Genomic DNA, 144179 nt, shown 5'->3' on the forward strand with positions numbered 1-144179 from the left:
AGATTATGAAATCTGGCAAATAGATGTAAAGACCGTTTTTCTAAATGGAGATTTAGAAGAGGAGGTGTATATGATGCAACCTAAAGGTTTTATATCTACAGATGAGTCTAAGGTGTGCAAGCTTCAAAAATTCATTTATGGATTAAAGCAAGCTTCACGGAGTTGAAACATACGATTTGAAAAGATGATCAAATCGTATGGCTTCATTAAGAATGAAGAGGAACCTTGCATTTATAAATGGGCAAATGGTTCAGTTATTATATTTCTTGTTATGTATGTGGATGACATTCCTGCATTACAAGGAATAAAGGTTTGGCTATCATCTCAATTGATGCAAGAGCACCACCCTCATTCTAATGGCGTGGGACATTGGGTGAGGGGTGAAGAGAATTTGAATCCAAGAACAGTTGAGTCCAAGCTGAAATTAGATTGAGTCCCTGCAATAAGTGATTTGATTCACAATGGGTTAGCCTCTTCAGTGTCAATTAGATTGAGTCCAAGGCGTGAATGGGTCCATGGCTAATTAGAAGTGGTCACATGTCAAAATAAAGAGAAGTTCAACCATGAAGACCTCTCACATGTGGAAGAAATTTAGAGTTTAGATCTAGTTGAAATCCGTGACAGATTGAACACCATATGGTATTTTGAATATTTCGGGAGCTACAGAAGGTTGATTAAGTTGATTCAAATTTTGTTGGAAAGTACACATCCGTATCTTTCCAATGACTATAAGAACATGAAATTTGGATATCAGATGACATTTGAGAAGTCTCCCGAACTTCATGCTGATGTTGGTACCCGAGAAAGAGTTCCACCTAGATAAATATTCATGGCATGCGGCTGAATTCCTTTTGATGGGTTTCAATCCACACGCCATAGATATGGATCTTAGGTGTCTAGGCTTAGGTGTCAAGGCCTTTGATTGGTCAATTAGAAAATTTAAATTTTGAATTGAGTCCACATGTAATTAGGAGTCCAATTTAAAATTCTGTGTAGTCCTTATCCTTATCCTTTGCCAACATTTCCTTCTATATAAAGGAGGGTATGATGAATGAAGTTAGTTTTTTTTGGATCTCGAAATTATGATTTGTTTGCGTGAAGAGAGGCTACTCCTCTTGCTGGTGCGATGCCAAAGGGGCTGAGGGAAGGTGGGACGCCTTCCCTTCACGCCATTTGAAATTGGGTTGGTTTTGGATGAGATTTCCCTAACTAACTCAACCTTATCCTTATCCATTCTCTTTCTCCTCACGCCTCCACCCTTTGTGTGCGCCATCCTTGCTTGCCACCTCATCCACCAGCAATTTCCTCACGCCCATTACCCTCTCACGTCCTCCCCTTGGGTCCAAGGCAATTCAAAGTCTAATTAAACCCATTTCAGCCTACATGCAAATGAACCAACCAATTTCAGCTGCCCACTAAACTTGGTGCCTTATTTTGGTCCATTGGCTGACCCTCCTTGAACCAAATCTCGCCATCCAGCAACCCATCTTCTTCCTCCTTCCTTCCACCACAAAGAACCCTAGCCTCCATTGCCATTGCTTAGAGGAAAAAAAAAATTCAGCCATGATCAAAGAAGAAAAATTCTGCAGCCCACCCCAATTGCGTCAATTAGTATCAGAGTGAATCCTTGTCGCCATGAGTAGCAGAAGTGGTCGCCCCTACAACAATGAACGACAACGTGCTGAGATGATAGCCGAGCTCATCCGGCAAGTGGCGGTTGTTGCCCAAGGTGACAAGCCAAGAGAGGGGGGGGGTGAATTGGTTTCTCTTGAATTATTTTTTTTACTATCTTTCTTTAGTCAATTGATGAGTGAGTGAAATTAGAACAATGCACAATACAAACACACAAGAAGTATAGTGGTTCGGTGCTCTCCTAAGCACCTACGTTCACTCCCCAAGCGACCCCTTGAAAATTCACTATAATCCGTCGGATTACAGTTGGATTGTTTTTCGGGCTCACAATCCAAAAACCTTTACACTTTGGTTTTCCGGGATCACCAATAACCTATGTTGGTTTTACGGGCTCACCAACGAACCTTCACAATTGGTTTTATGGGTTCACCAATAAACCTACACCGTTGGTTTTACGGGCTCACCAACTAACCTTTACAAGGTGATTAAAAAGAAAGAAGAAGAATGTTGAAACTCCTAGATGAGCAAATATAACAATTATAAGCTACAAAGAAGAGTTTAGAGAATAGTTATCGCTTGATAAGACTTCTCTCTTTTTTGTCAAGAATGCTTCACTCTTCAAGGATGGATGGAGCTCTTAATATCTCTTGGAATCTGCTCAACCACTTCCTTTTGACTCTTGAATGAAGCACTTGGATGAAGAAGATTAGGGCACTTGTAAATATTTGTTTTACCCCCAAAATATTTGTTTTACCCCCAAAATGAACCTGATGCAAGAAGTCTCTTGCTGCAAACTTTGGTGGTGATCTGACAGAAAAACGTAAATAAACGGGTATGAGCTACACAGCTCCGTAACTAATCATGCATAATCTTACCAGATCAAACATAATGCTAAACATGTTTATGTAGGGTTTGAGAAGCTAACATGTACATCAAATACAATTTTTTATAGATACAATATATTCAAATTGAGCTGTAAATCAATGCATGTACAATCATGCAATTTCATAAATATAATTACATATCATAAAAATTGTGTCATTATTCTATGATTTGAAATCCATACTCTCAGATAGTAGTGTAGCTATGGCCGCTCTTAACTCCTACGGCAAGGATCAGTATGCCTAGTTATTGTTATCCACTGGTGGGGGCCTATGTTGCTTAGTTATTCTTACCCACTGGCGGAGGCCCATGCATAGCATCTGAGAGTTCATAAATCATAACTTTCATAAATCATACCTTATAAGTCATTTGAAAACTGATTAACGGCACCTTAAATCATTAATTTCATGATCATGCTACAAATATCTTTTAATGCATTTATAACACCATATTTCATGGAATGCATAATATAACTGAACCATGCTATCTTTGGTAAATCATGCACGCTTACTAGCATATGCTTGATCCTATAATTGAAAGTATATAAAAACAAAGTATTTTCATGATTTATAAAAAAATAAGATTAGTGCAAGATTACTTACTTTTTTTTTTCACAAATCATATACACAATTCAAATTGCATGAATAATACTTGTTGTGATACATGATCTACAATAAGATTAAGACAAGATACTTACCTTTCCAATTGGCTTAAAGCTTTCTCCTTTCCTTTGTTAATCAGTTCTTTGATTACCTAATCATGTGAAAGAGAACATTTATTCAGTAAGTATACTTATCTATTTATTTTGCAGGCCCTTAGCCTAATTTCATGTAATTTGAGTCTCAAGGCTTCCGATCTCAATTTTAGGCTAGTTCTACCTCAATTTAACCCACCGTTGGACTACTTGAGCTTGGATTAAAATCAAGTCAAGCCCACATAGACCAATTTGGTCTTTAATTACAGAATTGGGCCTAGTTCAGGATTAGATCTAGTCCTTTCTGGGTCAAATTGGTCTTCTAATTGGGTCATTGGGCTCAATCCAACCCATCGTTGGACTACTTGAGCTTGGATTAAAATCAAGTCAAGCCCACATAGACCAATTTGGTCTTTAATTACAGAATTGGGCCTAGTTCAGGATTAGATCTAGTCCTTTCTGGGTCAAATTGGTCTTCTAATTGGGTCATTGGGCTCAATCCAAAATCTAATTGGGCCTAAGGGTCAATTTAAATTATTTGGGCTTGAATCAGGGACGACCCATGGCTAATTTGGTCTTTAAGCAATTGATTTGGGCTTGGATTAGGGTAGGCCCGAGCCTACTGAATCCAATTTAATCCACCATTTTAAATACTTTGGGCTCGGCCCAAGGCCAGCCTAAGCCCAATCATTGCACAGTCCAATTTAATTGGCTTCAGATCCAATTAAACTTGGACTCAACCCAATTTAAACTTTGTTTGGCTCAATTAATTTAAATTCCAATCTGATTGAACCTAGTTGGATTTAGATCAGACCCAACCCGAGCTAACCTAAATCCATTTTAATTTTTTTAAATCGAATTGGATTGATTTGGGTTCGGACTCAACCTGTTAATCCAAACCAAACCCGTTAACCCATTCTTCTTTATTCTCTCCCCTTTTTTTTCTTTTCTTCTTTCTTTTTTTTCTTTTCTTCCCTGTTTCTTCTCGAACCTTCATTTCCCTCTCTTCTCTTTCTTCTCTTCTCCCTTCTCCACCCTTTCTTCTCTTCTCCTGATCCCTCTTTTCTTTCCCCCTTTCTTCTCCCGCGAAGGGAGAAAGGTGATCTCTGGAGGGGCCGAGCCATGACCGGCGGCACCTGCGGTTGAGCCCATGGCGTCCCCGGTCGAGCCCACGGTTGGAGCTGACGGCTCCCTCGTTCCCATTGTGGTGGGGGAAAGAAACCCACCACCGTGGCCATGGATGCGGCCGAACCTGCCGCGACCAAGGAAGGTGGCGGCCAAGCTCACCGTGCCCGAGGGAGGGGAGGAAGGGCCTCTGGCCATCGACGGCTGCGACCATGACTGCAGCCAAGCTCACCGCACCGGATCCACGGCCGAAAACACTGGTAGGCTCTCCTCTCTTCCTCCTCCTTTTCTTTCTTTCCTTTTCTTTTCGTTTCCCTTCTTCTCTTCACTGAGGAACTCTACCCCACTGAAGAGATGGAAGGGGACGGGACTCCGGCTCGACTGCGTCCCCCGGCTGAGAGCCAGCAGCAGCTGCGGCCGAGAGCCGTGGAGTCTCCCACTTTCTTTTTTTTAATTTCAAAAACTAGAAAGAAGAACAACCGGGGAAAAATAATATGATCAAGGCTTACCGTGCTCCGAGAAGTGGCTGTGGCATCCCTTGCTCCGGCTTCTCCAGTTCAAGGACTCCTTGAGGAAGGCGAAGGAGAACAGTAAGGGCTAGAAATAGAATCCTTGATCGGTGGTCACAGCTTTAGCGGCAAGCGGCCGGGCACCGTCTTTCCTTCCGCTCGGCAGCTGGATCACCGTTTTCCCTCCCAAGCTGGAGGTGGCGGCACCACATCCACGGTCGGGCAGCTGTCGTCCCGTCTACCTGGCAGCTGGATCGCCCACCTCCTTCTCCGAAGCAGGAGATGGTGGCCGTACAGCTAGGCTACCGACATGGGTGGGAAGGCCCATCTGGCAGCTCAGGCCCAATTATCACGGATAGTCCATGCGAAGCTCTAGGAAGATCTCCCTCTGCGGGAGTGCTAGCTCGCGCAGAGGTACTGCAATGGCTGATCTTTTTTCCTTCAAAGCACTCAACCTTTGATTTTTTTTTAAAGGGACGAAAGATGGAGATGAAGGAGAGGAAGGAGAAGAGGGGAGGCGGCTAGTTTCAGAATTTTTTAGAACCTCTAGGTCTCTCAAAAAATTCTAACACCCAAACCCGAGGCGTGGGGGTCTTTTTATAGCCAAAAGACCCCCATGCCTCACACCTCATTTAGTCAACGAATTTTGGCTGATAAAAATTCCAAAAATTTGTGAAATACGGAAGCTAAGAGGAGATGATTATCCCTCTTTTTGGTGTGCTTTGAATCCCTAAAAATTAGGAGTTCATGCATCCCAACTTCAGCCGCACACCACCTTCTCTTTTTGCACCATACATCCCTACAAATTAGGGATTTCATTCTAATCTCTTTAGGAAGACTTGAGGCGCCATATTTCTTCAAAAAATAGCCCCACGCCTCCTCTTTCCTCATGCCAAAAGTTGGCCAAAAATAAAGAGGAGAGGTGCCACTAATTTTAGGGATAAGGATGAGGTGTCTTTCTTCTCCAAGAAAGAAAGCTAGGAATCTAAAATTTAGGCTTATCAAATAAGGACTTTTAATAGGCTCGGATCAAATTCGATTAACTGGATCGAGCTTAATCAACTCGGGTCGAATCCAATCCAATTAGGTCAAACCCTGATGTAGCCCAAATTGAATCTTATTCAATTTGGCTCAACCTAAGCCCAATCATTCAATCAAATTGAGTTCGTTAGCAATCTAATTGCTAATTAATCCTTCAATAATTCAATAATTATTTTACTACAACTTTTGCTTAGAATAATTTATCTAACAAATTGATCGATATACCCCTGGACGATTCTTAATCGTCGATCAGCCATTTGATCAACCTAAAAACTTCTATGCATGTGACCCCATAGGTCTGAACCTAGGCCAGTAGCACAAGAACGACTTACTGTACTAATCAAAATAACCATCTAGCAATGGTACCCGATGTCCGGATAGGCCGAATAATTGCAAAGCAATATTCTGGAACCCTTCGACTATGGTTAGCATATAATTAATCCCTATGACTCCAAATGCCTAGGATGACTTCAGAGTTTTGTCAACTCTTTAATCAGTGCATCCAAAATATGTTTCAACTTTACAAATTCTGTGACTCCTCACAAAGATTACCCTGGCTAAGATTTTGCTAAATTGAATACAAGGGCATTATCTCTCGTCACCAGGAGGGATCAATTCCATCTTGACTGCACCCAGTAGCCTTACATCACTAAATTAAAAATTCAGATAGTCTGATACCAAAGTATAGTGAGTTGCTTGTAAGTCACCGTGGTGATCTCAGGTCTGAGGGATACTTATACCTATATCCACTCGGAACATCTCTTAATAACAGAGCATTCCGAAACTGGTCACGTTCAGTGAAATGTACTCCTATACATCATCTATGTGACATATCAGTATCTCTACACTCCTTGGTTAAGACGACAACCAACGTATATGACACACAACGACTTATTCTTGATAATGCTATTGTCCTAGTGATAGCATATCGTTTGGTCGCGAACTAGTTTAAGGACTCATAGTTAAATCCTCTGTTGCCCAAGGAGACAACCCAAGAGGGAGGGTGAATTGAGTTTTAATTAAATATTAATCAATTAAAAATATAATGAGTAATTAGCTAAATCTATTGCAAGCAAATTAGTTAGTTTACTGATGCAGTGAGTGAAGAGAGAGAAAGAGACAACAACCAATACAAATACAGAAAAGTTTATAGTGGTTCAAAACCAACTCTTGCTCCTACGTCCACTCCCCAAGCCGCACTTGGAAGTTCACTATAATCCCTAGGATTACAGCTGGTTGTTTTACAAGCTCACAACCCAACTTGTTGTTTTCACAAGATTACAACGAACTCGGTCGGTTTTCACAGGCTCACTGACTAGAACCACCCGATTGTTTTTTCGAGTTCACAATCAAACCCAGTTGGTTTTCCCCGGTTCACCAACCACAACCTTACACCGTTAGTTTTATCTTTGGCTCACCAACAAACCTTACAACTCTTGATTCAATTCCCTGATTGAATCAAGTAAGAAAAACAAAGTTTGGGAATTCACAAGGAAAGCTTCTAAAAAACAGATGTGAGAACAATATAAGCAAAGTAAAGTTAGAAACCCTCAAACAGATTTTAGATGGAGAAGAAGGGGCTTCTCGATTTCTGAGTCTCCTCTTGAAAGCATTGAAGGTTGGAGGACAGTAGTAGAGCCTTGAATGCGAAGGAAGCACTTCTCGGATTGAGTTGAATGCACATCTTCCTTCTTTTGCTTGTATTTACTCTTAAGAAGCTCTTGGTAGTTGAAATGCTTTAATGCTCAGATAGAATAGCTCTCTTGTTGTCTACTACTGTTCACTCTGGCTATTTAAGTGGTTCCACTCGAAAACTAGCCGTTAGAGAGTGATTTGGAGCCGTTCTATCCCATCTGCACATCCTGACAATGTATCCGTTGGGATCGAAGTCGACTCGTGCGATCAGGAGTCGACTCGACTGTTGCTGGAGTCGACTCACGCTTTACTGGAGATGACTCGCCCATTGTTCAAGATTTGAATTAAAGTGCTTGTCCCATCCTGGAGTCGACTGGACCAAACCTCAAGTCGACTCGCCAACATCTGAAGATGACTCGGGCACTTAGGGGTCGGCTCGTTCTCAGGATTCCAGAAACCCATCTTTCTGTTTTTCTTCCTCGAGTCGACTCGGATTTTCTTGGAGTCGACTCGGCTGTCTTGAGAGGCGACTCGAGATCTTTGGGAGATGACTCGTTCTCAGAGTCCGAAAAATCAATTCTCTATCTATTGAACTGATCTGCCTCGGAGTCGACTCGCGCTTTGTTGGAGTCGACTCGGTTGACTTGGGAGTCAACTCTGGAACTCTTGGAGTCGACTCGTTCACAGAATTTCCGAGATTGGTTCTCTGCCTTTCAGACTGCTTTCCTCTTGGAGTCGACTCGGACATAACTAGGAGTCGACTCGCCAAACGTCGGAGTCGACTCGTAACCTTCTGGAGTCGACTCGATAACAGGATCTAAAATCCATTATTCTGTCTTTCTGTCTGTTACCCTTTGGAGTCAACTCGGAACCGTCGGGAGTCGACTCGGCAAGCATCGGAGTCGACTCGAAACCTTTTGGAGTCGACTCACTGACAGGGTCTGAAACTCTTCTTTCTATCTTTCTGTCTGTTCTCAGTCGGAGTCGACTCGTGGAGTACCGAGTCGACTCGAGCTTGTGCCAGAACCTTTAAACTACTCGGAGTCGACTCGTAATTTTCCGGAATCAACTCGGAATGCAGACTTTGGTTCAAATTGAGTCCAATCCTTATCCAAATTACTTTGAACCAGAGCTTGAGGCACTTAACTAGAAATTCACACATATTTGCCTGAAACACTAGATTGAATTCATTAGTACAACATAAAATATACTCAAATGCTTTGAGCTCATCAAAATCAAATAGGGGTTTACTCAATCACTCCACAATCTCCCCCTTTTTGATGATGACAAAACATTGAGTATTTATAAAGTGAATTGCTCAATCAAGAAGTGAATTGTAGTAAAGTTTCGAAATGAATTCAAATGTCTAGTCATTTAGTATATCCAAAATTGAAAGGTATGAGTCAGTATACTTTGAAATTAAAGCTCCTCCTTTCATTTGGAATTGTATAAGCCTTCAAAAACATACATTCAATTGTTTGGCTTATATTCTTTTAATTAATTTGCTTTCTTAGAATTTCAAATTCTCCCCCTCAATATTTGCATTCTATTTTGTTTGAACTTTGTTCTATTTTTTTAAAAAAAAAAATTTAATTAGAGAAGGGAAAATCTGACAATTTGTTCTTTAATATGATTTAACTAATCTCCGAATATCCCTTGAATAGATTCTGGAGATTACTCCTTGAGGAGCCCCAATAGAGGAATAATGAACCTCGAGGTATCGAATCCACTAAGAACAAATTACATTTGGTTTACTTGCAATTATATCTCATTTTCTCCACTAAGAACCTCGAGTTTTCTTTTTGCTTAAAAATGTTCTTGTTTAGATTCCTTTACTTGCAAATATCTTATTTTTCTTCCCCTTTTTGTCATCATAGCAAAAAGCATATAACACAGAAAGACATAACAAGGCACAATACTCAAGTTTTTTTGTGAAAATAACTTAAATTCATTGTATGAATTACAAAATTTGAGTACATTGTTTGAAAGTCCAAATGGACTTTACATGAAAATAAAACAAAAGTACAACTAGGACGTCTAGAAGAAGAAGATGAAGTTCCTATACTTCGCCGCTGAGCCTGCAAAACTAGACTCATTCCTTCAGAGACATTTTCTAGTTGTGTAATAATCTCTGAAGTCGTTCTAGCTTGTGTTTGGGTCAATTGGGTTACATTCTCATTGATTGCATCCAGCTTGTCTATCACTACATTTGCAAGCCTTTCTACTCCAGAATTTAGCCTTAGCAGCTCAGATCTAACAGCATCTTGCATTTGCTTCATGTCTTCCTTAATAGCTGTGAGGCTCAAGTACTGACCCTGTACTAGACTCCTCAAGCTGGATAGCTCCTCCTTAACTTCAGCTACCATCATAGATACTGCTACTATGGAGGGGGTGAGGTCAATAGAGGGTGCACTGGTGGTACCTCTGAGTTCCCTCACTATGTCATCCCTCAACTCTCGGAGCTGCTCAGGACTAATCCTGATCTCTAGTGGTTGCTGAGGTGGTGGCACTATGGAAGGTCCAGCAGAGGTTGAGGGCTCGACAGTGAATGAGGGACCAACTGTGGATGGGAAGGTGGAAGGATCTATGGAGTGGTCCTGATCATGGTCAGAGGTAGGTGAGTGATGAGTAGTGGGCTCAAATGGTATGGATGTGGATGATTTCCTAACCCAAGTACCCTCCACATTGTGGAAACCCATTCGGTGGAGAGTCCCCTCACCCATATGGTCTGTGTATCTGAGTGAGCGAGAGGGTTCCCCCTCAGGGATAGGAACTTCTAACTCCCTAAAGATTAGTGTAAAAAATATGCCGTAAGAGAGACTCAATCTAGGTTTGTCTAGAGGTTCACAAATGTAGCTGTAAATGAGTTTTGGGAAGTTGAGGAAAATGTCATGTAGGATATAGAACATTAAGGCTAGGTCTTTTTTTAGAAATGAAGTCAAACCTACCGGTCTTGGGAAAGAGAGTCCTACAAATGATACTCAGGAGGAGTCGTATTTCAGCTGAAAGCTGATTTGCAAACACCTCCTCTATGGGAGATTGAGGTGGTCTCCCTAGGATAGCCGTAAGGGCCTCAGTCCTATCAGTGGGATGAGTGGGAGCAATCCCCTCTCGCGAGAGATGGAGGACTCGAGCAATGAGATCCTCCGAAATAGAAACAGAGACATTTGCTACAGTTCCTTGAATACCACCGCCACCCCGTGTGACGGTCCTATAGGATTCTCTAACTAACCCTGGGTATGTAGGGAGGTCAAGGGAACAAAAATGATCTAAGCCTTGGGCCCTAAGGTGATGCCCTAGTGTGAACCCTTCCCAAGAGAGGAAGTCAAAGTTAACCTTCCTTCCGGTGGAGACAACCCTCCCGACACACGGACGCGAGGGAATCGACCTAGGCGGAGAAGGAACTGAAGGTGGTGGCCTCACGGGTTCGTTCCGCGCCTTCGACCGTCTCTCGGCGCCGCTCGCTGTGAGAGGTCTCTTTCGGCTAGGGACGACAGCTTTCCTAGGCATTTTTGACCTAACAAGAATGGAAATACGAGAAAAAGGGAGGAAACAATGGAGAAAGGATGAAGAAAGAGGTCAGAGACGAGGTAGGAGACGACTCTAGGGTTTTTGGAACAGTGGCGGCCGAAAAAGAAAGTTTGGAAAAATCATTTCGATTAGGGTTAAAAGATGGATTTCCGACCTAGAGTCGACTCGAGTAAAGTGCGAGTCGACTCGACCTCGAGTCGACTCCTGAATATGCGCGAGTCGACTCGCCCCCGAGTCGACTCTTAAATTCATTCGAGTCGACTCGAACTCTGGCACATACTCAAAATCTCAGTTAATTTTGTGCCAAAAGAGAGAGATATGGAAATCTTTAGAACTTAAGGAATAATTTGATGATCACAGACATGAAATCCTATATCCAACATAAGCTAATCATCAAAATCAATGAATTATAGAAGAGTATCACAGGAATGGATCAATCACTCCTAACCCTCTTCTAAGAATACAAAATCGATCTTCACTCAAGGGTTTTGTGAAGATATCAGCAATTTGATCATCAGTACAAACAAATTCAAACATCACATCACCATTTAACACATGATCTCTTATGAAGTGATGTCTTATCTAAATATGTTTAGTTCTTGAGTGCTGAATTGAATTTTTAGTTAGATTTATGGCACTTGTATTATCATAATTTATGAAAATCTTATCTGGTTTAATGCCATAATCTTCAAGTTGTTGCTTGATCCATAAAATTTGAGCACAACAACTCCCAGCAGCAACATATTCGGCTTCCGCCGTAGATAGTGCAACCGAGTTTTGTTTCTTGCTAAACCATGAAATTAAGTTCTTTCCTAAAAATTGACATGACCCGCTGGTGCTTTTTCTATCAAGTTTACAACCAGCGAAGTCGGAATCAGTGTACCCTATTAAGTTTATGTTTGATTCTTTAGAGTAACATAAACCTATGTCTTTTGTTCCTATTAGATATTTAAAAATTTTCTTAACTGCAATTAGGTGTGATTCCTTAGAATTAGATTGATACCTAGCACACATGCATACACTAAACATGATATCAGGTCTACTTGCTGTAAGATATAATAATTATCCGATCATATCTCTATACAGCTTTTGATCTACTGACTTACCTGATTTATCTTTGTCTAGTTTGCATGATGAGCTCATGGGAGTGCCAATTGACTTGTTTCCATCTATATCAAATTTCTTTAGCATTTCCTTGATGTACTTAGCTTGATTGATGAAAATTTCTTCCTTAGATTGTTTGATTTAAAGTCCAAGGAAGTAGTTCAATTCTTCCATCATGCTCATCTCAAATTCACTCTGCATTAATTCAGCAAATTCTTTGCAAAGACGATTGTTAGTAGCACCAAAAATAATATCATCTAAATAAATCTGCACTACTAACATATCTTTGTTTTTCTTTTTCAAAAATAAGGTTGTGTCTACATTCCCTCTAAAAAATTCATAATCTAATAGAAATTTGCTAAGTCTTTCATACCATGCTCTAGGAGCTTGTTTTAGACCATAAAGTATTTTATTTAATTTATAAACATGGTTGGGGTATTGATGATTTTCAAAATCAGGATGTTGTTCTACATAAACCTTCTCATTAATATACCCATTCAAGAAAGCACTTTTTTGTTGGGAACCCGCCCATGCCGCAGAAAATTCAAAAAAATTCAGATGCAGCAGAAGAGGCATGTGCGGGATCAACCGTTCATCGCATGAACGTTGTTTAAAAACCGTTCGTAGATAGATAAGGATTAAAAACTTTTAAATAACATTAGAAGATCAGATCTTCACCTTTGTGCGGGTAGATGATCACCGCAAACTGATGATCGTGGTTTAGGATGAAGGTTCGCTTGAAGCCGTTCAAGTGCCCGGCCTCTATGGGTATCCACACGAAGCAGAAAACCAATCCAAGCTTTCTATCTCCCCGGGGTGCTAGCTCCCTTGTAAAGATAACTTTGATGGCTGATATCCTCCCTTTCAATCAATCCTTGATTGTGCTTGGGAGGAGGAAGAAGAAGGATGAAGAGAAGAAGAGGAACGAAGCCCTGCAGCCTTCTTTTTCTTCCTTGCGTTGGAACCAAACGGTGGTGGAAGAAGGAGGCCACCAAGATCCTTTTCTTCCCTTTGTTGTTGGTGGCTGAAAAGAGAGGAGAGGAGGGTGGCCACGTGATGGAGAGGAGGAGGGCTTCACTTATCATTAGGGCACCTCCTTTCAAAGCCTTATAAAGGCATCTAGGGCTCCTATTTGGTTTAGTCCAAATCATGAATCAATTGGGTTCAATCTATACTAGTCCTAATCCAATTAGAACTTGAATGAACCATGACTCAATTGAAATCTTCAATCCTAATCCAATTAGGAGTCATGTTGATTCATTAGATTAATAATAATTAGGACTTAAGAAATCCTAATCCAATTAGGACTTGTTTAATTCTAGTCCTAATCCAATTAGGACTCTAATTTGAATTCGAAGTCCTAATCTAATTAGGACTCTAGGAATCCTACTCCAAGTAGGAATCCAAATTTAATTCAAAACTCCTAATCTAATTAGGATTGTAGGAATCCTACTCCAAGTAGGAATCCCAGTCCTACTCTAAATAGGATCCCAGTCCAAGTAGGAATTCCAGTCCAAGTAGGAATCTCAGTCCAAGTAGGATTTCTAGTCCTAATCCAATTAGGACTCTAGGAATCCTACTCCAAGTAGGACTCTTGTTTTAAGTCCAATTAATTAATTCTCTTTGTTCCTTCTTCAGCTTATTATCAATCAAATTGATTATTTGTGATTTCTAATCACGATTCAACCATCGGATCGGTCAATGCCTCTAGTGTGTGTGACCCCATAGGTTCTACTCTGACTGGTAGTGAGATATATTGTGATCTCTATCACAATATCATTGAAAACTCCTTTCAATAGGTCGGAACGATTCCAACTCTACTCATTAGGGCTTATCGATCATCGAGATAATCCCTATGAGTCCCACCATCCACCAATGACACCTAACAGCATGTAGTGGCTACCCAGCAGAATAGAATGATGAACCTCTAGGTGCAGTTATCATGTGATACAGTCCTTCTATCGTGGATCCCTACAGGATGGAGGTCATGGATAACTCGTCAAACCCCTTCGTCTGTCATATGTCAAGATTTATTTGACTCGAGTTCGATAGTGGAAAACTCTTTCTCCACTTTATATTACTGCCCTGGCCAAGGTCTTAGAACTCAGTCTAACAAATCACATAGGATCACTCCTCTTCTATCAAGGTCGATAGATTCTATGTAAGTGCATACCCTACTCCTACAGTGAACTTACTGCAGCCAATCTACACTACAAGGACCCATATGACTAGAGACCATGTATACGTGTAGTCAAACTACAATAACCTCACTGTGAGTAGCCGAAGCACCGCAGGTCAAAGGACCAGTCATACTACTGCAACATCAAGCAAGTCACTGACGAGTGGATAGACGTCCAAGTAACTTCTTGTCTTGGTCACGCTCAGTACCCTTGTTCTCTAACAAGCACCTGCACTATTACTTCAGTGTCCCTACACTGTGGACTCAAGTCTCGTCCATCTAGAAGGAAAGTGATCTGTGCACTGATCGGATCGATCACCGTCCTCGTGATGATCCATTGATCAGGAGCATTTAGAAATTAATCACCAATGATACATGGCTCAAATTCTCAACTCTTGAGAATATGCATCATCATCTTATTAATTTCTTGGACGATTCATAGACACATAATTAATATGAATGAAAAGATGCCTTTTATTTATTCAATAATAAATAGTCAAGTACAAAATTATGTCCCTAGAATTAACAATGTGTCAGCCAGATTGGCTTCTAGGGCATACATCTAACACTTTTTACATCCATTTGAAATAATTTGAAATCTTTAAAATATGCAAATGCTAGTAACAATCTAATTGCCTCAAGTCTAGCCACAGGAGCAAAGGTCTCATCAAAATCTATACCTTCTTGATTATAGCCCTTTGCTACTAGTCTAGCCTTGTTCCTAATCACAACTCTATTTTTATCAAGTTTATTTTTGTACACCCATTTAGTTCCAATTTTTGAATATTTAGAGGGTCTTTCAACTAAGTTCCAAACTTTGGTTCTTGTAAATTGGTTAAGTTCCTCTTGCATAGCATTTATCGAATTTACATCATTTTTAGCTTCTTCAATGTTTTTAAGTTCTAAATGTGAAACAAATGCAAGATGATTATTTAAGTTTCTAAGAGAGGTTCTAGTCCTAACAGGTTGAGATGGATCATCTAAGATTAACTCTTCAGGATGACCGTGAGCATACCTCCAAGCCTTTGTAAGCCCATGTTCAGCAATTACCTCTTGGCTTGTTGAAATCTCTTCAATTTGCTTCGGTTCATCCTCTTGTAAGGTCATGTCATCCAACTTTTCTTCAAGTATCCCTGCATCATCATCAAAAGCTACTCTCTTGCTAGAGGATGCGTCATTAAACTCATCAAAAACAACATGAATAGAATCTTCAATAACAAGGGTTCTTTTGTTGAAGACTCTATATGCCTTACTTGATATAGAATATCCCAAAAAGATACCTTCATCAGATTTGGAATCAAATTTACCTAAGTTATCTTTGCCATTATTATGAATGAAACACCTACAACCAAAAACATGAAAGTAGTTTACTTTGGGTTTTCTATTTATCCAAAGTTCGTAAGGTGTTTTCTTTATAATTGGTCTCAATAGAACTCTACTTAGAATAAAACATGATGTGTTAATAGCTTCACCCCAAAAATATTTTGGGAGATCACTTTCCCACAACATGGTCCTAGCCATTTTTTCTAGGGTTCTATTCTTTCTTTCCACAACTCCATTTTGTTGTGGAGTCCTAGGTGCAGAAAAATTATGAGTTGTTCCCTTTTTACTACAAAATTTTTCAAATAGATGATTTTCAAATTTCATTCTATGATCACTCCTAATAGCTATAACTGAAGTATTTTTTGCGTTTGTTACTTTCTTATGAAATTTCTTAAATATTGAAAATGCTTCATCTTTATGAGCTAAAAATATGACCCATGTGTATCTAAAAAAATCATCTACTATGACAAGACCATACTTGTTTCCACCAAGGCTTGTGGTTCTAGTTGGTCCGAAAAGGTCCATGTGAAGTAGCTCAAGAGGTTTAGTAGTAGAGACACAATTTATGGACTTAAAAGAGTTTCTAGATTGTTTGCCAAATTGACATGCTTTACAAATTTTATTTTTCTCAAATTTCAGCTTTGGCAAACCAATCACAGAATCTCTTTTAATTAATTTAGATAATGCGTCCATGCTTGCGTGACCTAATTTATGATGCCATAACCAACTTGCCTCACTGAGCTTAGTATCATTAGCTACTAAGCAGTGGCTATTTTTAACAAGATCCTCAAGATCTACTACATAAACATTGCCACGTCTTAGTCCTTTGAACACTAAGCTATTGTCAATTGAATTGATTATGATGCACATAGATGGCCTAAACAAAACATCAAAACCTTTATCGCATAATTGACTAACGCTAAGTAAATTATGCTTGAGACCATCTACAAACCGAACAATATCAATAAAGGTTGAAGGTGTGATTTGTATTTTACCGATATCCATGATGTGATTTTGGTTATTGTCTCCAAAAGTCACCGCACCTCCTTTCTTAGACTCTAGGATGAAGAATTGCTCCTTATCACCCGTCATGTGTCTTGAGCAGCCACTATCCAAGTACCAACAGTGTTTATTGAGCTTGGCTGCAAGACACTCCTACACAAAGAAATCATACAATCTTAGGTACCCAAGTTTTCTTGGGTCCTTCAAGGTTAGTTATGTTGGTTCTTTTTGGAACCCAAATCTTTTTAATCTTTATTTTAGCTTCTGTTTTTCTATGGTTACATATATTAACTTTATGTCCTACTCTACCACAACAAAAATAGGTTACATTTTTAGTTTTACTTTCACCGGCTTTTACGAAGAAGTTTTTAAGAAATTTTTGCTTGTTCTTGGGCTTATACCCTAACCCTGCTCTATTAAACACAGCTCTTCGACTATTAAGGATCATATCAAATTTTTCAGAGCTATAGGTAAATTTCTCAACAATAGGTTTATATTTTTCAAGTTCTTTGGTTAATTTCAAGTTTTCTTCACTCAACGATTTAACATTAGTAATTGAATTATCTTTTAAAGTATGATTACTATTTTTAAGTTCGAACATTTCTTTAGTTAGACTTTCTTTATCTTTAATTAAGGCATCAGTTTTTTGAGTTAGCAATTGGTTGCTTGTTTTAAGTTCTAAATATTCTTTGACAATACAGTCCTTTTTCTTAATCAATTTATCATTTTTATGAATGTAGGACTGATTGGCTAGCTTCATTTCTTTGTTTTTAAGACATCATACAACTCTTCAAAGGTAAAATCTAAATGTGTTTCAGATACTGCCTCATTTTTGTTTGCCATAAAGCAGAAATTGATCTTTTTCTCTTGTTCCTCTTCCGATGATGATGATGACTTATCGGAGTCAGTCTAGGTGGAGACAAGAGCTTTCTTCTTCTTGTATTTGTTGCACTTCTTCAGCAAGGGACAGTCGGCTCTGAAATGTTTCAACTTCTTGCATTCATAGCATCTGATTCCCTCACTTTTCCTTTCATTACCTTTATCCTTGTTGAAGAAACTCGAAGGAACTCTCCTCTTATGGAAGAACTTCTTCCGATTGATGAATCTTCTGAATTTTCGCACAAGAAGAGCCTCTTCGTCATCTTCCTCATTGTCTTCTTCTTCACTGCTGCTACTGCAAGAAAAATCCTTATTAGAAGAAGTAGACTAGAGGGCAATTACCTTTTTCTTATGGGAGGATTCTTCTTCGCTGTGTTGTTTCAGTGTGAGCTCATGCGTCATTAGAGATCCAAGAAGCTCCTCGAGTGGCAGCTTGTTCAAGTCTTTTGCTTCTTGGATTGCCGTGACCTTGGCTTCCCATGACCTTGGTAAAGAGCAAAGAATTTTTCTGACAAGATCACTGTTAGTATAACTTTTGCCAAGGCTTTTTAAGCCATTGATAATATCAGTAAATCTTGTGAACATGCAAGAAATGGTTTCATTAGACTCCATTTTAAATAGTTCATATTTGTGAACTAGCATGTTAATTTTAGATTCTTTGACTTGATTTGTGCCCTCGTGGGTCACTTCAAGTCTATCCCAGTCACAATAAAGAACATTCATTGCTTTGGCATTTAGTTGTGCCTTCCTTCTATCATTATCATCCCAATCTTTTTCAAGCTTGGGTATAGCAATGTTATCAACATAGATAGAAGGAATATGTGGTCCATTAATTATGATGCTCCAAACATCATAATCTTGGGCTTGGATAAATATCCTCATTCTAGCCTTTCAATAGGTATAGTTAGCTCCATTGAACAATAGAGGCCTATTGGTGGATTGCCCCTCACAAGGAAAAGATCTAAAAGAGGTTGTCATCTTAATCTTTTACTCTTTTTTAGGATTGGAACACCAATCGATATAAGAGCACCTGCTCTGATACCACTTGTTGCCCAAGGAGACAACCCAAGAGGGAGAGTGAATTGGGTTTTAATTAAATTGACCAATTAAAAATATAATGAGTAATTAACTAAATCTATTGCAAGCAAATTAGTTAGTTTACTAGATGCAGTGAGTGAAGAGAGAGAAAGAGACAACAACCAATACAAACACAGAAAAGTTTATAGTAGTTCGGAGCCAACTCTTGCTTCTACGTCCACTCTCCAAGTCGCACTTGGGAGTACACTATAATTCCTAGGATTACAGCCGGTTGTTTTACAAGCTCACAACCCAACTTGTTGTTTTCACGAGATTACAACGAACTCGGTCGGTTTTCACAGGCTCACCGACTAGAACCACCCGATTGTTTTTCCGGGTTCACAATCAAACTCAGTTGGTTTTTTCCGGTTCACCAACCACAACCTTACACCGTTGGTTTTATCTTTGGCTCACCAACAAACCTTACAACCCTTGATTCAATCTCTAGAAAAATAAAGTTTGGGAATTCACAAAGAAATCTTCTAAAAAGCAAATGTGAGAACAATATAAGCAAAGTAAAATTAGAAGCCCTCAAACAAATTTTAGATGGGGAAGTAGGGACTTCTCGATTTCTGAGTCTCCTCTTGAAAGTACTGAAGGTTGAAGGACAGTAGTAGAGCCTTGAATGCGAAGGAAACACTTCTCGGATTGAGTTGAATGCACCTCTTCCTTCTTTTGCTTGTATTTACTCTTAAGAAGCTCTTGGTAGTTGAAATGCTTTAATACTCAGATAGAATAGCTCTCTTGTTGTCTACTACTGTTCACTCTGGCTATTTAAGTGGTTTCACTCGAAAACTAGCCGTTAGAGAGTGATATGGAGCCATTCTGTCCCGTCTGCACATCCTGACAATGTATCCGTTGGGATCGGAGTCGACTCGTGCGATCTGGAGTCGACTCGACTGTTGCTGGAGTCGACTCATTCTTTACTGGAGACGACTCGCCCATTGTTCAAGATTTGAATTAAAGTGCTTGTCCCATCCTGCAGTCGACTCGGACCAAACCTCGAGTCGACTTGCCAACATCTGGAGATGACTCGGGCACTTAGGGGTCGGCTTGTTCTCAGGGTTCCAGAAATCCATCTTTCTGTTTTTCTTCCTCGAGTCGACTCGGGTTTTCTTGGAGTCGACTCGGCTGTCTTGAGAGGCGACTCGAGATCTTCGGGAGACGACTCGTTCTCAGAGTCCGAAAAACCGATTCTCTATCTATTGAACTGATCTGCCTCGGAGTCGACTCGCGCTTTGTTAGAGTCGACTCGGCTGACTTGGGAGTCGACTCGGCTGACTTGGGAGTCGACTCGGCTGACTCTTGGAGTCAACTCGTTCACAGGGTTTCCGAGATTGGTTCTCTGCCTTTCAAACTGCTTTTCTCTGGGAGTCGACTCGGACATAATTAGGAGTCGACTCGCCAAACGTCGGAGTCGACTCGTGACCTTCTGGAGTCGACTCGGTAATAGGGTCTAAAATCCATCGTTCTGTCTTTCTGTCTTTCTGTCTGTTACCATTTGGAGTTGACTCGGAACCGTCGGGAGTCGACTCGGCAAGCATCGGAGTCGACTCGAAATCTTTTAGAGTCGACTCGCTGACAGTGTCTGAAACTCTTCTTTCTGTCTTTCTGTCTTTTCTCAGTCGGAGTCGACTCGTAGAGTACCGGAGTCGACTCGAGCTTGTGCCAGAACCTTTAAACCACTCGAAGTCGACTCATAATTTTTCAGAGTCGACTCGGAATGCAGACTTTGGTTTAAATTGAGTCCAATACTTATCCAAATTACTTTGAACCAGAGCTTGAGGCACTTAACTAGAAATTCACACATATTTGCCTGAAACACTAGATTGAATTCATTAGTACAATATAAAATATACTCAATAGGTTGACGATTGTCTTTCAGGACACAATTTACAACACTAAAGCCTAAGCCATCCCCTCAAGGAGATAACTTCCACACTAGATAATTTTGTCCTCATGAGAAAACTAAGTCCACGTCAAACATAATTTCCTCCACATCAGATCATCTCTAGTGAGCCATGATTGAAATTAGGTGGATGTTGGGCCTATTTGAGCGATGTGCAAAATGAAAGGCCGATATTGCAGTAATTCGAAATGTAGGCGGTATTTGCAATTCTATACAAAATGCAAAAGGATATTTTCTTTTAGCCTCCAAAAAAATCCCTTGATCCCCTCACCCTCACTCTCACCTCCGAGATTCTTTCAATAGACAGATCTCATAGAAGAAACTATCTCCTCCACACACCTCTGTGCAATCAAAGGCATATTTGCTCCTAATCCACTCCTTGTTAAGAAACATGGCTCGAGCCCTACCTCCTTCTTGATCAAGCTGCTAAAGGGAATATAGCGTGTGGCATAATGGGTAGTTGTCGCCCTCAGCATATCTCCCCAAGTTTACTTCCTCATTAGTGCCAACACCTATTTGTGATTATATATTAATCTTGCAATGGCTTGGCATATCTCCACTATCTATTTCACTCTTTGAAGCTTGCCAATACCCTCAAAGATCAGAAAATGCAGTAAGCAATAATGCCAGGATGTGGCTAAAGTAGAATCACTTTCCAGTAGCCCTCCATAAATCCATCTTATCCTCCTTTAACATGCTATAAATTCTCTATTGATATATGTGTCGCTACTCGGGAAGGCATGTGGACTCAGATCTAATGTAGTTGCCCCTGATCTTGACACATCCCTGCTCTTTCTTCCCTTGCCTACCATTGAAGGCCCAGAATTTGGATGTTATTTAGCTGACACATGGAACTCCAACTAATTGGATTCTCCTCAAACCCTAACTTGGCATAGCAGACCCTAAACTGTAACCCTCTTCATACTGTAATGGTCCAAATGGAGCTTTGTGTCTTGCGACCTTATCCATCCCTCACTGCTCCTCCCTACTAGCCCGGACGGCAGCTTGAATTTGGGCTTTCTTCATGTTAGCTGGGTCAGACAACTCATCAAATGCTAGATCCTTTAAGTGATAGGATGGTGGCCTTGTTAACCACATATCCAACTCGACCTATTTTTGTAGAGATCTCATCTTCCCTTCCATGAAGTCTTGAACCTATCTGAAAAGTTGATAGACCTCTTTGGGACATTTCTTCTAGACCATAACATCAAAATACCTACTAACTTGGTGTTGGTGACCCACCCCTTCCAAATAAAGAAACACTATTTGCACCTCCAATACCACCAATGATGATGGCCACTTACTACCTTACCATGTTGTAACCCAATATTCTGTGGCTTACCTTTCCTGCTTTATGGCTATTGCTAACTAATTAATCTTAAAATTTTTAAAACCACTTATCATTAACCCCAAAAAATAGTTGCATTAATTATCATTATGCACTTATAAAATATCCATGATTTTCATGTATTAATTCTAATTTTTAATTTAAAATTACTTAAAATAGAAAATTTTAAAAATTAAAAGTGCTAGTTATCTCAAAAATTACTTTTAAACTATACTTGCATATTCTAAATTTACATAAATTTTCATTTATTAATATTCTTATATTTTTTTATTCACATAAATATGTATAAATTGCTTAACTATTGAGACACTCCAAAAAAATCTATCTGAAGTACCTTTACATGCTATAGAATTTTTATTAAAAATAATACCTAATATAAAAAAATCTAAAATATTAAATTCTAGTTTCAATTAACGTAGCCTCTAATAAGAGGTACTATATACATTTTCAGGCCATATTAAATGCTAACAACTTAACTAATTTGAGAATTACTTTAACTTTTATTCGAGAAGCAATTAAGGAGCTAAAAAATAATCAAATTGTTGTCAAAATAGGATTGCAAATAGCATGTTACTAATTTTTGAAATCTAACATCTTTTTTATTTTCTTTTTAATTTTTATCAAAAAATATATTAATATAAAAAATGGAATCAAAAAATTAAACAAGTTATGACATTGTTTTGATTTAAAATCTATGATATATCATGAAAACAGGCCAAATGCAAAATTTGAACAATTTTTTTTCATATTTTCTCGATTTCTAACTATTAGGATGTAATAGAAAAAATCTAGCTATTTTCTCAAACCGGTATAAAGCCCTTATAGGACCGAACTGTTCAAAATCTAGCAGTTTCAAAATTGTATATCCTAGTAAATATCATTCCAGTCCAAAGATCAAGACCACAAACTATCACAGTTCATGATTAGCACGATACAGTACCGGCCAAATCAAACTGTTCTATGCGAAACCTAAAAACAAGCATGTGAAAGGCAACAAAGAAAAACAAGCAACTATACAACAACCAACAGTCGTAATATTAATCTTTGTTAGTATTCCTTAAATTATTTATCAACGAATCAAAGATGTAAAGTACTTATTTTGACCTTGATTTTGCTTTTTTTTTCCTCAAAAAACCAAAAAACAAAATTAAAAAGTAATGATTTTATTTGCTTTCGAAAAAAATGAAGATTCAAATAAGAAAAAAGCATAAGGTTCCACAAATGCTACCTTCAACATAAAATCTCCATCCCCAGGTAATATTCCTCTAATGTGTAGAGAAACCGAAACAGAGACAACAATGATGCAAAACATGCCCTCAGCTGTTCTATATTGTCTCAGTTCCTCTAAATCATTGTGTTGAAAAAAAAAATTCAACTAATCCTTGAAGAATTTCAAGAATGTTATTCCTATGGCCCTTATTTGGTCTGGTCAGTGATGGACGAAGCTGTGTCAGGCACATGCCCTCACAGTTACTGACGTGGCTAACAGGATAAATAACTTCCGAACACATAGTTATCAGGATCTGTTGTCTGTCAGGTGACAACTTCGATGTTCCGCAGACAGACATCTGAACCTTCAAAACCATTAAATCAATCTACAAGTCAGTAATTTTTCACCTACACTGCATGATAAATGTCCTTAAAAAATCCAAAAAATGATGGATGATTGCAGTCCCCCAAACTCCAAGAAACTCCAGAGAAAAAAAATTAGAAATGATGCTTCTCTGGAACATACGTTATTATTTACATCAATCAGAGAGGAAACAGTGTCGTCTATGACTTGAGGACCGCTCCTTCTGTTATCTTCCAGCTAGACTTGGAACAGGCCATCTCATACCTGGTGGTGTAGGTAGTGCTGTAGGAATCATTGTTCTCTGGGTGAGCATTGTCCGTCAGTTGGGCTGCTTCCTGAATTGTTGCCTCCACTGTAGCTCGACGGCCATCCAAAGAACAATCACACTATCAATAGTCACACCTAATAGGGTGTACCGCCATAACCAACCATGTTGCACAATCTCTGTAGCTCGATCAGTCCATATCTTTAGCATTCGGCCATCCAGAACCTGTCAATGTCCCAAGGATGTGTATTATGATTAAACTTTGCAAGAAATAACTGTGTGAATCAGAAGGAAAAATACCACAGCCCCATTAACATAAGCTGATTTTTCTATGCCGTTACTCATCAAAAGAAACCCTTACATCTACCGTCTGACATGATGCATAGTTACGCGGTCAAGGAAACCAGGTTGATCAGGCATACAGGCACAAAATACATGCTCGCATAGGCATGCACATTCACATGTATTCGGAATTTGTTCTTCATGCATGTGAGCAATTGGATAGTCACAAAATATTTCACATGAGCATGACTTGCAGAAACAGAATGCAAGGCAACATGGAACTAAACCCAGGAGTAACAAGCTTACTGCACTTACGTGTACAGACAACAAGAAATTTTACTGCTGTCGTTGATTTTGTTTCTGATCTCAAGAATCTCATTTTGAGCATGAGATAACAATCTATTTGATGTTTGACTCCCACTGGTGCAACACAAGTTCTTATCAATTTTAATTCAGCCAATGCCCATTCAAGTGAGACTATTTACCAGTCATCAGATAAAGCAAGATACCAACCTGCATTCAAACTGGCATCAGCCATTCTAATGATATAACTGATTTTTATTTGGCTACAAAGTTTGAAGACCACCTATCTTTAGTAATTTTCTGGTTATTTAAGTAATGACAACTGTTATTAGTCAATCTTCGAAAGAAAATTGGATAATAAAAGCAAAATAACAGCATTACCTGGCAAAATCATTGTTCACCAATTAAAATTAGTATTTCTGTATATGTATTAAGTCGATTAAGATATAAAACTAATATAGCATTTTTTTCATGTTGAGATATTAAGTCAAAAGCAGATTGGTATGATATCCATGAGATCAATCAGATCCATGAAATAGTGGGCAGTCATTACATGCTCACACATGCCCTCCAAGAAGGGAACTGATTTGCACACTGATTAGCTGGGTTTGCATGCACTTGTGCTCAACCAATATCTAAACATTTCACTGGTTTTGATTTCCCATGGAGTTTCAGCAGTTCACATAGGCTGATGAGTTGGCTCAATTTTCATAAGATGAATGAAACTGCCTATGGGCATTCTATGATAATATTACAAAAAACACGGCAACAATTAGAAGTTATAGTGATGGCCATATACAAAATGCTGTTGCACTATTAGCTGTCACACAAAGAGGTGCCGGACCATAATAATGACCGTCATAATGTTACGATAGTGGTTATTTAAACCATAGGTTCAAGTCCAAAACCAAAACCAGAAAACCTTATTCTAACAAGTTGAAGTTAGTCTTGTGAATCCTTCTTCCATTCATTAATGGGTATATTTGAACGATTCAAATCCGATGAGAGTGCCCCGGTTTCCCTGTGAAAGGAGATGCATCCCAACCCATCCCTTCCTGGCAGCTATCCTAGTCGGATGTCTCGGTGCTTCCTTGGGATGCCCTTCTTTATATTTTCTAATTTTTTAATTTATCTTAGTCATTTTATTATTTTATTTATTTTTAAATGTATTTGGAGTTCAAATATTAATGTATTTATGGTAAATTGACTCTATTTAGGATCAAAAGCCATGTAATAATCTTTATCTAGTTTCTTTGTATTTATTTTCTCAAAAATTTCAAAAATAATCTTCAACAAACCTTATTAACAACTTTAGCTATTAAGGTACATGCTAAAACTAGAATGGTGTCTATATCATGGCTAGCCTTCATTATTGAAAAGATGTCAAAAATGAAAATATAATTAACTGAATAAAGCCTAATAAACTATATTTCAATGTTACATAAAATAAATTCATGAGTTTAACTTACATGTTTCAAACTCACTGCTAATCTAACATGGAATGTCTATGGCACTCATATGGAACTGCTTCATGTTCATAAATAGGTCATTGAAAACAATGCCAGTTGAGCCCATTCTTGCTACTCATACACATCTCATATTGTCCGAGATGACCCTTTTGATAATACTTCAGCAAAAACCGGTCATCCCAGCTTAGAGTAATAAGAGGTGGCACCATACAGTGACTCTAGAGCTTATCCGTGTAAAGGTGGGTCCTATATAGAAGTATACCCTTAAAGATATGTAAGAAAGGAATGACCATAACAAGCATTCTGACTATTTGATGCATCAACAGATCCTGCTTCTGGTTGATGATGATGACTTGACTTGCTTGACTCCAAACCTACCATCCGATCTTCCTGATCCATCTACACCATAAACTCCGGGTGTTCTCGATGTCGGTGTATTCCTCAGTTATCCTCAACTTCTTAAAATGATCCAGAATATCCATGGATAGTGTACCGCATCATGCAACAATTTTGGCCCACCTCCTATATGCCAGCCACTCGTTACCCTCACATCTAGTCTGGGCCTAGTTCCACAGTCTTGGTCCTGTGTGGCATGAGTGAACTCTGTCACGCCAATGAATGGACTGATCCTTTGTCCCTCATCACAAACTCCACTTTGACCGCCATGATCACCAAATCCATCATCATTCAAGCTATCATTATCATCATTGTTGGTATCCAAGATCTAGGCAAACCAGGACTTGATGGCTCAGTCATCTCACTACTATTGTCCTTGACTGGCACTTTGTCAACTGGCCTGATTAGATCAACTGATACCTTCCCCTTCCACTTGGACTTCTTGCAAATTTGCTCAATCCCACCTCTCTGACTCCCTCTCGAGGCCCACCCAGCCTCCATCTATTGAATTGCCCTAACTCCCCTGCTAATATCAACACCTTACTTGTACTTGGAGGATAGCATGTTATGCCTTGAACCAAACATCCTGTGAACAAATTGATTCTTAGAATCCTTAGACTTCCTACTGCTTGACCCATCATGCTCATCAGTCCCCTACGTCCCTCACTGAATAGGAGATAAGTGAGAGGCTGCCCATATTAGGCTCTTTCCTCTCACTCACATATTTAGCCATAGTCTCACATTATAGTGGACAAAAACTAGATCCCGCAGTCTCTATAAGGTTAGGCGATTTTGCCGTTTCACAAGGATTAAGGCAAATGTGCTCCAGTTACACTTGCATCTGCTTGACAAGATGATCTCTAAAGGAATCTGAATGGCAGTCTTTTCCAGATTTGGTTCATGCCTCACTGGACCCACCATTCCCCAGCAATCAAATAATACACAGCTATATGACACAAATATTGGAAAAGGGAAACACTATATTTGTGCATCATTGAGGACAGATAAGACACTCAAATGGAGAGGTATTGCAATTGGCTTGTAACCCTCATTTATCCTTCATTGAATAATTTGTGGATGGTATTTACAATTTATTAATACTGTCCTAATATTTCTTATGTAGTCTGCTCCTAAATCTTTTGTAACAGTATAACCATAAGATAAGGAGCTTGAGATTGATATGAGAAATGCGGTGTATAGCTAGAAGATGGCAAAAACTTGGTTGCAAATGCTATAAGCGAGGCAATAAAGAGTAGACGACTATGACTAATGGTGTACTTGCGCATTGTTATTAGCTTATTGAAATTAGACGACTGCTAATGGGAAGTCTATGTTGACCGGGCAGGAGAGTTTTTTGAGAGAGAGAGGGAAACTTTGGAGACCCAAGGAGCATAGAAATCAATATCTAAAATGTCACCAGGCATGATTAGCAAAAAATTTGTTTCTACTTTATTATCTACGTTCAGCTAAGGACTTGAGTGCTTATATAGTGGTCTTATATGATTGAAACGGAGTGGCAAGTCCAATGAGGCACATGTACACCAACTTGAGAAAGATTGTTTATTTGGGGTCCTCTCACAAACAATCTCATCAAGTGGATGCATGGACAACCGGAATACATTTATCCTAGTCCATATAGAAAGACAATTACCTACCTTAAGGAGATTGCAAGATCTAGTTTTTGTCCACTAAAGTATGAGGCTAAGGCTCAAGTTTGTGAATGAGGGAAAAGATCCTAAGCAAGATAACCTATTCAACGAGGATTCTATCCACGAAAAGGATAACCATGTGCCATGCTACGTTGCAGATCAAGAAGCACGGGACCTACCAATGCTGGACAAGCCAAGAGATCCTACCTGACCATCTAAAACAATAGCATGAGAATCAAGGGTGCAAGATCGGGACTGATGGGTAAGCCTTTCACTTATCTCCTATTTAGAGTAGGGCACAAAGGATTAGAGGGAAAATGGATCTCGTAGCAGGTGGACTGGGGATTCTGATTAACAATTTGATCATAGGATGTTTAGTTCAGGGCATGCAAGCCTCCAAGGCTAAATAGGGCACTGAGGCTAGCAAAGGAGGTATGCCAAGTCAATAGGTCAAGGAAGTCAAAGCTGGGATTCGAGTAGAGCAGCAAGAAATCCAAGTTGAAGGGTAAAGTGCTAGTTGATCCAATGGGATCGACAATGAGAACCCAAGCCATTAGAATCCCTTTGCTTAGATCAACTTGTGATGCCAGCAAATGATGATGATGATAGGTTGAGGTCTTGATGAATTTGGTGATCATTGTGGTCAGGTGGAGTTAGCCATGAAGCACAAGCTTTCTGAAAGATGTAAGGATATCAGGTCTTTCCTTACTACTTCATCCCATGAGATTTTCTACCTTTACCCTCTTATAATATACCAAATCATTGGTTTGTACTAGTGCATCCCTCAGCCTATATATCCAAACCATCTAAAATTGTCCTTCTCTCAATATGTTCACAATTGGTGCTACCTTTGCCTTTTACGAATGACATCAGTTCTTATTCTATCTTTTATTGTATTACCATATATCTATCTTAACATTCTCATTTCGGTCACATACATCTTATACACATTTTCTAAATTTTCCAACATAATGCACGATAAAAGCATTACCTGTCATAAGTTGTCCTAAAAAAATTTTCCTTCAATTTAAACGAGTATCTTATGATCACATAATACCCCAATTGTACTTCTCCACTTTATTTAACTAGTTTCAATTTTATGGATAACATTCTCTTCAAATTGATTGTATGATATTTTTCTGTCACAGCCTAAATCTCGCTCAATCCCCTCTTCCAAAGTTTTATAGTATAGCTCATGAGTTTTAATACTATGATAGTTAGAACAAATTTTGCCATATTACCTTTATTCTGATAAATTGGCATTATAGTACTCTTCCTCCATTTATCAGACATCATCATATTTTTTAAAAATCTTACTAAACAAATTATTCAATCAAAGTTACTCCCACATCACATAAACACTTCCAAATAAGGGATTTCATCAAGTCCAACTATTTTTCCTATTTTCATGTTTTTTTAGTCTTCTTTACCTCATACTCTAATTGATGCAGCGAAAAAAGGAAGAAAGAGCAATTAGATCAATGAGGTTATGCTTCGAAGATCAATACATAAATAGAAAAAACTCGATTTAGGAATCCTTCACTTGGTGAAAAAAATTCTCTTGAAAAGAATTTTATTAATATCTTAAAGACTGCCCCTTACAATGAATTATATGCATAATTATAGGACATGATGCCCTCATCCTAATTGGGGCATTAAACCTGATACAGAATGATACTCGAAATAGAACTAGACAACTAGAAAATATACTAGAATTATTCTATTTGTGATACTCGAAATAGAATTCGACAACTAGAAAATATACTAGAATTCTTCTACTACAAATATGAAAACCTGGCTAAAATTTGATAATGTTTCTAATGAAAAATTTATAAAAATAATCTACCAAAAACTTCTAAATCTTATTCATTCACATGCTCGCTAATAGGATGGAAATAAATCAAATATTTGCTTACTGCAGCCTTCGCTCGTGAATTCACTGGCTAATCTGATGCTTGGCACGATCTAGTTGGTTATAGTACCTATTGGTTGCACCCTATGCTGCATTATGCTCCCCAGGTTGGAGAAAATTCACCCTCGAATTCAATTCTTCATTAGATGTATCACCACGATATAGCATGAGATGCCTAACATTGCAGATATCATGGGTGTAAATATAACTCGGGTAGCTTCAGGCGGTAGGCATTTATCACTGATCTTCTCTATAATCTCACAAGGTCCAACCTTACCAAGAGCGAGTTTTCCCTATTCTCCAGATGGTGGGTGGTCCCTAGTAATGATAGCTCATACATAGTCACCATCCTCGAATATCACTATGTGTTTACGCTCATCCACATGCTACGTCTATTTGATTCTTCAAACTTCCCATGCATCTAAGCATGTATATCGTGAAGCTTTTGCACCATATCTTCACCTTGCAAGCTAGCTTGACCAGGTTATGTGATTGGTGCCAAGTCCAAAGCACATATTGGGTTCCAACCATACACAATCGAAAAAGAACTGAAACTTATTGATCTATGATGGATCTATTCAATGCAAACTCTGCTTGGGCAAGCATCTGATCCCACTATCTCGGATTCTTACCAACCAAAGTTCGCAGTATGTTTCCCTAAGTGTTCCTACCTCAGTGTGCCCATAAGTCTATGGGTGGTAAGCATTGCTAAATGAAAGTCATTCCAAGCAGGGTCGGCGAATAGTCCAAACCAGATTGTTCCCGATCATACCAAGTCGTCCTAGCAGCGGTCCCGAAACGGGTCTGGCAACGAAAACGAAACCGTTGTCGGAGGGGGAGAAGGAGAAGAAAAGAGAGGAAAAGAGAGAGCGAGCGGGGGAGGGAGAGAGAGGGAGAGGGAGGCCGGCAAAGGGTCGTCGGAGGCCACAGTCGTTCCCCGGTTTCATTTGAATCAGGGTCCGGCCGCTAAAAAATTTTGCATTTTAAGTGAACCTTGCCCGGGCGCCAGCCTCCCTTTCTCCGCTTTTCTCTCTCTTTTTTCCTATCTCCCATTCGCCCTCTCCCGCCGCCTCCTCTACTGTGTCGATACAGGCCCGGCACGGCACGATATGGGCCCGTACCGACCAGTACCGTCGGACAACCGAGCCAGTGCCTAGTATCGGCACAGCAGACTGTGGTTCCCAAGTCTTTGCCATATGCTCCTCCAAAAATGTGACACAAACTTTGGGTCCCCATTTGAGATGATCGATATCGGAACTCCCTAGAGCCCTACCACCTCTTGAAAAAATAGTCCTGCAATGAAAGATGCATCCATTATCTTCCTATATGCAATGAAATGAGCCATCTTGGAAAAAGATCTACCAGCACAAAGACTGAGTCAAAGCGATGCTGAGTCCTTAGGAGCCCCAAGATGAAGTTCATACTGATGTGAGTCCATGGTGCATCTAACACTGGCAATGGTATGTATGTTGCATCCGTTGCTATCCCTTTAGACACTTGGCACAAATGGCATCATTCAACATATCTCTCTACATCCCTCCTTAGCTTGGGACAATAATATTGCATGGATACAAGTTGATATATCTTGTTTCAACAAAAGTGGCCCTCTCCATGCAACTCTTGTAGGATTTTATGTCTTAGCAATCCGGAATACATAGGCGAGTCCCTTTAAACAAGAAGCCATCACGCGATTGAGCTAGCACCTTTTTAAGAATACTACCAAAGTATGGATCGGTAGCCACATATCTTTGAAAATATCAAACCTATTATAGTAGCATGCAGGGTCGGTGGAACCATCCCGAACCGAGCGGTTCCAACCATTCCAAGCTGTCCCAGCAGCTCACCAAGACGGTTTCGGTAACAAATGAAAACCATTGCTGAAGGCGGAGAAGGAGAAGAAAAAAGAGGAAAAGAGAGTGAGCAGGAGAGGAAGGAGAGGGAGGCCGGCGAAGGAATCTTGATGGAGTGGCGGCCACATTTTCTCGACCCCATGTGCTGCACATTGTATCGACCTCATGTTGATGGACATTGCGAAGATCCGTAAGGTGCAGCATACGGTGAAGACAGTCCAAAGCATCACCAGGTATATTTACAACCATACTTGGGATCTTTTACTAATGAGGAGGTTTGCAGGAAAGAGATTTTAAGACTAGGAGTCACATGCTTTGCTACCAATTACGTTGCACTTGATAGTCTTTTTGAAAATAAAGTAACTCTACGTCAGATGTTTATCAGTCCCAAGTGGCAGAAAAGTAGATATGCCCGGCATAGCACTGAAGGAAGCAGGATCGAAGACTTGGTGGCGAGGCATTTGGCAACGGGCCACTATTATATAACGTGCTTCGGATCATAGATAGCGAGAGGTACCCCGAGATGGGCTTCCTATATCACATAATGGAGAGGGCAAAGACTCAGATCAATGAGGCAGATCCAACCCATGCCCAGAAGTACATCAACATCATTAAGCGGCGGTGGGACTACCAAATGGGTAAAGACTTACATCTAGCAGATAAGCAAGAACATTAAAAATTAGACCGCTCCTATACTTATATAATTTTACTAAGACGATCTCTTAAGTTACCTCCGGTTCTAGTACAATGTAACTAGAATTGGTATGAATGATGAACTTTTGACAACTCTGCATAATGTCATTTACAAGATGGAGTCTGATTCAGAAGTCACGGCCCTATGTCTAAAAGAGGTAACTTAACTTAAGTGGCATATGTAAATTAACCGGTGTCTTCTATTATTAACATAGTACAACACGAATTTTTCCATATATCAAATTATTTAGAGAGGGTAGCAACAACTTAGGACAGCGGACGACTGTCGTGAGTAAGACAACTATGAATCCAAGTATGCCACCCATCAGGAGGACATTCACCTAGCATTAGATGGTTACTAATATGGTACTATCTTATATCTATTTTAAATCAATATTTTTACAATTGAATGGTAGATTTATTTTAGATTGTCCGCAAAAAATCTTAAGCAGCAGCTAACCGAATCCTCTTCCAGACGGTCTCCTCGAGTAGCTGTGAGCGCAACCGGTCTTCCAGTACAATCTAAGGTTGAGGTTAGAGTGCATTCAGAAGGAACTGGAGCTTAAGTATGCAGATCCAATCCATAAATCTTTCGTTGATGATGACGATAATCCTATGATCAGATGGTTTGTGGATTAGCAGGAGCAAGAACTTGACGAGCCAGGATCGCCTTCACGACCGGCCAACTTCGTAGCCAACGAGGCTAGAGTCTGAGGATGATAGTGTTATTTTGATGATTAACACAACCATTGAGGAAATATCTAATTAAATACTACAAGTTAACATGATACATCATTACTGAGTTCGACACTCTCGATACATTAGAAGAATGAGATCAAGATGTTTTTCAATGATTAATAATTAGATAAAATTTGTGATAGAAAAGGAATAGTGAATTCTAAATTCTAATTCAGCAAAGTTTCAAGTGAAACGTACTCTTAAGGGCAAAATAGTAATTTTTATTGTTAAGAGTATGTAACACTACCATGGCATACATTCAAAATTGCTTGAAGTATATTTCATTGATTGTATGGATGAGTCTAACCTTAAGATGCAGCAAAGTGTGCAATGAGTCGACCCCAACAAAGGTAAAGTCGACCCTGGCACATCATGAAACCATCAGGCACACCTCTGCGAAAATGGCACAGATGAACAGTAGTGGAGTCGACCCTAAGTATGCTTGAGTCGACCCCAGCTTCAAGCCTCAAGAAAACAAGTCTCTGAAATTTACTGAGGGCCGACCCCAGATGGAGCCGACCCCAGGAATGCTTGAGTCGACCCCAACTGAACATAAGTCGACCCCAAGGCTATGTCGTTCAAAACTGTCTCTGAAATCCCTGAGAGGGTCGACCCCAATTGAACTTGAGTCGACCCCAAAAAGAGTTGAGTCGACCCCAGTGAAAAACAGCTGAAATACAAGGTTCTGTGATCCCTGAGAGGGTCGACCCCACTGTAGCAGGAGTCGACCCCAGTGAAAGTTGGGTCGACCCCACTGGAAGTTGAGTCGACCCCAAGTCTGATGAACAGTGGTTTGAGTCGACCCCAGAAAAGTTTGGATCGACCCCAGCACGGGCAGAAGCATAACGGCTAGTTATGTAGAAGTACTTTTTGACCTCCCAACGGCTAGTAACGGATAGTTTTTCAAATCTAACCAATAGGGAGTAACCTAACATGTGGAAAAGTATTTATAATGACACTATTCATCAGAGCAAATCATCCTTTTGCAAAATATCAAAACTTACCCAAGAAAGACAAAAGCCCTAATTTTCTTCATCGAGGTGATTCATTCAAGAGTCAAAAAGAAGTGGTTGAGCAGATCAAAAAGAGGCATTAAGAGCTCCACCAACCCTTGAAGAGTGAAGCATTCCTTGACAAAGAAGAGAAGAACCATATCAAAGCGATAACTATATTCTAACTCTTTTTTGTAGCTTACATTTGTTATATCTGCTCATCTAGAAGTTTCAACCTTCTTTTTCTTCTTAAAATCTTGTAAGGTTTGTTGGTGAGCCCGTAAAACCAACGGTGAAAGTTTGTTAGTAAGCCCGCAAAAACCAATATAGGTTTTTGGTGATCCCGAAAAACCAAGTGTAAAGGTTTTTGGATTGTGAACCCGAAAAACAATCCAACTGTAATCCGCGAGATTATAGTAAATTCCCAAGGGATCGCTTGGGGAGTAGACGTAGGTGCATAGGAGAGCACCGAACCACTATACTTCTTGTTGTTTGTATTGTGTATTGTTCTAAATCACTTACTCATCAATTAACATAATTAAGGGATCGAAAATTAACAAAAACCAATTCACCCCCCTATTGGCTTGTCACCTTGGGCAACAAGTGGTATCAGAGCAAGGTGCTCTCATAGTATTTGTTGATATTACGATCAAGAATCAAAAATCATGACAACCCAAGTAGGATGTTCTATTAGCGAGGGACAATCCACAAATAGACCACCCTTGTTTAATGATACTAATTATACTTATTGAAAAGCTAGGATGAGGATATTCATTCAAGCACTAGACTATGACATGTGGAACATCGTAACTAGGGGGCCACACACACCCACAGTTAGTATAGAGGGCACAATCATTTCTGAGCCTGAAATGGATTGGAATGAGAGTGATAGAAGACTTGCACAATTAAATGCTAAAGCAATTAATGTACTTTACTGCTCACTAGATATAAGTGAATTTAATAGAATATTCACATGCCGCTCCGTTAAAGAAATTTGGGATAAACTAGAAGTCACACATGAAGAAACTAATCAAGTCAAAGAGTCAAAAATAAATATATTAGTACATAAGTATGAATTGTTTAAAATGAAATCCACTGAGTCCATAACTGAAATGTTCACTCGATTCACTGAAATCATAAATGGACTAAAGAGTTTGAGAAAGTCTTATGCTAACTCTGAACTTGTGCGAAAAATTCCCAGGTCTCTACCAAGAGTTTGGAAGGCCAAAGTAACTGCAATACAAGAAGCAAAGGATCTCAATACACTGCAATTGGAAGAACTTCTAGGATCACTCATGACCTATGAGCTGACTATGAAACAAAACTCAGAAGAGGAGGTTAAGAAAAGGAAGACCATTGCCTTGAAATCCACAGCTCCAAAGCAGGAAACTGCATCAGAGGAGTCCGATGATGAGGAGGAATATGATGAAGAAGGAATGGCAATGCTTGCAAGAAAATTCAGAAAATTCATGAAAGGTAAAAAGAAATTCCATAAAAGAAAACCTTTCGTAAGAGGTAGCTCAAGCCCGAAAAAGGGAAAAGAAAAAGAAAAGAAAAAAGAAGTGCCAATATGCTATGAGTGTAACAAGCCCGGGTACTTCAAGATAGATTGCCCGAAATTGAAATAGATAGCAAGAAAACTTAAAAAGAGGAACCTCATGGCTGAATGGAGTGAAAGCGAAGAGTCAAGTTCGGAAGAGGAAGATCAACAAGAGACGGCTCAAATCTGCTACATGGCCAATAACGATGAGGTAAATTCTGAACTTGAATGTGATTTTTCGATAGAAGAGTTACATGATACATTTTTAGAAATGATGAAAGAACACAAGAAACTAATTCATAAAAATAAAGTTCTAAAAGATGAAAATCAATCTCTTATCAAAGATAAGCTGAAACTATCTAATAACTATGAAACATTAAGTAGGAGGTTCACAAATGAAACCAAGAATCTAATTGCTGAAAATATCAAGCTAAAAGAAGATGCAGAAAAATACAAATCCTTAGTGGACAAATTTACACTTAGTTCAACTAAATTAAATATGATTCTTGATAGTCAAAAAGCTGTATATGATAAGGCTGGTTTGGGATATAAAACAAATAGGAAGCAAAAATACCTAAAGAACATATTTGTGAAAGCCAAAACTGAAAATATAACTTGTCATTGCTGCAATAAAGTAGAACACAAAGCATATGAATGCAATCTTAGAAAGGCTAGCTATAACAAATTGAGTGATAAAAGTAAGCTAAAGTCCAAAAAAATTTGGGTTCCAAAAAGAACATCAAGTACTAACCTTAAAGGACCCAACATGGTTTGGGTACCTAAAGCACATTCTTGACTTTGATTGCAGGAGTGTCTTACAGCTAATAAGAGGGATAAACGATGGTATCTAGATAGCGGCTGTTCAAGACACATGACAGGTGACATAGAACAATGTCACTTTGGAATCTAAGGAGAGTGGGGTGGTAACCTATAGAGACAATGGAAAAGGACTTATCATTGGAAAGGGTAAAATCTATATTACTCCATCCACATTTATAGAAAATGTTTTATTAGTTGATGGTCTGAAACATAACTTGCTTAGCATAAGTCAATTTTATGATAAAGGTCTTAAAGTCACATTTGAAGCTTCAATATGCATAATTACAAATCTAAAAAGATAATAGCATTGTACTTATGGAACATAGGCATGGAAATATTTATATGGTAGATCTTCATAATTTAGGCAAGAAAAATGGATTATGCTTAATTACTAATGAAGAAAGAAAAAGTGAAACAAGTTGGCTTTGGCACCGTAGACTAGGACATGCTAGTATGGACTTAATATCAAAATTAGTCAAGAAGGATCTAATAAAAGATGTGCCGAAATTAATTTTTGAAAAAGACAATCTGTGGACCATGCTCATTGGAAAAGCAAACAAAATCATCTTTCAAATCAAAGAATATAGTATCAACCACTAGGCCCTTTGAACTCATACACATGGATCTATTTGGGCCTACTAGAACTGCAAGTCTACGAGGAAAAAAGTATAGACTAGTCATAGTAGATGATTTCTCAAGATACACATTGATTTCATTTCTTGCACATAAGAGTGAAGCATTTTCAGCATTCTTGAAATATTATAAAAATATCATAACTGAAAAGAAACTCACCTTAATTGCAATTCGAAGTGATCATGGAAATGAATTTGAAAATCAACACTTTGAAGAATTTTGTAATGAAAATGGTATCTCCCATCAATTTTCAGCACTTAGAATGCCTCAACAAAATGGAGTTGTTGAAAGAAAAAATAGGACCTGGCAGAGATGGCACGCACGATGTTGTGTGAGTCAAATCTTCCAAAGTACTTTTGGGCTGAAGCTGTAAGTACTGCTTGCCATATTTTAAATCATGTTTTAATAAGACCTATAACCAAGAAAACTCCTTATGAACTTTGGAAGAATAGGAAGCCAACTGCTAAATATCTTAGAGTATTTGAATGTCGATGTTTCATTTTAAACAATGGCAAGGAGGATCTAAGTAAATTTGATGCCAAGTCAGATGAAGGTATCTTTTTAGGATACTCTACATCTAGCAGGGCATACAGAGTATTCAACAAAAGAATATTCGTAGTTGAAGAGTCAATTCATATCATTTTTGATGAGTCTGATAGCGAGTCTCCTAGGAGAGAAAATACTTCTGATGATGATGCAGGAATTTTTGAGTTCGAAAAATTGAATCTCAATGACGTACCAAATCAAGATAAAGAAGATGATCATGTACCATCACACTCTCAAGACCTGCAAAAGGGATGGAGGTACGCACATGGGCATCCTAAAGACTTAATCATTGGTGATCCATCTCAAGGGGTAAGAACTCGATCTTCTCTTAGAAATATAAATGACTATCTTGCTTTTGTTTCACAAATAGAACCTAAGAATTATGAAGAAACTGAAAAAGACGTAAATTGGATAAATGCTATGCAAGAAGAATTAAATCAATTCAAAAGAAGCAATGTATGGACATTAACTGAGAGACCAAAGCATAATTCTGTAATTGGAACAAAATGGATCTTTAGAAATAAATTAGATGAAAATGGGGTAGTTATAAAAAATAAAGCTAGACTTGTAGCTAAGGGATACAATCAAGAAGAAGGAATAGATTTTGAAAAAACATTTGCTCCCGTAGCCAGATTAGAAGCTATTAGATTACTTCTAGCTTTTGCATGCTTCATGGATTTCAAATTGTATCAAATGGATGTAAAAAGTGCCTTCTTAAATGGTTATATAGAGGAATAAGTATATGTAGAGCCATCGCCGGATTTTGAGAATCATGAATTGCCAAATCATATGTTTAGATTACATAAGGCATTATATAGATTGAAACAAGCACATAGGTCTTGGTATGATCAATTAAGCAAATTTCTGCTAAATAATGATTTCAGTAGAGGAAATGTAGATAAAACACTTTCTCAAAAGAAAAGACAAAAATTTGCTAGTAGTACAAATATATGTAGATGACATAATCTTTGGTGCCACTAATGATAATCTTTGCAAAGAGTTTGCTAAATTAATGCAAGGAGAATTCGAGATGAGTATTGTTGCTGGAAATTGGACCCGGAGGCGACCGCTAGGCCAGGAAGGGGGAGCTCCGGTGAGAATCGGCGGCGGTCCGTCGACGCGTGGCGTCCTCCGGAAGACCTACAAGAAGCCGGTGGCCGGAATTTCCGGCGCCGGCCCTCCGATGCTTAAGTCAGAGGGGGCAAGTGTGAGAATGAAGACAATAGTAGAGAGTCTGGGTTTTTTTGCTTCCCCCCTAAAATGGAGAGTCCCCTTTTTATAGAGGGAGCTGGGTTAACTGTGATGTGACGGGGCAAACGGCCTGTCGTACAATCTGGTATGGAGTGAAAATTAATGCCCGATCGTGAGTCAACGCTGTTACTGTTGGAGATTAGGTCGAAGCTCTCGAGTCATCGTTGAATCATGCTATCATCAGTTGTCAAGTAGGTTTGCCGTAAGAGGCTCAATGTCCGTAGACGACAGAAGCCATACGCTTTAATTGTTGAGTGAACCGGAGATCATCATGAACCATGCCCATTTAATGGTTGAGTGTGCTGGAGGCCTGCAGAGGCCATGCGCAATAATAGTTTGACGACAGTGGCAGGATACAGTGAGGTTGCGTATCTGGAGTCAGACTTCCTTAAGGAGTTAGGCCGGGGTCGAATATTTGGACAAGGCATTTCGGAATTCGGCACCTGGTCGGGTGCCGAGCCGAGCCAGTTGCCAAGCTGGGCGCATTCTAGTCCGAGCGTCATCAGGTCGGACGCTTCTGGTCGGCGCTCTCCGGTCGGCGCTCTCCGGTCGGGCGCTTCCTGGTCGGCGCTTCTTGGTCGGCGTTTTCTGGTCGGGAGCTTTCTGGTCGGCGCCTTTCGCTCCAGGATGCCTTATGTTTTTCCCCCAATACTACCCCCCGACTTCCGAGTTCGAGCCGATCACAAGCTCGAGCGCGGGAAGTAGTTTTAATTGGGTTAATGCGGGTTAGGAAAATTTTGAATTATCGCGCGCTTCAAGACGCTTCTAATGGGCGGCGTCTCCTCTTTCCCGAAACATTTCATCATTAGGGTACCTTTTCGTTTTTCGAAGCGTCCTCGCGTCGTGGGCTCATGATGGGGCCACACGATCCGACGAGGCGCTTCTGTGTTCGAAGCTCAATCACTACTCACAGTCTGTGAGCAGGAAATGAGGAATTTGGAGCAGAAGGCCGAGCAACAGGGAGCAGGCCCGAAACGCTGTCGAACTGTTTCATGAATCGGAAGAGTTCCGCGACCTGCTCGAGGAGGAGGGGGTGAACGGGCTCACCCAAGGCTTCAATGAATTCCGCGATCAGCTACGGCGGTTCCTCCCCGACTTCAACCTCGACCTGCTTCAACCGGGAGCGCGGGGGTCGAGTTCGAGGCAAGTACTCCGGCGGTCAACGAGGCCACCGAGGAGACTGGGTCCGCTGCCGAGGAGGGTTCAGCGGGAGCGCCCGAGGCTGCTCCTAAGGCCGCCGAAGACGGCCATGCCGAGGCTTTGGCCGCGGAGGAACCAGCTGCCCCCGAAGCCGCCGAAGACGATAGGGCCGAGCCATAGGACTCGGTCATTTTTTGTATCTTTTTATCATTTGTGTAAAGGATGGCCTTCACGTTATTATACGGCCAAGCCTCGATTTTGTACTTGGCCCTCGGTCTTTTCTTTTAAATGAGTATACTTTTCTATGATTGATCCAAGTTTTGTTCCTTAATAAATGTAAATTTCTTCGATCGAATTCACTTTATAGACGGGCTCTGCAGCCTCGACTGCATCCGTTGCGTGGTTAGACTTAGGTTTAGGCTCGGCATATTTGCCAAGTCTTTGAGCTCGGGTCCTAAGTTCCCGCTGCTCGGACCTTCGACCAGCGATATTGCGATGTCCAGGTCCAAAAGATATACCCGGGCTCATCAAGCCTTCTCGAGCCCTGGACCAAAGGTCACTAGCCTGACTCAAGTTTTATTCGTACTCCGCGAGCTCGGACCTCTAGTGGCCAAGGCGGATTGTAGGACTTCTCCGACTTAAACGGGTCCGATAAGGGTCCCAAGCTCGGGATAGGGTTTCGCCGAGCTGCCGGTATAAACCGAGCTAAGGTTCGGCGTCGAGCAGTGCATGCGGGGCAGGTGAGGCCAGGCGACAATCGGCCCGGCTGAACGCCCTGGCGCTAGTCGGGGCTTTATTTAAGCACTTAATAGGTGCAGGAACGAATGAAATAATGTAACCTTTGATTAAAATGTACCTTTTGTAGTGTCAAAGTCGAGCGTCCCGTGCCGAGGTTGGCAGTTTTGCTCGGCTAATTTTTGAGGGCGCTCTTCTGCTCGGGGTCCGCTCCCTGGGGACGCCGGCGCATTAGGAGGAATAACCCATTGATTTGTGGGCGTCGCTTTATCATCCGCGGACCTTTCGGGAGCACCGTTGTCGATCACGAACGTTTCGGGGGGCCGCGAAGGTACTACCCCGTCATCCCGAGGTCGAGGGAGCCGCGAAGGTACTACCCCGTCATCCCGAGGTCGAGGGAGCTGGGCTCGCACTGTCGACACTCGGGGCATCCCGACCTTAGTCGAGGAGGCGCTACGGGGAGCGCGAAAGTACTACCCCATTGTTGGTGCTGAGCGCCACGGAGGGCCGCGAAGGTACTACCCCGTCTTTCCGAAGTGTCGAGGGGTCTGGGCACGCACTGTCGACACTCGGGGCATCCCGACCTTGGTCGAGGAGGCGCTACGGGGGGCCGCGAAGGTACTACCCCGTTGTTGGTGCTGAGCGCCACGGAGGACCGCGAAGGTACTACCCCGTCTTCCCGAAGTGTCGAGGGGTCTGGGCATGCACTGTCGACACTCGGGGCATCCCGACCTTGGTCGAGGAGGCGCTACGGGGGGCCGCGAAGGTACTACCCCGTTGTTGGTGCTGAGCGCCACGGAGGGCCGCGAAGGTACTATCCCGTCTTTCCGAAGTGTCGAGGGGTCTGGGCATGCACTGTCGACACTCGGGGCATCCCGACCTTGGTCGAGGAGGCGCTACGGGGGGCCGCGAAGGTACTACCCCGTTGTTGGTGCTGAGCGCCACGGAGGGCCGCGAAGGTACTATCCCGTCTTTCCGAAGTGTCGAGGGGTCTGGGCATGCACTGTCGACACTCGGGGCATCCCGACCTTGGTCGAGGAGGCGCTACGGGGGGCCGCGAAGGTACTACCCCGTTGTTGGTGCTGAGCGCCACAGAGGACCGCGAAGGTACTACCCCGTCTTTCCAAAGTGTCGAGGGGTCTGGGCACGCACTGTCGATACTCGGGGCATCCCAACCTTAGTCGAGGAATCGTACGCGAGATCGAGGGGTCTGGGCACGCTCTATCGACCTGCGACGCTTCCCAAGGTCGAGGGGTCTGGGGACGCACTGTCGACCTCGAGGCATCCCGGCCTTAGCCGAGGTATTTGAGGGAGATCGAGACCGAGCTCGACATAATGCACTCCAAACTTCTGGCCAAGGCGCCCGGTGTTAATGTCCGCGCGAGGTCGTATGCACGAGCCGGGCCAGGTCGTCTAAGAATCATGAAATATGTAGTCATTAGGAGGAACACTGGTTAAATGATTGCAGAAATTATGGAGAAGGCGAGATTTATGTTCCGATCAGAGGACCCCTCGGGGTCCTACTGGTAGTACACCCGGAGATTTTCAGAGCTCCAGCTTCGTGGAATGGGGGTCCCCTCAAGAGACTCCAATCTGTATGCCCCGGGCCGCTGGACGCGCGCGATCCGGTAGGGTCCTTCCCAGTTCGGAGCCAACTTTCCTTGCTCGGTTGGCCGAGAAGCTTCGGCCCTTCTGAGGACGAGATCCCCCGTTTTGAAAGATTTAACTTTGACCCTGGCATTGTAGTATTATGCCGTCTTTTGTTGGTATCTCGCCATGCGGACTCGGGCAGCTTCCCTTGTCTCCTCGATTAGGTCCAGGTTGTTTCTGAGCTGCGAAGAGCTGGAGCCGGCGTCATAATGCTCGACCCTCGGAAAAGGGAGTCTGATCTCCAACGGGATGACGGCTTCTGTTCCATATGTCAAATTGAAGGGAGTCTCGCCGGTGAGTATACGGAACGTGGTCTGATAAGCCCACAGGACGTTGTATAGATCCTCGACCCACTGTCCCTTGGACTGGTCGAGCCTGGCTTTAAGCCCCTGCAAAATAGTTCGATTCATTACCTCGGTTTCTCCATTTGTCTGAGGATGCGCGACCGAGGTGAAGCGGTGGTCGATGCCAAGCTCGGAGCAGAACTCCCTGAATCGAACGTTGTCGAACTGGCGGCCGTTATCTAATATGAGGATGCGGGGGAGTCCGAATCTGCAAATTATTGACTTCCAGACGAAATCCCGCATCTTTTGCTCGGTGATCCGGGCGACCGGCTCGGCTTCCACCCACTTAGTGAAATAATCAATGGAGATGACCAGAAACTTTCTTTGCCCGGTTGCCAGGGGGAATGGCCCCAAGATAGTGTTGGGGATCTCGGACGTGGCGAGGACCGAAGTCGGGGCAGTCCCCGCAGCCGAGGCGGACTCTTCGGGCGAGGCGGGTTCTTTGCTCGGCACGGAGACAGGCTTCTGGGGCGGCCGCGCTCCTCGCGACGCCTCTTTTGCTTCTTGGAGGCCTGCTCGGCCCCACCCCGTCTAGAAGCAACAGCTTCTTCAGCCTTCGCGTATTTCCGCGCCCGGACTAGCATCTCGGTGAAGTCGGCTGGAAAACTCTTCTCGATGGAGAAGAGAAACCTATAAGACCGGGCTCCAGTCTTGAGTGCCGACATGGCTATTGACTGGTCAAGCTCACGGACCTCCCAAGTTGCGGCAATGAAACGGTCCAAGTATTCCCCCAGCGACTCTCCCTCCCTTTGCTTTATATCGAGGAGGGAGTCCGAAGTCCGCCGCTGGGGTCGGCTGGCAGCAAAGTTAGTAGCGAACTGCCTGCCGAGCTGCTCAAAAGAGGAGACTGTGCTGGGTTTCAGCCCGGTGAACCAAAGCCGAGCTGCTCCTCGAAGCGTTGCTGGGAAGGCCTTGCAGAGCATGGCCTCCGAGGATCCTTGGAGTGCCATCAAGGCCCGGTAACTTTCCAGATGGTCGAGGGGGTCGGTCTTGCCATTGTAGGGCTCCACCTGTGGCATCTTGAACCTCAGCGGGACCGGCTCCTCCTCGATCTGGTAAGAGAAAGGGGACTTCGTGGTAAACTCGTAGTCGCCCTCACATCTCCCCCTCTTGCCATTGAGCGCTTCAATCTGGCGCTCCAGCTTCTCGACTTTTTTGTCGAGTTCATCATTCCGAGGGATCGCCACAATGGTCTGTCCGGGTGCGGGTTGTCCTGGGACTGATTCGACCTCTGACGGTTGTGGCCAGTCGCCTGGACCCCTCGCTAGGGGCTCCCTCCAGGAGAATGGTCGGGCGGAACCCTGGCAGCGGCACCGCTCCTCACCGTTGGCCCTTGAAGAGGCGTGGAGATCGCGGCCTTGGGGGGCCGGTCCACTTGGAGGGGGCACCGGTTGGACCGGGGCCTGAGGAAACGGTGCTGCTGGGACGCCCTCAGGTTGCAGGTTTTGGACAGCGGTGGCCAAAGCCTGTACCTGTTGCACTAGGGCATCAAACTGCTCCGGCCGAACTTGCAGAGTCGAATCGGCCGGAGGTGGCGAGTTTTGGACAGAATGTCCAGGACTAGTTGGAGGACGTCGGGAGACATTAGAAGCTCCCTTGCTTCTCAGCTTCATGGCCGCGACTCGGACCCTTCCTCTAGCACCAACTATTGCTAGAAATTGGACCCGAAGGCGACCGCTGGGCCAGGAAGGGGGAGCTCCGGTAAGAATCGGCGGTGATCGGCGGCGGTCCGTCGACGCGTGGCGTCCTCCGGAAGACCTGCAAGAAGCCGGTGGCCGGGATTTCCGGCGCCGGCCCTCCGATGCTTAAGTCAGAGGGGGCAAGTGTGAGAATAGAGACAATAGTAGAAAGTCGGTTTTTTTACTTCCCCCCTAAAATGGAGGAGTCCCCTTTTTATAGAGGGAGCTGGGTTACCTGTGATGCAACGGGGCAAACGGCCTGTCGTACAATCTGGTATGGAGTGGAAATTAATGCCCGATCGTGTGAGTCAACGTTGTTACTGTTGGAGATTAGGTCGAAGCTCTCGAGTCATCGTTGAATCATGCTATCATCAGTTGTCAAGTAGGTTTGCCGTAAGAGGCTCAATGTCCGTAGACGACAGAAGCCATACGCTTTAATTGTTGAGTGAACCGGAGATCATCATGAACCATGCCCATTTAATGGTTGAGTGTGCTGGAGGCCTGCAGAGGCCATGCGCAATAATAGTTTGACGACAGTGGCAGGATACGGTGAGGTTGCGTATCTGGAGTCAGACTTCCTTAAGGAGTTAGGCCAGGGTCGAATATTTGGACAAGGCATTTCAGAATTCGGCACCTGGGCGGGTGCCGAGCCAAGCCAGTTGCCAAGCTGGGCGCATTCTAGTCCGAGCGTCATCAGGTCGGACGCTTCTGGTCGGCGCTCTCCGGTCGGGCGCTTCCTGATCGGCGCTTCCTGGTCGGCGCTTCCTGGTCGGGAGCTTCCTGGTCGGCGCCTTTCGCTCCAGGATGCCTTATGTTTTTCCCTTAACAAGTATGATGGGAGAACTAAATTTTTTTTCTTGGATTACAAATCAAGCAAACTAAGAAAGGCATCTTTATTCATCAAACTAAGTACACAAAAAAAATACTAAAGAAGTTTGGGAATGAAAATCACAAGGGGATAGGCACTCCTATGAACCCCACTAGTAAACTAGACAAAGATGAAAAAGAAAGTATAGAAATGAAGCTCTATAGAGAATTAATTGGATCTTTACTTTACTTAACTGCCAGTAGGCCAGACATAGTATTTAGTATAGGAATATGTGCTAGATACCAATCAAATCCTACGGAATCACATCTAAGTGCTGTCAAAAGAATCCTTAGATATTTGAGAGGAACCACAAACATAGGATTATGGTACTCTAGAGACTCCTGTACTGATTTGCTTGCATATTCTGATGCTGATTTTGCTGGATGCAAATTAGATAGGAAAAGCACCAGTGAAACATGTCAATTCTTAGAAAATAACCTAGTATCATGGTTTAGCAAAAAGCAGAATTCAGTAGCATTATCAACGGCTAAGGTAGAGTATATAGCTGCCGGGAGTTACTGTGCTCAAGTACTATGGCTCAAGCAACAACTAGAGGATTATGGAATTAAATTAGACAACATTCCTACAAAGTGTGATAACACTAGTGCCATTAACCTTACCAAAAATCCGGTTCAGCACTCTAAAGCCAAGCACATTGAAATAAGATATTATTTCATTAGAGATCATGTGCAAAATGGAAACATATGTATTGAGCATGTATGTACTGAGAAACAATTAGCTGACATATTCACAAAATCTTTAAGTGAAGATAGATTTTGCATGCTTAGGAGGGAATTAGGCATATGATTTCTTTGATTGAGAGGAAATGGAAGGAATAAGTTGCCTCATGATACTCCTCTCTTATTTTGAAAATCCCATGAAACATGAGTAAAATTATTCATCTCTAGATTTCTTACTCACATATAAATGTCCCACAAAGATTTGGTAAGGATCAGAAGAAAGAATTAAAAAAAAAAAAATTGGGCTGAACTGGGGCCGACCCGAGCCAAAATGGGGTCGACCCCACGTTGAGTCGACCCTAGTAGAAGCTGGGGTCGACCCAACGACGGGACCCACTTTTAAAAGGGGGACCCGTGAGCTATTCTAGGGCACTGTTTCATCTTGTCCTCTTCCTAAAACCCTATTTTTCACTCTCCAATCTCTTCCAATCATCTCCAAACAGTAGAAGATTGCTTCCCCAAGCCGTTGGATCAAGACCTAAGGAAGCATTTGGTGAAAATGGGACCCAAGCAAGCCGTTGCTAAGAGATCCGGGAGAGTTTCACGGCCTACCCTCGTAGATAGACATGCTAGAGATTCTTCTACAGTGCCCCCACAAGGTGAGACACGTGTAGAGCCTCCTCCTCCTCCCTCCCCTTCAGTTCAACTTGCAAAATATGCGGGAAGACCGATTACCATGGGGAGAAGGATCCACTCCGAATTTTTGGATCAAGAAGGATTCCGTTTGGGGGATTGGATGCGAAGGCAAGGATGGGAGTATCTTTGCTCCCTAGATTTGGTGACCTATCCGGGCTTGGTTCGTGAGTTCTACGCCTTCCTAAAAGTTGGACCAGGAGGGCTTGTGTCTGAAGTCCGAGAAGTAAGGGTTAGGGTCTCGGAAGAAAGTTTGAGTGAGTTGCTTCATCTCCCCTGCGAAGGTGCAACCCCAGAAAGACCGGAAAGCAAGTTAAGAGCTCTACAGTTGATCTTTGAGAGAGATGATTTTGATTACTCCGAAACTGTGATAGCTAGCTCTCTATCAGCTGAGATGAGGTTGTTGCACAACTTCATAGGTCGAATTTTGTTTCCGAAGAGAGAGATTTGATCACATATCTGAGCGAGATTTGGTCATTATGGAGCACGTTATTCAGGGCATTCTCCTGAACCTCCCAGCTATGATGATCAGGCAAATGAGAGAGACAATATGCAAATCGAGAGTTTCTCTGCCTTATGGTATGATACTCATCCTGGTCTTCCGACAGCATGACATATCTATGGAGGGAGAGATCTCCAGGCATCTATTATTCACTGACAATTACACTGCATGGTCCCTAGTTCACATGGGTTATGAAAAGGTGAACGGGCAATGGGTGCGTGCAGGAGCAGGGATACATGCACAGAAGGGTGATGCACCAGAGGTTGGAGACCCCATCCCTGAGGCTAAGGTACCTGTGGATCATCCTATGGCACCTTCAGAGGCTAGCCCGTCGTCATCCATACCCACGGGGTGCACAGAGAAGTTTTGGAGTAGGATGACTGAGCTTGTGTCAGCTCAGGTGAAGACTCTCTCTGACGGATTGACGAGCAGGATGGACATTATGACTACTGAGATTAGAGACCTCGGAGAGCAGATGGGAGCGCTACAGAGAGAGAGGCTCATGGTCCATCTGTGCCCCGAGCAGCTGAGTCGGAGGTTTCGGCACATATCCACGCCAGACTCAGTCCCATCAGGCTCGACCTCCCCTTGCCACTTATACTAGGAGGATGAGGACTAGATCACAGCCCTTAGATACCCCCTAGGCTGATGTTAGCATTATGATTAGTGCCTAGAATTTATCTAGCTCTCATATGTATTTTGCCTTGTTGATGTACTTTGCACTTTGATTGAAGAACATTGTATTTTCGGCATTAATGTACTACAATGTTCCATTTTGATCAATGAAACTTGAATGTTTATTATTTACTGCCTCTACTTATCTATTGCCATACACTTGTTTGATGATAACAAAAAGGGGGAGAAGTAAGGAAAGAAAGAAGTTGCAATAAGTTGACAAATAAGGTTGAAAATTATAGTAGGAGATAATATTCACTTAAGGGGGAGCAATATGTAACAATGAAAATTTTAAAGTCTAAATTTTTAATCAAAATTTCAGAATTTGGCACATACCTCTCATGCTTCGATACATAACCTGAAACTCTTGCTTTATCTCAAATTTTTGAAGTTTCATCCTTAACCAAATATAAAAGAAAGGGGGAGAAAATCAAAAGTTCAAATTGGCAATATTTGGATGAAAAAGGGAGAGACTTCACTTTCAAATTTGAAAAGCTGAAATTCAACAACTTAAGCTCTTCTAAAACAAATTTTCTAATTTTAAGATAAGTATCAATCTGCTCATACTCAATATTTTGTAATCATCAAAAAGAGGAAAATTGAGGATGATAGTGTTATTTTGATGATTAACACAACCATTGAGGAAATATCTAATTAAATACTACAAGTTAACATGATACATCATTACTGAGTTCGACACTCCCGATACATTAGAAGAATGAGATCAAGATGTCTTTCAATGATTAATAATGAGATAAAATTTGTGATAGAAAAGAAATAGTGAACTCTAAATTCTAATTCAGCAAAGTTTCAAGTGAAACATACTCTTAAGGGCAAAATAGTAATTTTTATTATTAAAAGTATGTAGCACTACCATGGCATACATTCAAAATTGTTTGAAGTATATTTCATTGATTGTATGGATGAGTCTAACCTTAAGATGCAGCAAAGTGTGGAATGAGTCGACCCCAACAAAGGTGGAGTCGACCCTGGCACATCATGAAACTATCAGGCATACCTCTGCGAAAATAGCACAGATGAACAGCAGTGGAGTCGACCCCAAGTATGCTTGAGTCGACCCCAGCTTCAAGCCTCAAGAAAACAAATCTCTGAAATTTACTGAGGGCCAACCCCAACTTTCCTTAAGCCGACCCCAGATGAAGCCGACCCTAGGAATGCTTGAGTCGACCCCAATGGAGTCGACGACCCCAACTGAACATGAGTCGACCCCAAGGCTATGTCGTTCAAAACTGTCTCTAGAATCCTTGAGAGGGTCAACCCCACTGTAGCTTGAGTCGACCCCACTGTAGCTTGAGTCGACCCCAAAAAGAGTTGAGTCGACCCCAGTGAAAAACAGCTGAAATACAAGGTTCTGTGATCCCTGAGAGGGTCGACCCCACTATAGCAGGAGTCGACACCTATGAAAGTTGGGTCGACCCCACTAGAAGTTGAGTCGATCCCAAGTCTGATGAACAGTGGTTTGAGTCGACCCCAGGAAAGTTTGGATCGACCCCAGCACGGGCAGGAATATAACGGCTAGTTCTGCAGAAGTACTTTTTGACCTCCTAAGGGATAGTTTTTCAAATCTAACCAATAGGGAGTAACCTAACATGTGGGAAAGTATTTATAATGACACTATTCATCAGAGCAAATCATCCTTTTGCAAAATATCAAAGCTTACCCAAGAAAGACAAAAGCCCTACTTTTCTTCATCGAGGTGATTCATTCAAGAGTCAAAAGGAAGCGGTTGAGCAGATCAAAAAGAGGCATTAAGAGCTCCACCAACCCTTGAAGAGTGAAGCATTCCTTGACAAAGAAGAGAAGAACCATATCAAAGCGATAACTATATTCTAACTCTTCTTTGTAGCTTACATTTGTTATATCTGCTCATCTAGGAGTTTCAACCTTCTTCTTCTTAAAATCTTGTAAGGTTTGTTGGTGAGCCCGTAAAACCAACGGTGAAGGTTTGTTGGTGAGCCCGCAAAAACCAACATAGGTTTTTGGTGATCCCGAAAAACCAAGTGTAAAGATTTTTGGATTGTGAGCCCGCAAAACAATCCAACTGTAATCCGCGAGATTATAGTGAATTCCCAAGAGGTCGCTTGGAAAGTGGACGTAGGTGCATAGGAGAGTACCGAACCACTATACTTCTTGTTGTTTGTATTGTGTATTGTTCTAAATCACTTACTCATCAATTAACATAATTAAGGAATCGAAAATTAACAAAAACCAATTCACCCCCCCTCTTGGCTTGTCACCTTGGGCAACAGAGTCGATGCAGGGCAATAGGGTGAGCACAATATTTCACGCATTCCTACAGCTAATCAGCCACAGTTGCAGAGAAGCTAGACACCACATGACTCCTTGTACGAAACCTCCTCTCAAAGACATGATCGAGAGATGTTCGGATAAAGCCACTACGCTATCTGGTTGACTCGGTCAGGAAGGTGATAGCCAGACAGAGAGGGGCATGAAGGATAAGAAGGCAACTGCCCAGCAGACCATTAAAGAAAAATAAAAGGCACCTGCAGCCCCAATGGAGTGTCGAGTCTTGGAGCAGCAGCGATGACGATTCTGGTGGTTATGGATCTGCTGGCACTGGAGGAAGTGGAGTCCCAGTTTGTGAGATAGCCGAAGGATGGTTTTCGATACACCAAAGTCTCAGTTTACGCATGTTACACATGATAAAGACCACGGTGCACGATCCGGTAGAGCCTGCAATGATACGATTACATATAGGAGATGGGCTCCTCGAGGTCGTTCAAAAGGACACAATGCAGCTATAGATGACCTCGCACGTGTAGTATTTATAAATGTATCAAGTTCAGAATCATATATTGGATCCTATTATCCGCAGCCACAGACAACCTATAATCCATACGGATATGAATATGGATATGGTGTGTCTGAGGCATCTTCCAGTGGCTACTATCCTACGCAACCCAAAGCATCTCACGAGTCAAATTTTGCTGCTGACATATTCGGATGAGCCCCTCCACAGTCGTATTATCAATCAGAGAACACCTCTCAAAGTCAGAGCTTCAGCGAAAAATTTAAGAGTGCTCATAACCTGGTGCACGTTCTTTATGGAATAAACATACAAGACTACAACGCCACTTGAATAGAGAGTGGGTTGATGTGCCTTCTAATTATGCCGATGATCTGGACATCTACGAGAGGCATCGCCACTCGATCCAATTTTAGATATCATTATGTATGTTTGTTGGACTTCAAAAGTATGTAATTGATTGTATCTTGATTTAAAAATATTTTATGTTGTTTATTTTATTATTTGTAATATTTTCAAGCAATAAGATGCATTATCTAGCAAAAAGATGCACCCAATACCGGTTCGGCAATTCTTGCGGAGAACATTAAAAAAATATCAAAAAAACATAAAAAAATCAAATTAAACTTAAATTCATAGAAAAAAATCAAAAAGAGAGAACTCCCATAAATGGAAGTTATTTAGGGCCAACCGGTTCGGTTCGGTTACCGTACCGAGCACCGATCGGTACGGCACTGGTACTGGTACGGTGATCCTTGACTATATATGAGTATATCATCAAAATAAACTGCACACCTTCCAATGTATGATTTTAGTTTTTGGTTCATAACTCTTGTGGTTCAAATTTGGCTCGAGGGTGACCATGCCGGAGGAGTCGGAGGAGCTACCAGTCGAGACGGAGAAAGAACGCCACCTTCCGTGCACCGGCGTACCTGCACAAAGCCTCACTGATGATTCCGGTGAGGGCCCTCCGATGCTTAAGTTAGCATGGAGTTTTTATTGGCCAAAAAGTCCTCAGGCATTACCTGATGGGACTATTTATAATCCCCGCAGAGGTGCTCAGATGGCGGAGATATGGCTCGTCCTCATTGTGGAAGATGGCGCTGGCCAGGTGGCGCACGGCCACGGCTTGCTTGAGACACATGGTTTGAGCTGTCCCTGCACGCAGTATGGCACTGGCGCGTGCCATAGAGCATGGCCCTTATCAGCAAGCATGGCTGGGGCAGCAAGGTGTAGTCCTTTGTTGAAGATGACGCTGGCCAGGTGGCGCACGGCCACAGCTTGCTTGAGGCACACGGTTTGAGCTGTCCCTGCGCGCAGTATGGCGCTAGCGCGTGCCGTAGAGCATGGCCCTTATCAGCAGGCATGGCTGGGGCAGCAAGGTGTAGTCCTTTGTTGACTTGTTTTGGCGTGGCTATCAAGCGAAACATGGTGCGGTGAGGTTGCCGCAGGACATGGCCGCAGCGCGTACTGGGCGAGATTAGCTCGGCCTTTGGCGGGAATCAAGGTCATCTCGGCCTTTGCCGGGGATCGAGGTCATCTCGGCGTTCGACAAGGGCCGAGGTCAGCCTTGCCCGCTTGGCAGGGCGCTGAGGTCGGGCCGACATAGGGGCCATGACAAATATTCGGTGAGGTCGGCTTGAGCACGGACAAACCGACCCAACAGACCTCGGCGGATAAGTGCCTCGATCTCATCACAAAGCTAGTAGCAATCCGTATCATGGCCGTGATCTTTGTGGAAGCGGCAGTATTTGCCTGAGCACTCCTGCGACTCTGACGGTCACATCCTCGGTGGTGGTCGGAGGTAAGCCTGACCCTCAATCTTCACGAGGATCTTAGCTCAGATGGAGGTGAGGGAAGCGTATTTCCCGAACTTCTGGAGGAAAGACTTCGGGCGAGCCGGACTCTTGGGCCGAGGAAGATTTCTCTCAAGCCGGGGGATCTACTCCTTGGTCGGTCGTACTCCCTTTCGTCGGCCATCGTGCGCCGCGTGGCAGGGGAGTGACATCGCAGGCACCGTCTTGAAGACTCGCACCCGCGAGGAGGGAGTGCAGGCCGGGCTACTGCCTGCTGGAGGCCTTGAACGGCCGCAGTAAGTATTTGGACTTGCTAAACGAGCATATTAAGCTGCTCTAGCTGGACCTGAGAAGTTTGAAGCGAGTTGCCGAAAGTTGGTACCCAGCACCTCGATGTATTTGAAGCTCCATGACTCAGCCTCATGATCACGACTCAGGGGCCCTTTCCTTAGCACCATATGTTGTGGTTTAAATTTGGCCCGAGGGTGACCACGTCGGAGGAGTCGGAGGAGCTACCGGTAGAGACGGAGAAAGAACGCCACCTTCTGTGTGCCGATGTACCTGCACAAAGCCTCACCAGTGATTTCGGTGAGGATCTTTCGATGTTTAAGTTAGCGTGGAGTTTTTGTTGGCCAAAAGGTCCTCAGGCATTACCTGATAGAGCTATTTATAGTCTCCGTAGAGGTGCCCAAGTGGCAGAAGTATGGCCCGTCCTCATCGTGGGAGGAGATGGCGCTGGCCAGATAGCGCGCGGCCACAACTTGCTTGAGACACGGTTTGGGCTATCCCTGCGCACGGTATGGCGCCAACGCGTGCCGAAGAGTATGGCCCTTGTCAACAAGCATGGCTAGGGCAGCAAGGCGTAGTCTTTTGTTGATGTGTCTTGACGTGGCCATCAAGCGAAGCATGGTGCGGTGAGGTTGCTGCAGGGCATGGCCGCGCATACTGGGCAGATCGAGGTCAGCTCGGCCTTCGACGGGGGCCAAGGTCAGCCTTGCCCGCTTGTCAGGGCACTGAGGTCGGGCCGACATGAGGCCACGACAAATATTCGGTGAGGTCGGCTTGGCGGGTTCTACTAACTTTGAGGTCTACTCAGCAGGGCGCCCCGAGCTCGGGCCGGGGTGCATCGTCGCATAGGGCACCCCGAGCTCGGGCCGGGGTGCGTCGTCGCATATCCCTGCAGTCAAGGGAGCTCTTCGGCTTGCGGTCGACACAGCAGAGCGCCCCGAGCTCGAGCCCGGAACGTCGTTATGAGCACTAGAAGAGGTTGCAGCAGGTCATAGCAACGGAGAGATTCGGACGAGGTCGGCCGAACCTTTAGCGAAATCCGAGATCGGACTGGCTCTTAGCGAGACCGAGGTCCCGCCTGGTCGGCGCCGAGGTCTGCTTGGCTGGAATGGGGTGGTCCCCTGTCCTGAGCAGGACGATCCATTCTGCCCCTATCAACACTCATGAATGTATTAGGTGCATTTGATAGTCCAAATAGCATCACCAACTATTTATATAAACATCTTAGCTCCAGCCAGCTGGCCTAACATAACATCTAACCTCAGAATTGGAAAATACTTCATCATTATTTTGTTTAAGGCTCTACTATTCACAAACATATGCCAAGTTCCATCCTTAAAAGTTAGAAAGGTTGGAACTGCATAAGGACTCATGCTCTCCGGAATCTATCCTAGAAGCTTATAAACTTTCCTGGACAACTCTGCATGCTATGTAGGGCTCATCCGATAGTGGGCTCGATTTGAAAGACTCGCTTCAGGAATCAAGTCAATGTTGTGCCATATATCTCAAAGTGGGGATAATCTGAATAGTAGCTCCTCAGAAAACTCCTGAATAATAGGTTGAGCCATATTTCGAACGCCTCTATTTTTCATAGCTTCCTTTCCCAACAAAACCACGGTCATGCCAAACTCTAAAGCAGCCACAATAAATTATGCTTGAGAAAGAAAGCTGCCACTCTCTCTGGGTTGTGGCTTATATATCGCTTCCTTCGATGGTACGAACACAATTTTGGTCCCATTCATGATAAATGAGTAAGTGTTCTTCCTTCCGCCATGCAATACACTTCTCATACTACCAATAATGCCCAAATAGAAGATGATGGACATCCATTGCCACAACATCACACCAAGCTCAATCTTTATACTTGTGACTAATAGAAAATGATACTAAACACCTCTTCGACACTAGAATCTCACTATCTTTCTTTCACCAAGCTAGCTTACATGGATGGAGATGCTTTTCTGTGTTCATCTGCAACTTGGTAACAGCCTCTTCTGACACCATATTATTACAGCTACCACTATCAATAACCATCTTGCATACATTTCCCCCAATTGTGAAGATGGTGTGAAAAATATTATTATGCAACCAATCGTCTCATGACTCATCCCATGGTATAAGATAAATCTGTCGTACGACCATAGATTCCTCGACATCTCCATGTACAATCTCCTCTAGTTCATCCTCATAGTCATCAAAAATAGGCAACGCTTTGTGACTTATAGGTTCCACTTCCTCATCTTTAGCAATCAATACTTGCTTCTCCTGTCACCGCTTTGGCTTCTTGCAATTTGTAGCACATTGGAAGCATCATGTCCAACTTTGGGCATTTTAAGTTGGCTGAAAAATTCGATTTTGAGTTGTATTTGATGCTATGGTACCCTTAAGAATAGTACAATTACCTCCTATAAAACTCAACCAGTTGCTTTAGCACCCTACAGCAACGATAGTTGCGAATTTCTTTGCAACTTCTTTTATATCACGAGAACACATTGATGCGCCTCTGATACTGACCAACAATCCAACAATAACAATTCATCCTGAATACATTGGCTTAAAACCCCAACATATCTCGAAATCAATTGTTCTTGGGATTCAGCTAAATCATTTCAAGTGACTAATTTATAGAATTTTCAGAATAATTATCAACTGAATCGCTTCCTTACCTTAGATTTTATAATCTTTGATATAGAGTACGTACATAATTATAAGGAGCTCCCCATGCATCTTCTTTTTCATCTTTTCCCAATCAATGATTTTTGGCTTGCCACTATGCTCCCGCATGATTTTCAATTGGCACAACATACAACCACCTTACCTCGCCATCTTATTGCCCTCGGCAGCGCTTTCTTGTCATCTGGAACCTCCTTGAACTTAAGAATCTCCTCAACCGTATAGAACCAATCCAAAAACTCCTCCGCAGGGCAGGTTGATTTTGAGGCTCTACTCCCATCACCTTGGATCCCTACCAAAGGTTGGCCTTCATTTTGATGCCTTTGATGTGATCTCATGGAAAGAGTAGAGAATGTTCTCATCCTCCTCAACGTCTTCCACTCGTGAGGGGGGTTTGATTGTGTGAAATTGTTGAGTAAGGGCTTCGATTTGGCATCGGATCTCCACTACATCCAACACCAATTTGCTTCCTTGTGCTCCTCTCGCCATGGCCGTATGCACCATTAGCTTCTTTGGAGCCATCTGAATTAGATCAAAAACTCAGACTTTGATACAAAGTAGAGAAAGAAAAAAGGGTTGATTTGATCAACAAGGTTATGTTTTGAAATCAACACACAAATAGAAGAAAATTGGCATAAAAAATCTCACTTGGTGAAAGAAATTTTCCTAAAAAGAATTTTATTAATATCTTAAAGGCTACCCCTTGAATTGTATTATGAGCATATTTGGTGCGGACACCAGTGCCAGGTCAGCCGGTCGCCACAGGATCCAGCCAGCTCAGCGGGTTCCAGCCGATTCAGCCAGCCTGATTTTATTTTAGATTGATTTATTTTATGTTGATTGGGTTTATTTGCATATTGTCATTTGGGTTTATTTGCATATTGTCATTTTAGGAGCTTTTTGGAATTATTTTATTTGTAGGGGTTATTTGTTATTTTGTGACCCTATATATATGGGTCCATCCTGATGTTTAGGGTTTAATGAATTAATGAATGAAAAATTGGTCTTCTTCTTCCTCCTCCTCTTTTCCTCTTTCCCTTCTTCTTCCCCTCTTCCTCTCCTCTTTCTCTCTGTATTTCAATCCGTACTTCCGTCCTGCATCAGCTTTGGTATCAGAGCCTCGGCTTTGCCCCTGTTGCCAAAGCCCCGATCCAGTTTATTGGAGCAACAAAACATCTTGACCTGTCAGACTTCCTGCCATCCGATAAAGGGTTCCGATCCTTTCTTCTTTCGAAGCAGAACTCCCGCACCCTGCTTCCGTGTGTGCGAGTCCTCCCTCTCGAGTCTCACCAGAGGAGAAAGAAAAAAAAAAAGGAAATCCTTTCTTCCCTCTCTCGGTTCTCGCACAAGAAACAGGGGCAAACCCCTTCGCCAGGTCTACCCACCCGTCGTCACATCCGCGCCTACCGCCGCCACCAGTCCCCGCCACCATCGGACGTCCTCGCCCTCGCCGCCGCCACCGCCCAGTGAGGGCCCGAGCCCGCCGTCGGAGGAGCCATATCCCCACGGAAACGTCGCTGCCCGGGTTCCCGTGCCTGTCGACACCACCAGTGGCTACTGTTTTCAGCCGCCCTTCATCTGCCGCCGCAACTCCTTCCCTGCAGTCGTTGCCGCGAAGTCCGGCCGCCGCCACAGGGCAAGTAAACCGCCCCTCAACTCAAGGCGGAACCCAAACCCAGTAGGGTTGAAAAAAAAAAAAAAAAAAGCATCGGGCGTGAAACGGGTTAGCAGAGCGAGTTGTGCCCGTTAACCCGAACACTACCGGATCTCTGTTATTAAAAAAAAAAAAGAAAAAAAAAGAAAAAAAAAAGAGAGCAAAAAAAAAAAAAAAAAAACTATTCACCTTTCTTCCCCGAGAACTCCACCGCAGCGCCGCCTCCCCGCCGACGAACACCGCCGCCGAGCATCCCACCCGAGCTCCTCCGCCCGTGCCGCTCCGCCTTCGCCGCCTCCGCCCGTGCCGCTCCGCCTTCACCGCCTCCGCCCGTGCCGCCTCCTACCGCCGCCGAGATCCGCCATCGCCTGAGCCCCATCTTCTCCCTCCCCACCGAGCCGCGCCGCCTTGCCGTCGCCGTCCCCGCCGCTCCCGCAACCGCTCGATTGCCACCACCGCTGCCTCCTTCCCCTCCTTGCTTCACCGCTGCCCCCTCTGATCGCACGCCGCAAAACCACCGCCTCCACCACCACTTCACCGCCTTCCCTCCCCCACTCACCCCACTCCCTCCCTCTTTTATTTCATCATGGGATGTTGAAACCCTCTTCACCACCACCTCAGGCTCATTTCGCCCCCCCCTCCTCTTCCTTCACGAGCCGATTCCACGCACCCTACCACCCTCCTTCCTCATCGGGCCCAAACCACCCGCACACCCCTCTCAAAGCCCACCCTCACTCCGGCCCGCCCTCCCTGCTTTCTCTGCTGCGGGCCCCTAACCCGCAGGCCTTTTGGGCCCAATTTCAACAGGCCCTTTCTTGCGCAAGCCCACCAACCAGAATTGATCAGGCCCATAAGTTGCAGAGATCAGACCCACCGAGTTGCTGTGCTCAGACCCGATTTGCGCTATTTGCATCTGATCGTCGCCCCAACCCAGGTCAGGTTTCTTCCTTACAGCAAATTTTATTTGTTTGTCTAAATTTAGAATTAATTAACTCTTATGTGCTCTATTGATATTGCTTCCTAAAATTCAACACATCCACTCCAAACAACCCCAAAACCCTAGTAGTGGCCTGTCTTTGTTATTAATTGTAGGGCTACCTAATCTTTGGAAGTTCTTTGAGGCTCTGTGCAATCCTGCAACACACTGAAAACTAGTACTATTTGACTGCAACTACTTATCTGAATTTGTTACGTAATTCAAAGCCAATTTCAATTGCTTGAGTTAGCTTCGGATTATATTGAGTATCTACTTTGCAATTTTGAATTCATTTCATGCATTAGGTCTACTTAGGAACATTTATAGTTGGTCGGATCATACATTTTGACATTCATTTTATGCATCTACGTAGTGGTCGTGACGCATCTCATCCTGAGTCCCAATTAGGCATGGATTCCAAAATCGAAGCCCTATTAAAAGCTATCCAAGACACTAATGCTCAAGTCCAAAACACTAATGCCCAAGTCCAAAAAACTAATGCTCAAGTCCAAAATACCAATGCCCAAGTCCAAGCAAACAACTTTGATAATAGGCATGTTCCAGGTCACCATTATGCCTACCCTCGCCCTAGAGGACCAGGTCCCTTTCCTAATATGAATAGAGGTTACCGACATAACGTAGAACCCAGAGCTCTTCGTGACCCTGATGAAGACGTAATGAGAGGCATTAGGGTGGAAGCCCCCACTTTTGACGGTCGTCTTGACCCGAAAGTCTTCTCCGATTGGTTACACGAAATGGACCACTTCTTTGAGTGGTACAATCTGTCTGAGAACAAAAAAGTTCGATTCGCTAGAATGAAACTCCTTGGTCGAGCTAAGCTGTTTTGGCAAAACACTGAACAACTATTAGCTAGGAGACATCAACATGAAATAACTGATTGGGTAGAGATGAAAGAGAGACTTAAAGAAAAATACCTGCCCCTTAACTACCAAGACGATCTCCTAAACCGATGGAACACTAAGTCCACATTTGTAAGGCGCCCTGACACACGGAGCACTCCCACCGGCCTTAATTCCTTAGGGTCCAAACCTTCTGTAGGGTCCACTACTCATAGGCCCCCTCCTATTGCCCATGTCACAGGCCGAGACACTAATGGCAAGGGAATGCTTGGTGAGCCTCCCAAACCACATTCCAAAATTCGGTGTTACAAATGCCAAGGTTTTGGTCACGTTACCTCCCAATGTGCGAACAAATTTTTCGTTATTGCTCAGCAAGAGCAGGGAGGTGACATAGATGACTTAGAGGAGCAAATCTATGAACCAAACCTCGATGACATTCAGGACATTGAGGAAGAGTGTGATGACAAACCTGAAACCCTAGGATGCACCCACACTCCACCTAGCTCGCTTGCACAGTCAGATAACGAGTCTGACCAGTCTACCATGAGTGTAGTTGGATATGCCCTCGCACAACCCATCGAAATTGATATTAGAATTTCTGAGCCTGCATATGCATTTACACAACACATTCATAAGTTGTATCAGGAAATCCATAAGGGCATTCATGCATGTACTGCTCAGTATAAGATGCAAGCTGATTTCCGTGCTAAAGAATTTCAAACTTGGGGTTACGTAATGATCCATCTTAAGGAATTGCAGTCTCTTAGTATTGGACCATTCAGGGTGTTGCACAAGGATGGCACTGACGCCTATGCCATTGACTTTCCATTTGATTTCGGTCATAGCCTTACTATTAATATTAAAGATTTGGTTGCAATCCCTGATGACTCTTTTGCTGCACACTCTCCTGCGCCTGATGTTTATCCTATTATTGATTCCATGCCATCTTCGTTTCCTTTTACCCCCCATCGAGCACAAAAAGAGTATATTGATTCTATTTTAGCCGAGCAAATAGTTTTTACCAGTGATGGAGGCATCCAACATTTTCTGGTTCGTTGGCGAGGACGACCAAGGTCCGGCTACACTTGGATCCAGCGCGAGGAGATACCGCCGATTGACCCGGACTTGTTGGAGTACTACCGGGGCTTTACCGAGCCACTTTCGTCGAGGTCGACTTCTTTCCACCCGAGGAGAGTTGGTGCGGACACCAGTGCCAGGTCAGCCGGTCGCCACAAGATCCAGCCAGCTCAGCGGGTTCTAGCCGATTCAGCCAGCCTGATTTTATTTTAGATTGATTTATTTTATGTTGATTGGGTTTATTTGCATATTGTCATTTGGGTTTATTTGCATATTGTCATTTTAGGAGCTTTTTGGAATTATTTTATTTGTAGGGGTTATTTGTTATTTTGTGACCCTATATATATGGGTCCATCCTGATGTTTAGGGTTTAATGAACTAATGAATGAAAAATTGGTCTTCTTCTTCCTCCTCTTTTCCTCTTTCCCTTCTTCTTCCCCTCTTCCTCTCCTCTTTCTCTCTGTATTTCAATCTGTACTTCCGTCCTGCATCAATATTTATAGGATATGATACCCTAACCCTCATTCGGATGTTAAACCCGATACAGAATCATACTCGAAATAGAAAACGATAATAAGAAAACATACTAGAATTATTCTATTGCATATTGAAATCTCACTGAAATTTGATATTATCCCTAATGAAAAATTTATAAAAAAATTTGCCAAAAACTTCTGAATCCTATTCAATCGCACGCTCGCTCACTGGATGGAAATAAATCAAATATTTGCCTACTGCAGTCTTCACCATGAATCCACTAGCTCCTCTGATGCTTAGCATAGTCTCGTTGGTCATAGTACCCGTCGACTACATCATGCATTGCATCACTAATTCTACTATACATTTAATATTTTTATCCTCAATGAAACTAGTAAGGCATCCTAAGTCGTTTACATAACTTTCACTGAATAGCTTCTGGAAACAACTTTTTCATTTTCCTTTGATCTCGTCTTCCTTAAGTAAAATATTTTGATTTTCATCTTTGATGTATTAAACCTAAGTCTCTAGTTTTACTCTCTTAGTCTTGCAATCTTATAGATATTTTTCTCGCCACCATTAGTTTCTAACTTATGATAGTACATTCTGAATCTAGCTTCTTGTACTACCTTCTTAACTCCCTTCTTAGACATCTTATAGCTCTCATACGCTTCTCTATTCCTATAATTAGGTAGTCAAGTGCTACTGGATTTTTCTATACCACTACCAAGTTTGCATGCTAGATAGCCATTTTTACGTGGATTCTTCTGATATCTCTGTGCCACTTTTTTAATATTGTTAACTATCTCGTCCCATATTAATATTGTTAACTATCTCGTCCCATATGATATTGATTTCCCCATCTAGATCTTATTTTCTTCTTCAAATATTCTATATCTTTAAAAGTCATTTGTTTCTCTCCTCGCAAGTTCCACAACCTAGTCCTCGAGTTCTTATTCTCTTAGTCCTATTCCATTTCCTAATACACACATCCAAATCTATCAATCTATGATGGTTATTAAATCTCACTCGGTATAAACTTACAATCTTTAGATAAAACTTGATCAGACTTGTTAATGTCTTTCTCGTGAGAAAGAAATCTATTTGACTAGTATTTTACTTACTTTTAAAAGTTATCAAGTGAGAATCCTTCTTTTTAAAGCAAATGTTAGCTAATAATAGGTTATATGCCATCATGAACTCCAAAATGACATCTCCTTCCTCATTTCTATCTCCGAAACCATGGCCCCCATGCACCTTTCAAAATCTATATTATATTTTCCCACATGATCATTCAAATCTCCTTTGATAAATATTTCTTCCCTATAAGCAATCCCTTGAATTGATCCATCCAAATCCTCCCAAAAGTGTTGCTTTGTAGCATCATCCGATCCTACTTGAGGAGCACAAGCACTACTGATATTAATGGACTCGTCCCTAACACTAATTTTATCACTATTCTATCTCCTACTCTCTTAATATCTATAACCTCATCTTTTAAACTCTTATCTAGAATAGTCCTACTCCATTTATATTTCTATCTTGCCTGGTATACTAAAGTTTATAACCTATTTTACCAACTTCCTTAACTTCTCTTCCATACTCTTAGTCTCATGCATGCAAGCTATGTTAACTCTCCTCTAGACATTGTTCCATCAATTTTCTTATCAAGAACCCTATATTCCATATTATTAAATGTATCGTATTTTCATAGACCAACTTTTTTACCTACACCTGCCCATTAAAAAGTGCGAACCAAAGCCCATATCAGCCAATTTAGCCTTGTACCGGACAGGTACCACCCCTGACCGGTTCAGTACAGGCTTAAAAAATGGTTCCGGCCCCTTCGAGGCTGGAACCGAGCAGTTCCACCTTCGTACCGGTGCGAACAGGGCTGGTACCGGGCTCATCTTCTTCCTCTTCGGTGGAGGGGAGGCGGAGGTGGCACAGTGACCGCAACGGCACGAGGGCCCTAAGCCCTCCTCCCTTTGGGACGGCGCTCGCACGGTCATCCCTTGCCGGCGATGAGGGAGAGGGGGTAGCTTCGAGAATGGTGAGGAGCAGCCTGTCGTTGGGGCTCCCGACGACGGCGCCTCCTTTGGCAACTGGGGAGGTGGCCCCACAGAAGAAGGCCCCGAACGGAGTGGACAGTTCGAAGGGATGAGCTGGGGTAGGGGAGGCGGTGATGTGGAAGGGCAAGGGAAGATGATGCGGTTCCACGCGGTCGCGTGCGGTTCCCAGCGCTAGGAACCGCCCCCGCACGGGGCAGCGAGCGCGAGCAGTGAACCACGCCAGCAGTCGGTTCCTCGCGCAAAAAATCGCGCCCAACTCACTCCTGCGCACGATTCCCCGCGCAGGGAACCATGCGCGCGGGCGCGGTTCCCCGAGGCAACCCGCGTGGGCCATTTAATGCCATAGAGATGTCATTTAACGCAGATGCGTGCGCACACGTACGCGCATTGTTTTCTTTGTCCGCTTCCGAACTTCGCTGCTCCGTTAGCCCAAAATGGTACCGATTCGGTTCGGTACCGTAACGGTACCGGTGCCCACCGGTACATCGGTACGATTGGTACGGCGGACCTTACTGAGAACCCTTGCCTACTTCTCCCCACATCTAAGGATCGATATGGTGAGTCGCTTCTGAGAAACACCCTAGTCAACTCTTGCACACTTTTCATTACACCCAGGGTCCAATATAGTGTGTCAGCTTCTTTTATATAGATTCATGTCCATACGATGTGACTATAGTTTTATGTTAGCCATTAACCCACCCCAACCCTCGTACAAAACAAAAGGGGAGTTTCTTAAAAAATAATATTACTGAGAATATTTTATTTTGTATTCCCATGTTCCTTCTTAACATGGACTCTCTACAAGCCTATCCTTCTATTCCTTTACAACTGGTGGAACCTATAGAACCAGCATCTCATAACCTATCACGCTCCTTCCTGACCAGTTATCAAGCACTCTACCATGCTCAAGTAGTAACAACAAGAATAGTTTAGGCTAGAATCTATCCTTTGCCTGAGAAATAGAAGGAAAAAAAACAGAATATTACATCGACTAATCTTAAGAGCATTTGATAAATCATCTGATGTGATAGTTATCATTTACTCAAAAAAGTAAAATACAAATACTATGCATGTGCTTATCAAGCTTTAAATGGGCATGGTACTAAATAATAAGAAAAATAACATTATTTACTCGTGTTAGGTTCAGGAATATAAATTTGTGAATAATTACTTTTTGTAGTTATAAAATATATTATTTTGAACTGCTATAGAGATTTGATCTGTTTTCTAATTTATTATGTTAATTAGCATCCGTTGATATAAATAATAGCCCATGGTATTTCATGCTGAAATAATGTTCATAGGTGCTCAAAACACTATGCACTATTCAAATGCTATGAGATGTTGTTTCCTCATGTTGATCTCAGTCAAGTTGCTTGGTGCAATGGTAAAGACCTGGGTTAACATGTGAAATGGCACGTGTTGGAGTTATGCCCAGCCACTTTGTAAAGAAAAAGTAAAACAAAGCTTAGGCCTATCCCCAGTTCACCCCACTCAGGACCCTGGATTATCAGGGACATAACTGGGTAATGACCTTTTTAATCTCGGTCACATATACATATATATATATATATATATATATATATATATATATATATATATATATATATATATTATATGTGTGTGTACATATACATATGTACACATACATGCATTATATGCATACATACATATACATAGATTCGTACGTATATATGTATGTGTATATCTACGCACATGCATACTAGTATAAATATGTATATATTTGTGTCTATACTACACATCGAACATTAAATTCTTGATAAAGGATTTAAATTAAAGTCCATAGAACTGATTTTGATCTATGCCTCAAAAAATTAGTAGAAACCAAAAATTATATGTTCCGAAGATTTCTAACCCTATGAACCAAGTAAGTCAAGTAATGAAGAGTATTAATTGAGTTAGCATGCTAAAATACATAGTAGGCCACAAATTGAAAATCCACTAGATTAATGGACATTTTAAACCAGGGGTAGATTTGAATTTAATGGGTTTTGATGATCGGACCATAGCAAAACAAAGTATTAACTATGAAATCTGTCCATATGTGCACCCAATTGATACGCAGGTTAAAGGAGTACTGAAACATGTCTTTCGGTGTGTAGGCATTTTTTATGGTGTAGTTCATGCTCAATTGTTTGAATCTTCTGTTTGATGGTCACTCATTGGTTTTCAATGAAAGTTAGCTCTAAGTATCTTCCCTTCACCCAAGGGTTACACTCTTTAACAACCTGAGTATTTTCAAAGTCCCTTTCCACAACACAAATCTTTCTCTCTTATGTTCTTAAGTTGCAAAACTCAAAACCTGCAAACGAAGCTCCTTTCTTGTTCCACATGTTCATACCATCCTAATCAGAGATTGTGTTATCCTAGAACAGTGCAATTTTCGTCCATACTTTTCTGTCCTAATATCACTACCATATATCTATCTCAACCTTTTATTTATACCATGTCTATCCATATACATGGACCCACTTCACTACCCAATGTGCTGATCCATATGGCATTTGGCAATTAGACAACTAAATTAACAACTGAACAATCACCATTAACTCTCTAGTTCATCCACTCCAATTTCACCTTAACATTTATATGGAGGTCCATATTTCCATTATGCTACTTAACACATCCAAAGTAATGAAATGCGATTATAATAAGTTGTATCTTGGCCATCAATTCTAACTAAGACCCGTTTAAATTTGTCTTCCAACAAGAGTTGCAATTCTACATAATTCAGCTAAAATTGTACATCGTTGTCGAAAGCTTTTCTCCATTCTAATCAGCATTTAATTATATTCTTGTCTCATCAATTAACATTACACAATACAAATTCCTGAATTTTGTGTTGCATTCATGTCCAAAAAAGTGTCAGCAGGAGAGGTAAATACTAAACACCAATCCATGATACAAACCTCAGAAAAACATGGCCTCACTTTTCTAGCCACATCTACTTAAAGAACTCATTGTTACTGATGCAGGACAACTGTAGGAGGGAGAGGGAAGGGAAAAGAAGAGGAGGGGGAAGAAGAAGAGGAAGGGGAAGAAGAAGACAAGGAGGCTAACTTTCATTCATCATTCATCCAGCCCTAAACATTAGAGTGGACCCATATATATAGGGTCACAAAATAATAAATAGGCCCCTGCAAAAACAACAATCCGAAAAGACCCTAAAATGACAATATGCAAATAAACCCAATCAACATACCATAAACCCAACTAAAAATAAATAAATCCAAAATAAAATCAAACTGGCCTGGACTCTGTGGCGACCATAGACTCGATGATGGCTAATCTGGCACTGGTGTCCGCACCAACTCTCCCCGGGTGGGAAGAAGTCGACCTCGACGAAAGCGGCTCGGTGAAGCTCCGGTAGAACTCCAACAAGTCTGGATCAATCAGTGGTAGCTCCTCGCGCATGATCCAAGTCGAATCGGACTTCGGTCATCCGCGCCAACGATCCAAGAAGCGCTGAATGCTCCTATCACCGAAAAAAATAGTCTGCTCGTCTAATATGGCATCAATGAGTTCTTTTTATGTTGGTGGAAGAGGCAAAGGAAGTGGGGATGGTATAGAACCAAGAATAGGTGAATCACCGAGCGCAAGAGATGGCTCAGCGAAAGGGTCATCAAGGATGGATGGACCCTTGAAAGTAACCAGATCTTCAATATTAATAGTAGAGCTGATACCAAAATCAGATGAAAGAATAATAACATAGGCAATCGTGCCAATCCAATGCAATACCCGAAAGGGTCCAGCACTACGAGCCTGCGGAAACCACTCAAGCTGAATACTCACCATAACATAATCTCCAGGTTGGAATATCTTATTCCACTTATGAAAATCAGCTTGTAGTTTATATTGAGCATTATGCACATGAATACGCTTACCAGTGTCTTGATGCAACTGATGCATGTGTTGTGCAAATGCAAGTGCAGACTCTGAAATGTGAATGTGCGGTGACATGGGTAGAAGATCGACAGGCTTTCTAGCTTTATAACCATATACTACCTCAAAGGGACTCATGCCTATAGACCTGTTGACTGAATTATGGGGATAAACTTTTTGGACAAATAGGGTGGGCATTAAAGATTTGTGGAACACTTCCCGCTCAAATTCAACAGGACGCAGGATGTGAGACCCCAGTCCTTGGATACTTCGCTTCTCTTGTTCTTGTCAGGTGGCTTAGGCGGTAAAGGATTGAGCTTAATCTTCGTACCCTCGAACACGAAAGAACAAAAATTGGACCGACCAAAAATAGTGACATTAAGGTCGAACAACCACGGTCTCCCCAATACTAGGTGACCCACATCCATCGGAATCACGTCACACCAGATATTATCTTTATAAGAAAAAATTTGAATTGGTACGAGACACTGCTCTTTGATATGGATAGAAGACGTGTCAACCCAGGAGACCTTGTAAGGTTGGATCGAGGGACTGGAGTCAAACCTAAACGAAAAATAATGTTTGAAGATATTGCATTAATAACTCCCGCTATCAATGATAACCTTACAGTCCTTATCTCTGCACTTGATATAAGTATGGAAGATCGAAGTTCGCCTCCAATCATCATGTTCTGTAGGTTGGGCGAGAGCACATCTTTCTATATTCATAGCGGACTGATCGGATGCAGTCACAACTGGTGAAGGCGTGGTGCGGATGTCATCTAAATTTGGCTCATAGATTTATTCTTCCAATTCGCCGGTATTACCCTCTTGTTCTTGTGCCTCAATGACAAGAGATGTAGTCGCACATTGTGAGGCAACATGTCCAAAACCCTGGCACTTAAAACATTGAATTCTAGAACTAGACTTGGGTGCTTCACCAAGAATGCCCTTGCCCTTAGTGTCCCGACTAAGGGTAGGGGTGGTAGAAACTGGTCTAGAAGGCATGGATCCAAGCGAAGGTCGGATCCGGAAAGGAGAGCACTGGCAGATGGCCCTTGAGGGTCAAAACAACGAGCAAATGTAGACCTGGTTACCTGCTCATAATTCTAGACAAATGTGTAGGCCTGATCGAGGGTGGATACTTCTCGAAGGATGAGTTCCTTCCTAAGCTCATCATTAAGACCTCGTCTAAACCGACTCAGGACCATTCGTTCGTTTTCTTCCACATTACATCGCATCATAAATTCATCAAACTGGACGATGTAATCTGTAGCAGACCGATTATCTTGTCGCAAATTATTCCATCGGTCGAGGAGGTCATCCTAGTAGCTCAAGGGTAGGTATTTTTCCTTAAGTTTCTCTTTCATCTCTACCCAATCAGTAATTGCATATTGATGTCTCCTAGTTAGTAGATGTTCGGTGCTTTGCCAAAAAAGTTTAGCTCGACCGATGAGCTTCATTCTGGCGAACCGAACTTTTCTCTCTTCAGATAAATTGTACCACTCAAAGAAGTGGTCCATTTCATGTAACCAATCTGAGAAGACTTTCGGGTCTAGACGACCGTCAAAAGTGGGGGCTTCAACCCTAATGCCTCTCATTACATCTTCATTAGGGTCACGAGGTTCTCTAGGCTCTACGTTATGTCGGTAACCTCTATCAATATTAGGGAAGGGACCAGGTCCTCTAGGACGAAGGTAGGCATGATGGTGATCTGGAATAGACCTATTATCAAAATTGCCCGGCCGAACAGAGCCTTGTTGTTCTAGGATTTGTTCTAGGGTGTCGTCCCTTTCAAGACCCGGTAAATGGGAGGCACTAGCTTTCTTGGATTTAATAACCCTCTGAAGTAAAGCCTCAATTGAATCAAGTCGGGCATTAACCTGGGTGGACATTGTGGTTAGGTCATGAATTTGGGCATTGTTGGCTTGGACTTGAGCATTAGTGTTTTGGACTTGAGCATTAGTGTCTTGGATAGCTTTTAATAGAGCTTCGATTTTGGAATCCATGTCTAATTGGGACTCAGAATGAGATGCGACACGACCACTACGTAGATGCATAAAATGAATAAAGATATGTATGATCCTACCAACTATAGAGGTTCCTAAGTAGACCTGATGCATGAGAGTAATTTGAAATTGCAAAGTCTATGCTCAATATAAACTAAAACTACTCCCTAGCAAATAATTATTTCAAAGTGAAAATTAAGATGAGACGCAGGCCAACAAATAGCTGCAATCAAGTAGTACTAAGTTCTCGTGTTTTGCAAGGTGTCATGGAGCCACGTAGGTCTCCCAACAAAGGTTTAGCTCTACAATTAATAATAAAGAGAGCTACTATTAGGGTTTATGTGTGTTTTGTGGGATGTGTGAAGCGTGCGTTTTAGAATTTCCGGGGTAAACCACCAAGCACAAAAAGTAACTATTAAATGCCAAATTTAAATAAGCAAACTAAATTTTCGGGGAAGGACAAACCTGGCCCGATAGAGGGCGACGAACAAAGTGCAGCAAACAGCTCGTCAACTGGCACGAAGTACAGGAAGGGGAGGGAGCTGCGTAGGCCTGCTGAGCCGTCGCCTAAAGGAAGAAGGAAGAGGCAGGCTGCAGTGGAGTTGCAGGCCTGTTGGCTTAGGCCCGTGAAGAAGAAGTCAAGGCAGGCTGAAGTGGCAGTGCAGGCCGTTAGTCTTGGCCCGTGAAAACGAAATCGGGGTGGCAGTGGGCCTGATTGAGGAGTCAGGCCTGTGAGAAAGAAAGAGGGAGGGAAGGGCGCCCGGAGGTGGGGTTTCGGTGTGATCGGAGGAGATGACGGATGGGAGGGGGGAATGCGGCGCTGGGGAATGTAGAAGCGGCGACAGAGGTGGCGGATGGGCGGGGTGCGGCGAAGATTTGGGGTAATGGTGCCACGGGCCGGTGCGGAGGGGCGGTGGGCTCGTGGAGGGAGAAGGTGGAGCGGCGAGCTTCGGCGGCGTGGAACGGCGGAGCTTTGCGGTGGAAAAAACTCGGACCGGCGGTTGCGAGGGCGGCAAGACGAAGGCGGCGCTGCGGTGGAGCGGCGACGGCGGTCGCAGCAAGGACGGGCGGCGCTAGGGACGGCCGCGGTGGAAAAAAAAGTAAGCAGCGGAAGGGAAGGAGAATGGTGGAGCTCGGCGGCAAGGCAGCGAGGCGGGCGGCGACGGCGGACGAAGGCAGTGGCGAGGGTGCTCACGGTGAGGAAGATGAACAGGTACCTGTTTTTTTTTCTTTTTTTTTCTTTTTTTTCCTTTTTTTCCTTTTTTTTCTTTTTCTTTTTCCTTTTCTTTTCTTTTTTTTGGCCTTTTTTGGCACGCACTTGTGGTCACGTGCGCGCTTGCACGTGTGACTCACGTGCAAATGAGCACACGCAGTTCACGTGCGGCTCCTCTCTTTTTTTTCGTGAAGCGGAGCCGGGTTACCGGGTTTTGGATCTTACCCATTAATGCAGTCCGTCTTCAACCTCCGACGGGTTCGTTGGGATACGCCGGATTTTGCGGCTTCGGCTGCGGGGAAGGGCGCGGCGGACTCGGGTGGGGAACGGCGCTCCGGGGCGGAGGGCGGCGGTCACGGCTGCGGGTCCGTGTCCTGCGGCAGTGGATGGAGGCTGGTCAGACCTAGGACTCAGGGGCGGCGGCTTCCATGGAGATGCGGCGGTCTGCGGTGGCGAACTGGCGGTGCTGCGAGGTGGGGGAGGCAGCGGCGACAACTGATGGCGGCGGTAGGCTCAGGTGCGACGACGGGCGGGGAGGGTCCGGCGTAGGGGTTGTTCCCCTTTTGTTCTTTTGTGTGGGAGCCGAGAAAGAAGAAAGGGGCGACAGAAGGGTGTTTTTCTTTCTTTTTCTTTTTTTTTAATTTTTGCACTGCTTTTCCTTGATGCTTCTTGATCCATCGGACGGCTACGAGATGGATTTCTGGAAGAAGGAACTCACGGCCAGCATGGCACGGGAGAGAGAGGTTTCTTTCCCGGGAAGAGAGTTGTTCAGGACTAGGCTTTGGCAACAGAGGCAAAGTCGGGCTGCTCTGATACCAAAGCTGATGCAGGACAACTGCAGGAGGGAGAGGGAAGAGAAAAGAAGAGGGGGAAGAAGAAGAGGAGGGGGAAGCAGAAGACAAGGAGGCTAACTTTCATTCATCATTCATCCAACCCTAAACATTAGGGTGGACCCATATATATAGGGTCACAAAATAATAAATAGGCCCCTGCAAAGAAAACAATCCAAAAAAATCCTAAAATGACAATATGCAAATAAACCCAATCAACATAACATAAACCCAACTAAAGTAAATAAATCCAAAATAAAATCAAACTGGCCGAACTGGCTGGACTCTGTGGCGACCGTAGACTCGATGATGGCTAATTTGGCACTGGTGTCCGCACCAGTTACAAATCAAACAGAATCAATCTCAATACATTAACAAAACACCTGTTTAAATTTTTCAAGTTAAAAACGTGAGAAATTGGCTAGAAGGCTGCAGGTTTGGGAAAATTTCATTTATTCTGGAAAAACTAAATAAGTGAAAAGTTCATCATATTACTTGTCAGTTCCAAAAACACAATCAATGATAGCAGTAATAAAAGTTCGAGCACCTCACCTCTGGCAGTTTCGTGAGACAATGATCTTGTCCCAAAGCTTGGGATTTCACATTTTGCCACTTGCGAACTAGAGTTTCTGCAAGCCTCGAGTCCATCTTAGGTGCTTGCTCTCCCCAGTTCTCAACCGTAGGGACATCTGAACCTAGAAAATTAAAAATAAGAAGGCCCTGCCTAAGAAAATTTGAAGAAATAATGTGAAAAATATAAAAGAATGCTATGAAGAAGCATAGGTACTTCTAATTCACCAAAAATACTACTTCAAGTACGAACCATGGTTTTAAAATCCTATCCTAAGTGCGAATATCGAAATAACATCTAAAGTCCTTTAATAATTCAATAAACAAGAAGAAAAGGACAAACTAAAATAAGTAAATAGAGTGCTTTTGCATCATCTTATGGTTCCTTGCTCTCACTAGCAAAATGTCCTTTTCATTTGACTATTTTTATCCTTCAAAGATTGGATGCTCAAAACCAGGTCACAGAGGAACTTAATTTCATGCACAATACTTTAGATGGTTACAAAAATAACAAAATATTCTCCTTCAAAATAAGGATAAGAAACCTTTTTTGAACCTTTCAGCTAACCGCAGCTTTCTTTGAATTTCTTAACAATTAGGAGAAACAGCATTAGTGAAAAAAAAAAAGAAATGCTAAATAAAAGGGAGTAGCAGGTGCATACAAGGTTAGATCTATAATGTGCCTCATGATAAAACAAAGTTATGGATAGACTGACCTAACTACCAGGGAAATATTATTTGGTGCATGTAGACAATGTTGTTTTGCCTTGTGAATGCAGTTCAGACACACTTTCACTTTAAGATCAGAAACTAGAAGCCAACAATTTTCCTTTACTTTCAGCTTTATAGTTGCAAAGTAAAAGTGTTGGAGTCTTACAGATTACCTAAATTGACAACATTAGCAGCCATTGCTGAACCTGTCTCTTTCTTAGTAACAGGCAACACATTTTTTCCAGGTAAATACTTGAGCCCTGCTAGAGTTATTAGTCCAACCACAACGCCAGCACACACAACCTTGACACTAGCATTTCTTATATCATACATTAAATCTTGCTCATCTAACCCCTCAGAATTAAGATTTCCAGAAGCCTCAGCCTCAAAACCTGAATTAACTTGATCAACTTTTACCACAGACTCCTTAGTTTGTATCTCAGTAATAGAATCATGTGAATCATTGACCTCCTCTTTGCTCGATCTTTCTACTTTGTTGACCAGTGGAAACACTTTCTGCAATGCCTGAAGTGCGCTTGACTTAACGTTACCAAGTGCAGCTGTAGCCTCAGCCCCAATTTTTGCTATGGCAGCTGCTGCAGCTAAAGGTGAACTGCCACCACCTTCAATCCTTTCCAGATATCTAAGGACTGTGGGGTCATCGTAGTAATCTCCAAGCTTGAAGTGTATATCTTGAGTATCTCTAAATCTGGGAAAGACCACTTCCATTAGCCAAGCCTCTAACAGTTTGCAAAGCCCGGGAAGAAGATCATTATCCTTGTCAATGTTAGAATTATCCACAATGAATTCTACAATTGTTGGATTTCTGAATGGCGAGGTCTCGCTATCCATGCCTAACCATGTGCGGCATGCATCAAGATCTCCCAAAAGCAGTGAACAAAGCCCTCTGTCAAGTGCAAAGTCTATCTCATGGTCAGCCTTTGTAGCGTACTCAGATATAGAACCTAATAGAGCAGCCTTTGTCTGCTGAAGTTGTAGAAAAAGATCGTCTGCTTTCTTGATAAGGTGAGGTTCCTTGCCCACAAAGGCCTGGGCAACCAAAGCAAGTGCCACACCATAGACTTCGAAGCTCTCTGGCAGTATATTACTTGGAGTTGCATAAAATAATTCTACCTTTACATCATAGAAACAAAAGACCAGGAAACCTCATAAAGAGGTACTCATATGACGTCAATAACAATAGAAATATAGACTTTTACAAGAACTGTCACACATACCTGCTCGGCTGCAGTCATGCGTAGAAATGATTCATTCATGAAGTCTTCACGAGTAAATCCTCCCCCAATCACAGCAGCACCTCCCCTACCAACAGTCCATAATATGTTGCGCACACCATGAAGACCTTCCTCCCGTTTTATTTGGTGCTTGTCATCAAGGGGCAATGCCAGAAGCTCCAGAACACAACGAGGGGTAATTTCTTCCAATGTTTCATCAATCTGTGCCTGCAGGTCTGATGCAAGGTTGCTTGCTCCTTCCTCCTGTTTTACATGAGATTCTCATTCAGTTATTTCATATCAGGAAGCATAATGCTAGACTTAAAATATGTATAAACTTGATTTCTTTCTCTCTCTCACTCTCTCTCTCTTGGGGCATTATGTGTTTGCAGCATTTAAACTATTTTGCTTTTTCTTTTTCTTAGTTTTCCCCTTTCCATTGCGAAGAAAGAAATAGATGAAAGATGCAAGATTACCTATTTCCTCATGTGTTAAAGTGGAATGCTTTAATAATGTATAACAGCTTTTGCTCCTTATTCAAATGAACATGATGCATTTAATATTCAAATAAATAGAGAAGCAAGAGAAAAAAATATATATTACGATAGAAACAAGTATGTTCCAATAAATGAGATTCAAATTTTTGTATCAGTACCTTTATGTGTTTTGCCTTGTCACATAATTTGCAATCAATGACTTTGCAGATTATATTCTCTTGGTAAGTTAGTTGTGTAAATCCACATCCTGATTTTCATTCATGCCATTAAAAGAAGAGACAACCAGACTTCCAGTTCCTCCAAAGAATGAATATAAAAAGCAACTTTAATGAAGGAAGAAGAGGGATGTGTTTCAGCACTGCAGTGAAGTCCTCAGTTGAAAACTGTCAGGAGACCAACGACAATGCAGTGGCATTTGGAAGCTTCATTTGCAACACTACGGAAACCATGTAAGGGAAGCACTTGTTCTTTAAATTAGGCAGGGTTGCAGGGTGATTCCCTAAAGAACCAATCTGTAACATCTTAAAGACCACATATTTCTCAACATTTGAACTCCTGAGGGTCCTATTTATACTAGTGAACTAACACAATATGCATTGCGTTCTGAAAAACATTCTGGATTTAACTTTTATAATGATAACAGATAGAGAAACTACAGTAATGTTTGTGTTCAAACAATCACCGATGAGGAGCACGATATGTCGAGAGCTCATGAAAAAGATGCAAATTTTCTTTACCTGCAGAAGCTTCAAGGCCCTCTCGAGGACCTCGCAACACCCGATGAAATCCGGCGGTCTCAGAGCCATGGCGTCCCTAGAGAGGTCTACATACGCCAGCGCCATGGCCAGCACCACGTCCTGCTTGAAAGACTTGGACAGCCGCTCGAGCAGAAGGCTTGTACCCACTCGAAGGACAACCTCCGTCTCCCCGGCCTCCTGCAGCACGCACAGCGCGCCAGGGACCTTGTCCCAGGGGACGTGGGTGGTGAGCGTGGAGTCAGGATCGTCGGCAAGGCCAAGGTTGTAGTCGCCACGGGAGGTGGTGTTGGAGAGGGTGTCGCAGGCAGCCTGGAGGATCTGGCGACGGGCGATGCGGGCCTCCGTGCTGAAGCCATACTGGGGGGGCTTGGAAACCCTAGCCTCGAACGCTCGCCGGATGCCGTCGCCGAGGAAGTGGGTCTCGGCCCCGAGCACCTGAAACAACCCACAGAATAATGGATTAGAATCAGGGGTTGGATTGATGTGGCGAGGGGTTGGATTGACGTGGCGAGAGCGAGAAGGAAGTTTGAGACCTTATAGAAGTCGAGGGGGAGGGGGACGGTGCGGTCGGCGGCGGCGGGGGGAAGAAGGGAGAGGACGGCGGGGTTGGGAGAGGAGGGTCGCGAGGGCTCCGTGGCGGTGGGGAGGAAGTGGAAGTCGCCGAGGAGGCGGTCAGCCCATTTGCTGGCGCGGCACGCGGCGGTGTTAGCGGGCTTCTTGTTGGGTTCGGGGAGAGGCAAGAAAGGCTTGGACAGTCTCTGCGAGGCGGAGGAGAAGGAGGAGGAGGAGGAGTGAGGGGGTTTGGAGAAGAATGGGGGTGGGCAACAGAGGCAGGAGAAGCCGACGTAGTTGAGGGTGAGGGCGTCCATTGGGAAGAGGAGGAGGAGGATGAGGGTGGTCAGAGTTCAGGAGCCTCGGATGCCCAGCGGCGTTGCAGACTGCTCGGATCCCTACTTCGATTATCTCAGCTCTCCAAGCATAAAATTTGCGTACCCAAACCAAGCCCTGGGAGATTTTTTGGAGGGCCAAAAACGCCATAAAACATAGGGTTTGCTTCCACTAAAACCAAACCTAGTTGCACCAGGATGGGATCAAATCTGCAACCAAAAAAAATGATCAACAGATCGATTTGAAACTTTTTAGTTCTTAACTCAGAAAGAGTTTCAAAAAAAAAATTAAAAAAAAATAAAAAAATAAGAGCATAATTTTTTTTATATATGGGGGAACCCATCATATAGTATCTACAGAGAAAAAAATGACGATCAACGCATTTAAGACCGTAAGATTCGCAGCTAAGCACTTTCCTTATTTGCTGATTGGGATTGTTACAATATTTCTTAAGGTCTTAAATTGATTTCCCAAAGATTTGACCGATCATTGATTCTGCATGACACATCATCGTTTGTGTTGCTGGAAATTGGATCCGAGGGTGACCGCGGACCGAGGAGGAGGAGCTCCGGCTGGTGGTGCGGCGGTGGACGACTGTCTCCGACAGACCTGCAAAAAGCCTGTGGCCGGGGGTTCCAGCGTAGGCCCTCCGATGCTTAAGTCAGAGGAGAATTTTTTATGAAGAGAAATATAATGGAAAGAGTTTAGCCGAAGGAGAGGAAGGAAAAGTCCCCTCGCCTAGAGCTTCCCTCCCTTTTTATAGGAGGGGATGTAGCAGTTACCTGTGATCGAGCGTGATTGTGCGAATCAATGAATTACCGTAAATGGCCCGAGATTTCGGGCTAGCTAGTGGTCCGTTGAGATCACATGCATTCAAATGTTGACAGTCGTTGAGGCGAATGTTGTCCAATTCTTATTTACCTAAAAATACGCTAAATAGATCGTTATTAAAACCGACAAACAAAGTTTAATTTAATTATACTCTTACCTTTTCTACTCGAAGAATAGTGGTCGTAAGAGGTCAATCCACAAGAAGGCGGTTGGAGTTGCATAAAAATTAAAACGTTCACTCAAATTAAAAATTGATTTTTGAATAACAAAAGAAAAACATTACGTCGGGGATGTTGAATGATTCTCTAGTCTACCAGAGAATGTTTTCTATTTGAAAATAAACAAAGGAAAGAAAGAAAACTTTCCAATTAAAACCTGATGCAGAGTAGGGGTCGATTTCTAAAGATAGAATATAAATTAAAATCGTCAATCGAACAGCAAAGATTAATTCCAGGGTTATCTTAAAACTAAGAATTCTAGAATGCATACAATAAATTAAATTAAAACTTAGACATGGATTGCATAAAAGAAAAATTAATAGATTGTATAAAAAGTAGAAATTAAACTGAACCTAGAACATGGATTGCATGAAAGAAAATTGATTGATTTCATAAAAAGAAATGATTACAAAAAGTAAAAAAATGAAGATGAAGCCTAATGCTTCTTTCTTCTGCAAATAAAAATAAGAAAATTGCATTTTCTCTCCCTTTCTCTCCCACGGTGGAACTTCAACATAAAATACTATTTTTTTTCTTTCTTCTTTCCAAGAACAGAGCATCCCCTGTTCTTGGTTCTTTTTATTTTGAACCAGCCGAGAACTCCCCACCTCCCCTGTTCTTTGGCCCCAACCGAGCTCCACCCTCTCCCCCCTCTTGAACCAGCCGACCACCTCCCCTTTTGCCGATGACTCCCTCTCCTTTTATAGATCAACCCTTGGAAGGAGGGGGAGGATTCGTGCGTGCTTGGATGCTTGATCAAGGCAGGGGCGGACTCGGAGGCTCGACTGCAGCGTGATCCGTGGAGCTCGGACGCGGAGGAGGCTGGATCGTCCGGTGACTGCGAGGAAGAATCGCTGGATCAAGGGCTCCTTGTAGCTGCTGGGATCACGCACGGAAGAGGTAACGAACGCGATGCAGGCGGAAGAAGAGGTGGAGGAGTTTCGGAATGGCTGGATGAAGGAGAATAATTCGGATTGGATCTAGGAACGGGATGCTTCACGGCTGGCCGCGGGATCACTGGGAGGAGCCGGGAGCATGAAGAGGGCAGACGCGATCAACGGGGCTTCACGAGCGGCTGGGTCGCGGATGGAATCCGGAAGGATGGGCACGATGCTTGAATCACGCTTGCAGTCGGACGGGCGTGAGATCCTTTCTTCTTTCCTGTTTCCGCACGAGATGAAGCTGGAGATCTTTGAAATGGGCGGCCGGACGCGATGCTTGGATCACGCTTGAGGGGCGCTGATTCGGGAAGGGGGCTGATTACGAACGCGGTGGAGGCTGGGATAACGGGAGATTGCATGCGCCGGTGATGCTGAAATGGAGGAGGAAATGCTGCTGTGAACGCATTGGGAGGCTTGAAATCGGGCGTGGAAGGCTTTGGACGCTGATATCATAGGAAGGATTTGGCTACGGCTGGAACGCGGGATGAGCTCCATCACGTGAAGATGCTGGCTTGACTTGAGCTCAGACATGTGTTTGCTCGAAACGGCCAGAAGGAACGGAGACGAGCTGGACATGGGGACTGCATGGCTTCGGTTGGGACCTTCATTGCGTGAAGGTTGGAATGGGCTGATACGTTGAGGCATGGCATGCTGGGATGAGCCGAGCTCAAGCCCAATGTTATTGGGTCTCTTGGATTACTTACACTCAAACACAAATACAACGTTAATTAGTTAATTTTATCATTAATGATTAGCTATAACACTAATTAAGATGAAATGATAATTGCACTTTTGTGCTCTCATCACACCTCCCAACTAGCTTATTGTTAGTCTCTAGCAATTTAGTGCGAAAATGATAAAATGAGGGCACAAAAGATGTAGTCTAACCTATAACTTTTTATTGAAGCTAAGTACATAAAACTAAGATATGTACCCACTTTCGTAGAGTATCACGATTGCACTTAGCACGTGCAACAAGCCATTAAACCCCTAGGTTACCATAGTGGATGAGTGTTGTCTCATGAGGGTTTGCAGTGAAGTTACCCACAAACTTCATCAGTCAGGAATTTTCAATTTTTAACTCGAAATTTGAACAAGTATTACTGTATAAAACTAGAGTTGCAAGGACAATAGAGACTTGTTGCTATCATATTTAAGCAGACTCTAACTCAAGTTTCATTACATCCCATCTATCTGCTAACAAGTTAAGAGTGTAGTGAGGTGCAAGATAGTATCATATAAATGAGTGGCTTTCACTTACTTTCAACATGATCACTCCAATTTTCAACTTTTTAAAGTTAACTGGTAATGAACACCCTAGATTTATTTATTTATTTATTTATTTATTTATTTATTTATTTTTATTTTTTTAATCAGATTGAATGCTAAGAAGAATGATTTGTGCAATATCTAGCCTTATTAAGCTTTCTAGCTAACCCATGTAGCGAGTGTTAGGCCGATGACTTCCGATCCAGATGGCTCAGGGCACTAGGTGTAAAGACACCCTAACAGGCTTAATAACTCAAGTCAACTAGACTCCAAGGCCAAATTAGTCACTCAGAGTTTAATCTCAGCCATCCTCCCTTTTTACGCGAACACTCGCTGCTTGCTAAGCAAGAGGCCTGGTTACTCAGTGAGAAGACTTAAAATAAACTCATAATTTTATTTTATTTTATCTTTCTTCTTTTTTTTTCTTTTTTTTTTGGTGTTCATTACACACATAACTTTAAATTATCCAGAAGATTAGAAGTATTCACATTAGTTGCAAGTTTACATACCCCACTATTCATGTACTTACGTGTAAGTGCTAAACATCTTCTATCATGTTAGCAGGAGACAGGTGAAACAAAAACTCAAGCTAGAACCGCTATTATATTCCTTAACTCAAAGCTATTGTCAAAGCAATTTCTAGTTTGTATAGCCAAAAAGATTAGAATTTGAGTTAAAAATTTGAAATCCCACTTTTTTTTCTTTTTTCTTTTTTTTTTGGCATAAAAATCAAAAATATTCTCACCCCCATACCTAAATTCAGCATTGTCCTCAATGTTGAGAAAATTAAAACAGTAATAGGGCAGAGGAGACATTACCTGATTTTAGATATGGCTGAATAACTTGAAGATTGGGGAAAATACCCCCAAACCTGCGTGTTAGTAACTTATTAATAATAATTTTAATCTTTACATGTTGGATTGCCTCCCAAGAGCGCTAAGTTTTATATCTTCAGCCAGACAATTTTAATTCATTCATGATAGATAGGGTCGGTCAGAAGTGTCTCCTCAACTTCTGGACTCAGATACTCAAGGTATGGTTTTAAACGATGTCCATTGATTTGAAAAGACCTACCATCCTTGGTATTGCATATTACTACTGCATCATGCGGATGCACTTTCTCTACCGTGTATGGGCCAGTCCAGCAAGATTTAAGTTTTTCAGGGAATAGATATAATCGAGAATCATATAGAAGGACTTTTTGTCCTTGGTGAAATTCCTTACGATTGATCATTTTATCATGCATAATCTTCATGCGATCTTTGTACTTCTTGGCACACTCGTAAGCATCGTTTCTAATTTCTTCAAGCTCATCGAGTTGAAACTTCCTATGTTCTCCCGCTTTGTCAAGATCAAAATTTAAATTTTTAATCGTCCAATAGGCCTTGTGCTCTAACTCGACAGGTAAATGGCAGGCCTTGCCATAGACAGTTCTATATGGAGACATTCCAATTGGTGTTTTGTAAGCCATCCGATATGCCCATAGTGCATCTGTTAGCTTAAGAGACCAATCGTTCCGAGATGTATTAATAGTTTTTTCAAGGATGGTCTTGATTTTTTGATTGGAAATTTCAACTTGTCCACTTGTTTGTGGATGATATAGTGTACTGACCTTGTGATTAATGTTGTACTTTCTCATAAGGGCTTTAAAAATTTTATTACAAAAATGTTTTTCCCCATCACTAATGATAGCACGAGGGGTGCCAAAACGAGCAAAGATATATTCTTTAAGGAACTTGATCACCACTTTGTGATCATTGGTCTTACACGCGATAGCCTCAATCTATTTTGATACATAGTCAACTGCCACAAGAATGTACTGATGCCCAAACGACATAGGAAAAGGATCCATAAAATCAATACCCCAAACATCGAAGATTTGTATAATTAAGATAGGATTCAGGGGCATCTCATTCTTTCTCGAAAGTTTTTCTTATTGTTCACATCGATCACAAAATTTACAATAGTCATGCGCATCTTGAAAAAATGTGGACCAATAAAATCAGCACTGCAAAACTTTTGCAGCAGTTTTCTTCCCACTAAAATGACCACCACAAGCATAGTCATAACAAAAGAAAAGGACATTCCTTTGATCGTGTTCAGGGATGCATCGTCTGATGATTTGATCAGGACAGTATTTGAACAAGCATAGTTCATCCCAAAAATACCATTTTACACGAGCTAGGAAGCGGAATTTCTCTTGCTTGGTCCATGAACTGGGCATTCGTTCAGTAACTAGATAGTTGACTACATCAGCATACCATGAAACATTGGTATGGGAAATCATCATTAATTGTTCATCAAGGAAGGTCTCGGACACAGGCATGGATTCTTTAGATGATTCAACAATTAATCTGGACAAGTGGTCAGCTACAACATTTTCAGATCCCTTTTTATCTCGTATTTCAAGATCAAATTTCTGGAGCAATAGGATCCAACGAATGAGTTTTGCCTTGGCATCCTTCTTTGTGAGAAGGTACTTAAGGGTGGCATGATCAGAGTAAATAAGGACCTTGGATCCTATTAGATAGGGACGAAATTTGTCAAGAGCAAAGACAACAGCCAACAACTCTTTTTTAGTGGTAGAATAGTTGAGTTGGGCGTCATTCAGAGTTCTGCTCGCATAATGAATCACATGGGGAAGCTTCCCCACTCGCTGACCTAGGACGGCACCTGTTGCATAATCAGATGCATCACACATGATTTCAAATGGCAGATTCCAATCAGGGGACCTTATAATGGGTGCTGAGGTTAGTTCAGACTTCAGTCTTTCGAAAGCAGTTATAAAAATTGGCAAAAAATTAAAAATAGCATCTTTCGCCAATAGATCGCATAAGGGTTTCGACAATTTACTGAAATTCTTGATAAAGTGGCGGTAAAAATCCGTATGCCCTAAAAAGGATCTGACTTCTCTAACAGTTTTGGAAGGTGGTAACTTAGCAATTAATTCTACTTTGGCTTTATCCACCTCAATTTTTCTTTGTGACACAATATGTCCCAATACAATACCTGATTGAACCATAAAATGACATTTTTTCCAGTTGAGAACTAAATTTTTCTCTTTACATCGTTCTACAACAAGGGTTAAGTGATGCAGACATTCATTAAAATTAGATCCGAATACAGAAAAGTCATCCATAAAAACTTCTAAAAATTTCTCCACCATGTCGGAGAAAATGCTCATCATACACCGTTGGAATGTAGCCGGTGCATTGCATAACCCAAAAGGCATGCGACGATAAGCAAAAGTGCCATAAGGATAGGAGAATGTGGTTTTCTCTGGATCCTCACGTGCAATTGGAACTTGGTTATATCCAGAATAACCATCAAGGAAACATTAATGAGAGTGGCCAGCTGGACGTTCTAACATTTGGTCAATGAAGGGTAGTGGGAAGTGGTATTTCCTAGTCATGGCGTTCAGCTTTCTGTAGTCGATGCATACTCGCCATCCAATTTGGATTCGAGTTGGGACTAACTCATTGTGGTCATTCTTAATTACAGTGATTCCAGATTTCTTTGGTACGACTTGAACTGGGCTCACCCATTGGCTATCAGAAATAGGATATATAATCCCTACATCTAAGAGTTTAATGATTTCAGCTCGAACCACATCCTTCATAACTGGGTTAAGTCGCCTTTGTGGTTCTCTAGAGATTTTTGCATCCTCTTCTAGATGAATTTTATGTTTGACCACAGAAGGGCTAATCCCCTTGATATCAGCTATAGACCAGCCGATCGCTTCTTGATTTTTCTGAAGGATATTTAACAACTTTTCTTCCTGTTCTTTAGTTAAATTTGATGCAATAATAACAGGTAAGGTGTTATTGTCCCCGAGAAATGCATATTTTAAGTTTTCAGGCAGATCTTTAAGTTCAAGCTGGGGAGGTTTGACACTTGAAGGTACTAGCTGGGATTCAGGTATAGGTAATGATTCAAATTTAGTAGCCCATCTGCTAGTATCCATTACAGGAATGGAATCTAACAATGCATTAAGCTCCTGATTCGACTCTCCTTTCTCACAATCTTGACTAAATTGGGCCAAACATCTTTCTAGTGGATCAGAATAACTTGATTCCTTGAAGGACTTGCTGATTATGTTTTCAATCATGTGAATTTCTTCTAAATCATCCATCTCAGATGGTTGATTACTACTGTGAAAGACATTGAGTTGGACTGTCAAGTTTTCAAATGCTAAGGTCATTATCCCATTTCGGCAACTGATCACAGCATTTGAAGTGGCCAAAAATGGCCTGCCAAGGATTACCGGGATGTGACTACCTGAATTTTTCACTGGTTCAGTTTCGAGGACTACAAAATCCACAGGGTAGTAAAACTCATTCACCTTTACAATTACATCCTCAATAATTCCCTTAGGATACTTCATAGTCCTATCTGCTAATGACAAAGTAATGTTTGTGGGCCTTAATTCCCCCAAACCTAGTTCGGTGTAGACAGAATAGGGTAACAGGTTTACACTTGCTCCTAAGTCTAATAGAGCTCTTTAGTAGATCGTTTCTCCTATTTTTATTTCAATGGTAGGGCAACCAGGATCTTTGTATTTTGGGGCAATCTGTTGTTGAATGAGAGATGAAGCTTGTGCAGCCATAACAGCTTGCCTAGGAATGCTGGTTTTTCTTTTGACCGTGGTGAGGTCTTTCAAGAATTTTGTATAGGTGAAAATTTATCGTATGGCATCGAGGAAAGGTATATTTATTTGAACATTTTTAAAGACTTCCATTATTGCATCAAAGTTAGATTGTTTCTTATAGTCCTGAAGTCTACTGGGAAAGGGAACCTTAGGTTTGTATGTTTCTATGGGTTCTTCCTTTTTTTCTGGTTTGTTCTGTTCTTGACCTCTCTTTTGAATAGGGTTCTTATTGAGTTTATATTTATTTTCTTTTACGTGTTCAGAAAGTTGGACTTTATTGTCCACTTGCTTTCCAGACCTTAAAGTGGTAATTGCTTGGACTTCATGGGTCGGATTTTCATTAGAATCGATTTGATACTGACCTCTCTGACCTTGTTGTCTACTAGGGTTAGGCACTGGTTGACTAGGTAGTTCACCTTTCTTCCTATCTCCTAGAGAGTTTGCTATTTGGCTCAGACTAACTTCAAGTTTTGCAATTGTTTGCGCATTGAATTGGTTATCTGGGTTTGGGTCATGTTGGTTTGTTGTTGCTGTTGGATAAAATCTTGTTGTTGTTTCATCATATTAGCCATCATGGTTTCTAAAGGTGAAGATTGTTGTGGGATAGGGGTATTGTAAGGAGGTACAGATGGAACCAAAGGTTGGTTCATTTGTGATGGACCTATCTTGGAGAAGTTCCTCTGAAAACCTGGGGGACCACCTTGATGCTGAATAGGTTCATTTTGCTTGTATGAGAAATTTGGATGGAACCTATTATCAGGGTGGTAGACTAGGCTGAATGAATTGGGAGTGGGCTTTTTGAAGGCACTATATGAATTTAGAGCATTTGCTTGCTCGGCCTTTTGGTGGGCAGATTAGGGCAGCACTCCACTAGATATTCCAGACTGTTACACAAGACACATAAACTATGTGACTCGTGATCCACTTTCATGATGGGATTTAACTCTTTATATGAACTCGAGCTAGTGGAAACAGTGAAAGCATCAAACTTTTTACTTAAGTTGTTCATTCTAGTCACCAGATTGGACATGACATTTTTGAGATCTGGGTCTGCTTTCATTTCATAATTACCTGGTTTTTTAGATCCGAATTCGTCTCTATTTACTTCCTCACCATAGCTACTCCAATTTTGGGCGTTCTCGGCTAAGTCAATAAGAAATTCATAGGCTTGATCCGGGGTTTGGTTCATGAACCTACCCTTGTGCATGGACTCGATCATGTTTCTATGTGCCGGAAGTAGTCCTTTATAAAAGAAGTGGACCAGATCAGCCTTATCAAGCCCATGGTGTGGGCATTTGACCAATAAGTCAAAGTTCATATGGAGTTTTTTTTATAATTGGACGAATTAAAACTCGGTTTAAAATATGGTAAGCAGTATTTGTGGCTTTAGCCCAAAAGTACTTTGGAAGATTTGACTCACATAACATAGTGCGAGCCATTTCTACCAAAGTCCTTTTTTTTTCTTTCAACAATCCCATTTTGTTGAGGCGTTCTAGGAGCTGAGAATTGATAAGAAATACCATTATCATTACAGAATTTTTCAAAGTGTTGGTTTTCAAATTTGATTCCATGATCACTACGAATTTAAACTAAAGTAAGATTTTTCTCAGTTATAACATTCTTGTAATATTTCAAAAAGGCTGAAAATGCTTAATTTGTATGTGCAAGAAATGAAACCCATGTATATCTGGAGGAGTCATCCATAATTACTAAACCATACTTTTTTCATCCTAGACGTATAGTTCTAGTAGGTCCAAATAAATCTATGTGGATGAGTTCAAAGGGCCTCGTGGTTGAAACTACGTTCTTTGATTTAAAAGATGACCTTGTTTGTTTTCCTAATTGACATGGACCATAGATTTTAGCCTTTCCAAAAACTAACTTTGGCAAGTCCTTAATTAAATCCCTTTTGATTAGTTTTGAAATTAAGTTTATACTAGCATGTCCTAATCTTCGATGCCATTGCCAACTTGTTTCATTTATCTTGTTTTCACTAGTAATTAGACATACCCCATTTTTCTTAGCTAAATCATCAAGGTCTACCATGTATATATATTCATGCCTATATCCTATAAGTACGATGCTGTTGTCTTTAGGATTAGTTGTTGCCCAAGGTGACAACCCAAGAGGGGGGGGGGGGGGGGGTGAATTGGGTTTTCTAAAAAATATGTTCCCTAATTTTTACTTTGAATTGAATGCAGCGGAATGATAAGATGTTATTTTCTTAAGCTCTAGGCAATTACAAGTAAAGCAGTGAAAAATTAAGCTAGAGCAATTATACTATGGCTTTAGGGTGCAATTGATCTAAAATTAACTTATAGTTGTATGATCAATTTCAATCTATGTGTATGGTAAGAATGGAGTGGAAGCTAAGCAAATTCTAAACAATCACTTATAACTCTATAGAGAACAAAGCTAAAGATATTCCACAATCAAGTATGAATGTAAGGCATGAAATACAAGAGATAAGGCATCACAAACACAAAAATGTATAGTGGTTCGGTGCACCCCAGCACCTACATCCACTCCCCAAGATCTCTTAGAAATTTTACTATAATCCTCCAGATTACAGCCGGTTGTTTTACAAGCTCACAACCCAACTTGTTGTTTTGCGAGATCACATCGAACTCGGTCGGTTTTCACAGGCTCACCGACTAGAACCAACCGATTGTTTTCACGGGCTCACAATCCAACCCAGTTGATTTTTCCCGGTTCACCAACCACAACCTTACACCGTTGGTTTTTCCTTTGGCTCACCAACAAACCTTAACCCCTTGATTCAATCCCTTGATTGAATCAAGTTACAAGATATTAGACTAAGAATTTAAAGCAAATACAAGCTTTTTAAATAAGCAAATATAGCAAATATAAACAAGTAGAGTAAAGAGAAGAAGCCCTCAAACAAATTTGTAGATGAAGGAACTCGGCTTCTTCTTTACTTGACCCTCTTCTGATTTGGCATGAGGTAGACGATCACTGAGGCAGCACACAGTTGGAGAGGAAGCTTTGGGATTCACTTGGATGCTCTTCTTCTCTCTATTTTGCTTTGAATGGCCCTTTTGTGCTTTTGGGAGGTTTTTCTTGAAATCTCTTTAAAATCTCTTCCCTAAGTGTTCTCTCCTACTTCCATCATTTCTGTCCTAGCTCTCCCCTTGATTTTATAGCTTTGGATGGCGTGGGAACAAAGATCTAGCCATTAGAGACAAAAATAGAGCCGTTGGAGTTGAGAAAAAAACTAGCCGTTATGCCTCCCAGCATGTTAGAGTCGACTCGGCTAAAGTAGGAGTCGACTCGAGCACTGTAGCACTGAAAATCAACTCTCTGTTTTTTGTCTGTTTGTAGTCCTGGAGTCGACCTGCAGTCTCGAAGTCGATCTCGGAGTCGACTCGAGCACTGTAGCACTGAAAATCAACTCTCTATTTTTTTTTGTCTGTTCTCAGTCGGAGTCGACTCGTAAAGTTCCGGAGTCGACTCGAGCACTGTTCCTTGAAACCCTAGAGTGCCAGAGTCGACTCTGAACTTCCAGGAGTCGACTCGAGGACTATTCTTTTGAATCTTTCTTTGAATTTGCTCCTCCAACTTGAATCCTTTGAACTTAAAACTTGGACCAATAAAGTGTAGCTTTCTTCCAACTTTTCTTGAGAGCTTTTGAGGCCTTCTTGTATTTTTCCAACTTGCTATGTTCCTTACAAAACAAATTATCTTTCTTCTTGCAACACAAACATTAGTATTTATACTTCAAGATTTTGTGATCATCAAAATCAATCTTTAAATCAATCTTTGGGTCATCAGTCTCCCCCTTTTTGATGATGACAAAACTTGGAGTATATGCAATATAAAATATATTGTGTTCTAGAAGTAATGCATAGCTAAGTTGTTTGAAGTAGAAAATATATATCTTTAAAATATACTTCATGATAATGCTTTAGATTTAATCTGTTGACCTCCTAATGGATTTTGATGAATACAAAACACTAGAGTATAATTCCATTTATCTTAACAATTTATTTGAGAATTTCAGATGATTAATTAATAATATTGTTAAGAAATGTCTAGGCAAGTTTTCATAATTTTTAAGGATTTATTGAAGAATTTTTTAGTTGAAGAAAATAGATCAGGGACAGCCGAGACGTCTCCGGGTTGTCTCAGAGACGTCTCTGGCACAAACAGGAAGAACTGGCACGTCTGGAGACGTCCCCGGCACCTGGCGAGGCGTCTTGCAGGGTCGAAGTCGACTCTCTCAGAGGCGGAGTCGACTCTCTCAGAGGCGGCAGAAAGGCCGATTTCAAGGGATGCGCGCGAGTCGTCTCCACAGGACGCGGAGTCGTCCCCGCGAGTAAAAAGCAGACTTCTGGAGTCATCCCCGAGGTAGCGGAGTCGACTCTCTCAGGATATTCCAGAGGATGTCTTTTTTGATGATAAGGCAGCGGAGACGTCCCCTGAAAAAGCGGAGTCGACTCTCTCAGAGAATTCCAGAGGACTTGTTTTTCGAAGATAAAACAGCGGAGTCGTCCCCGAGGCAGCGGAGTCATCCCCATGCAAAAAGTGCAAACATCCCGAGACGTCCCCGTAAAGTGCCGAGGCGACCCTCTCAGAAAAACAGAAAAACAAGCATTCAAACGGTTCATCATCAGAGTCGTCCCCGTAAAGCGCCGAGTCGACCCCAAACAACGTCAAAAGAAAAATCTTACAGCCGAGACGTCTCGCGTTGAAGCGTAGACGTCTCCGGAGTGCCTGGGACGTGACTGACACTTTTTTGCAGGTTTGTTTGAATTTCAAACGTTTCTTTCTTTGTGTCTAACGGCTATATTTGCTTTTTGGGCTATAAAAGGGAGCTCTTAAGTGCCTTCCAAAAACTTCTCACCAACCTAACATAAGATCATTCAAGAGAGAAGAAAGAAAAAGAGGTTCAAGGGAGTTAGTGCATTCAAGTGAAGAAACCAAGTGCCTTCAAGCTTCCGCTCGGCATTCAAAGCTCACATTCAAGCTCACATTCAAGCCAACGCAATCCACATCGGAAGAACCACCACTTCCCACGCTTCCAACGGCTAAAAGGGTTCTTTCGGGTTTTATTATTTCTCACTGTTTTATTTGCTTCTTAAGAGCTTTTGAATCCTTGTAAAACTTTTCATTATTGTGCTTGTTCCAGTCAAGGGACTTGGAACAAGGGAAAGGCATCCCAAGCCTAGGTGAAATTGGGGGTTGTAGGGTTCGTTGTTAGCCCGGTGTAAAACAATGAGTTGGGTAGTGCACTCGCAAAACTACCGGACTGTAATCTTGGATTATAGTGGAAATTTCCAAAGGTGCTTTGGGGAGTGGATGTAGGAGCAGTGGAAGCTCCGAACACTATAAAACCTTGTGTTTGCGATTGTCTGTTTTCATACCTCTATTTTTACTTTAGCTCATACATTTGTGTGTTTTATTTTTAATTGGACAAAAAGTTTTAAAACACCCAATTCACCCCCCTCTTGGGTGACCATCTCTGGGCAACAAGTGGTATCAGAGCAGGTGCTCTGTGTATTTCTTGAAGACCTAACCGTCTTGGCCAAAGATCTAGATGGCAACACCCTTCAACAATATTCCTGCTGAGAGGTAGGCAACCAATAGATCTCCACTCCTCAATGGGACAAATTATACCTATTGGAAGATTAGAATGAGGATCTTTATTCAAGCACAAGATTATGTCTTGTGAAGGGTCATAATCAAGGGACCACACGAACCATCTCACATGGTTAATGGCATTCAAATTTCCAAACCTGAGGAGGATTGGGATGAGAATGATAACAGGATGGTTCAACTCAATGCTAGAGCCATGAACTCATTATTTTGTGCTCTAGATGTGAATGAATTTAATAGAGTCTCCACATGTAGTTCCGCTAAGGAAATATGGGATAGGCTTGAAGTTACCCACGAGGGTACAAATCAAGTCAAAGAATCTAAAGTGAACATTCTAGTTCACAAGTATGAGTTATTTAAGATGGAACCCAACGAAACCATCTCATGCATGTTCACACGCTTCACCGATATAATAAATGGTCTAAAGAATTTGGGCAAATTCTACACTAACCCAGAACTTGTGAGTAAAATTCTCAGGTCCTTGCCAAAAGCATGGGAAGCGAAGGTCACGGCGATCGTGGAAGCTAAAGACCTCAACACATTGGGACTTGAACAACTATTGGGCTCATTGATGACGCATGAGCTCACAATGAAGCAACATGAAGAAGAGTTGCCAAAGAAGAAGACAATCGCACTCAAGGCTACTTCGAGTGTGTGTGAAGAAGAAAGTAGTGAGAGTGAAGAAGAAAGCGAAGATGAGGACATGGGTTTAATAGTAAGGAAATTTAAGAAATTCATGAGAAGAAAGAAACCCTTCCCAAGAAAAAAGTTTGGAGGGAGAAATGATTGGAAAAAGGAAAAAGAAAAGGAAAGAGACCCAATCATTTGTTATGATTGCAAGAGACCGGGACACATCCGTTCCGAATGCCCTCAACAAAAGAAGCATTTTGGAAAGAAGAAGAAGAAGGCATTGAAAGCAACATGGGATGATAGTGACACATCATCCTCCGAGGAAGAGAAGGAAGAGACCGCCAATTTGTGCTTCATGGCATTCGAAGACGATGAGGTAAGTCATAGCTCAACTACAAATTTTACTTTAGAAGAATTATATGAAGCTTTTCAAGAACTCATGAGTGATTGTAGTATATTAGGAGCAAAGAATAAAGAATTAAAAGCCTCCAATCAAAAACTAAAGGATGATATTGAAAACCTATTGATTGAGAAGGAGAGCTTCAAAAATGTTAATACCATTGACCTAGAAAATAAAAATTCAAAACTCAGCATTGAAAATGAAACGGCAAAAACACAAATTAAGGAATTAAATCTAAAAGTTAAATTCCTACTCAATAGTAATACCTTACTTGCGCAAAATGTTGAACTCCTTAAAAAGGATAAGGAAGAATTAGTTAAAGAAAATGTGGATCTCAAGAATGAGGTACATAAGTACAAACCAATTGTTGAAAAATTTACACATAGCTCTGAAAAGTTAAATCTTATTCTATCCAATCAAAGAGCTGTTTTTAATAAAGCCGGTCTAGGATATAAAACTAGCAAACAACAAAAGTATCTAAAGAATTTCTTTGTGAAAGCAAAAGATGTCAAATCTGAAAAACCTACATGCTTTCATTGTGGAAAAAGTGGACATAAAGCCTACTCTTGCATTCAAAGAAAGATTCAAACTAACAAGAGTACATTTGTAAGAGGTAAAAACATAACTAAAGTATGGGTGCCTAAGGGAACTAACTATACTAACCAAGAAGGACCCAAGAAGACTTGGGTACCTAAGAGCATCACTTGATTATTTTGCAGGTATGCCTTACAGCCGGAAATAGAAAGAGAATGTGGTATCTTGATAGTGGTTGCTCAAGGCATATGACCGGTGACAAGAGTCTCTTCGTCACCTTGAAATCAAAAGAAGGAGGAGTAGTCACATTTGGAGATAATGCTAAAGGTCAATGTCCTAAGGAATCACACTTGCAAGCTGTTAAAAGAATTTTTAGATATCTAGTAGGGGACATCTAATGTAGGCTTATGGTATTCTAAACAATCTGACATAAATTTAATTGCTTATTCCGATGCTGATTTTGCCGGGTACAAACTCGACAGAAAAAGCACAAGTGGCACATGTCAATTCTTGGGTGCTAATTTGGTTTCTTGGTTTAGCAAGAAACAGAATTCAGTTGCCTTGTCCACAGCTGAGGCTGAGTACATTGCAGCTGGAAGCTGTTGTGCCCAAGTTCTATGGATTAAGCAACAACTTGAAGACTTCGGTATCAAAATGGACAATATACCAATTAGATGTGATAATACAAGCGCAATTAATTTAACAAAAAATCCTGTCCAACACTCAAAATCAAAACATATAGAGATTAGGCATCACTTTATTAGGGATCATGTGCTGAAAAATGATGTGATGATTGAGTATGTATGTACTGAAAATCAATTGGCCAATATCTTTACAAAGCCCCTTTGTAAAGATAGGTTTAACTATTTAAGGAATGCTTTGAGCTTGTATGATCCTAGCAAATAAATTGAACTTGTATTGCAATGCTTTGCTACTCAAACTAATAATCCACCTCAAAGTCACAAATAGCAAACCTAGTATCTATTAAGTGAAAGCATGAATCTATCTAAGTTAAATGACGAACTGTTTGACTTTCCGGAGGATGGTTACCCTCCCTTGGACTCTTCATGGAGATATTTTCAGAGCCTATTTCATAGGTATTCGAAATTTGGTCAAACATTCCTCATTTCAATATTAATAATTCAAAAAATTATTATCAAACTTTTATAGGGTATATTATTAAAGGGAAGGATCACAAACAAACTCACTCTATATTCACCAAAAGAAATCATGTTGATTAGTGTGGTTAAATAAAATAAATTGGAAAAAGATAGAATTCAGTCTGAAATTTTTCAGTGCCGGAGACGTCTCTGGCAAATCGCAGAGACGTCCCCCCGGCGAGACGTCTCGCGTTAGTCGCGGAGACGTCTCGGAGACCGAACGAGGTTTTTTTTAAAATAGGTCGAAACAGCTCGAGCCGACCCGAGCTATCTCTTTCGTCCCCAACAAAATACAAAACCCTAGCCTCCATTTTTCTCCTCCACCTCAAACCGAACCAAAACTCCCCATTTCCCTAGGATTTCCGAGCCATGGCACCTAAAAGAGCTAGGAGAACAAGTGGGAGGCGTCCTAGGGTAGCGACCGACGCCGAGGAACGGAGGGAAGAACCTTCCGCACCGTCTCCTCCGGTTGCTCCGCCAACCACGACCATTTCCTGTGCGAATCGCACAGTAACCACGGGTAAGTTTATAGATTTCCATTTTTTAGAGAGTGAGGGGTTCTCTATTGGAGAGAGACTCCGTGCCCAAGGTTGGAAATATCTTTGTACTCTCAACACATCAACCTACCCGGTCTAGTTAGAGAGATGTTTAGTAATATGGCCTTAGGGGACTCGGGGTACACTGCCTATGTCCGAGGGACATTGATAGAGATCAATGAGGATACCCTATCTAGTGTATTACAAATTCCTAAAGACGGTGAGTCTCCGACCTCACATCCCCGAAGGGAAATAGCCCTAAACCTAGTTTTAGGACGAGAGGACTGCGGCCCTCTTGATGTGGTTAACTCACAAGACCTAAATGCCGAGATGAGACTACTTTTGAGTATTGTCAACCGGGTCTTGTTTCCAAAAACCGGTCGCTTCGATTTTGTTTCGGAGCGAGATTTAGTCATCATGCACCACATCCTACTAGGGATTCCCCTAAATCTCCCTAGACTTATGCTGAACTACATTTCTATATGTCATAGGTATTCTAGGTTTAGCATACCCTATGGGATGATCTTTACCCTAGTATTCAAACATTTCAAGGTTCAAATTCCCAGAAAATGAGCCTGCAAAACCCTTGAGAAACACCGACTACTATAATGAAAGCACAATGCGTAGAATGGAGTTTCACAAGGTAGATGGGTCTTGGGTCAAGGTACCAAAAAGAAAATCTCAAACCTTAGAGCCCGAGATCCCACATCAGGAGCCTGACCACCACTCTCCTCCACATAGCCACATGGCCTTCCCTGATGTACCCTCCAGCTCAGCTGGACCTTCCACATCTGTGCCTCCTCCTCCTCCAGTTAGTGGGCCCTTCTCCCTATCAGAAGAACAGATGCGCACTTTAGCATCTGTAATATGCCAGCAGATGAGGGAGGAGATGAGATCGATGATTTCTGCTGAGTTGGCCCCCCATCAGAACCTCACATGAAGGGCTTCTACAAGAGTTGAAGGAAATTAGAGCTCAGATAGAAGCTACAAGCGACAGAACTAGTTCATGTGAGTGCCACCCAATCCTTCAGATCAATTGAGCTACAGGATGACTTGAAGAGCATATCAAAAAGCCTTCAAGAATTGACAAGCCCTGGAGGCAATGTGGGCACTGTGGTTGCCCAACTTAGAGGAAGAATTGAAAGGGCAAGCATTGAATTTGAAGCACTAGTGGCAGCCTTCCATCAGTCTCAGGGAGATCAGTTCAGAACACTGCTAGATTCAATTAATGCATTTATAGATGCAGCTGCTAGGGCTTATGAGCAACGTCGCCGATGAGGGACATTTTGTAGACATCTAGGGTTCATCTGTTTTTGTAAAAACCCTAGGCTCATTTTGACACTTCTTTTGTATTAGGAATCAATACTTGTAATGATTTCCTCTTTTTTTAACCTTGTAATGCCTTCAAATGATTGCAATGACATATGAATGACATACAATTTCTTTTGAAATCTTGTGTTTGTTTCAAATCCTGTGGAATCAAACCTTGTGTATGTGATTCTGTGTTGTGCCATAAAAATCTCATAACATACCTTAAGTGTTCAAATTTGACACAATTTATCAATGCATATAAAACAGGGGGAGCACATCTTGTGATTAACTATTTAAACAAAAAGAGGAGTCTGAAATGAATTCCAAAACAAAGGGGGAGTGAAATGAATGCTGAATTCTTTAATATAAAATAACTTGAATATCCTTGAGTAGTTCATGGTAATATGCTGAATTTCTACTAGGAATTGAGTTTTAAAGTACCTTGAAGGATAATTTGTCCCCTTCATTGTTGATGACAAAAAGGGGGAGTAGAACCAATATGGATATTGGATATATTGGAATGCAAAAATTTATGGAGTGTATTGAGTAGATATATATGAACCTAAATATGGAATGCAAAATCTACACTCATACTTAAAAAATTGAATTAGAAAAAGATAAATTGAAGAATCTTGGCTTTAAGATAATTGCCCTTCTGGAAAAGAAAGGGGGAGTCAAAAAGAACTTAGCCTTCAATTGTCTTTAGCATCAATATTTCATTAATTTAAATTTTAACTTGATTCAAATTCAGTTGATATGCTAAAATTGCTTAAGAGCTATTAAGATCAATCTTATGCATAAGGATAGAACTGAAAGTTGACTATTTTGAATTATGCACACTGTATCTAGCTCAAAATCCAAAACATTATACTTGTACATCTGATCAAATACTGTGTATATGTTTAAATTTCGAATTTTTGCATATACTTCAGTGTTTTTGTCATCATCAAAAAGGGGGAGATTGTTGACCCCCTAATGGATTTTGATGAATACAAAACACTAGAGTATAATTCCGTTTATCTTAACAATTTATTTGAGAATTTCAGGTGATTAATTAATAATATTGTTAAGAAATGTCTAGGCAAGTTCCCATAATTTTTAACGGATTTATTGAAGAATTTTTTAGTTGAAGAAAATAGATCAGGGACAGCCGAGACGTCTCCGGGTTGTCTCAGAGACGTCTCTGGCACAAACAGGAAGAACTGGCACGTCTGGAGACGTCCCCGGCACCTGGCGAGGCGTCTCGCAGGGTCGAAGTCGACTCTGCTCAGAGGCGGCAGAAAGGCCGATTTCAAGGGATGCGCGCGAGTCCGTCTCCACAGGACGCAGAGTCGTCCCCGCAGTAAAAGCAGACTTCTTGGAGTCGTCCCGAGGTAGCCGGAGTCGACTCTCTCAGGGTATTTCAGAGATGTCTTTTTCGATGATAAGGCAGCGGAGACGTCCCCTGAAAAAGCGGAGTCGACTCTTCTCAGAGAATTCCAGAGGACTTGTTTTTCGAAGATAAAACAGCGGAGTCGTCCCCGAGGCAGCAGAGTCGTCCCCATGGCAAAAAGTGCAAACATCCCGAGACGTCCCCGTAAAGTGCCGAGGCGACCTCTCAGAAAAATAGAAAAACAAGCATTCAAATGGTTCATCATCAGAGTCGTCCCCGTAAAGCGCCCGAGTCGACCCCAAACAACGTCAAAAGAAAAATCTTACAGCCGAGACGTCTCGCGTTGACCGCAGAGACGTCTCCGGAGCGCCTGGGACGCGACTGACACCTTTTTGTAGGTTTGTTTTGAATTTCAAACGTTTCTTTCTTTGTGTCTAACGGCTATATTTGCTTTTGGGCTATAAAAGGGAGCTCTTTAAGTGCCTTCCAAAAACTTCTCACCAACCTAACATAAGATCATTCAAGAGAGAAGAAAGAAAAGAGGTTCAAGGGAGTTAGTGCATTCAAGTGAAGAAACCAAGTGCCCTTCAAGCTCCGAACTGATTTCGTGCTCAACTACTCTCTCCGCTCGCCATTCAAAGCTCACATTCAAGCCAAACGCAATCCACATCGGAAGAACCACCACTTCCCACGCTTCCAATGGCTAAAAGGGTTCTTCCGAGTTTTATTATTTTCTCACTGTTTATTTGCTTCTTAAGAGCTTTTTGAATCCTTGTAAAACTACCGGACTGTAATCTTGGGTTATAGTGGGAAATTCCCAAAGTGCTTTGGGGAGTGGATGTAGGAGCAGTGGAGCTCCGAACCACTATAAAACCTTGTGTTTGCGTTGTCTATTTTCATACCTCTATTTTACTTTAGCTCATACATTTGTGTGTTTTATTTTAATTGGATAAAAAGTTTTAAAAATACCCAATTCACCCCCCTCTTGGGTGACCATCTCTGGGCAACATAATCAATACATAAAGCATTATGAGCAATATACTTAGATATTTCTTCTCCTTTTTGACAAACATCAAAAAAGATAGTGAAACATTAAGCACCAAAGATAAGAATACTCAAATATTTCTTTTTCTTATTGTACTCTGATTTGCATGTCAAATTATTGCAAGATATGAATCATATAACTCAAGGCAATAAGTTAGAAAAAGATTAATGAGCATAGATTAGAGCCAATTATAATGAGAACACATCGAATGTGGTTCCAAAGATAGTTTTCAAATCATGTGTAGGTGGAATCTTTCTCAAGTTAATTCAAGAAGTACCAAGAATGATATTCAAAGAAAGCACGAATGGAAATCTAACCCTTCTTTAATAATAAGTATGAAAGCTTGTTTATTTAAGATCTTTTGCCCAATATATTAAGTATTTTAGCAACATGAGAGCAATTGAACTAATTTTCAGAGTATAAGAACAAAACCTTTTTTTAAAAAATATATATATAACATCATGTTGGATCATTAATTTTTAATGGCTTCAAAGTTCTTTCATGATAAAAAAAATATTGTGGCATACATACAAAATATGAATTCATGAAATTTATGATATATCTTAGAGCATACATAAAATGCAAAGCTTTGAAAGTTCTTTTAGAGTTCTTTTAAAGACTTTCTTTTATTCCTTTAAAAATAAGCACAATTTGATACATAAAAATATGAATTGGCACAAAATTGAAGTTCTAAAGAGCAAGCCAATTAGGACTCATTAGTGAATTCCAAAATAGATTTTCTGAAAGATACTCCAAAAAATTCAACACATTATTCTCCCCCTTTTTCATAAGCTAGAGGCTCTTAAGATCAACTGTTTGAATTGCAATTTGGTTCATGATTATGCATAAGATATATTAACCAAATAACAAGCCTCAAGGTGTATCATAAAGATTTTTATATTTAAATTTCAGATGATACCTATTGGAGGATATTAGGATCACTTCTCATTTAGTATTCTTCTCTCTTCTTTAGTTATGGATTTATGCGATTAAGTTCCATATGATCTCTCCTCCTAAAAATTTCTTTCTTCCCTGTGGAGTGATTGATCATAACCCTATTTGATTTTGATGAGATCAAAGCATTTGAGTATATCTTATGTTTACTAATGAATTCAATCTAGTGTTTCAGTGAAAATCTTATAAATTTATGGTTAAGTGCGTCTAGACTTGGTTCAAGATATTTTGGATAAGTTAAGAAGTCAAGTTGAACCAAAGTCTGAGACTCGAGTCGACTCCGGGATATTACGAGTCGACTCCAGGCGTATCAGAAGCACTGGCACAGGCTCGAGTCGACTCCGGAACGTTATGAGTCGACTCCGACTGAGAACAGACAGATGAACAGAAAGACTCAATTCAAAACCTGTCGGCGAGTCGACTCCTGAAGAGCGCGAGTCGACTCTGATGTTTGCCGAGTCGACTCCTGAGTAGTATGAGTCGACTCCAGGGAATTACAGACAAAAAGTCAGAGAGCAATTCTCGACCCTGAGAGCCGAGTCGACTCCGGAGGAACGCGAGTCGACTCCGATGGTTGGCAGGTCGACTCCAAAGAAAGCGAGAGTCGACTCTCAGTGCTATACAAGGCAAAAGTCAGAGAGCAGTTTTCGGACACTGAGATCCGAGTCGACTCCCGCAAAGCCCGAGTCGACTCCGAGACAGCGCGACCCCAAAAAGACAGAAGACAGAATTGTTGTCTCTGAGACGCGAGTCGACTCCAAGACAGCTCGAGTCGACTCCAAGGCAGCGCTACACCAAAAAGACAGAAGGCTGTATTTCGGAAACTGAGAGCCGAGTCGACTCCGGAACAGTTCGAGTCGACTCCAAGACTGGACGAGCCAAAAGACAGAAGATCGGGAGTTCGGCTCTGAGCGCCGAGTCGACTCCCAGTAATTTCCGAGTCGACTCGAGTGGGCCAAGTTGAAGAATAGCTCTGTGGATTCCATGGGATGAGCCAACTCCAAAAATTGCCAGGTCAGCTCCAAGTTTTTGGCGAGTCGACTCCGGGTTAAGTCGAGTCGACTCCCAGTCGAGAAGCTCACTTTAATTCAAATCCGGAACAGTTGCCTAGCCGACTCCAGAAAAGCATGAGTCGACTCCTGCTACAGCCGAGTCGACTCCAGATCGCGCGAGTCGACTTCGACCCCAACGGACACATTGTCAGGATGTGCAGAGTGTGCAGAACGGCTAGTAAAGTGAGTCTAATGGCTAGTTTCCGTGGGGAATGGTTTAAATAGCCACAGAGGACTGTAGCAAAGCAGAGAAGCAACATTCCACTCAAAGAAAACAAGAATCCTTCATCTGCAAACAATTTTTCAACGAAAAAGAAGGAAAAGCACCATTAACTCCACTCAACCGACTCTTCCCAGCATTAAAGAAGTCTCCTCCAGCCTTCAAGTCTTCCAGACATTCAAGAGGAGACAAAAAGTTCAAGAAGCCCTTCTCTACTCCAACTCAAACGTGTTTGAGGGCTCTAAACTTCTCTCTTATTTATATCGCTGTATATCTGCTTTTTAGAAGCTCTATTTTTCTGTTTGTCTTTGTTCTTTCCATTTGGTCTTTACTTGATTCAATCAGGGGATTGAATCAAGGGTGTATAGGTTTGTTGGTGAGCCTAGGTTGAAACCAACGATGTAAGGGTTCGATTGTGATCCCGGGAAAAACAATCGGTGGTGGTTCTAGTCGGTGAGCCTGGGAAAACCGACCGAGTTCGTTGTGACCTCGTAAAACAACAAGTTTGGTTGTGAGCTTGTAAAACAACCGGCTGTAATCCGAGGGGTTATAGTGAATTCCCAAGTGAGGCTTGGGGAGTGGACGTAGGAGCAAGGGTTAGCTCCGAACCACTATAAAATCCTTGTGTTTGTGATTGTTTGTGTATCTCTCTTACTTTCATTTCATTCACAGCACATAGCATCTAATTAATCAACTTGCAAAAAGTGTTAATTAGTATTTCGCAAATCAAATAATTGTAATAATTATTTTAAAACCCAATTCACCCCCCCTCTTGGGTTGTTTATCTGGGCAACAAGTGGTATCAGAGCAGGAACTCTTTTACCCAAAGAGTAAAAGATCAAAATGACAACCCCATTTGGATCTTCCCACATTGAGGGCCAATCCACCCAAAGACCCCCATTCTTTAATGGATCCGACTACTCATATTGGAAGGCTAGGATGAGAATATTTATCCAAGCCCAAGACTATGAGATGTGGACCATTATATTAAATGGACCATACATCCCATCCATCTATGTAGAGGGTGTCACTGTACCCAAACTTGAAAAGGATTGGGATGACCATGACATGAGGAAGGCACAACTCAATGCCAAAGCAATGAATGTGCTTTACTGTGCATTAGATAGGAATGAATTCAATAGGGTCTCTACTTGCAATTCTGCAAAAGAGATTTGGGATAGACTTGAAGTGACCCATGAGGGCACGAATCAAGTCAAAGAATCCAAAATAAATATATTGGTTCATAAGTATGAACTATTTAAGATGGATTCTAATGAAACAATCACTTGCATGTTCACTAGATTTACTGACATTGTCAATGGCCTAAAAAGCCTTGGCAAAAATTATACTAACAGTGAGCTTGTCAGGAAGATTCTTCGCTGTCTACCAAGGTCATGGGAAGCCAAAGTGACAGCTATCCAAGAAGCCAAGGACTTGAACAAGCTTCCACTTGAGGAGCTTCTTGGATCTCTAATGACGCACGAGCTCACCATGAAACAACATAATGAAGAGGAGTCCTCTCACAAGAAAAAGGTAATAGCATTAAAATCGGTTTCTACTAACAAAGACTTGTCTTGCAACAGTAGCAGTGAAGAGGAAGATAATGAGGGAGATGATGATGAGGCTCTCCTTGTAAGAAAATTCAGAAGATTCATCAACTGGAAGAAATCTTCACATCAAAGGAGAGGCCCCTCAAGTTCCTATCACAAGGATAAAGGTAAGGAAAGGGAAAATGAGGGGATAGGATGTTATGAGTGTAAGAAGCCGGGGCACTTCAGAGCTGAGTGTCCTTTGCTGAAGAAGGGGAGCAAGCACAAGAAAAAGAAAGTCCTCGTCTCCACCCTATCGGACTCCGATACATCTTCATCATCATCGGATGAGTAGCAAGAAGAAAAGGCCAACATTTGTTTTATGGCTAACGACAATGAGGTAATATCCGGAACACATTTAGATTTTACTTTCGATGAATTATATGATGCTTTCAATGAATTAATGGATGAATACAAGACAATAAACCTTAAAAACAAAGAATTAAAAGTAACTAACCAAACACATCTCCGTAAGTATGATACATTAGTTAAGGATAAAGATGTTCTTATTAAAGAAAATGCAGAACTTAAAACAAGCAACCAAATCTTGATACAAAAGAATAATACCTTAACTAAAGATAATGAAAGGCTGAACAAAGAAATATTAGAACTTAAAAACAATAAATATATCTTAAATGAGAGTCTCACAAAAGAACTAAATGATCTAAAAACAGAAAAACAAAAATTGACACTAGATCTTGAAAAATACAAGCCTTTTGTAGAACGATTTACATATAGCTCAGAAAAATTAGAGATGATACTTAATAGTCAACGGGCTGTATTCAATAGAGCTGGTTTAGGGTATAAACCTAACAATAGGCAAAAACTCCTTAGTAATTTCTTTGTTAAAGCAGGAGAAAACAAAACTAAGAAAATAACATGTTTTTGCTGTGGAACATTAGGACACAAAGCAAATGTATGTGATTTTAGAAAAGAAAAAACCAAAAGAAAAATTAAAAGGGTTTGGGTTCCAAAAGGAACCAACATTACTAACCATGAAGGATCCAAGAAAACTTGGGTACCTAAAACTGTATGATTTGCTTGTGTAGGAGTGTCTTGCAGCCAAGGACAACAAAAATTGTTGGTACTTGGATAGTGGCTGCTCAAGACACATGACGGGTGACAAGGATCAATTCTTCATCCTTGAAGCTAAGAAGGGAGGTGCTGTGACGTTTGGAGACAATAACCAAGGTCACATCATTGGTATAGGTAAGGTACAAATTATCCCTTCAACCTTTATTGATAATGTTCGATATGTTGATGGTCTTAAGCATAATTTACTTAGCATTAGTCAATTGTGTGATAGAGGTTTTGATGTTTTGTTCAAACCATCACTATGCATCATAACCAACTCAAGTGACAATAGTTTAGTTTTTAAAGGAATAAGACGTGGGAATGTGTATGTTGTAGACCTTGAGGATCTTGCCAAACATAACCCATGTTTAGTCGTTAATGAAACTAAGGATAATGATGCTAGTTGGTTATGGCACCGTAAGCTAGGGCATGCAAGCATGGACACCAATATCTAAACTAGTTAAAAGAGATTCCGTGATAGGTTTGCCAAAACTAAAGTTGAAAAGAATAAAATATGTGAAGCTTGTCAATATGGCAAACAATCAAGGAACTCCTTTAAATCCATAAAGTGTGTCTCTACCTCTAGACCTCTAGAACTACTACACATGGATCTATTCGGGACCAACTAGAACCACAAGTCTAGGTGGAAATAAATTTGGTCTAGTTATTGTAGATGATTTTTCTAGATACACTTGGGTCATGTTCTTAGCTCATAAAGATCAAGCATTTTCAGTGTTTAAGAAATTTCATAAGGAAGTAACCAATGCTAGAGATTCTTCAGTCATAGCTATTAGAAGTGACCATGGGTACCGAATTTGAAAATCATTTATTTGATGAGTTTTGTAGTAAAAAGGGATAGTCATAATTTTTCTGCACCTAGGACACCACAACAAAATGGAGTTGTGGAGAGGAAAAATAGAAACTCTAGAGAAAATGGCTTAGAACTATGTTGTGTGAAAGTAACCTCCCTAGTACTTTTGGGGAGAAGCCATCAATACCTCATTGTCATATATTAAATAGAGTTTTATTGAGACCCATTATAAAGAAAACACCTTATGAACTTTGGAAAAAACAGGAAACCAAAGGTAAATTACTTTCATGTCTTTGGATGTAGGTGTTTTGTTCATAATAATGGGAAAGATAATCTAGGAAAATTTGACTCTAAATCTGATGAGGGTATATTCTTGGGGTACTCTACAACTAGTAAAGCCTATAGAGTCTTTAATAAAAGAACCCTAGTTATAGAAGAATCCATACATGTTGTTTTTGATGATTCTAGTGATACCTCATCTAGTAAGAGAGTTAATCTTGATGATGATGCTGAAATTCTTGAAGAAAAGATAGATGAGATGACGTTACAAGATGATAATCAAAAATTAATTGGAGGTGCATCATCAAGCCAAGAGGCTATTATGGATCATGGGCTGACTAAGGCTTGGAGGTTTGCTCACGGGCATCCTAAGGAATTAATTCTAGATGATCCATCTCAACCTGTTAGGACTAGAGCATCTCTTAGGAACTTAAACAATCATCTAGCTTTCGTCTCACATTTTGAGCCCAAACACATAGAAGAAGCTGAAAAAGATGTAAATTGGATAAATGCAATGCAAGAAGAATTAAACCAATTTACTAGAAACAAGGTATGGAATCTAGTTGAAAGACCTTCTGAATATTCAATCATAGGTACCAAATGGATATATAAAAACAAACTTGATGAAAATGGAATTGTAATAAGGAATAAGGCTAGACTAGTAGCAAAGGGGTATAATCAAGAAGAAGGTATAGATTTTGATGAAACCTTTGCACCTGTAGCTAGACTCGAGGCAATTAGATTATTATTAGCATTTGCATGCTCTAAGGATTTCAAATTATTTCAAATGGATGTAAAAAGTGCATTTTTAAATGGGTATATTAATGAGGAGGTGTATGTAGAACAACCTCCTGGTTTTGAAAATCATCAATACCCTAATCATGTGTATAAACTGAACAAAGCACTTTATGGTTTGAAACAAGCACCTAGAGCATGGTATGAGAGGCTTAGCAAATTCTTACTAGAACATGAGTTCTCTAGGGAAATGTAGATACAACATTGTTTCTAAAGAAGAAAAACAAAGATATGTTATTAGTGCAGATTTATGTTGATGATATTATTTTCGGTGCTACTAACAATCGCCTCTGCGAAGAATTTGCTGACTTGATGCAGAGTGAGTTTGAGATGAGCATGATGGGAGAGCTGAACTATTTCCTCGGGCTTCAAATCAAACAATCTGAAGAAGGCATTTTCATCAATCAAGCCAAATACATCAAGGAGATGCTTAAGAAGTTTGATATGGAGGGAAACAAGTCAATCAGCACACCCATGAGCTCATCATGCAAATTAGATCAAGATGAATCAGGTAAATCTGTAGATCAAAAGTTATATAGAGGTATGATAGGATCTTTATTGTATCTCACTGCAAGTAGACCTGATATCATGTTTAGTGTTTGCATGTGTGCTAGATATCAGTCTAATCCTAAGGAATCTCATCTAATTGCAGTCAAGAGAATCTTTAAATACCTAATAGGAACAAAAAATATAGGTCTATGGTATTCTAAAGAATCTAGTCTGAACTTAATAGGATACACAGATTCAGACTTTGCTGGATGTAAACTTGATAGAAAAAGCACCAGCGGGTCATGTCAATTCCTAGGAGAAAACTTAATCTCATGGTTTAGCAAGAAACAAAACTCGGTTGCATTATCTACTGCTGAAGCTGAATATGTTGCAGCCGGGAGTTGTTGTGCTCAAATCATGTGGATCAAACAACAATTGGAAGATTATGGCATTAAACAAGATAAAATTCCCATTAATTGTGATAATACAAGTGCCATTAATCTAACTAAAAATCCAATTCAGCATTCAAGAACTAAACATATTGAGATAAGACATCACTTCATAAGAGATCATGTAATGAATGGTGATGTGACACTTCAATTTGTTTGCACTGATGATCAATTAGCTGATATCTTCACAAAACCCTTGAGTGAAGAGAGATTTAGTGTGCTTAGGAGAGGATTAGGAGTGATTGATCCATCCTAGTGATATTCTCTTCTAGCTCATTGATTTTGATGATTAGATTGTGCTAAAATATAGAGTTTCTTATCTATGATCATCAAATCAGATCATAACTTAGTGATTTTCCCTCATTCGGCACGAAAATAGCATGATTGTTAGGTACGTGCCAGAGTTCGAGACGACTCGAGTAAGTTTCAGAGTCGGCTCGTAAGGGGGAGTCGACTCGCACATATACGGGAGTCGACTCCGAGATCAATGGCAGCATAAGGGAGTCGACTCGCATATAGTCGGGAGTCGACTCGAGGTCAATAGGCGCATAAGGGGAGTCGACTCGCGCATATTTTGGAGTCGACTCGAGGTCGAGTCGACTCGAGACTTACAGGAGTCGACTCGCGGTCGGGATCCGAGTTTTTAACCCTAATCCAAGCGTTTTAATCAATACTTCTATTCACCGCCGCCACTGTTCACAAACCCTAGAGCCGACTCTGACAACGTCTCCGACCATCCTTAGGGCTTTTCCGTCGACCTTCTTCCGTCCCTTAGGTGTTTTCCTCATCTCTAGGTCAACCATGCCCCGTAAGTCAGTTGTCCCGAGCCGGAAGAGGCCCCAACCCGCGACCGGTGCCGAGCGACGTTCCAAAGCTCGGAACGATCCCGTGAGGCCACAACCTCCGGCTCGTTCCCCGCCGAGGGCGGTTCCCTCGCGACCGTGCGCCGGGAAGGCAGTCTCCACCGGGAGATACGTCGACTTTGACTATCTCTCTCGGGAGGGCTTCACCATAGGGGAGAGGTTGAGGGCCTAGGGTTTAGAGTTCTTTTGTTCCTTAGATCTCCCCACATACCCAAGTCTAGTTAGGGAGTTTTATGGAACTGTGCGTAGGGGCAATGGTGGGATAGAGGGAACCGTAGCCGGTGTCCCATTATTTATTTCCGAGGATTTCATAGCTCAAATCCTCCATCTTTCCCAAGTAGGGGTATCTCCTACACACCCCGAGGATAGAACTGAGGCCCTTACGGCCATTTTAGGGAGTCCACCCAGTCCCCCTTAGATGAGGTGTCCGCTAGCTCACTTTCTGTTGAGATGCGGCTCCTCCTGAGCATCATTTCTAGGTCATTGTTCCCTAAGACCGGCCGATTTGATTTTGTGTCTGAGAGGGACCTAGCCCTCATGTGCTACATTCTCCAGGACACCCCTATCAACTTCCCCAAGATGATCTATAGATACTTATGTGAGCCACTAGATAGACCTAGGCTCACCCTCCCTTATGGGATGATGTACACACTTATTTTTAGGGAGTCCGAGATTCCTATTCCTGAGGGGGAACCCTCTCGCGCATTGCGATGGACAGATCGCATGCGTGAGGGAACCCTACACAGGATGGGGTTTCGTAAGGTAAAGGGAACTTGGGTCAGGAAACCATCTTCCTCCACACCTACTACCAGACATTCCCCCACAGATCCTGATTCAGACTTCCCTACCTTTCCCTCTACCTCAGCTCCCACCACCTCAGCCGGACCCTCCTCCTCAGCTGCACCTACTCAGCCCATGGAGGTTCGGATTTCTCCTGAGCAGCTCCGGGAGTTGCGGCAGGAGATTGTTAGAGATCTTCGGGACGACCTGTTGAGGGAGCTCCGAGGTCCAGCCCCTGCACCCTCCTCTGCATTGGTTCCCTCCTTATCAGCCGTGACCGAGATGACGGCTCATCTGAGGGAGGAGATCTTCAACGTCAGGAGCCTGATACAAGCCCAGTTCTCCAACATGAGCGATGTCACGAGCAACACTCGGAAGATGCGCGATGACATCCGTCACGATATGAGGACTACTAGTCAGGGGGCCGAGTGCTTGGCGAATGTGCTGATCGCCAAGCTGGACACACTTCAGGAGACTCTGACCGAGCTCTCCACGACACATAGCAGGGCCACCTCGGCCATTATCTCCCAGTTAGGGAATGTTGTGGACGGGGTCGGTCTCCTCATGGAGCAAAACAGATTGAGAGGAGGAGCCATATCCTCGAGGAGACCCTAGCTGATTTTGTTTTATTTTGACATGTATTTTCTGCTTTACTTATTGTATTCACAAATGTACTTACATATACATCAATACAATGAGTAGACAAATTCTCTTCAATATTGTGCAAATTGATCTCTACTTGCTTGTGTGTTCTACTCACTTTCTTTTTGATACGATGACAAAAAGGGGGAGAATATATTTAATAGATATGTAAAAGGAAAAAGAAAATCAATAAAAAGAAAAACTTTTAAAACACACAATAATTTGTTCTAAGTGGATTCAATACCTCGAGGCTCATTATCTCTCTGTTGGGGCTCCTAATGGAGTAATCTCCAGAATCTATTCAAGGGATATTCGGAGATTAGTTGAATCCTACTCAAGAACAAAGTGACAGATTTTCCCTCTAAAAACCAAAAATTTAAGTTCAAAAGCTTCAATGCATTAAAAGAAAATTCAGAGAATCAAAACAAGTTGAATGCATATGTTGAGGGGGAGAATCTGAACTTTTAAGAAAGCAAAATCATTAAAGACATATAAGCCAAACAATTGATTGCATGACATGAAGGCTTATACAATTCCAAATGAAAGGGGGAGCTTTAACTCCAAAATTTATTGTTTCACACCTTTCAAGTTTGGATAAATTAAATAACCAGACACTTGAATTCATTTCAAAATTTTATCAATAAATTTTTCTTGTGTGTTGCGCAATTCACTGTACATATACTCAATGTTTTGTCATCATCAAAAAGGGGGAGATTGTGGAGTGATTGATCATAACCCTATTTGATTTTGATGAGATCAAAGCATTTGAGTATATCTTATGCTTACTAATGAATTCAATCTAGTGTTTCAGTGAAAATCTTATAAATTTATGGTTAAGTGCGTCTAGACTTGGTTCAAGATATTTTGGATAAGTTAAGAAGTCAAGTTGAACCAAAGTTTGAGACTCGAGTCGACTCCGGGATATTACGAGTCGACTCCAAGCGTATCAGAAGCACTGGCACAGGCTCGAGTCGACTCCGGAATATTACGAGTCGACTCCGACTGAGAACAGACAGATGAACAGAAAGACTCAATTCAAAACCTGTCAACGAGTCGACTCCTGAAGAGCGCGAGTCGACTCCGAAGCTTGCCGAGTCGACTCTGGAGTAGTATGAGTCGACTCCAGGGAGTTACAGACAAAAAGTCAGAGAGCAATTTTCGACCCTGAGAGCCGAGTCGACTCCTGAGGAACGCGAGTCGACTCCGATGGTTGGCAGGTCGACTCCAAAGAAAGCTAGAGTCGACTCTCAGTGTTATACTAGGCAAAAGTCAGAGAGCAGTTTTCGGACACTGAGATCCGAGTCGACTCCCGCAATGCCTGAGTCGACTCCGAGACAGTGCGACCCCAAAAAGACAGAAGACTGTTGACCCCCTAATGGATTTTGATGAATACAAAACACTAGAGTATAATTCCATTTATCTTAACAATTTAATTGAGGATTTCATGTATTTTATTAGGAATATTGTTAAGAAATGTCTAGGCAAGTTCCCATGATTTTTAAGGACTTATTAAAGAATTTTTGAGATGAAAGAAAAAGTTCAGGGACAGCCGAGACGTCTCCGGGTTGTCTCAGAGATGTCTCTGGCACAAACAGAAAGAACTGGCACGTCTGGAGACGTCCCTGGCACCTGCCGAGTCGTCCCCCGCGATAGCGGAGTCGACTCTCTCAGTAGCGGAGTCGACTCTCTCAGTGGCGGCAGAAAGGCAGTTTTCAAGAGATATGCGCGAGACGTCCCCACCGTACGCGGAGTCGTCCCCGCAAGTAAAAAGCAGACTTCACGAGTCGTCCCCAAGATAGCGGAGACGGCTCTCTCAGGGTTTTCTAGAGAATGACTTTTTCGGTGATAAGGCAGCGGAGACGTCCCCTGAAAGAGCGGAGTCGACTCTCTCAGGGAATTCCAGAAGACATGTTTTTCTGAGATAAAGAAGCGGAGTCGTCCCCGAGGCAGCGGAGTCGTCCCCATTCAAAAAGTGCAACAAGCCGAGACGTCCCCGTAAAGTGCAGAGACGACCCTCTCAGGAAATCAGAAAGGCAAGGATTCAAATGGTACAATTCCAGAGTCGTCCCCGTAAAGAGCCGAGTCGTCCCCAGACAACGTAAAAAGTAAAATCTTGTAGCCGAGACGTCTCTCGTTGAAGCAGAGACGTCCCCGGAGCGCATGGGACGCGACTGACAGCTTTTACAGGTTTGGTTTGAATTTCAAATCTCTTTTACTTTATCTCTAACGGCTATATTTGCTTTTTGAGCTATAAAAGGGAGCTCTTAAGTGCTTCTCAATAACTTTTTACCAACCCAAAGCAAAATCATTCAAGAGAGAAGAAAGAAAAAGAGGTTCAAGGGAGTTAGTGCATTCAAGTGAAGAAATCAAGTGCTTTCAAGCTTCCCAAGTGATTTCAAGCTCAACTACTCTCTTCCGCCCGGGATTCAAAGCTCACACTCAAACCTACGCAATCCACATCGGAAGAATCACCATTTCCCACGCTTCCAACGGCAAAAGGATTCTTCCGGGTTCTATTATTTATCATTGTCATATTTGCTTATTTAGAGCTTTCTAATTATTTGTAAAACTCTTTCAATATTGTGCTTGTTCCAGTCAAGGGACTTGGAACAAGGGAAAGGCACCCCAAGCCTAGGTTAAATTGGGGGTTATAGGGTTTGTTGTTAGCCCGGTGTAAAACAATGAGTTGGGTAGTGCACTCGCAAAACTACCGGACTGTAATCTTGGATTATAGTGGAAATTCCCAAAGGTGCTTTGGGGAGTGGATGTAGGAGCAGTGGAAGCTCCGAACCACTATAAAACCTTGTGTTTGCGATTGACTCTTCTCATCCCTCTATCTTTACTTTAGTTCATACATTTGCGTGTTTTACTCTTAATTAGGCAAAAAGTTTTAAAACACCCAATTCACCCCCTCTTGGGTGACCATCTCTGGGCAACAAAGACCGAATTGTTGTCTCCGAGACGCGAGTCGACTCCAAGACAGCTCGAGTCGACTCCAAGGCAGCGCTACACCAAAAAGACAGAAGGCTGTGTTTCGGAAACTGAGAGCCGAGTTGACTCCGGAACAGCTCGAGTCGACTCCAAGACTGGACGAGCCAAAAGACAGAAGATCGGGAGTTCGGGCTCTGAGCGCCGAGTCGACTCCCAGTATTTCCGAGTCGACTCGAGTGGGCCAAGTTGAAGAATAGCTCTGTGGATTTCATGGGATGAGCCGACTCCAAAAATGCCAGGTCAGCTCCAGGTTTTGGCGAGTCGACTCCGGATTAAGTCGAGTCGACTCCCAGTCGAGAAGCTCACTTTAATTCAAATCCGGAACAGTTGCCGAGCCGACTCCAGAAAAGCATGAGTCGACTCCCGCTACAGCCGAGTCGACTCCAGATCGCGCGAGTCGACTCCGACCCCAACGGACACATTGTCAGGATGTGCAGAGTGTGCAGAACGGCTAGTAAAGTGAGTCTAACGGCTAGTTTCCGTGGGGAATGGCTTAAATAGCCACAGAGGACTGTAGCAAAGGAGAGAAGCAACATTCCACTCAAAGAAAACAAGAATCCTTCATCTGCAAACGATTTTTCAACGGAAAAGAAGGAAGAGCACCATTAACTCTATTCAACCGACTCTTCCCAGCATTAAAGAAGTCTCCTCTAGCCTTCAAGTCTTCCAGACATTCAAGAGGAGACAGAAAGTTCAAGAAGCCCTTCTCTACTCCAACTCAAACGTGTTTGAGGGCTCTAAACTTCTCTCTTAGTTATATCGTTGTATATCTGCATTTTAGAAGCTCTATTTTTCTGTTTGTCTTTGTTCTTTCCATTTGGTCTTTACTTGATTCAATCAGGAGATTGAATCAAGGGTGTATAGGTTTGTTGGTGAGCCTAGGTTGAAACCAACGGTGTAAGGGTTCGATTGTGATCCCGAAAAAACAATCGGGGTGGTTCTAGTCAGTGAGCCTGGGAAAACCAACCGAGTTCGTTGTGACCTCGTAAAACAACAAGTTTGGTTGTGAGCCTATAAAACAACCGGCTGTAATCCGAGGGGTTATAGTGAATTCCCAATTGAGGTTTGGGGAGTGGACGTAGGAGCAAGGGTTAGCTCCGAACCACTATAAAATCCTTGTGTTTGTGATTGTTTTTGTATCTCTCTTACTTTCATTTCATTCACAGCACATAGCATCTAATTAATCAACTTGCAAAAAGTGTTAATTAGTATTTCGCGAATCAAATAATTGTAATAATTATTTTAAAGCCCAATTCACCCCCCCTCTTGGGTTGTTTATCTGGGCAACATCCCCCTTAATTGAACATTCCATTTAGGAGTTTAGAATTTGAAGATAATTTTCAATAAAATATTCAAATTGTCAATCTGGAAAGTATATGTTCTATAAGTTTCAGCATATTTTCATAAGACTCAAGGTTTGAGTCATCTCAAGGTATAAGCTTATTATATAACTAAAGTAAGTTATGCAATATAAGGAGGTTCATCAAAATCAATCCATAAAATATAAAAGATATGCATCATATGATGGTGGCTTTTGAATAAGATGTAAAATCTTGATATGTCTAAGCTCCCCCTCAAAAGATATATTCTTCTTTAATCATTCTTTTCTTTTTGTTGAATTTCAGATTTTAATGATAAGCGTAAATAAAAACAGAAATTCTATGATATCAAGAATGTAGAGTGATCTAGATTTACTCAAAATTTATAGCAATCAGTCTTTTTAATCCTTCAAGAACAAGTTATGCTTCCTCTAAATATTTAAGAAAATGTATAGAAATATTAATCAGAAAATGATTCATTTGAAGCTCAATTTCTTTAAAAAGCATTTACATTTTCTTTCTTTTAAGAATCATTTGAGTGAGCTGAAATATTTCTAGACTTAAGATCATTCACTCTTTTTTAAAAATATATATATTTTTTGATGGAAATCTTTAATAATGTAGGGATAAAAAAAACATATAGATGATCATTGAGGTATATATTTATAGAACTCAATTTTTTTATCATAGTTTTTCAACAATGTATACATGAATCACAATAAATCTTTTTAATATAAAAAAAATCATATATTTAAAAATATTTGCTTGCAATCAAGATCATTGAAAGACACATCATTTAGATCAATATTAGTACACTTTAAATATAAGAAATGGTATGTTTCAGATGCATATCGGGGCAAATAATCAAGACATCAAAATTATTCTATTTTTCTTACATTGTAGTTTTTATCTAAAAATCATATTGAGTTTAAGCTTTTATATAAAATCAGATTCTGAACTTCATAAAGATTTTCAAGAAGGCTTTCAAAGTTGTAATTTGAGATATGTATCTTCCACATTGTAGCTCATCTTAAATCATTATGATTGAAAATACATATTTCAAACATATTAGAGTATTTTCAGAATCTTTGTATTTAATGTTGAATTTTAGTACGAATTAGAACATTGTGTATCAAAGTTAGGCAAGTCGAAGGATGAAACAAAGTCAATTCATTTTTCTTAAATAGAGATATCCTTCTCTTCTTCTTTTTACAAATTTATTCAACTTTCAGATTTCAAAGATGATAGTGAACGATAAATCTGAAATTTCTTTTTAATAATACAAAAAGAAGTTTATGTAGTATTTCAAATATTTAATCAAATTATCCAAGCATGGAGCATTACAAAATATTGAGAATCCATAATTCAAAAATATTATGCCACATGCAAAATATATTATGTGTTGAGTCATGTAAAAATATTAAGAATAAGCATGTCAAGGATCAAAATTAATTCTTTTCAAATAAACTTCCCCTAATATAATCTTGCACTGATTTCATCCTTAAGGTATGTTTCCAAGTGATTAAAACTTGACTTGATTCTTCTTATATACTTTCATTTACTTTGTCATTCATTTTTTCCTTTTTGAATTTCTTTTCTTAACCAATTAACGAACATTTTGATATTATTTTTCGTTTTTACTTTCTTATGCTCTATACTCTATTTGCTCTCTATCCGGTGGAGTTGGAAGGGGCACGAGGTACTACCACTAGCCTCCCTCTTGTGCCGTCCCTAATATACCCTACACCGAATAGTTGGGTCAAATAGTGCCGGGTACTACCACTAGCCTCCCCATTGGCACCATCCCTATGATGAGCAATATAGAAAGGTTAAAATGTTCACTCCAAACTCTCCCTGTTTAAGTGTAATTAATTACGGATTTTACACCTTTCAAAAGAATGCTCACACAAGTCTCACAAATGTGTCGAATATATTATGCTTGTTTTGCTTTTTCTTAAGATTGGAGTATTTGCCTTTACTTAGATTTTACTTCTCTTGAATAATGTTCATTTTCTTTTCTTTATCTCTCTCTCTTTTTGTTATTCTCAAGTAATTTACATGAAAGAGCAGAATAAAGAAATAATCTTATGTATCATATAGATGTATATCAGCAAACAACATTTTCATTATGCTCAAGGATTCATAGCTTCTCATAAGTTATTTTAAATCAAAATTTTAAGCATAAACTTGTGTATTTCATGGTTATGACATAGGCAAAGATATATTTTAGTTTGGGCAAACCATGAAACAATTTCTAAAAGCATAAGTCAATCAATACATATATAGACATGATATCAAGAAATTAATAATTAAAGACTTTAATCATGCCATAATAAGATTTAAGTTATCGACTTTGCTCAGTTAATTTATGAGAGAGGTATCTAAAATTACCGATTCATTCTACATTCTTCAGTCAAATCCCTACTAGATTTCTTATGTGTAAACTTTTGGCTGAAGAAGGTCCCCTTTCTTGTTTGCATATGAATGTTTATTGTATCTTATGTGGAGGTGTCCTTCAAGCTGAAATTTCTCATTTTCTTGCTTAAGGATTGTGCATTATTAACAAAATCTTTTTCTTTCTTGAAGGAAAGTCATTAGTTTCTTCAAGATACAAAACATTCATATAACATATTTTTTAACTAGATGACTCAACATAAGATATGACAATAATTGAATGTTGAGTCACTTTACTCAAGAGATTGCCTAAATATAAGCAAGCACATGTCACTTGAACTAAAGAGATAGTTTCATTAACCAAGATGGTTTAAGGACAAGCATGTGAGGCAATAGGAAGATTCATCAAGGTCAAATCAATTTCTTGTTTTCAGAATCAATTTAGCTTAGATTCTATTTGCTTAAGATAATTATCAATAAGACATGCTAGCTAAGTTTTAATCAATTTATCTTAAACAGTTGTTTTTATCAAAATTTAGATTATGATTCATTTGTTATCAATAAAATATGATTCATTAGAGTTAGATTGAAGTCTTGCACAAGGGCACATAATGAGCATACAATCTGGTCTACTAGCTGTATGATAAAATAATTATTCTATCATGCTTCAATACAGCTTTAAAACAATAGATCTACTTTGCTCATCCTTTTCAAATTCTACAAGATGGGGTCATAGACATACCTTCTTCATGCCAATTCTCTATAAGAGTTTTCTTGTGGACTAACTTTGGTCAATGAAGATCTCCTTTCTTGTTTGTCTAAATTTGGAGTTCGAAAGAAAATGTTAATTCATTCATTATACATATTTCAAACTCACTTTGCATGAGCTTAGTAAAATCTCCATATAAATCTTCATTAGTAGAACCAAAAATGATGCCATCAATGTATGCTTTGAGCAAGCAAGATATCACAAATTCTTTTTTTTAATGTATAGATTTATCATTCTTACTTTTTATCAAAAAGTTACTCAAGCTTTTGTATATCATGCTTTTGATGCTTGTTCCAAATCACATATTGCTTTATCATATTTGTAATGAGTGTTTTCAAATAAGGTGGTTATTTTACATAGATCTTTTCTAATGAAATAACCATATAGGAGTGCATTCTACACATTCATTGGACAGAATATAAAGCTCATAACGTAAGCAAATGATAATGGTGATCTTTACTTCTAATCATGCAAAAATTTCATCAAGATCTATTTCATCTTTTCTTGATTTAGTCTTTTAGTAGTCATCAATTTTTCTTCATTAAGTGCATTTCTGAAAAACTCAATTTGGTTCTAATTATTAACAAGTTTTCAGATTGTTATATGTAAAAGATTAACCATATACATATATAATTTGATTTTAGTATCTTGATAATAAATCATTAGTCTCATAAAGAATAAAATGAATTGATATTTCTACAACTAGAATCTTTTCATTGAATGTTCTATATGCATTGCTTGATGAATGATATCCAAAGATAGAAATATCTTTATCAGATTTGGCATTATTTTCAAAAGACCATATCAAGCATAACATATACTACTAAAAAATATGAAAGATATGCAATAGATCATTTTCTATTTTTCAGAAGATCAAATGGAGTTTTCATCAAAAATAGATCTAATAGAAACCATATATATGACAAGCAATGATGATAGCTTTTAACAAAAAATCATTTAAGTAGATGACTATCATACAATATTGCCTTTTTCATTTCTTCAAGGATTCTATTAATCATATTTTACTTATGGTATTCTTGGTGCAGAAACAATTGTATTCAATATTATTTTCTGTGCACAACTTAATACAAAATTGGTTTTCAAAACTATGCCATGATACTTTTTTATTTTCATAGTTTGCAAACCTTTTTCATTTGAACCCTTTTTGTGAGTTTGTGCCAATGTAGAAAATATTTCAATTTGAGTCTCAAGAACAAAATTAATGTAAGCTTTTGAAAACTTAGTGATGGAAACAACATCTTTAGATTTAGAAATTGATTTTTGTTTGTTTCCTTAGTTAACATGCATAGCAAACTTTGACTTTTCAGAAGATAATCTAAGTAAGCCAATGGCAAGTTCTTTTGAGATTAAGTACATACTAGCATGAGTTGATTTTATATGCCAAAGATGGTTTCTTTAATCTTGGTATTCATAGTGCATATATTCAAAGGCATACCAAGTACACATTTTCATATCTATGATCAATAAACAATAATGCCATGGATAAAAACTCTCAATTAAGCATATAAAGAATTCATAGAGTTATTCTTAATAAATTGATTAATCATTTAGCAACTTATCCAATAGTGAGTAAAGCATACTATAACATGAAGTGATTTGATTATATTTCCAAAAGTATTTTCTATATCACAAAATTGATCAATACTTGCAATTCATATTTTAATCAAATACTAAAGCAAAAATAATGATGAGATGCAAGGGTTACTGATTTCATTATTATTATTTTTTAATTACTTTTCATAAGTATATTTTAAGTTTCATTTTTTGACGTATGTCTAGAACACCCATTTGTATGAAAGTTCTATTTGTTCCATGGGTATCTTGGCATACCTACATCTACATCCTCATATTTTCATTTTGGGTACCCAAGCTTGCTTGGGTCCTTGAGAGTTAGGACATATAATTCCTTTTGGAACCCAAATTTGTTTAATTGTAATAACTTTACCACTTGATTTAATTATGTTAGAACGATAGATAAAGTTGTTATGCCCATTCTTTTTATGTTTGAAATAAATTATCTTATTTAATGGTTTGCTTGGTGAATTGATAACCTTTTTTTCTAGAGATTTATTGTTAAGTAAAGGAGTCAAGCCAAGTTTTGATTTATCATAAGCAACATATTGGCTTTCAAACATCATTTTTAATCTTTCTGAACTTACAGTGAATTTGTTAATAAAAGATTTTAATTGGTTAATTTCTTTACTTAAGTTTTGATTTTCTTTAATTAAACTCTGATTTTTTTGAATCAATTGTTCTAAATTTAACCTTAAGCTTTCATTTTCAGAATTTAGTTTATCTTGTATTTCATTACTAGAATTTCTTTCTTTTGAAATTTTCAGATTTAGTTTCTTAAGATTTTTATTCTTCATAGCTAATTTTCTACATTCACCATACAAATCATGAAAAGCATTTAATAATTCATCATAAGGGAATTCTTCTTGAAAATCATTTGATGTAAAAGTAGATTCAGATTTTACCTTATCTTCTTGTGCCATAAAGCACAAGTTAGTTACCTCTTGTAGTTCTTTGGAGCTAATATCATCATTGTTGCTCCTAGCTTTCATTTTCTTGCTTGACTCTTCCTTGGTCAAGGCTTTCTTCCTTTTTATCTCTTTTTTTCTTTCTTCTTGCTTCCTCTTCTTCTTTGTCTTTAGGAAGCTTTTGAATTTTTTTGTTGTTCTTTCTTCCTCGAGTCGTCTCGGGTTTACTTGGAGTCGACTCGACTGACTTGAGAGTCGACTTGAGATCTTCGGGAGACGTCTCGTTCTCAGAGGCCTAAAAGATGATTCTCTGTCTTTTGAACTATTCTACCTCGGAGTCGACTCGGGCCTTGTTGGAGTCGACTCGGCTAACTTGGGGGTCGACTCTGAAATACTTGGAGTCGACTTGTTCACAGGATCTCCAAGACTGAGTCTCTGCCTTTCAGACTGTTTTTCTCTAGGAGTCGACTCGGACAAACTGGGAGTCGACTCGGCTAATGTGGAAGATTCTGCAGTCTCATTGTTAGTATGCAATTGAAGCACATGTGAGCTAATCTGAGATTTATCATAAATATTTCTTAAAGTATCCCAGATTTCTTTAGCAGATAAGCATGCAGAAATCTTATGAAATATAGATTCATGGATAGCACAATATAGAATGTTCATAACATTAGCATTCAATTGTGCTAAGTCTTTATCATTGGCAGCTTGAGAGTGTGTGTGAAGATCATTTATTGTGATATTCCATAAATCATAGTTTTGTGATTGAATAAAAATGCGCATGCGTGCTTTCCAATGTGTGTAGTTTATGCTATTAAATAGTGGAGGTCTATCAATTAATTGTCCCTCTCCTAGAAAACTATCTATTTGAGTTGTCATGATCTTTGGCTCTTGATCGTAAGATCAACAATTAATTTTAGAGCACCTGCTCTGATACCACTTGTTGCCCAAGGTGACAACCCAAGAGGGGGGGTGAATTGGATTTTCTAAAAATTATGTGCCCTAATTTTTCTTTGAATTGATTGCAGCAGAATGATAAGATGTTATTTACTTAAGCTCTAGGCAATTACAAGTAAAGCAGTGGAAAATTAAGCTAGAGCAATTATACTATGGCTTTAGGGTGCAATTGATCTAAAATTAACTTATAGTTGTATGATCAATTTCAATCTATGTGTATGGTAAGAATGGAGTGGAAGCTAAGCAAATTCTAAACAATCACTTATAACTCTATAGAGAACAAAGCTAAAGATATTCCACAATCAAGTATGAATGTAAGGCATGAAATACAAGAGATAAGGCATCACAAACACAAAGATGTATAGTGGTTCGGTACACCCCAGCACCTACATCCACTCCCCAAGATCTCTTAGGAATTTTACTATAATTCTCCAGATTACAGCCGGTTGTTTTACAAGCTCACAACCCAACTTATTGTTTTGCGAGATCACAACGAACTCGGTCGGTTTTCACAGGCTCACCGACTAGAACCAACCGATTGTTTTCACGGGCTCACAATCCAACCCAGTTGGTTTTTTCCGGTTCACCAACCACAATCTTACACCGTTGGTTTTTTCTTTGGCTCACCAACAAACCTTAACCCCTTGATTCAATCCTTTGATTGAATCAAGTTACAAGATATTAGACTAAGAATTTAAAGCAAACACAAGCTTCTTAAATAAGCAAATATAGCAAATATAAATAAGTAGAGTAAAGAAAAGAAGCCCTCAAACAAATTTGTAGATGAAGGAACTTGGCTTCTTCTTTACTTGACCCTCTTCTGATTTGGCATGAGGTAGAGGATCACTGAGGCAGCACACAGTTGGAGAGGAAGCTTTGGGATTCACTTGGATGCTCTTCTTCTCTCTATTTTGCTTTGAATGGCCCTTTTGTGCTTTTGGGAGGTTTTTCTTGAAATCTCTTTAAAATCTCTTCCCTAAGTGTTCTCTCCTACTTCCATCATTTCTTTCCTAGCTCTCCCCTTGATTTTATAGCTTTGGATGGCGTGGGAACAAAGATCTAGCCGTTAGAGACAAAAATAGAGCCGTTGGAGTTGAGAAAAAAACTAGCCGTTATGCCTCCCAGCGTGTTAGAGTCGACTCGGCTAAAGTAGGAGTCGACTCGAGCACTGTAGCACTGAAAATCAACTCTCTATTTTTTGTCTGTTTGCAGTCCTGGAGTCGACCTGGAGTCTCGGAGTCGATCTCGAAGTCGACTCGAGCACTGTAGCACTGAAAGTCAACTCTCTGTTTTTTTTTGTCTGTTCTCAGTCGGAGTCGATTCGTAAAGTTCCGGAGTCGACTCGAGCACTGTTCCTTGAAACTCCAGAGTGCCAGAGTCGACTCTGAACTTCCAGGAGTCAACTCGAGGACTATTCTTTTGAATCTTTCTTTGAATTTGCTCCTCCAACTTGAATCCTTTGAACTTGAAACTTGGGCCAATAAAGTGTAGCTTTCTTCCAACTTTTCTTGAGAGCTTTTGAGGCTTTCTTGTATTTTTCCAACTTGCTATGTTCCTTGCAAAACAAATTATCTTTCTTCTTGCAACACAAACATTAGTATTTATACTTCAAGATTTTGTGATCATCAAAATCAATCTTTAAATCAATCTTTGGGTCATCATTAGTGATTATGCATACTGAAGATTCAAATGAGACTTTAAAACCTTTATCACAAAATTGGCTAATGCTTAGCAAGTTATGTTTTAAACCATTTACCAACAAACTTTATTTATAAAAGTAGATGGAGTGATACGGATTTTATCCTTTCCAATAATATGTCCTTTTCTATTATCACCATATGTTACCACTCCACCATCTTTAGATTCCAAGGTGACAAATTGCCCCATATCACCTGTCATATGTCTTGAACAGCCGCTATCTAGATACCATCTTCTATTCTTTTCATTGGTTGTAAGACACACCTGTAAGCAAAATCAAGGATGCATTTTAGGTATCCAAACTATGTTGGATCCTTTAGGGTTAGTGTATGTTGCTCCTTTCTGAACCCAAATTATTTTGAATTTTAACTTGCTCTTTTCACTTAATTTATTATAGTTTAATTTTCTGAAATTGCATTCATATGCTTTATGTCCTATTTTATTACCGTAATAATAGGTAGTGTTTTCATTCTTGGGTTTTACAAATATGTTCTTCAAGTATTTTTGTTTTCTGTTTGTTTTTTATTCTAATCTTGCTCTATCATAGACAGCTCTTTGACTATCGAGAATCATGTTTAGTTTAGTTGAGCTGAGTGTAAGCTTATCTACTACTAATTTATATTTCTTTACTCTTCTTTTAGTTTGATATTTTCATTAATTAGAACTTTAGTTTCATTAGCAAATATCTTACTTAATGTTTCATAATCATTAGATAATTTCAGCTTATCTTCCATAAGCATCTTATTTTTATTTTCTTAAATTTTATTTTTATGAATAAGTTTCTTATGTTCTTCCATGAGATCTAGAAAGGCATCATGCAATTCATCTGTAGTAAAATCATAATCAAGTTCAGCATTTACCTCATCATCATTGGCCATGTAGCAGATTTGAGCTGTATCTTGTTGATCTCCCTCATCAGAGCTTGATTCCTCGCTCTCACTCCATTCAACCATAAGAGCTTTCTTCTTGAGCTTCTTTGCCAACCATTTTAATTTCGGGCAACCTATTTTGAAATGCCCAGGCTTATTACACTCATAACATATGGGCGCTTCTCTTTCTTTTTCCTTGTCCTTTTCTTTTTTTTTGCTAGAGCTGCCTTTGAGGATGGGTTTCTTTTTGTGGAACTCCTTCTTTTTACTCATAAATTTTCTAAACTTTTTTGCGAGCATTGCTACTTCCTCTTCATCGTATTCCTTTTCTTCATCCGAATCTCTGATTCACTTACTTCTTTTGTAGACTTCAAGGCAATGGTCTTTCTTTTCTTGACCTCTTTTTCTGAATTCTGCTTTATGGTCAACTCATATGTCATGAGTGATCCTAGATGCTCTTCTAGCTGCAACGTATTGAGATCCTTTGCCAACTCCTAAATTGCTGTTACCTTGGCCTCCCACACTCTTGGCAGAGACCTACGAATTTTTCGCACCAATTCAGAGTTAGTATATAATTTGCCTAAACTTTTAAATCCATTTATAATGTCAGTGAATCTAGTAAACATTACAGTTATGGACTCAGTAGGTTCTATTTTAAATAGTTCATATTTATGCACTACCATATTTATTTTAGACTCCTTTACTTGATTTGTGCCCTCATGTATGACTTCTAACCTATCCCAAATCTCTTTGGTTGAGGTTCATGTTGAGATTCTATTAAACTCATTTACATCTAAGGAACAATAAAGAACATTTATGGCTTTAGCATTTAGCTGAGCCAACCTCTTATCACTATCATCCCAATCCTTTTCAGGTTTAGGAATGATTGTGTCACTATGCTAATGGAGGGTATGTGTGGTCCTCTAGTTATGATATTCCATAAATCATAATCTAGAGCTTGAATGAATATCCTCATCCGAGCTTTCCAGTATGTGTAATTTGTGCCATTAAATAAGAAAGGTCTATTTGTTGATTGTTCCTCACTTATAGAATTTTCTACTTGGGCTGCCATGATCTTTTTCTCTTTGATCGTTAGATCAACAACTAATACTAGAGAACTAAGCTCTTGTTGCCCAAACACGACAACCAAGGAGGGGGGTGAATTGGGTTTTTCAAATTTTAACTCTTAATGGTGCAGCGGAATGAAATTAATCTTAAGTACTGCACAAATATAAAACTCGAAGATAGAGATAATAGTCACACACACAAAGACACAAGATTTTATAGTAGTTCGGTGCACTCCAAAGTACCTACCTCCACTCCCCAAGACTCTTCTTGGAAATTCACTATAATCTACCATATTACAGTCAGATTGTTTTCCCAGACTCACAATCCAAACCTTATAATTGGTTTTTCGGGATCACCAATTAACCTTTCCATAGGTTTTGCGGGTTCACTAACAAAACTAACTGTTGGTTTTGCAGGATCACCAACAAACCTAATTGTTGGTTTTGCGGGATCACCAACAAACCTAACCAAAAGTAAAGGAATTGAAATGTATACAAAATAACTATTGCTCAGTTTGAAATAAAAGTAAACTCAGTAGGTTGAGCAATGGTTGATGGCGCTTTAGATTTTTGTTGATGAGAGAATTGCGTCGAGTTGAGCTGAAGATTGACTGTTGATGAATCTCTTCTTTGAATGCTTTTCTAATTTGCTCATCTCTTTGCTCTAGTTCAATAGCTCACGAAAAATCTATTTGACTCAAGCTCTTGATTATATTCCTTGATCACTCTTTTTCACTCTTTTTCTTTTCACTTGTTATTTTTTTTGTTGAATCCTTTGTTTTTATAATCTCTGAGTAGGAGGGAATGTATTACTATCCGTTAGACACAAAAATATAGCCATTACCAACCTTTTTCCTCCGTACTGTTTTTCTGAAAATGTAGCCGTTAGAGCTTCTAGTCTATTTGGAGTCGACTCGTCTAAACTTCGAGTCAGCTTGAATGGACCTGGAGTCGACTCGAACTTCTAAGGTGTCGACTCGAGTTTGGGTCCTTTATAACTGATCTTCTGTCATTCATCAGTGGAGTCGACTCAGAATTTTCTGGAGTTGACTCGCCTAACTGTTCATCTAAGCTTGATTTTGCTCTTCCTTTGAGTGAGTCAGCTCGATGATTTCTAGAGTCCACTCGGACCTTCTTCATCCGAAAAATCGCTCTTCTGTTGTTTTCTCAAGGAATCGACTCGATATTTTCTGGAGTCGAGTCGGCCACTGATCATCCGAAAACTAGGTTTCTATCTTTTTCTCAAGGAGTCAACTCGATGTCTCCTGGAGTCGACTCAGCCACTGTTCATCCGAAAACTAGGTTTCTATTTTTTTTCAGGGAGTCAACTCGATGTCTCCTGGAGTCGACTCGGTCACTGTTCATCCGAAAACCAGATTTCTATCTTTTTCTCAGGGAGTCGACTCGATGTCTTCTGGAGTCGACTCGGCCACTGTTCATCCGAATTTCAGATTTCTGTCTTTTTCTCAGGGAGTCGACTCGATGTCTCCTGGAGTCGAGTCGACTCGATGTCTCCTGGAGTCGAGTCGACTCGATGTCTCCTGGAGTCGAGTCGACTCGATGTCTCCTGGAGTCGACTCGGCCATTGTTCATTCGAAAACCAGGTTTCTGTCTTTCTCTAAGAGTGTCTCAAAGAGTCGACTCGAGCTTCTCATGAGTTGACTCGGCGACTGTTTCTGACTTTTGTCTTTTAGCTCATTGTGAAGGGAGTCATCTCTTGATCTTTTGGAGTCAACTCGCACTTTGATGGAGTCGACTCGAGCTCAACATGAGTCGGCTCCTTAGCATGCCTGAAGTGTGCCAACAATCCTGTTTGTGCCAGAGTCAACTCGAACCCTTCTTGAGTTGACTCGAGGACTGTTCCTTGGCCATTTACTGAATCAAAGTCTTTTCAAATTAGTTCTTACTAATTTATCTTGAATTATTTTGACATTTTTCTGAAACATTGAACATAAACTCATTAGTACAATAACATGTCCTTAATGGCTTTGTAAACATCAAAATCTCACTGGGATCATCAAGGGCCTTCGTCGGAATCTCCGGCCAAGGCTTTGTACAGGTACACCGGTGCGCAGGAGGTCAGCTCCCTTTCTTTGTCCCGGCCAGTGTCTTCTCAGCTTCCTCCAACGCGGTCACCCTCATGCCAAATTTCAACCACAACAATTTGATTACGAGTCTAAATTTGACTCAAGTCAAAACTCTTTTTCTCAAATATATATTTCATCCTCCAAATCAATAGATACATAAAATCATGCAATATCAAAATCAATCGAGCATAATCCATATAGAATAAAAATATTCAATCAAGAATAATATAATATTTTAAAAAAAGACATATTCAATAATAAAATATTATGCAGCATGTTTATAAATTATGAATAATTTATTTTATAAACTATGTTATAATTTATTGATAAATCTAGAAAAATAGTTATTCTACTTACCTCATAAATCCACCGACAAAACTAAATAATTCTGAAAGCTCCTTCTTAAAATTCTTAATTTACAGACTATGTCATAGTATCCCCTCGCTAGACATCTTCTTGTCCAAATAATTACACTTCTATATAGAAACAAGTGTAATAATTAGAAATGGTACAAGCACTCATAGAAAGACAGGATTGATGGACAGTGGTGTTCAACGATCCGACTGACCTAATCATAGAATCCAATTGATTAAATCACAAAAAAAGGGTCAGACTAGAGTAAAGATGACATAACAGGTGTTAATGGTGATGGAGTCAAGGTGGAGAAAACGATATATTGTCCGCTTACTAATGTGGTTTGAGATTCCTTTCTAGGGTTGGCCAATGCTCCATGCTCCACATCTCATGATGTGACCCACAAGTCATGAAGAGGAGAGAGAAAGAGGAGAAGAAAGGATCATAGGGACCAATCCGTTCTCTTCCTCTTCTTCTTCTTCTTCCTCTTTATTCTTTTTCTTTTTCCTTTTTTGTTATAGCAAAGGAGCTTTATAGCCTCCTCAAAACAAGAGGAAGATGGCGGCAATGGAAGGTGGGCGGCAGCCCATGGTGGTTCTTGTAATCTTAGCCAATCAACCAAAGGTGACAATCGGAGGGGATGGCTGGTGAAAGGCCGAAAAACAAGGAAATAAGGGACACACAAATAAGATTGGCCTCAATCACATCAACCTAGCCTCAGCTCACTCACTAGCTAGCAGCTGGGGCTTTGACGTTTGATCATAGGACACCATCATGGAGGTCTCGGGAATGTGCGGCTGTTACTAACGGTCGGCAAGAGCATGATCCAGCAAAAATAGAGGAAAATAGGGCAGAATAGGAGTCTGGTTTTTGGCTTAATTCTAGTGATTTAACATTGAAAATTCAATTGGTGGAGATTCAATCGAGAATGGAGAAGGCCAAGAAAGGAAATAAAAAGGGAGAAAGAGCTTCTTGCCTCATTTTCCAGCGAGCAAAGGCCACGGTGATGGTGGTCATAGGAATAGGGTACAACGGCGAAGTTTCAATAAAAAGGAGAGGAGAAGAAGGGGAAAGAGATGCTTGCAGTGCAGCTTCTCAGGGTGGCCATGGGGCAGGTTTTATAGGCGATGGAGCCCTCTACCTATCGGAGTTTCGGGAGGAGGCGGAATCGCTGCCTTCTCCTACTATTGTGACATGACCAAGGGCTTCGCCCCATTTTGATTTGGGGACAGGCCTTTGGGCCACTCTCCATTTGCAGGCCTTGATCCTGGTTATGGTACCAAGCTTGCCACTTGCCGAGCTTCAACTAATGAAGCTCCATGCTAGTCAATGGACCGGGCCTAAGTTTAAATAGGCCACAAGAAAAGACCGGGTGTTATCGAGGGGCACCCTTGCTCACATGCCTTCTTATCTTTGTGCATCGAACTCCCTAGGGTTTTCAGTTTCTTGTCACATAAAGTAGAGGAATGGGGTAGCATACTAAAAATAGTTGGTCATCCACTCTTTAAACCATAGTGAAACTTGGTTTGACTTGGTCCAATCCCAAATCTTGCTTGACTTGGCTTGACCTAGTTCAATTGAGCTCTTCTAGGCCCAATCTAGGGTTAACAAATTCTCCAATCATATCTTAACTTGACTCAATAGATTAATAATTGAGTGAATAATTAACTAGAATTCAATTCTAATGACATACATCGAATGTGCTAGACACATTACTGAGATAGGTGAACTTAAGTTCCTTGCATCATCAACAACCTGTCCGTTCAGGTTTTCTATCACACATTAGCAATGTGACCATAGATTGGAATGTAGTCCATATATCGCTTAGCAAACCCATAGGGAGCTAGGATGAAATCAGTTGTTTCCCTATTCTTGCATAAGCTTTATGCTTGCAATTTGGTCCCCTGTTATTCCATTGTCCTTACATGACCATTGAGAACATAAATACTATCAAACCCTTAGTCATATGATGTCATGGCCTACCAAGATCTTGAATCATGTCATGCACATTTAGGTAAACTTTTCATACAAAACCATTTTGCAAAACAATTAGTTTTTACATATAATTGTTAGAGTAGTATATGCCCAAAAGCCAGTTGCAAGTAATTGTAAATATCTATTGGATTAACACATAGATTTTACCTTTTACATGATCACTTCCATTGCAACAAATGTGTCATACATCTACCATGGAACCAAAAAAGAGTTCATATGTACTCCAAGAGGTCTACCCAAGCAGAACGTATTTTCTGTATGGAGGATTGGTGATGCAGGAGCATGAGCCCAAGCATGGGGCGTGTGTGGAGATTGAGTCTTCTTCTTGGGTGTGCACCGAATTACATTGGGCCCAAGAGTTCTAACGCCAAAACACATTGGATCCCAGAGTTCCAGTACCAAAATACATTGGGTCCAAGGAGTTCCAACATCGATTACATTGAGTTCATGTGACATTGGAGAAGTTCTAGTTAATTAGGAGTCTTGAGTTATGGAGTTTGGGTCCAACATTGGGCGTGTCCAATGTTACATTGAATCTAGAATTTTCATTCTAAAGTTAGAAAGAGTCCTTGGTGTGGAGTAATTGAGTATTCCTTAATTGATTTTGATGAGCACAAAGCATTTTGAGTATATCTTATGTTGTTCTAATGAATTCAATCTAGTGTTTCAGAGAAATATATGTGAATTTCTGTTTAAGTGCCTCGAGCTTTGGTTCAAAGTTATTTGGCTAAGCATTGGACTCAATTTGAACCAAAGTCTGCATCATGAGTCGACTCCGGAACTTTGCGAGTTGACTCCGGATGGTTTAACGTTTCTGGCACAAGCTCAAGTCGACTCCAGCACTCTCCGAGTCGACTCCGACTGAGAACAGACAGAAAGACAGAACGATGAGTTTCAGACCCTGTTAGCGAGTCAACTCCTGAAGGTTTTGAGTCGACTCTGATGCTTGGCGAGTCGACTCCAGATGGTTCCGAGTCGACTCCAAAGGGTAACAGACAGCAAGACAAAACGATAGATTTTAGACCCTATTACCGAGTCAATTCCAAAAGGTTGCGAGTCGATTCCGATTCTTGGCGAGTCGACTCCCAGTATGTCCGAGTCGACTTCCAGAGGAAAGCAGTATGAAAAGATAGAGAATCAGCTTTCGGAGATTCTGTGAACGAGTCGACTCCAAGTGTTTCCGAGTCGACCCCTAAGATAGTCGAGTCGACTCCAGTAAGGTCCGAGTCGACTCCAATGCAAAAATGTTCAAAAGACAGAGAATCAATTTTTCGGTCTCTGAAAACGAATCGTCTTCCAAAAATATCGAGTCGCCTCTCAAGTCAGCCGAGTCGACTCCAAGTAAATCTGAGTCGACTCGAGGAAGAAAAACAGAAAGTTGAGTTTCTGGAACCCTGAGAACGAGCCGATCCCTAAGTGCCCGAGTCATCTCTAGCTGTTGGCGAGTCGACTCCAGTTTGGTCTGAGTCGACCCTAGGACGAGGCATACACTTTAATTCAAATCTAGAACAGCGAACGAGTTGTCTCTAGTAAAGCACGAGTCGACTCCAGTAACAGTCGAGTCAACTCCAGATCGCACAAGTCGACTCCGATTCCAACGGATACAATGTCAGACTGTGCAGACGGGTCAGAATGACTCCAAATCACTCTCTAACGGCTAGTTTCAAAAGAAATCACTTAAATAGCCAGAGTGAACAGTAGTAGACAACAAGAGAGCTATTCCATCTGAGCATTAAAGCATTTCAACCACCAAGAGCTTCTGAAGAGTGAATCCAAGAAAAAGAAGGAAGAAGTGCATTCAACTCAAACCAAAAAGTGCTTCCATCGCATTCAAGGCTCTACTACTGTCCTCCATCCTTTGGCACATTCAAGAGGAGACTCAGAAATCGAGAAGCCCCCACTTCCTCATCTAAAATCTGTTTGAGGGCCTTTAACTCAACTTTGTTTATATTGTCTCACTTGCTTTTTTAGAAGCTTTTTTGTGAACTATAAACTCTCATTTTGTATACTTGATTCAATCAGGGGATTGAATCAAAGGTTGTAAGGTTTGTTGGTGAGCCAAAGACAAAACCAACGGTGTAAGGTTGTGGTTGGTGAACCGGAAAAAACCAACTGGGTTTGATTGTAAATCCGGAAAAACAATTGAGTGGTTCTAGTCGGTGAGCCTGTCAAAACCGACCGAGTTCATTGTTACCTCGTGAAAACAACAAGTTAGGTTGTGAGCTTGTAAAACAACCAGCTGTAATCCTAAATATTATAGTGAACTCCCAAGTGCAGCTTGGGGAGTGGACGTAGGAGCAAGAGTTGGCTCCGAACTACCATAAATCTTTCAGTGTTTGTATTGCACCTTGTCTCTTTCACTCTCTACACTCATTGCATCTAGTGATCTAACTAATTCATTTACAATATATTTAGTTAATCACTAACCTTATTTTTAATTGATCAATATTTAATTAAAACCCAATTCACCCCCCTCTTGGGTTGTCTCCTTGGGCAACAAGTGGTATCAGAGCAGGTGCTCTCATATCGATTGGTGTTCTAATCCTTAAAAAGAGTAAAAGATTAAGATGACAATCTCTTTTGGATCTTTCCTTAGTGAGTGGCAATCCACCAATAGGCCTCCATTGTTCAATGGAGCTAATTATACCTATTGGAAGGCTAGAATGAGGATATTTATCCAAGCCCAAGATTATGATGTTTGGAGCATCTTAGTTAATGGACTGTACATTCCTTCTATCTATGTTGATAACATTACTATACCCAAGCTTGAAAAAGATTGGGATGATAATGATAGAAGGAAGGCACAACTAAATGCCAAAGCAATGAATGTTCTTTATTGTGCCTTGGATCCTAATAAATTCAATAGAATTTCTACGTGTAACTTTGCAAAAGAGATATGGGATAGACTTGAAGTGACCCACGAGGGTACAAATCAAGTCAAGGAATCTAAAATCAACATGCTAGTTCATAAATATGAACTATTTAAAATGGAATCTAATGAAACCATCTCTTGCATGTTCACCAGATTTACTGATATTGTCAACGGCTTAAAAAGCCTAGGCAAAAGTTATACTAATAGTGATCTTGTCAGGAAGATTCTTCATTCTCTACCAAGGTCATGGGAAGCCAAGGTCACGGGAAGCCAAGGTCACGGCAATCCAAGAAGCAAAAGACTTGAACACGCTGCCACTGGAGGAGCTTCTTGGATCTCTAATGACACATGAGCTCACAATGAAACAACAGAGCGAAGAAGAATCCTTCCATAAGAAAAAGATAATTGCCCTCAAATCTACTTCTTCTAACAAAGATCTTTCTTTCAGTAGTAGTAGTAAAGAAGAAGACAATGAGGAGGATGAAGAAGAGGCACTTCTTGTGAGGAAATTTAGGAAGTTTATAAATAGAAAGAAAACATTCTACAAGAAAAGGTTCCCTTCAAGCTCCTTTCATAATGACAAGGGCAAAAAGAAGGAAGGTGAGGGAATCGGATGCTATGAGTGCAAAAAGGCAGATCATTTCAGAGCCGACTGCCCCACATTGAAGAAGAGGGGCAGATTCAAGAAGAAGAAAGCCCTCTTCACTACTTGGATAGAATCCGACAACTCATCATCAGAAGAAGAACAAGAAGAGAAGGCCAACATATGCCTTATGGCCAACGAGGATGAGGTAAGTATTGAAAATCGTCTAGATTTTATCTTTGAAGAATTGTATGATGCTTTTAATGAACTAATGGATGAATATAGGATAATAATCTTTAAAAACAAAGACCTGAAGCTAACTAATCAATCTTACAATCATAAAACTGAAAAACTAATTAAGGATAAGGACTCTATTGTCAAAAAAAATTTAAAACTTAAAACAAGCAACCAATTGCTAATCCAAAAAACTGATACCCTAATTAAAGATAAAGAAAGACTAACTAAGGAAATTTCAGAACTTAAAAATAGTAATCATACTTTGAAAGATAATTAAATTAATAATGTTAAATCATTGAATGAAGAAAACTTGAAATTAACTAAAGAACTTGAAAAATATAAACCAATGTTGAGAAGTTTACTTATAGCTCTGAAAAACTAGAAATGATACTCAATAGTCAAAGAGCTGTGTTTAATAGAGCCGGGTTAGGATATAAGCCTAAGAACAAACAGAAATATCTTAAAAATTTCTTTGTAAAAGCCGGTGAAAGTAAAGCTAAAGATGTAATCTGTTTTTGTTGTAATAGAATAGGACATAAAGCTAATGTATGCAACTATAGAAAAATAGAAGCTAAAAGAAAGATTAAGAAGGTTTGGGTTCCAAAAGGAACTAACATAGCTAACCTAGAAGGATCCAAGAAAACTTGGGTACCTAAGATCACTTGATTTCTTTGTGTATAGGAGTGTCTTGCGGCCAAGCTCAATAAACACTGTTCGTACTTGGATAGTGGCTGCTCAAGAGACATGACGGGTGACAAGAAGCAATTTTTTACCCTAAAATCTAAGAAAGGAGGTGTAGTGACTTTTGGAGACAATAGCGAAGGTCACATCATTGGTATCGGTAAAATACAAATCACACCTTCAACCCTTGTTGATAATGTTCGGTTTGTAGATGGTCTCAAGCATAATTTACTTAGTGTTAGTCAATTATGTAATAGAGGTTTTGATGTTTTGATTAAATCATCTTCGTGCATCATAACCAATTCAATTAACAATAGCCTAGTATTCAAAGGACTAAGACGTGGCAATGTATATATAGTAGATCTTGATGATCTTACTAAAAACAGCCACTGCTTAGTAGCTGATGATACTAAGCTAAATGAGGAAAGTTGGTTATGGCATCGTAAGTTAGGTCATGCAAGCATGGATACACTGTCTAAATTAATTAAAATAGATTCTATGATTGATTTGCCAAAGCTAAAATTTGAGAAAAATAAAATTTGTAGAGCATGTCAATTTGGCAAACAATCTAGAAGCTCTTTTAAGTCTATAAACTGTGTTTCCACTACTAAACCCCTTGAGCTACTTCACATGGATCTCTTTGGATCAACTAGGACCACAAGCCTTGGTGGAAAGAAGTATGGTCTTGTGATAATAGATGATTTTTCTAGATATACATGAATCATGTTTTTAGCTCATAAAGATGAAGCATATTCAGCATTTAAGAAATTCCATAAGGAAGTAACTAATGTAAAAAAATACTTCAGTTATACCTATTAGAAGTGATCATGGAACAGATTTGAAAATCATCTCTTTGAAAAATTTTGTAGTAAAAAGGGCATAACTCATAATTTTTCTGCACCTAGGACTCCACAACAAAATGGAGTGGTAGAAAGAAAGAATAGAACCCTAGAAGAGATGGCTAGGACCATGCTGTGTGAAAATGAGCTCCCAAAGTACTTTTGGGCTGAAGCTATTAACACATCATGTTATATTTTAAATAGAGTTTTGTTGAGACCAATTATAAAGAAAACACCTTATGAACTTTGGAGAGATGGAAAATCCAAAATAAACTACTTTCATATTTTTGGTTGTAAGTGTTTCATTCACAATAATGGTAAAAAAAATTTAGGCAAATTTGATTCTAAATCTGATGAAGGTATCTTTTTGGGATACTCTACATCAAGTAGGGCATATAGAGTCTTCAACAAAAGAACTCTTGTTGTTGAAGAATCTATTCACGTTATTTTTGATGAGACTAATGATATTTCCTCTAGCAAGGAAATAGTTTTGGATGATGATGCAGGAATACTTGAAGAAAAGATGAATGACATGACCTTACAAGAGGATGAACCGAAGCAAATTGAAGAGACTTCAACAAGCCAAGAGGTAATTGCTGATCATGAGCTTACAAAGGCTTGGAGGTATGCTTACGGTCATCCTAAAGAGTTAATCTTAGATGATCCATCTCAACCTGTTAGAACTTGATCCTCTCTTAGGAACTTAAGTAATCATCTTGCATTTGTATCACATTTAGAACCTAAAAATATTGTAGAAGCTGAAAATTATGTTAACCGGATAAATACTATGCAAGAGAAACTTAACCAATTTACAAGAAACAAAGTATGGAACTTAGGTGAAAGACCCTCTGAATACTCAATAATTGGAACTAAATGGGTGTACAAAATTAAGCTTGATGAAAATGGAATTGTGGTTAGGAACAAGGCTAGACTAGTGGCAAAGGACTATAATCAAGAAGAAGGTACAGATTTTGATGAGACATTTGCTCCTGTAGCTAGACTCGAAGCAATTAGACTGTTATAGCATTTGCATGTTTTAAAGATTTCAAATATTTCAAATGGATGTAAAAAGTGCTTTCTTAAATGGGTATATTAATGAGGAGGTTTATGTAGAACAACCTCCTGGTTTTGAAAATCATCAATATCCTAACCATGTTTACAAATTAAATAAAGCACTTTATGGTCTAAAATAAGCCCCTAAAACATGGTATAAAAGACTTAGCAAATTTCTATTAGATTATGAATTTTCTAGAGGAAATGTTGATACAACCTTATTTTTGAAAAAGAAAAACAAAGATATGTTAATAGTGCAGATTTATGTAGATGATATTATTTTCGATGCTACTAACAATCGTCTTTGCGAAGAGTTTGCTGAATTAATGCAGAGTGAATTTGAGATGAGCATGATGGAAGAGTTGAACTACTTTCTCGGACTTCAAATCAAATAATCTAAGGAAGGAATTTTCATTAATCAAGCTAAATACATCAAGAAAATGCTAAAGAAGTTTGATATGGATGGAAACAAGTCAATTGGCACCCCCATGAGCTCATCATGCAAACTAGACAAAGATGAATCAGGTAAGTCAGTAGATCGAAAGCTGTATAGAGGTATGATCGGATCATTATTATATCATATAGCAAGTAGACTTGATATCATGTTTAGTGTATGCATGTGTGCTAGATATCAGTCTAATCCTAAGGAATCACATCTAATTGTAGTTAAAAGAATTTTTAAGTATCTAATAGGAACAAAAGATATTGGGTTATGGTACTCTAAAGAATCAAGCATAGACTTAATAGGGTACACTAATTCTGATTTTGCTGGTTGTAAACTTGATAGAAAAAGCACCAGCAGGTCATGTCAATTTTTAGGAGAAAATTTAATCTCATGGTTTAGTAAAAAACAAAACTCGGTTGCACTATCTACGGCAGAAGCCGAATATGTTGCTACCGGAAGTTGTTGTGCTCAAATTTTATGGATCAAGCAACAACTTGAACATTATGGCATTAAATAAAATAAGATTTCCATAAATTGTGATAATACAAGTGCCATAAATCTAACTAAAAATCCAATTTAGCACTCAAGAACTAAACATATTGAGATAAGACATTACTTCATAAGAGATCATGTGTTAAATGGTGATGTGATGCTTGAATTCGTTTGTACTGATGATCAACTTGCTGACATCTTCACAAAATCTTTAAGTGAAGATCGATTTTGTGTTCTTAGAAGAGGTTTAGGAGTAATTGATCTATTTCTTTGATTCTTGTCTCTCATTCATAGATCTTGATCATTAAGTCATGTTAGATATAGTATTCCACGTTTATGATCATCAAATCATTCCTTAAGCTTTAAAGATTACTACTTCTCTCTCCTTTGGCACGGTTCTAACTTAGATTTTGGTGTATGCCAGAGCTCGAGTCGACTCGGATGTTTTTGAGAGTCGACTCGTAGAAGAGTCGACTCAGATGATTTTGAGAGTTGACTCATGGGAGAGTCGACTCACGAATTTTCAGGAGTCGACTCGAGGTCTAAAATCCGTCTTTTAACCCTAAACGAAATGACTTTTTCCAATCTTTCTTTTCGGCCGTCACTGTTCCAAAACCCTTGAGTCATCTCTCCCGATCGTCTCCACCTTCTCTCTCCCTTTCTCCTTCAGTTTTTTCTCCCTTTTCACGTCTCTCCGTCCTTGGGTAGGTCAAGATGCCTAAAAAAGTCGTTGTCCCTAGCCGGAAGAGACCCCTTGCAGCGAGCGGCGTCGAGAGACGGTCCAAGGCGTGGAATGAACCCGTGAGGTCACCACCTCCGGTTCCCTCTCCGCCTCGGTCGATTTCCTCTCGTTCGTGCACCGGAAGGGTCGTCTCTACCGGGAGGAAGATCGATTTTGACTTCCTCTCCCATGAAGGGTTCACTCTAGGGCATCGTCTTAGGGTTCAAGGTTTAGAGTACTTTTGTTTCCTTGACCTTCCTACATATCCTGGGTTAGTCTGGAAATTCTATGGCACTGTCACACGGGGTGGCGGTGGTATTCAAGCGAGGGTAGCCAACGTCCCTATCAGTATCTCCGAGGACCTCATTGCCCGAGTCCTCCACCTCTCCTGTGAGGGTATAGCTCCCACTCACCCTACTGATAGGTCTGAGGCCCTTACGGCCATTCTAGAGAGAGCTCCCCAATCCCCCATTGAGGAGGTTTTTGCAAAATTAGCTCTCTGCTGAAATGCGCCTTCTACTTAGTATCATCTCTCGCACCCTCTTTTCCAAAACTGGTAGATTTGATTTCATTTCTGAAAAAGATCTAGCTTTAATGTTCAATATCTTACATGACGTCCCTCTCAACTTTCTAAAACTTATTTACAGTTATATTAGTGAACCCCTAGATAAACCTAGATTGAGTCTCCCCTACGATATGCTCTTCACATTGATTTTTAGGAAGTTAGAGATTCCTATCCCTGAGGGGGAACCCTCTCGTTCACTCCGTTACACGAACTATATGAACGAGGGGACTCTCCACCGAATGGGATTCCATAAGGTTGAGGGTACATGGGTTAGGAAATCCTCTACCTCCATACCATCTGACCCCACTGCTCCTCACTTTCCCATCTCTGACCATGATCAGGACATCTCTGCAGATCCTTCCATCTTCCCATCTACTGCTGGCCCTTCATCCTCTGCTGGACCTTCATCCACAGTGCCACCATCTCAGCAGCCTCTAGAGGTCAGACTTAGTCCTGAGTAGCTTAGAGCTTTGAGGGATGACATTATGAGGAAACTCAGAGATACCACCAGTACACCCTCCACTGACTTGACCCCCTCCACTGTAGCAGTGTCTGTCATGGTTGCTGAAGTCAAAGAGGGGCTGTCCAGTCTGAGGAGTCTAATTCAGGGTCAGTATATGAGGTTCTCCAAAATTCAGGAAGCTACCAAACAAATGCAAGACTCGGTGAGGTCCGAGCTACTAAGCCTGAATCAAGGAGCAGAAAGGGTAGCAAACGCAGTAATAGATAAACTTGATACAATCAACGAAAGCGTAACCCAACTGACCCAAACTCAAGCTAGGACTACTTCAAAAATTATTGCGCAACTGGAGAATGTCTCTGAAGGAGTTCGGTTGCTTCTGGAGTGTCAGCGCAGAAATATTAGAGCTTCATCTTCTTCTTCTAGATGTCCTTAGACTTGTATTTTGTTTTATTATCATTTAAAGTCCTTTTGGACTTTCAATCATTGTACTCAAATTTTGTAATACTTATAATGAATTGAAGTCTTTTTCTAAAAACTTGTGTACATTGTGCTTTCTGTGTTATGAGTATTGTGTTATGAGCATTGTCTACATTGATTCTTTGATACTTCACCTTTTTGCTATGATGACAAAAAGGGGGAGAAAATATGATACATGTAAAGGGAATCACTAAATAAGAAAAATTTTTAAGCAAAATGTGATTTATTCTTAGTGGATTCGATACCTCGAGGTTTATTATTCCTCTATTGGGGCTTCTCAAGGAGTAATCTCCAGAATCTATTCAAAGGATATTCGGAGATTAGTTGAATCATATTAAAAGAACAAATCGTCAGATTTTTTCTTCTATAATTAAGAACTTAAGTTCAAGTTAACAACATTAAAAGAAATTTAAGAAAACTTGAACAAAGTTCAAACAAAATTGAATGCACATGTTGAGGAGGAGAATCTGAAATTCTAAGAAAGCAGATTAATTAAAAGAATATAAGCCAAATAATTGATTGTATGATTTGAAGGCTTATATAATTCCAAATGAAAGAGGGAGCTTTAATTTCAAAGTATACTGACTCATGCCTTTCAATTTTGGATACACTAAATGACTAGATATTTGAATTCATTTCAAAACTTTACCTATGAATCATTGTTTGAATAGGTAATTCACTTTATAAATACTCAATATTTTGTCATCATCAAAAAGGGGGAGATTGTGGAGTAATTGAGTATTCCCTAATTGATTTTAATAAGCACAAAGCATTTTGAGTATATCTTATGTTGTTCTATTGAATTCAATCTACTATTTCAGGAAAATATATGTGAATTTTAAGTGCCTCGAGCTTTGGTTCAAAGTTATTTGGCTAAGCTTTGGACTCAATTTGAACCAAAGTCTGCATCACGAGTCGACTCCGGAACTTTGCGAGTCAACTCTGGGTGGTTTAACATTTCTGGCACAAGCTCGAGTTGACTCCGGCACTCTCCGAGTCGACTCCGACTGAGAACAGACAGAAAGACAGAACAATGAGTTTCAGACCCTGTTAGCGAGTCGACTCCTGAAGGTTTCGAGTCGACTCCAATGCTTGGCGAGTCAACTCCAGATGGTCCCGAGTCGACTCCAAAGGGTAACAGACAGAAAGACAGAACGATGGATTTTAGACCCTGTTACCGAGTCGACTCCAAAAGGTTGCGAGTCGACTTCAATTCTTGGCGAGTCGACTCCCAGTATGTCCGAGTCGACTCTCAGAGGAAAGCAGTCTGAAAAGGCAGAGAATCAGCTTTCGGAGACCCTGTGAACGAGTCGACTCCAAGTGTTCCCGAGTCGACCCCTAAGATAGTCGAGTCGACTCCAGTAAGATCTGAGCCGACTCCAAGGCAGAAATGTTCAAAAGATAGAGAATCAATTTTTCGGTCTCTGAGAACGAGTCGTCTTCCGAAAATATCGAGTCGCCTCTAAAGTCAGCCGAGTCAACTCCAAGTAAACTCGAGTCAACTCGAGAAAGAAAAACAGAAAGTTGAGTTTCTGAAACCCTGAGAACGAGCCGACCCCTAAGTGCCCGAGTCGTCTCCAGCTATTGGCGAGTCGACTCCAGTTTAGTCCGAGTCGACCCTAGGACGAGGCATACTGATGACCCAAAGATTGAGTTAAAGATTGATTTTGATGATCACAAAACCTTGAAGTATAATTACTAATGTTTATGTTGCGAGAAGAAAGATATTTATTTTGCTAGAAACATAACAAGTTGGAAGAATAGAAGAAGGCCTCAAAAGCTCTCAAAAAGTTGGAAGAAAGATATACTTAATTGGCCCAAGTTTCAAGTTCAAAGAATTCAAGTTGGAGGAGCAAACTCAAAGAAAGATTCAAAAGAATAGTCCTCGAGTCGACTCCTGGAAGTTCCGAGTCGACTCTGGCACTCTAGAGCTTCAAAGAACAGTGCTCGAGTCGACTCCGGAACTTTACGAGTCGACTCCGACTGAGAACAAACAAAAAATAGAGAGTTCATTTTCAGTGCTACAGTGCTCGAGTCGACTCCCAGGTCGACTCCGAGACTGCGAGTCAGCTCCCAGGTCGACTCCAGGACTGCAAACAGACAAAACAGAAAGTTGATTTTCAGCAGAGTCGACTCCTACTTCAGCCGAGTCGACTCCAGCACGCTGGGAGGCGTAACGGCTAGTTTTTTCTTGGCTCCAACGGCTCTATTCTTGTCTCTAACGGCTAGATTTTTGTTCCCAAGTCATCCAAAGCTATAAAATCAAGAGGAGAGCTAGGGAAGAAGTTATGGAAATGGGAGAAAACATTTAGGAAAGAGATTTCAAAGAGATTACAAGGAAAATCTCCCATAAGCACAAAAGGGCCATCCAAAGCGAAATAGAGAGAAGAAGAGCATCCTAGTGAATCCCAAAGCTTCCTCTCCATCCGTGTGCTGCCTCAATCATCCTCTACCTCGTGCCAAATCAGAAGAGGGTCAAGTAAAGAAGAAGCTGAGTTCCTTCATCTTCAAAATTCGTTTGAGAGCTTCTCTTTACTCCATTTGTTTATATTTGATATATTTGCTTAGTTAAGAAGCTTGTACTTGCTTTAAATTCTTAGTCTAATATCTTGTAACTTGATTCAATCAAGAGATTGAATAAAGAGGTTAAGGTTTGTTGGTGAGCCAAAGGAAAACCAACGGTGTTAAGGTTTGTTGGTGAGCCAAAGGGAAAACCAACGTTGTAAGGTTGTGGTTGGTGAGCCCTTGGGGAAAACCAACTGGGTTGATTGTGAACCCGAAAAACAATCGTTGTAAGGTTGTGGTTGGTGAGCCTTTGGGAAAACCAACTGGGTTGGATTGTGAGCCCGTGAAAACAATCGGTAGATTCTAGTCGGTGAGCCTGTGAAAACCGACCGAGTTCGTTGTGATCTCGCAAAACAACAAGTTGGGTTGTGAGCTTGTAAAACAACCAGCTGTAATCTGAGGAATTATTGTGAAATTCCCAAGAGATCTTGGGGAGTGGATGTAGGTGCTGGGATGCACCGAACCACTATATTTTTGTTGTGTTTGTGATGCTCTTTGTTGTCTGACTTTCTCACTCACTTACTTACTTAGATACTAAGCTTGCTTAACTCTTCTTCGTGCATCCTTTAATTGCAAGCATATTCAATTTACTTAATCAAGTCTCATTCAATTGAATTGCATACTTGGGCAAACTTAGACTAATCTTTTATTGAATCCGCTGCTTAATAGTTGATTAGATTAGAATCATACTCTTGCTAAGTTTAAATTTCACTAAGCATCCATACAACTTAGCTTAATTAACTCTAAAAGATTAGAAGTAGTTTAAAAGTTTTTAAAAGACCCAATTCACCCCCCTCTTGGGTTGTCACCTTGGGCAACAAGTGGTATCAGAACAGGTGCTCAAGATTAATTATTGATCTCACGATCAAGAGCCAAAGATCATGACAACTCAAATAGATAGTTTTCTAGGAGAGGGACAATTAATTGATAGCCCTCCACTGTTTAATGGCATAAACTACACATATTGGAAAGCACGCATGCGCATTTTTATTCAATCACAAAACTATTATTTATGGAAAATCATAATAAATGACCTTCACACACTCTCTCAAACTATTAATGAAAAGGACTTAGCACAATTGAATGCTAATGCTTGAACATATTATATTGTGCTATTCATGAAACGAAGTTTAATGAAATTTCTGCATGCTTATCTGCTAAGGAGATCTGGGATACTTTAGAAAATATTTATGATAAATCTCAGATTAGCTCACATGTGCTTCAATTGCGTACTAACAATAAGATTGCAGAATCCTCCACAGTAGCCGAGTCGACTCCTAGTTTGTCCGAGTCGACTCCTAGAGAAGAACAGTCTGAAAGGCAGAGACACAGTCTTGAAGACCCTGTGAATGAGTCGACTCCAAGTAGTTCCGAGTTGACTCCCAAGTTAGCCGAGTCGACTCCGATAAGGCCCGAGTCGACTCCGAGGCAGAACAGTTCAAAAGACAGAGAATCATCTTTTAGGCCTCTGAGAACGAGACGTCTCCCGAAGATCTCGAGTCGACTCTCAAGTTAGTCGAGTCGACTCCAAGTAAACCCGAGTCGACTCGAGGAAGAAAGAACAACAAAAAAATTCAAAAGCTTCCTAAAGACAAAGAAGAAGAGGAAGCAAGAAGAAAGAAAGAAAGAGATAAAAAGGAAGAAAGTTTTGACCAAGAAAGAGTCAAGCAAGAAATTAAAAGCCAGAAGCAACAATGAACTACAAAAGGTAACTAACTTATGTTTTATGGCACTAGAAGATAAAGTAGAATCTGAATCTAATGAATTTCATGAAGAATATTCTTATGATGAACTATTAAATGCTTTTCATGATTTGTATAGTGAATGTAGAAAATTAGCTATCAAAAATAAAAATCTTAAAAAGCTAAATCTCGAAATTTCAAAAGAAAAAAATTCTATTGCTGAAATATATGACAAACTAAATTCTAAAAATGAAAGCTTAAGGTTAAATTCAGAACAATTGATTCAGAAAAATCAGAATTTAATTAAAGAAAATCAAAACTTAAATGAAGAAATTAACCAATTAAAATCTTTTATTAACAAATTCACTGTAAGTTCAGAAAGATTAAAAATAATGTTTGAAAGTCAATATGTTGCTTATGATAAATCAAAATTTAGCTTGACTCCTTTACTTAATAATAAATCTCTAGAGAAAAAGGTTATCAATTCACCAAGCAAACCATTAAATAAGATAACTTATTTCAAGCATAAAAAGAATGGGCATAACAACTTTACCTATCGTTCTAACATAATTAAATCAAGTGGTAAAGTTATTACAATTAAACAAATCTGGGTTCCAAAAGGAACCATATGTCCTAACTCTCAAGGACCCAAGCAAGCTTGGGTACCCAAAATGAAAATATGAGGATGTAGACATAGATGTGCCAAGATACCCATGGAACAAATAGATTCATACAAATGGGTGTTCTAGACACACGTCAAAAAAAAATGAAACTTAAAACATACTTATGAAAAGTAATTTTAAATAAAAATAATAATAATAATAATAATGAAATCAGTAATCCTTGCATCTCATCATTATTTTGGCTTTAGTATTTGATTAAAATATGAATTGCATGTATTGATCAATTTTGTGATATAGAAAATACTTTTGGAAATATAATCAAATCACTTCATTTTATAGTATACTTTACTCACTATTGGATAAGTTGCTAAATGATTAATCAATTTATTAAGAATAACTCTATGAATTCTCTATATGCTTGATTGAGAGTTTTTATCCATGGCATTATTGTTTATTGATCATAGATATGATAATGTGTACTTGGTGTGCTTTTGAATATATGCACTATGAATACCAAGATTAAAGAAACCATCTTTGGCATATAAAATCAACTCATGCTAGTATGTACTTAATCTCAAAAGACCTTGCCATTGGCTTACTTAGATTATCTTCTGAAAGGTCAAAGTTTGCTATGCATGCTAACTAAGGAAACAAACAAAAATCAATTTCTAAATCTAAAGATGTTGTTTCCATCACTAAGTTTTCAAAAGCTTACATTGGATTTGTTCTTGGCAAATAAAATTGAAATATTTTTTGTATTTGCTAAATCTTGTAAAAGTGTTTCAAATGATAAAGGTTTCCAAACTATGAAGATAAAGAGTATCATGGCACAGTGTTGAAAACCAAAATCCTGATAAAGTTCATACAGAAATTAATTATTTCAGCACCAAGGACACCATAAGTAAAATAGGGTTAATAGAATTCTTGAAGAAATGAAAAAGACAATTGTGTATGATAGTCATCTACTTAAATATTTTTTTAAAGCTATCATCACTGCTTGTCATACATATGATTTCTATTAGATCTATTTTTGATGAAAACTCCTTTTGATCTTCTGAAAAATAGAAAATGAACTATTGCATATCTTTCATATTTATCAGTAGTATATGTTATACTTGATATGGTTTCTTGAAAGTAATGCCAAATCTGATAGAGATATGTCTATCCTTGGATATCATTCATCAAGCAATGCATATAGAATATTCAATGAAAAGATTTTAGTTGCAGAAATATCAATTCATTTTATTCTTTATGAGACTAATGATTTATTATCAAGATACTAAAATCAAATTATATATGTATATGGTTAATCTTTTACATATAACAATCTGAAAACATGTTAATAATTAGAACCAAATTGAGTTTTTCAGAAATGCACTTAATGAAGAAAAATTGATGACTACTAAAAGACTAAATCAAGAAAAGATGAAATAGATCTTGATGAGATTCTTGTATGATTAGAAGTAAAGATCACCATTATCATTTGCTTGCTTTATGAGCTTTATATTCTATCAAATGAGTGTGTAGAATGGACTCCTATGTGCCTACTTTATTAAAGAAGATATATGTTAAATAACCACCATATTTGAAAACACTCATTACAAATATGATAAAGCAATATATGATTTGAAACAAGCATCAAAAGCATGATATAAAAGCTTAAGCAACCTTTTTGATAGAAAGTAATAGTGATAAATCTTTGCATCAAAAAGAAGAATTTGTGATATCTTACTTGCTCAAAGTATACATTGATGACATCATTCTTGGTTCTACTAATGGAGATTTATATGAAGATTTTACTAAGCTCATGCAAGGTGAGTTTGAAATATGTATGATGAATGAATTAACATTTTCTCTCGAACTCCAAATTAAGCCAAACAAGAAAGGGGATCTTCATTGACCAAAGTTAGTCCACAAGAAAACTCTTAATAGAAGATTGGCATGAAGAAGGTATGTCTGTGACCCCATCTTGTAGAATTTGAAAAGGATGAGCAAAGTAGATCTATTGTTTTAAAGCTGTATTGAAGCATGATAGAATAACTATTTTATCATACAGCTAGTAGACCAGATTGTATGCTCATTATGTGCCCTTGTGCAAGACTTCAATCTAACTTTAATGAATCATATTTTATTGATAACAAATAAATCATAATCTGAATTTTGATAGAAATAACCGTTTAAGATAAGTTGATTAAAACTTAGCTAACATGTCTTATTGATAATTATCTTAAGCAAATAGAATCTAAGCTAAATTGATTCTGAAAATAAAAAATTGATTTGACCTTGATAAATCTTTCTATTGCCTCACATGCTTGTCCTTGAACCATCTTGGTTAATGAAACTATCTCTTTAGTTCAAGTGATATGTGCTTGCTTATATTTAGGCAATCTCTTGAGTAAAGTGACTCAACATGCAACTATTGTCATATCTTATATTGAGTCATCTAGTTAAAAATATGTTGGATGAATATTTTGTATCTTGAAGAAACTAATGACTTTCTTTCAAGAAAGAAAAGGAGTTTGTTAATAATGCAGGATCCTTGAGCAAGAAAATGAGAGATCTCAACTTGAAGGATATCTCCATGTAAGATACAATAAACATTCACATGCAAACAAGAGAGAGGACCTTCTTCAGCCAAAAGTTCATACATAAGAAATCTAGTAGGTATTTGACTGAAGAATGCAGAATGAATTGGTAATTCTAGATACTTCTCTCATAAATTAATTGAGCAAAGTCAATAACTTAAATCTTATTATGGCATGATTAAGGTCTTTAATTATAAATTTTTGATATCATGTCTATATATATATATATTGATTGACTTATACTTTTAGAAATTGTTTCATGGTTTGCCCAAACTAAAATATATCTTTGCCTATGTCATAACCATGAAATACACAAGTTTATGCTTAAAATTTTGATTTAAAATAACTTGTGAGAAATTATGAATCCATGAGCTTAATGAAAATGTTGTTTGCATGATATACATCTATATGATACATAAGATTATTTCTTTATTCTGTTCTTTCATGTAAATTACTTGAGAATAACAAAAAGAGAGAGAGATAAAGAAAAAAAAATGGATATTATTCAAGAGAAGGCAAGTACTCCAATCTTAAGCAAAAGCAAAAACAAGCATAATATATTCGGCACATTTGTGATACTTGTGTGAGCATTCTTTTGGAAGGGATAAAATTCGTAATTAATTACACTTAAATAGAGAGAGTTTCAAGTGAACATTTTAACCTTTCTATATTGCTCATCATAGGGATGGTGCCAATGGGGAGGCTAGTGGTAGTACCCGGCACTATTTGACCCAACTATTCGATGTAGGGCATATTAGGGACGGCACAAGAGGGAGGCTAGTGGTAGTACCTCGTGCCCCTTCCAACTCCACCGGATAGGGAGCAAATAGAGTATAGAGCACAAGAAAGTAAAAATGAATGACAAAGTAAATGAAAGTATAAGAAGAATCAAGTCAAGCTTTAATCACTTGGAAACACACCTTAAGAATGAAATCAGTGCAAGATTATATTTAAATAAGGGGAGTTTATTTGAAAAGAATTGATTTTGGTCCTTGACATGCTTATTCTTAATATTTCAATGAATGACTTAACACATAATCTATTTTGCATATGGCATGATGTCTTGAATTATAGGTTCTCAATATTTTGTAATGCTCCATGCTTGGATAAGTTGATTGGAATATGTCTTAACTTGGAATATGTCTTAACTTTGCTCACAAGTCTTTGCTTCACCCTTGCCTCAAACTAACTTGTGTTCCAATGCTTGAATGTTTAAAATACTACATAAAGTTTTTTTTTAAGTAATATTAAAAAGAAATTTCAGTTTTATCATTCACGATTAACTTTGAAAGTTAAATAGATTTACAAAAAGAAGAAGAGAAGGATATTTCTATTTAGGCAAAATGAATTGATCTTGATCTATCTTTCTACTTGCCTAACTTTGATACATAATGTCCTAATACTTGTTAAAATATCCTTTATTTTGTATCGAAACTCAATATTAAATACAAAGATTCTGAAAGTGCTCGAATGTTATTGAAATATGTGTTTTCAATCTTAGTGATTTAAGATGAGCTACAATGTAGAAGATACATATCTAAAATTATAATTGTGAAAGCCTTCTTGGAAATTCTTATAAAAATTCAGAATCTAATTTTGTATAAAAGCTTAAACTTAACTTAAAAATGCTTATATCGTTACATCTTTGTAACCTTAGTTATATGCTTCAATGATCACGTCATTCAGGAGAATAACTGAATATAATTTCTAAATAAAAATTTTAATATAAGAAAAATAGAATTAATTTTGACGCCTTGGTTGATTGTCTCGATACGCATCCGAAATATATCTTTTCTTATCCTTAAAGTGTACTAATATTGGTCTAAATGATGTGTCTTTCAATGATCTTAATTGCAAACAAATATTTTTAAATATATGATTTTATTTTGATATTAAAAAAATTTATTGTGCTTCATGTATACATTGCTGAAAAACTATAATTAAGAAATTGAGTTCTATAAATATATATACTTCAATGATCATCTATATGTTTTTCTCTCCTACATTATTAAAGACTTCCATCAATATATATATATATATTATTAAGAGAGTGAATGATCTTAAGTCTATAAACATTTCAGCTCACTCAAATGATTCATAAAAGAAAGAAAATGTAAATGCTTTTAAAAGAATTTGAGCTTCAAATGAATCATTTTCTGATTAATATTTCAGTACATTTTCTCAAAGATTAAGAGGAAGCATAACTTGTTCTTGAAAGATTAAAAAGAGTGATTGCTATAAATTTTGAATAATTCTAGATCACTCTACATTCTTGATATCATAAAGTTTCAGTTTTATTCACGTTTATCATTAAAATCTAAAATTCAACAAAAGAAAAGAATGATTAAAGAAGAATGCATCTTTTGAGGGGGAGCTTTAGATATTCAGTATCTTATCCTATAGTTACTTTAATGCATACCTTGAATTTTATGGATTGATTTTGATGAACCTCCTTATATTGCAAGACTTGCTTTATCCTTGGAATCACATTCGATGTGCTCTCATCATCATTTGCCTATTCTAATTAATCTGATTCTGACATTATTGCCTTGAGTTATATGATTCATATTCTTGCAATAATTTGACATGCATTAATTGAAAATCAGCGTATTATAAGGAAAAGAAATATTTGAATATTCTTATCTTTGTGCTTAATGTTTCACTATCTTTTTGATGTTGTCAAAAAGGGGGAGAAATATCTAAGTATATGCTCATAATGCTTTATGTGTTGATTATGTTAAGTTGATTAAATCTAAAGCATTATCA

At 40.3% G+C, this 144179-nt stretch overlaps 1 protein-coding gene across 1 annotated transcript; it reads right to left on the reverse strand.

Annotated features, from left to right (window-relative positions):
* Nucleotides 1-23365: 23365 nt before the first annotated feature.
* LOC103697595 (protein ACCUMULATION AND REPLICATION OF CHLOROPLASTS 6, chloroplastic) lies at nt 23366-75278 on the reverse strand. The gene is given in 7 exon segments (XM_039117008.1): nt 23366-23819; nt 23822-23933; nt 70915-71057; nt 71817-72777; nt 72882-73142; nt 74113-74568; nt 74667-75278. Coding segments are annotated over 7 exon segments (2445 nt in total). The 5' UTR covers nt 75003-75278; the 3' UTR covers nt 23366-23643.
* Between the last annotated feature and the right edge of the window lie 68901 nt (nt 75279-144179).

The sequence above is a fragment of the Phoenix dactylifera genome, unplaced genomic scaffold (assembly GCF_009389715.1).
Source record: "Phoenix dactylifera cultivar Barhee BC4 unplaced genomic scaffold, palm_55x_up_171113_PBpolish2nd_filt_p 000159F, whole genome shotgun sequence".
In the NCBI taxonomy this organism is placed as follows: Eukaryota; Viridiplantae; Streptophyta; class Magnoliopsida; order Arecales; family Arecaceae; genus Phoenix; species Phoenix dactylifera.